The following is a 144,179-nucleotide window of genomic DNA, read 5'->3' on the forward strand; positions in this document are numbered from 1 at the left end:
ATTGTGTACTTTCAGATGCACGAGAAAGGCTTCATAACGCGTATACGTGAGACAGCTCTTTGGCGTTTGTAAACCTTTGGTGTCTGGTACGCATACGAGTTAATTAGCATATTTCATGGAAAAGGGTAATGTTGGGTTATATCTCTGTGGTCTACCTAACAAATACAATACGTTTTTAAATGGCTATTGCTCGTAATCTCAAATGGGTTTCACTTTGCCGAAGACTCTTTTTTATTGATTTATTGATAATTATCGACAATTAAGCTACTTACAAAGGTAATAAGTTTGACTGCGCCTACCCCAGAAATTAACAGCACCCACAAGAGGGCCAGTTAGCGGAGTTAAGTTAGTACTCTAATCACAGACAACTGGCGCCATTTTGTGACTCTCGATGGTTCACTTTGTTCAGTATGTTTTCTTTAGGCGTCGTAAAAAAAAAAAAAACCCCAGAGAGAAGGCCATTTATAAGTCATTCGAAAATAACGACGTTCTAAATTTTAAAATGTAAACTTCAATAAATACTGAGCACAAAATGGTCGACATTTTTATGAGTCATTATCTGCTTAATTAAACGCAAACATAGCTAAAACGGTCGTTGGTAAGTAATTACAAGTATGATTCTCGACGACTGTTTTATTTAAAACAGAAATCTTAGAAAGTGGTTTTAGAGGCGACTACTTTTCGAAAAGAACGTTAGTACATGTGTTGACCAACGGTGGACATTTTCAACCGTGAATCACTTTTTCGAGAACAAAATACAGATTTAAACTTGAAAGTTTGTTTTCCCTAATCTTCGTGTGTGATATATTTAGGTGTTTTTCAAAAGTGTTATTTCTATGTTTTCCCTGTATTTAGGCCTTACCTTCTGATAACAGAAGTGAAGATGTAAATTTGTACAAGAATTTGTATGCGTATTGCTAACTTTCATTTGTCAGAGTGGAGTTTTTGCTGTTAATTTTTGCATTTAGTTTGACTCAGTGCCCCCCCCCCCCAACCATGCCTTTCACCTCTGTTGCCCTGGTGCGAATTTCTTGGACCGAAGCCTTGCACTTGGATTGGGTTTTCAGCCCTTACCTCATTGCGTAGGTTTTCCCTATTTGGGGTCTTCCACATCTAAAACTAAAAAGTCTTAAGGATCTTCTCTATAATACACAGGTATCTTCAGGTCTTCATTTCATTAAGGTACGGGCTGAAAGCGCAATCCATATGCAAAGCTTCGGTCAATATGAACTATGTTCAACCCCTGCGAAACATCCTCTGCGTAAACAGCCATGTTGGCGTCAAAGTTCGTATTGCATTCGCAGGAAGTATTAAAAAGCACACCTAAAGAGGTTCATCAGTTGCAACGAAAAAAGCCCACCGGTTCATACTTCCTTCGAATGCGAATCCGATACTAATGTTGACGTCACAGCCCTGTTTTCGGAAGTATGAAATGAACCGGGATGAACTCTGAGCAGCAGTTTGGGATCTTGGGTTGCGGATTTCGCCCGACAGAATTATAACGATACCGATCTCGACTTCACGATTCAAATATTTTGCATTGTCTTTTTAGTGATATTTTATGAAGTCTTATAATATTATTGATTCATTTCAACAATTAATACCGTGTTTGTTTTTTTATAAGAAAGCTTGCTACAAAGTTGTTTCTTTATTCCTGTGTATCGTATTGTTATAGCTTCTGGTAATGCTAAAGAAACTCTCCCTGGATCAGAATTAACCCGGACTCAGGTCCCATTGGGCCCCCTGACCCATATCTGTGTCATTATCTCTGTCATAGACTCTGTGTCAAAGTGACCAAGGAATGGGTTAAACTTTGGTTAAGTTTTATGACCAGTTTCCTGATCAATCTGACCCCAAAATGGTCAGGGCCGATTTCACAAGGGGCTAAAATTTATCAACACTGCAAGTCAATCAAAGTAGCTGAGTAAAGTGTCATGTGAACCCAAAGTGTCAATGGCTGCGTTTGTTTAATTATTGCTCTATCAAATCAAAAGCTCACTTGCGAGCAATAGTACATAACCAATTGTTTAATTCACACTTTACGGAAAGTAAACGGAAGCACACGTTTGCATAAAATGGCTATGAGAATTACACAGTCTGTTGCCTTGACTTTTGACGAAATTCGTTATTTGAAGTAGGAATATGAAGCATCGGCCTGTCGTCAATGTCATCAAGCTCTTCCTTACTAAGGATTAATCTTGGACTAAGGACGAATTGAGTTCCATAGACGTTAGGACTCATTGAACCATCTTATAAGTTAGGACGAGTTTTGACTCATCCTTAATCAAGAAAGGCTTTAGAGTAATACTCTACCGTTTCGTGAAATCGGCTACTGGACGCTGATGAAGGACTTCGATACAAAATACTCCTCTCATGGAACCAACATTGCACATGTTGCTCTCAAACCTGACATGCACTCACTATACTCATTACATCACTCGGAGAATCTGACTTTTTATATACACATTCAAGACGTGTATCAACAAATCTTAATGCAATAATGTCACCTTCAATCGAGACAGCACCTTCGATAACAGAAACCATTATAAAACCGAAACAACAGAGAAACAAAATGTTTTTTTTTATGTGATATATATGAGGCATGGTGAGATATCAATGAAAATTTGGTTTACAACAACATCGTTTTTGTTTCTGTACGATGTATAACTTGCTGGTAAGATTATGTTAGATTAGTTTCACAAAATGGCCGACGTAAAAAAAAAACATGCAATTTTGGGGCAATTAAGTGTGGATCATTATACTCTACTTTTAAACTTCTTTCCAACCATATGCATTTCTAATAGATGTTAAATTTGCATCGGGGATAAAGAATATTAATTTTGGTTTTTACCCATACACCGATGTGTGTTAGCACTGTATACTCAGTACTTTCCCGAGTCCTGTGAAAAAAATATCACAGGCATGTTACTCGGGTGGGATTCGAACCCACGACCCTTGCAATTCTAGAGCAGTGTCATATGCATTTCATAACAAACGGTTTCAACCGCTTTTCAGATCGAAGGCAACGTGTTCCTTTAAGGACACCATCTTTAGAACTAGAGCAGTGTGGCGTTTTTTTTTAGAAGAACCCGCATCTTGCTTCGAAGAGTCTCGGATTTCAGTTGAGTGACATGCCATTGTCCCGGTGAGTCTTTTTACATCAAATATACAGGTAGTGTTTTGTTTCATTAACAATATAATCCTTAACACATCTGAATAATCTGTTTGTAACAGATTTTTTTTTCTTCTTCCCGACGACGGAGTGTCTGGTGGGTTTTAAAAAGCAATAATATTTTGATTATTTTGCATGAGTGGGAGGAGAAATGCGCGGTGAAATATCAAATCAATTCAAACATAAAACTGAGTATTTAAAAAAAAATAACAACAATCTTTGGCCAGATCTTTTGAAGTTTTCACTCATTACGGGAAAGCTCAATTTAAGAAAGAAGCCAGAATAACACACCCCTTTCCTCTGGCAACTCACACCTGTTATCTCCTTGTAATTCCCTTCTAAAGAGTTGACTTAATTGTATCATGCACAATTCAGTAGGGCTACTGACCGCATATTTTAACAAGGATCAAAAACAACCACTTGTTTATATTTTGGTCTGAAATCTGAAATCTTACTGATTATAAAGTTCATACTAAAACAGTTGTTTTCTGTGAAACACTTCCCTCTGAAATAAACGTCTAATTCGATATAAACTTTATCTGAAAACCTTTTTCAAACAACGAAACATTACTATACTATTACATCAACAAACAGGGACCCTGTGTTTACATGCTGACAATTGGGCATGGTTTGTAACTGTTTTATCCAGACTCAACCAACGGATCACATGTTCCCTGGTATGTAATTTCATGATGTGGTTGACCGAACAAAACATGCACTTTGTCTGCGACTTTTTTTGTCAGCTCTATCAATCATGCTTAACTTGCATTTAATTAAATAATTGTGAGAAAGATGAAAACAACGAAAAACCTGATTTTTGTTTTTACAACAAAAAATAGCAAAATATGCTACATGCTGAAAGTTGTGCATGGTTTGTCACTATTTGTCACTATGTATTTGTTTCTTCTTCTAACTATTTTTTCCTGACTCAAACAACAGATTGAACCCACAATTTCCAGGGCCCAATTTCATAAAGCTGCTTAATAAACACAATAGTAGCTAAACACTAAAAAGGTTGATTACCAGAATAAAGTTACCAGCCAAGCTAAACCATGTCACATGGGATGGGACATTTTGTGACTGGTGACCTGCTCATATTGCTTAGCACAAAATGTATAACTAACATTTCTGCCCTTAAAGCAGCTCCATGAAATTGGGTCCTGGCTTGTTATTTTAGGATGTGGTTCATCGAACAAAACATGAACACTGTCTGCATTTATGTTGTCAGCTCCATAAATCATTGTATGTATACATTTATTTATTATTATTGGTTTATTCAAAATCAACCGTAGCTGAAGACTGAATTGTGATTAGGTTTACAATATAAAAAATACATTCAAACATAAAAAAGCAGCAACTATACAATAAGAGATTATAAAAATAGTTTAAACTTAAACTGAGAGAAAGGGAAAAACAAACCTTTCAAAATCGTACTCTGGGTATTATCCATGGTATATAGCGTTCAAAATAATCAATGTTGGACCACGCGTTACACGGAACTAAACACGTTATACGTAATACGTGATACATTACGTGATACATAATAGACACAAGCCATCCAATGGATGACGTTGTCACAGTATCTTGCTTGCAGGCATGCATTTATAAGCGCGAGTTTCACTTGATTTCGTTTCACATAGTACATCAATGAAACGCCAGCAGCGCGTGTGTTATTAATGTGTACAGTGGTAACTGCTGATCGTGCATTCAGGTATGTTGATATCTCAATGTTGCACGTGTAGCCTTTTAATATCTTGAATTACTTCTTCGTCTGAGAACAGTTTGTTGTTGATTGTTTGTTTGAATGTGTTTTAACAATATCTTAGTAGATTATTTGAAATTCGTTTGTTTACGTGTTCGGTAAAAGTCGAAAACCTATTGGTATTAATTTGGTCGTTTTTATTTTTTATTTTTATTTACTCCCCCCCCCCCCTTTTTTATGGGGGAGGGTGTTAAGGTCATTTTATGCGTGTTGTGGTTTTTATTATTTATTTTTTTATTATTATAATTACTATCATTGTTATTTTATCTAACGTTATATATAGACAATTAACTAACATTCTAAAATTTGTGAAAACTCCTTTGTAAATGGCGACCACTTATCAAGGAAACAGGCTACAATTATAGATAAACGATTTTAAGAATTAATTCCTGTTATTTCTACACCCTCCTATAGTCCTAAGAAGCTTAGATGCACTAAGTGTATTGCTATTTCCAAAGCGCGTCTTCCCTTATCATCATTTTAAAATTCCAAGTACCTAAAATATTCATTGACTTCGTCACATTATGAGGCATTGGGTGTTTTGGTATTCCCATAGACCCCCCCCCCCCCAATGTATTCTCGTATGTACACTAATATCCAGATCAACATTAAGGTATGACCCCTCTACGTAGCAGCCGAGTTTAGGCCTGTGGGGTGGTGTGAACAGACAGCTGAAAATCATCGTGTGCCAATCACGTCGGGGAAGATTCGCGTAGATTTTACCATAGGGCATAAACCATGTCTAAAGGGAATATACATTGATGGTTTTGACTTTATCAAAATCAAGTTGTCAAAAACATACTCTATCTTTGTTTTCTTAATTTTCTTCTTCTAACATGCGGGGAAACTGCTAGTTTGGGTTTCACCCAATATACACCGATGTATTATAGCACTGTATATACTTAGTACTTCCCCGAGTTATGTGAAAAAAATAATACCACAGACATAATTACTGGCTAGAGGCAGTTTGTTAGCGGGGATATAATAGAAACAAGTTACAACTAAACTATTTAACACAACTGATTTTGAATTTTGTTCACGTAATGCTTAAAGGCACTGAACACGTTTGGTAATTGTCAAAATCAGTCTTCTCACTTGGTGTATTCCAACATAAAATAACAAGCCTGTGAAAATTGGGCTCAATATTGGTTACCGAAGTTGCGAGAAAATTATGAAAAAAACACATCCTTGTTGAACGAATGTGTGTGCTTTCGGACAGGAACAACAAAATTCTAGCTAGAAGTCTTTTAATATTTTAGTGATAAATTACCTCTTTCTCAAAATCTACGTTATTTCAGAGGGAGTCGTTTCTCACAATGTTTTGTTATACTCTCCAATGCTCGTTACCAAGTCAGTTTTTAAGTTAATATATGTTTGCTGAGTAACTACCAAACGTGTACCTTCCCTTAAACACACCTCGGTGTAAAACAAAGAATAGTCTTTATCCCCTAGGCAAATTTAACACACCACTTATTACTTGTTCGTCACATGTGTGCAAAACACCGGGTAGGCCTACTCAATACTTTCTCGAGTCCTGTGAACCAAAAAATCGAAAGTGGTTTATAGATTGTGAAGAGGGGTGGGAAATTTATAAATTAAATTTTTGATGGTTCTCATTTTCCAAAGTCTAGGGACTATATAATGGTACATACAGGCGGCATGATGAGGGGGAACAGCAACACTGCCTTTGTATGTGATACCCCCTTTAAGACACTGGACACTGGTAATTGTCAAAGATTCGCACTTGGTGGATCTCAACATATGCATAAAATAACAAACCTGTGAAAATTTGTGCTCAATTGATCGTCGAAGTTGCAAGATAATAATGAAAGAAAAAACACTCTGTCACACGGGTGTGCTTTCTGATGCTTGATTTCGAGACCTCAATTTCTAATTCTGAGATCTCGAAATCAAATTCGTGAAAAATTACTCCTTTTTCGAAAACTACTTCACTTCAGATGTAGCCGTTTCTCACAATATACTATCAACCTCTCCCCGCTACTCGATACCAAGTAAGGTTTTGTGCTAACAAATCGTTTGAGTAATTACCAATAGTGTTCACTGCCTTTAAGTGCAAAATTCGTCAATGCCACAAACATTCGACGACATCATTCTGATAAAAAAATGGGTCTGTCAATGTTCTACCCGGAAGGTTATCGATCACAACGAGAATTAAAACCATTTTAGCGTGAGGTAAGAGACTCATCTAAGGACTTTTTTCTTTTGGAAAATGAGGAAATCGCCAAATCGACATTTCCCTTGTACCTTAACATCATCTATTACTGCGTAACTTGTGACAAGTTATTGTAATTGATTGAAGGTAAGTGTATTTTATATATCTGATTCAAAAAATGCTTCTCTTGTCAAACAAAATATATGTACAAAAAAATACTTTAGATTTACGAAAATTGCAGCATTTTGATTTTTTGCAATGACTGAGTTCAGGATGCACACAATTTGATTTCATTAATTTTGTTATTTAATTCTTCATATACAGGTAGCTTACTTTGTTAAGGAAAACAATATGTACGGGCTTGTCCAGACTACAAAGGTACTTTTGTGCTGCTTACTGGTGATGTGGTGAGTTTGAAATCATTTGTTTGGTAGAACTGGTCCGGGTTAATTGTACAACATAAAGACACTGGACACTATTGGTAATTGTCAAAGACTAGTCTTTACAGTTGGTGTATCTCAACATATGCATAAAATAACAAACCTGTGAAAATTTGAGCTCAATCGGTCGTCGAAGTTGCGAGATATTAATGGAAGAAACAAAACACCCTTGTCGCACGAAGTTGTGTGCTTTCAAAATCTTGATTTCGAGACCTCAAATTCTAAATCTGAGGTCTCGAAATCAAACTCGTGGAAAAATACTTCAATCTCGAAATCAACGTTACTTCAGAGGGAGCCGTTTCTCATAATGTTGTCTACTATCAACAGCTCCCCATTACTCGTAACCAAGTAAGGTTTTATGCTAATAATTATTTTGAGTAATTACCAATAGTGTCAACTGCCTTTTGACCGACCATTCATAAAATTATTGGTCTATTGCAAAGAGTCAATGTATGTTAAAGACACTGGACACTATTTTTAATCACTCAAAATAATTGTTAGCATAAAAAGTTACTTGGTAACGCGCAATGGAGAGCTGTTGATGGTACAACAACATTATGTGAAACAACTCCCTCTGAAAAAAAACTTGTTTATTACATGTACTCAGTTATCAAAAGGCTTCCGGCCTGAAGTCTCTTGTTTTTTTAAAGCATAGAAAGCACACTAATTTGTGCAACAGGGGTGTTTTTCCCCTTCATTATTCTCTTGCAACTTCGATGACCAATTGGGTCAAAGTTGTTACATATTTGTTGCTTGTTACGCATAAGTGAGAATACTTTTTTTTGGACAATTACCAAAGGTGTTCGACGCCTTTAACTATCTGCAGACAGATGTGTTCGACGCCTTTAACTGTCTACAGACAGATGTTCAGTGATGTTAATGATCAATGCGAATCAAAAGAAAATGAATAGTTTGTTTGATTTGTTTGTTTGATTGATTGATTTGCGCTGATGCAGTTAGTACAATAACACTCGCCGGAGGTGTCGTGTGTAACCGTTAAAACATATGATATCAAGGTTATGTATTGTAAACAATGAATCTGTAATTAATTTTAACGGTCATTTCTGGCGCATTCAAACCAATGTTTAGAGCACGTGGTGACACCTATTAGTACAGATCATGGTGATCGTAGTAGACAGTGTAAATTGGGACGTTTAGTAGGGCTTTATTGGCCATGTCTAATGGGGCAACTTACAGGTACTGTAAAATTATTGTTTTTATTGAGTTTTATCATACATACACAATGTTTTTACAGTGTGGTCAAATAAGTTGACTTCGGCAAGGGTATCATTCAAAAAAATAATACTAATTTTGACCACGGAGTTTTATTTTTACGCAATATTTAGTGAAACGGAGGCAAGCCCCGGTAGCATTTGCTTGATTTGGGGATGTCATACAGGACAAGACAGACAACGGACACAAAAGACAAAAACAGACATTATACTATGATCCTATCAAGGTCATTGTACGTAATTACAGATAAAACTTTCCAAATCCGCCGCTTGCAGCACTTGCCACGGAGTGCAAGCCAACCGCTGTGAAAACAACAGGACTATCACAAGAAAACAAAAATGATGATTACTTCCAAGAGAGAGAGAAATTCAATTACAAAAGGCCGGCCACTAACCCTCGCCGCTATCAAAGCATGTACGAACATTAAAGGCAGTGGACACTATTGGAAATTACTCAAAATAATTATTAGCATAAAACCTTTCTTGGTGACGAGTAATGGGGAGAGGTTGATGGTATAAAACATTGTGAAAAACGGCTCCCCGGCTCCCTCTGAAGTGCCATAGTTTTCGAGAAAGAAGTAATTTTCCACGAATTTGATTTCGAGACCTCAGATTTAGAACTTGAGGTCTCGAAATCAACCATCAAAACGCACACAACTTAGTGTGACAAGGGTGTTTTTTCTTTCATTATTATCGCGCAATTTCGATGACCGATTGGGCTCAAATTTTCACAGGTTTGTTATTTTATGCATATGTTGAGACACACCAACTGTGAAGGCTAGTCTTTGACAATTATTAATAGTGTCCACTGCCTTTAAGGATGGGGGACTGTTTCAATACAGTTGACTGGTTTGGAGACAACTCTACTACTCAGCGGTAGAAGAATATGAAGCAAGACAAGCTCTCAAAATAGCATTATCTACCTGGCAAGTAGATATACTCATGCAAATTGCAAGAAAAGTTCTCAAAATAACATAATCTACCAGGCAAGTAGATACAAACACTTGTGTTATCACAAACCATTAATTGATATACCTCACTATGCAATGCTTCAAACCAAATAGAAAACACACACGTTAAAGGCAGTGGACACTATTGGTAATTACTCAAAATAATTATTGGCATAAAACCTTACTTGGTAACGTGTAATGGGGAGAGGTTGATAGTATACAACACTGTGAGAAACGGCTCCCTCTGAAGTGCCATAGTTTTTGAGAAAGAAGTAACTTTCCACGAATTTGATTTCGAGACCTCAGATTTAGAACTTGAGGTCTCGAAATCAACCATCTCAACGCACACAACTTCGTGTGACAAGGGTGTTTTTTCCTTTCATTATTATCTCGCAAGTTCGGTGACCGATTGAGCTCAAATTTTCACAGGTTCGTTATTTTATGCATATGTTGAGATACACCAACTTTGACAATTACCAATAGTGTCCACTGCCTTTAAAGGGGATGGAACAGCTGGGGGTAGGTGGTACCCGTGGATTAAAACCCCTGTCATTTCATTTCCCCATGAAGTGGCTACTTCACAGGAGTTTGCCACGATCAGCGATTTAAGTGTGAAAACGGTCAACCTTTATCACGCAGGACTTGGTCAAGTGCTTATCACACGAGGGTGTTGAACTAATCATAGCCTTTATCCCCGATGATATTGTTCTAATTAAGAATGCTTGAGTTAACTTATTTATCAAGTATCATAAGGAAAAGTTTTCTACATATTTATGCCTGCTGTACTTTATAAAGTGTTTCGCTTTGTAATTTCTAAGTGCCTTGGTCGACTTGGATGACAACTACAAAAGACAAGTTGACTCTAAAACTCATTTTATTTTTCAAGTTAATTATAACATTTTAAACATTAATCTCACAAGTACTAGTGCCTATCTAAACTTAAATATTAAGTTGTCTTTTAGTTCCATATCAAAGGGTATATGTACTTTTTCCTAACAAAAAATACAATGTCCACAGATTTACATTAAACTTACACAGTTTGAAGATTATGATAGTAGAAGGCTTCCCTTGAACTTTTACTTACTGAGGTGCTGTAGTTTTTGAGAAATGAGTAAAAGTAATAATTTTCGTCTCAGTTTTAGCATGTAAAAACGTATTAACCAGTTATGCTATGGTTTTGGTATAGTATCATAACTGGTTAAGGGGATTTTACATGCTAAAATCATTTTGGTCTCATGACGAAAATGATTTTGTGACTTGTTTTACTAATTTCTCAAAAACTAAACAACTTAAGTTAGTAATATTTGAAGGGAAGCTTTCCACTATCATTCAAACCCTGTAAGTTTAATGTAAATCTGTGGACATTTTGAAAAAGTACCCGACTCCTTTAAAGGGGCTGTGCTGTCATGGTTATGATGGCATTTCATAGAGCTGCTTAAGCACAACGGGTACCGAAGCACAACATAAGTATGCTTACCAGAATAAGATAACCAGCCCCCAGAATACCTTTCTAACAGTCACTTGGTGACAGTTCATGTTCATTTGACTTGCGGTCAACATTTATATAACATTAAAAGATTAACCAAATTACAACCAAATTAAGACCTAACAGATCACAACTACAACCTTTTGGTTGGTAAGCAGTTTGCAACAGCTAACTATATTTTCTAAATTATATAAACATTAATATTGCCATAAACATTTGGGTTGGCAAATCTGCTTCAGCGGAACCAAAGTTATCTCAGCTCTGACGGGCTGGGCTTACGTTTTCCTGGGCTTAAGTTTTCACTTGAAGAGTTACTTAATTTATATCCATAAGTCAATACATAGACATTTGAAATGTTATATACGGGAAACATAACTAGATGGTACCTTTAACATTTAGTCTTGTCGCAGTCATAAAGTTACACAACAATCAATGTAGAACATTATCAAAGAGAGTGTACACTAGACATTCAACCATAATGCTGAAAATGTGTATTAACCGTTTACCTTTATAATTAAGTTGCAATGTAAATGGCTTTCATTTTTAAAATGTAACATTATGAGCTAACGTGGTTCGCACTCGATCGATTTTAAATAAATTTGTCTCCCTGAATCCATTGGGTTCACGGTCAAGTCATTTGGTTATATCGTTAAAATTGTTGCGTACATTTTTTGAGTTGGTAGGGTTTGGTATACAGATTTTGGCAATCCGTTAAAAGCACTGTATTCTATTGGTAATTGCTCAAAATAATTGTTTGCATAAAAACTTACTTATTTGCAATCAATGATTGATGGTATTCAACATTGTGGGAAACGGCTCCATCTGAAGTAACGTCGTTTTCGAGAAAGAAAAAGTAATTTCTCACTAAAATATTTGAATTTGATCTCGAGACCTCAGAATTAGATATTAAGATATCGAATTCACGCATCTGTGAAAGCATGCACATCTTCGTGTGACAAGTGTGTCTTTCTTCCAATTATTATCTCGAAACTTCGACGAACAATTAAGTTCAAATTTTCACAGGTTTGTTATTTTATGCATATGTTGAGATACACCGAGTTAGAAGACTGGTCTATGACAATGACCGAGGGTGTCCAGTGTCTTAAAAAAAAAGCAGACAACTTAATGGTTACGTCTAGCGAGAAGACTGTTTCTAATACCAATTACGTCATGACAGGAAATCATGATTATATTGAAAATATTCAGTTTATATTCCATTTTCTGTGCTCGTTAACGGAATTACATTATTTGTTGTTTAGTTATTTAATCAATGTTGCGATAACTTTATGTGAAATGTCGTTACTACAACGTTTTCCCGATTCGTTCAACCACACTCGAGTAATTCCGCTAAGAGCACCCACCGTTACATGGTCTCTGTTGAGATTGTGAAACTTATGATTAAGGTGATGGCTCCACGATTCAAAGGCCGTCCCATGTTGATTTTTCACGACATGGATTCCTCTACTGAGGGGCGGTAGGTGTGTGGCGACTAATGGTACTCGACAGGCGAGATAGAGATTATACCATCCCGAATGATTTCCCTGGACGCAGTTGTTAAATCCTATCCCATCCATTACATGAGAAATGCTTGGTATTTTCCTTCATTAAAGGGAAGGTATACGTTTGGTAATTGTTTGATGTGCACAATATTATGAATCCATGAAAATGTTGACTCAACTGGTCATAAAAGTTGTAAGAGAATAAAGAAAGAAAGAAACAATGTTGCAAAAATCAGTTTGCTTTCAGGTGGACAATAAAAGGCTTCATTTGATAGTATACAGCATTTTGATAAACATCTCACTTTGAGGTTCCGTGGTTATGTAAAAAGGCGACAGTTTGTATGCGCTTGAATCTGAGAAGCATTACCGCGAAACGATTGTCATAGTTTTTTGCCCGTATCGCCCGTATCGCATATGGAATTATTCCCCCCGTGTGGACATAATTATTAACGCGATGTCTAAAACACAACTACATTTATTCATGATTATACCAATCAAACGGTTCAAAAAAGAACATATAGGCTACAGTTCATTTAACATCGTGTTTGCAAAGGTTGCCATCCTGAACAAATTAAAATTGGAATGCTGACCTATGAGTTACGTGAAACTGGAGTAGACACTGTAAAATTAGCTTTGCATATAAACATAATGTTCTGTGGGTATAATTGTAATCCAACAACTGCTGTGTTGAAATTAAAGAAAAACACCATCAATGATCCCATTAGAAAGGAACAAGTATAACTTAATCAATAATTCCAGCGAAATATTCCATCCGCGCTGTCGATCAAACCAGCTGTTCTAACGACAGAAAAAAAACGCGAACAAAATGTTTAAATGTATCTGATGACGGAAGCGTCATATGGGCATTGTGAGAGACAGAGAGAAGAAAAAAACATTTTGACTTGCATCTCATGATTATTGAAAAATAGTTCATAGTTATGACTTGGTACGAGATAAGTAACGTCAATTCTATCATGGTTATGATAAGATAAGATAAGAGCTTTATTATCCCACACTGGGGTAAGTAAAAACAAAATTATAAATTTGAATTGACTTAGTATGAAGTCATTTAGATATATTGGATTTGTCTTAAAGGGAGTATGTACGTTTGGCAATCGCTCTTAAAATAAATGGCAATACATCTACTTGTTTAGAAGTAATTAGCTTTCGATAAAGCATTTTTAGAATCACTTGACTTCGAAGTAATGTTGTTATGGGAAAAAATAATTTCTTATCCGACTAAATATGACCTGACCAAACAATTTTAGGGGAAAAAATAATTTCTTATCCGACTAAAAAAATATGACCTGACCAACCAATGTTACCGTCAGATACGATTCTTAGCATGAGTATTCAAATTACGGATTATTTTTCCTTTCTACATTGATTTAAATTGTATCACAATCTTCACCTGCAGGCACGGAGTGGAAGGGATGAACACGTCCGCCATCTTGGATGACATACTCGACGGTTATGACGTCAGGTTGCGTCCAGACAACTCAGGTATGAAATATTAATCATAATCTACATTCATTCAGCTGTGTTAAGTTCTTAATTAAACATGGTACATCGAAGCGCATTACTCATTAGTTGTAACACCCTTGAACCGATGCCACAGAAGACTACATTAGTGATCAATTAGTAGCTTGATTTGTGTCCTTCACCAGAGGGTTCAAGTTTAGGAGCAGGTGGGGTTAAAGGTGATTGAAGTCCGATGCTTCGGTATTTTAAAAAGCGCATCTCGAGGAACACATTCAACACCTCACAGAGACCTTTCATTGTTGTACTACTGAAAATAAACGTCGCAGGGGAGAGTCGTATAGAGCTATCTTCACATGGGACCATGCCTTGTAATTAGAGTCCAGTAGCTTGTGCTGCAGGCCTGAAAATACACTGAGGTCACGGCGGCCCTGCAGGCCCGAGAGGTCATGTTTGAGGGACAAGACCTGTAAAGGGCATTGGAAAGTGTTTAAAATTATATATGGGGGCACCAAGTCAAGTCCATGGCAATAGAGGCAAGGATCCCCATAAAATTCCAGGTTTGATTTTAGAGTATGTTACCCATTCTTGTTAGAGTGACGAAGGATTTATGGTTCCCACAACACTAGGAAATTAAAGGCATACACTGGGACACCTTTGGCAATTGTCAAAGACCAATAGTCTCACTTGGGGTATCTGTGAAGATGTTTACCCAATTGGTCATCGAAGTTGCAAGAGAATAATTAAATTGCAAACACTCTCGTGGAGCATAATGTTGGGTATTTAGGTGTCTAAAAAAGGCCTTGAGGGTCGAAGTGTTTTAATATTTGAGTGGGAAAATGCCTCGTTTTCAAAAACTACGTTACTTCAGAGGGAGCCGTTTCTAACAGTATCTTTCATATATAAACAACTCTCCATTGCTCGTTACCAAGTAAGTTTTTATGCTACTTTAATAGCATCATTTTGAGTTATTACCAATAGTGTACAGTGAAGTTTAAGGGTTTACAAAGCTATAATACACAATAAATCAAGTAATACAATGAATTTGTCTCCCATCCACAGGTGCCCCTGTGAATGTCAGAATTGGTATCTACGTAGAAAGCATGGAAAGTGTGAGAGAATCGACAATGGTAATACTTCAAAGTCATTCACTTTTTTTCATTCAACACCTTTTTGTATTGTATGCACTGCCAAAACGGGGTGTAAAATTAACACCGTGGGTGTTCTAGATACCAAAAAAATAATAAACATTTACACCATAGGACGTTAAAATAACTAACACTAAATATTTCTTTAAAAACTTTTGATATTTTTTTTTAACATCCTGTCATGTTAACTTTGATTCTCTGGTCGGTATCTATGTGACAACACCCATTGTGTCAGGTAGGTTTTGTTCTGTATACATGTACTTTCTTGCTACTAGCACAGAGTACAGTTTCGGAATTCGAGAGACTTCTCAGTCCTGAAAAAACCGTCCTGCTTTTTAACTACTGCCAGGGCGGAAGGTAAAAAATCGACTGGGACTACTAATTTAGCTTTTAGTGATAAATATAAATTGCACGACCGCGGAGTGAGGTCTAAAGTGGTTCTTAACGTTACGACTATGCTTGCTCTAGTCATCGGCAATCTTATTTCACACATTCACTTACTATCATCATTCATTTTATTTAACCCCTGCATCCCCCGGACTTGCTGACCAACTCTTAAAGGCAGTGGACACTATTGGTAATTTCTCAAAAAAATTATTAGCATAAAACCTTACTTGGTGACGAGTAATGGGGAGAGGTTGGTGGTATAAAACATTGTGAGTAACGGCTCCCTCTGAAGTGACACATTTTCCGAGAAAGAAGTAATTTTCCACGAATTTGACTTCGAAACCTCAGATTTAGAACTTGAGGTCTCGAAATCAACCATCTAAACGCACACAACTTCGTGTGACAAGGGTTTTTTCTTTTATTATTATCTCGCAACCTCGATGACCGATTGAGCTCAAATTTTCACAGGTTCGTTATTTTATGCATATGTTGAGATACACCAAGTGAGGAGACTGGTATGTGACAATTACCAGTAGTGTCCACTGTCTTTAAGGAAAAACCCTCAAATATTATGTCTCATTAAGATTTTCTCAGAGACATTGAAAGGTCTTTGGACATATTATTCACGACACGACAGAAAACAAATATCATTAAGAATCTATTAGTGAAGGAGGTAAGTGCATTCCTTTTTGCATATCAAACAAGAAATGACTCCGTCTTGACATAACATACTATTCCATTAAATGTCAACGGATTAACGAGGTGGAGGTGGGCTAAAAATAGATCCTTGCAGCACCACACGATTGAGATGTCAATACCCTGTAACGAATATTATACCCCGTGGTCATAGTTTAATTGATTTATTAATGTTCTCGCTGTTGGAACAGTTCACATTAAGGGCAAGATATAATGGTTGGTGAGATTTGATTACAGTATGAGCAATTTCTATTTGAAGGATTTGTTTTCTTCAAAGGCTTACTTTCTCTGTCCAGTGGTCGAAAAGGTAAATCCGTCTGAAAGACTGCTTTCCACGAAATAAAATCACCAACATTGGTTCTTTTTATACCGAAGCGTATTGCCACCACGTGAATAAAACAAAAAATTCTGTCTCGCGTACTTAAACGGTAACTTATCGTGTACGTACACGACAAAATCTCAGGCAAAATACTCGGGCGGGATTCGAACCCACGACCGTTTTAATTCTAGATTACTGTTACTTGACTGTTAAATTGACTGCACATTTTGACTGTATAAAAGAATCTTCATGATGTCAACATGTAGAAAACAAGGTGGATGAAGCATAACTTTTGTAACTTTCCCTAGAAAACTGGACAACACTTCACAACAACAACAACAAGCACAACAAACGGACAAAGACATTACAATACAGTAATTAGTGCATGGAGACTCTATTGATCAATTGGTTTAACAAATTAAACAAAGAAAAACAACTAAAATACAATTTTTAAAAACTCTTCCGGAAGAGTTTTAACATACATTGCTGCGTCTACTTAGAAGGTTACAATGTGCAATGTGCTATCAGCTATGGATGTAGCTGCATAGCACTGTAGTGAAATATTCAACCCGTCAAATGTCAACTTAAACCCCACGTGGCCTGAGGTTAAATAAAGAGGAATCCTATACCACGGAGATGTATAGACTATAATTATCAGAGTCTCGTCAGGATTTCTAATCCAAACATAAGGTGTATTCTATTGTCAAGTTTGACTACTCTCTAAATGTAAAAGAGTGAAAAACACCACTCTTAACATTTCGAGCTGTCCTTCATAATTTTATGGCTCTTTAAAAAGAGTGGTGGTTATTTCACTCTTTTAGAAGGGTTTCACTCCAGGACAGAGTGAAAAATCACTCAAAAAGATGCAAACTTCAATCTAAAAGAGTGGAAGACCACTCGCAAAAGAGTTGTCCCTCATATGGCTCTTGAAAGAGTGCTTTTTCACTCTTTAACATTAAGAGAGTAGATTAAACAGCTGGATAATAATTGGAGGAGAATTGCAACAATTATGCAGGATCAGAATACATTTGCTCTGACTCGTTGATAAATAATGGAGCTATGAATAAGCTATTGAACTGTTAAAGGTGACAATCCGGTAGCAAAACGTACATGACTCACACCACAATCATTTATCACTGTTGTGTCTTAAAGCCTCTGGACACATGTTGGCAATTATTGTCAAAGACCAGTCTTCTTACTTGGTGTTTCTCAACATATGCATAAAATAACAAACCTGTTCAAATTTGAGCTCAATTGGTCTTTGAAGTTGCGAGATAATAATGAAAGAAAAAACACCATTGTTGTCACACGAAGTTGTGTACTTTCAAATACTTGATTTCGAGACCTCAAATCTAATTCTGAGGTCTCCAAATCAAATTCGTGGAAAATGACTTCTTTCTCGAAAACTACGTGACTTCAAAGGGAGCCGTTTCTCACAATGTTTTATACTATCAACAGCTCCCCATTACTCGTTTCAAAGTAAGGTTTTATTCTAGTATATATTTTGAGTAATTACCAATAGTGTCCATCACTGCCTTTTATGGTATTTGGTGATGGGAGTATTTTGTATTGTACTTTTTTGACTGCACGTTTTGAGATTCTGCTTTTAAATAAATTGAAGACACAAAATGTAGGCTCATGTGTAATTATTATAATTTAGTTTCGATTCAATTAACCAAATGCCGTCTTGGTACTTGGTACACTACAGGAGGGTTATATCTCCTCTGGATTTTACGTCAATTTGTACCTTAATCAACTTACAACTACAATTGTTTGTTCTTTAATGTATTTCCAAGCTTGCTGTGCAGATGAAAATAAGCCAACCAACCAAACAAGCAACCAAACAAGCAAACACCCCCCATCAAACCAAAACATTCAATTCAATTAAATTTACATTTATTTCCACAAAACATTTCCACGATTAGAACTACATTGTAGGCCTAAAGCATATCTCATGTAGCCTATTATAAAAGACAGATAGAGAATAAACTGGCGGGAAGCGCGTGGAGGCAAAAACAAACAAACACACAAACACCACCAAAAAAACCATAAAATAAACAACCAAACAAACGATAGGCCTAATTGCTTTTCAAACTGATGTACAGCCCAATGCATAATTGGCTCGATAACATTGCAGCAGGAATCGCCCATGGTCACGCATGGTATAATCTGTTCAATGCATTATAGAATTACCGCTCACCTCTCCAGCGGCATGTAATAATAAAATAATAAAAATCAATTTAAAAGTTTAAAAGGCTACATTATCGACTTGCCTTTATTGGTAGGCACACGTGTTGCAAGGCGGCTTTTGTTTCGGCCGGAGGACTCAGTACGAGAGAAAAATAATTGACATAAAAATATTGAATCAAATAAAATATAGCTACAGGGTGAGTTGCCTTGACTTGCCTTGTATTTCATTCAGTTGTTGTACCGCTGCAAGTATTTGATGTCTTATTGGCGCACGGGCTTAAAGGCACTGGAAACCTTTGGAAGTTGCCAAAGATCGATATTCTCTTTTTATGTATCAGAACATTATGCATAAAAAAAAAAAAAACGGTGAAAGTTTTCTCTAAATTGGTCTTCAATACTTGCAACAGAACAATGAAAGAAAAAACACCACAGTTGCATTTTGTTTGTGTGCTTTCAGATGCATATAAAAGGCTTCAGCTGAAGTCTTTTCTTTAATGAGAAATTAAAGCCCACCCCGGGGTGGGCTGGTCGCATAATATTTTCCCTTGTAGCGTTGAGTAAATATGATGTTAAGCTGGAAAAGGTAGAGACGCCATACTTTTATTTTATCGGGTATTGTTTCCTCTTACTTGCTCATCTCTACACCTATCTGTATATCTTTGTACAGCTAAAACCATAAACAGTAACAAAATAAAACCTTCTGCCTTTAGCTCAAAGATAATAGTTTCAGGGTTTCACTTAAATGCCTATAGGTCTATTTATATTCGAAGTGACCCTATTAGATTTGTACAGTAGTAAGAGAGATTAAAATTAACCTCATTTTATAGTTTTCATTTGAAAAGAAAATTGAAATCAACAGCAAATGGGAGTATGTAGACATTATTGGCTTTAATATTCCGAGACTTTGACATTTAGACGGACTTCTTTCTCTGGAGAATTGGTACGCTAAACGTGGTTAACAACGAACTAAAAGGTTTTTCTCCTGATATTAAATCCAACATTTTAACAAACACTTCAAAAAGACAAAATAAATCATTGGGAAAGCTAACCATCCTTACACTATACAGCTGAGAAGCTGAAATGCTAAGGACGCGGCTACACTAAACGTGTTCGAGCCGTGGGTGTGCAAGGGCACCTGATAGGACAAAATACAGTTACACTGACCTATATTATAACAATGGAATACAGCCACAGGTAAACAATGTTCCGGGGAGAGGAAAAACGGATCGGCCTTGAGAAAAAGAAAAAACCTGGTCACATAGGAGAGAAAAGAACCAACGCACAATTACTCTTAATCTACGCACAAGACCTTAGCTGGGTATCGACCCAGGGCCATATTGGTGAGAGGCAAGCGCTCTAAACACACTTGCCATTCATGCCAAGCAACTATAGCCTAAAACATATGATGCCACACTTCCAGGCTCCTGAATACCGCCAGAGAATGAATTTTAGCCACAGGTCAATCCCCACCCATAATCACCGTTCACCTATACATTCATTTGACATAGAGATACGCAGTCAAATCCTAAACATTACATGCCAGCCGTGTACATACTACACGGAAACTGCATGCAGACGACCGAAATTATGTCAGCTGCACCCACATCACCTCAGACCAATCAAAACACAGATATGTTAAGCTTACGTAACTGCACGTTTATCCAATGACAACAATGTATCCAAAGAAGTCACTGATTCTGGAAAGCAAGTCTGTCTTTATTCTTGCAGATAAAAAGAGGGGGACCAGTCTACACAACTACAAGTAAATGAAGCCTTCGGAGAAACTGGTCCGATAGAAAGTTTGTAACACATTTTAGATACTGATGACTTGACGGACGTGATATAACAGTAGAATGTCAAGGATTTTGAGCCGATGTAAGGCGGTTGCAAAACGCGAATGAGTAATCTTCCCTTGAAGGGATTACCTTTATGAAACAAGGACGTACACCATCGACTTATAATAGACAACTTAAAACATATCTGAAGGTGAGCCATGGACACAGACGAGGTGCAGAGGATAGACGGAGAAAGCAACTCAATAAATTCAGATCAATATAGGGTCCGCGATTTTGTTTTATTTTCGTATACTAATGGGATACAAGAAAAATGTGCAAGTATAAAGGCTGACCGAGACACTGAAAAAAAAAACAATTGTGCAGTAAAGCACATAGGCTTTGCAATTAACAAAAGGGCTCACAAAAATACATGAGCAGTGACAATTTGTACCTGTCTGCACTATTGATGAAGAAAACCAAATTGAATTCAATTACTAACACTCGCTTTTCATGCTCCATTTGTATTCGTTTATTTCTTAGCTACTAACTTGAAAAATAACCCTTTTACTTGTTAATCATGTGCCAACCAATTGTATTGATTGATTGTTCCGTTATTAAACTGTGGAATTGTGTGGTGAATCCAAGAGTTAAAATACATGTCCTGAAAGATGAGCGCCTCTTCTATCTCAGATTGACACAATATATTACAACATGTATCCTCTACATTTCGCACAATGCCGTACGAGCTAATTTAAATATATTTTGTAGAGTTCTGTCTCATATATATTGACACCATTTAAAATCCTTTGACCTTAACAAATCCCAATGTCATATGACTTCTTTTAACTCATTTTAATTCCCTATTCATTCGATAATTTGAAAGTCAACGAACATCGTTAAAGGCAGGGTATTATACTTTTGGTTATTGTGAAAGATGTATCCCAACATTATATTAATAAATAAAAAAACTGTGAAAGTTGGGCTCAGTTAATTTGGTCACAGAGATGCTACAAAATAATGAAAGCTAAACAAAACAAATGATTGCAATGGTGTGCTTTCAGATGCCTTAAAAAAGGGCTTCACAACTAAAGCCTTGCAGATAAAAAGAGGGGGACCAGTCTACACAACTACAAGTAAATGAAGCCTTCGGAGAAACTGGTCCGATAGAAAGTTTGTAACACATTTTAGATACTGATGACTTGACGGACGTGATATAACAGTAGAATGTCAAGGATTTTGAGCCGATGTAAGGCGGTTGCAAAACGCGAATGAGTAATCTTCCCTTGAAGGGATTACCTTTATGAAACAAGGACGTACACCATCGACTTATAATAGACAACTTCAAACATATCTGAAGGTGAGACATGGACACAGACGAGGTGCAGAGGATAGACGGAGAAAGCAACTCAATAAATTCAGATCAATATAGGGTCCGCGATTTTGTTTTATTTTCGTATACTAATGGGATACAAGAAAAATGTGCAAGTATAAAGGCTGACCGAGACACTGAAAAAAAAACAATTGTGCAGTAAAGCACATAGGCTTTGCAATCAACAAAAGGGCTCACAAAAATACATGAGCAGTGACAATTTGTACCTGTCTGCACTATTGATGAAGAAAACCAAATTGAATTCAATTACTAACACTCGCTTTTCATGCTCCATTTGTATTCGTTTATTTCTTAGCTACTAACTTGAAAAATAACCCTTTTACTTGTTAATCATGTGCCAACCAATTGTATTGATTGATTGTTCCGTTATTAAACTGTGGAATTGTGTGGTGAATCCAAGAGTTAAAATACATGTCCTGAAAGATGAGCGCCTCTTCTATCTCAGATTGACACAATATATTACAACACGTATCCTCTACATTTCGCACAATGCCGTACGAGCTAATTTAAATATTTGTAGAGTTCTGTCTCATATATATTGACACCATTTAAAATCCTTTGACCTTTACAAATCCCAATGTCATATGACTTCTTTTAACTCATTTTAATTCCCTATTCATTCGATAATTTGAAAGTCAACGAACATCGTTAAAGGCAGGGTATATACTTTTGGTTATTGTGAAAAATGTATCCAAACATTATATTAATAAATAAAAAAACTGTGAAAGTTGGGCTCAGTTAATTTGGTCACAGAGATGCTACAAAATAATGAAAGCTACACAAAACAAATGATTGCAATGGTGTGCTTTCAGATGCCTTAAAAAAGGGCTTCACAACTAAAGCCTTTCTCAAATTTATATATTTGTTTTATATAACTATTTCTCCGAAACTACGCTACTTTAAAGGATGCCGTTGTTAACAATGTTGTACTATATCAACAACTTCCCGGTGCTGTTTATACCAAGTAAATTTTATTGGTAATTAATTTCTGGAACAATAATTACCAAAAACACCTTCCCATTGTTGATCAACACATTCGTGCTAACAGATGTTCTGACCCATTTCACTGACCAATTTCATGTTTGCTCAATTAAATAAAACATCTCCCATGATTGGTTGCTTTGTTTCCAAAAGAAAATCAAAAATTATTTGTAATTAGTTGTGTTACATTGATACAAATTATTGTCGATGTCGAGGAAGATGTTCTCCTAACATGTAAACAAAGTTTACAAAGTAGGGTTCAGGTAGCTGGTGCCTATATAGGTGGGGCCCCGTCGATGACTCAAAAGTCTGATCCGTGAGCCACATACTCTCAGGCAGATGTCACATGCTGTATGTTAAAGGGAGGGTTTGAACATGGAGATGTCTTTGTCGTTCCCTTTCCTTTCTCTGCTGTCGATAAACGGTTGCCTGAGCTATACACGAAAGGTCTCTATATACTCTCCCTTAAAAAAGGTCTATATCATCCCTTTAAATCAGAGGCTGCATCTGTCGAGGCCTGGATATTGAACATGTATTACTGGGACCCCAATTAATTCAAAGCCATTGCCATCTAATTGATCGACAGGATTTCTCCGTGACCATGTACTTGCGGATGTTCTGGAAGGATACCCGACTAAGCTTTCACGAGAATGAGGGGATAGTCTTCAAGGGCGATGCCATAGACAGTTTGTGGGTCCCAGACGTCTTCTTCTTGTTTGAGAAAAAAGCATCGGTGCACTCGGTGACCCAACCTAATAGGCTGATTCGAGTTCAGCCAGATGGTAGCATTACGTACAGTGCAAGGTAACTTCGGGGAATCTAAAAATGTATTGCATGCCAATATGATAACGTAAATGTCACAGTCAAATGTGACAGTGTTTACTGCCTCGATGTATTATGCATCTGTTTTTTGTACAGTCTCAGTCTCCGCTTAATGTAAAACATTACCCATCCCCGGTCGTTGTTTTTCTACGCTCGTGTTAATGAAAAGATGCCTCAAAAGTGATAAATATACAATGTAGCTCGCAAGCCTGGGGAATTAACCCTGTAATCAAGGGTGCTTGCTACGTGAACCAGAAACCGGTTTAACCCTTCGTCCACGATAAAGTGTGCTGGGTTCTTTTACACATGCACTACCAATCCCAGTACACAGAATGTCCACTCCGAAGGACATAGCAATTATGGTCAAGTACCTATCTCAAAGACACTCGCTCCAAGACGGGGACTTGAACCCACACTCTAATCACCTCAAACTATACAGTCAATCATTTCGACGCATCGCCAGTAAATCTCAATAGCACTCTGTTGGTTGTCTAAAATAATAATTTGATTTCCACCGCTTCAAGGCTTCAGACAATCACGGTGACAATTTGTCAGTAGCACCAATTAACTAGTGGTTTGAGTATGGCGAGTATAGATTTTAAAATTGCGGTTCTCTGTTATCATCCATGTCGTGGCATTGCCCTCTGTTTATCTTCGAAGTTTGGTTCAGGAGTAAACTAAAACGGCATAGAAACCATAAATCCCCCCCCCCCCATGTTTAAAAACACCCAAGTCGTATGGTTCCTGCTCTTTCCGATTTGCAGCAGATCAGTTTACGGAATAGTTTTCCAGAGGCTGTTAAACTGTCTGAAACGACAGAATAATTCAAAACCCAGCTGAAAAAATCATGTATGTTTACTTTGTGCAATTATTTCCCCTATCACGGTGATGACAATGTGCTATCAATTAGAATGGTTTATTGATCACTTCAAAAATGTATCATCTATTGAGATTTGAGTTGATGAGATTTGAGTTGATTTTGTTTTTTCAGAGTTAGTGCAACTCTTGCATGCAACATGCAACTGCAGCAGTTCCCGATGGATTCACAAAAGTGCACCATCATCATGAGCAGCTGTGAGTTTATCAATCAATCAAGTTTTATCTTGATGACCAGCTTTGTATAGTTGTTTTGGTAAGAAAGAAAGAAAAAAATCCTTATTAGGAGAGCAAGTTGTTGAGAGATTTTAAGGCAATATAAATGCCTCTCCACTTGGGCAAGATTTTGTAATTGTCGAAGTACACAACTGATGTAACCAGCACGTAATGAAATAACAAATTTAGCCTGTTTCGTCAATCGGAGCCACGAGAAAATATCGAGGCCTCCAGCCAAATTTCCTAATCCGGAAACTCGTTACAAGATTAGATTTTAGCTCGGAATCTGCGTTAGTCTGACCCATTTCTGGGTAATTTTGACACATGCTCTTGCTCAAACTGACCCCAAAAAGAGTCAGAACCCACGGGACCTGGAACTGAATCATTCTGATCGGGAGATTTTAAAATATTCTGAAATTTGCTTCTATATATCTTTTCTTCCAATCTAGACGCTTACAGCACGGCGGACGTGATTTTATTCATGGACGAGAAATCAGTTGAAATCGAAAAAGGACTCACTATTTCAAAGTTCTCCTTGACTAATTGGACATATGAGAATGTAGACTTGTCATACCTGCTTGGTAAGAGTGACCTGTGTATCTAGTTCGTTACCCACCACTTTAATAAGTAAAACTTCTAATGGTTAGTTACGTGATGATCAACACGACAGTACTCTGGAATAAAGAATAAAGCACCATTCTTGTTCTTCGCGTTTAACCTTGCGAGCTCAATGAGAAACGCAATGTATGTACCATTATAAACCCTTTTTAATCTTCTTGAGGTTATTTTACCTTCTTGTGGTCCGTAGATATCAAGTATTCCTTCAACATTTGTATGACCCCAGAGCGTTGTCAACAATTGCATTGGGGGCAAGTATTAACAAACTGAACATTACTGTATCTCGGACAAGTGAACTGAAATGGTTAATATTTTGTTTCGTTGATACAGACTGTACCGAAAATGAAATTATGATGATTATTTTGTTCTTAATTAAGTAATTAGTGATGTTGTGCTGTTGGCTACAGTATTGGGATGGCAATGTGTTCATTTTTGCATGGAGCTTTCCTTTCCCAGGGTGTACCTATTACAGTTTCACTTTTTTTTTTTTCATCTTTGACAACAGGTAACTATAGCTCACCGCGATGCCATTTCTTCTTCCAGCGTCAAATGGAATCATACCTCCTGACCGTCTACATCCCTACCGTTCTGCTGGTCTCCATAGCCTGGCTGTCATTCTGGATTGACGCCAAAGCAGCGCCCGCTCGTGTCGCTCTTGGGATAACGACGGTGCTGACTGTCACCACGATGACGGCAGGCATACAGGAGACGCTACCCGTTGTGACGTATGCTAAGGTCAGTCTATTTTTATCACACATTGCAAAGAAAACCGGGCTGTTAAAAAACTGTATCTGACCTTTAAAAAAAACGCAACAGCTGATTTCAGCTATTTCTGTTGTTACAAAATTGTGCATGGTTTCTCACTTTTTACTCCTGACAAACGCAACAGATTAAGCCCAAATTTCGACAGGATTTGTTATTTCATGTACACGGTCGATCCCATAAAACATAAACACTGTTTGACAGCTCTAACAATCCTGTATTAACACTTTTAAAGAAACACTTATTTCTGCCATATCAATTACGTTAATGGTATAATTCTAATACCACATGACGTTAATTTTGATTCTCTCTTCGGTATCTACTTTGACAACACCTGGATTCCGGGTCGCTGAAATTCTGACACTTTACCGTGTCAGACTGACCCAGAAACTGGTTAAAAGTCGGGATTTAAGCTCGGATTTTACACCAACGTGACTCATTAATTTTCTGGGTCATTTTAACACAGATTCGGGCCGCAGTAAATCCGAAAAGGGTTCGTTCAAACGGGACTCATGAGCTGTGACCCGGAAGTTTGTAGAGGTTACTTTGTTGTTAATATTGCTTTGGGATATCAGAATTCTGAAAACATACCTCATGAAGGAATTCAGCGATTAACTGTCATTTTCATACTTGTCATTATTTTGCTAGTTACTGTTTCTAGTGTTTTTTTCTTGTGCGCCTTGGGTGCCATTTTAGGCAGATATGTGCGCTTTATAAATCTCTCATTATTATTATTACTATTATTATTATATCAATGCGTCACTCTTTAATAGAGTGGGTTATCAAGACCCACCACGCTCCCATTTGAATTTCTATGCACGCGTCTTTCCTTATCGTTGCCTTTCTATGTTTTGGGAGACCACGCCTTTTGGCAACCACAGTAAACAAAAAAAATATTGTTTATGCTCTCATTGGCATTCCACTGTTGTTTTTCTTTTTTAATATGTTTTAATACTTTTTTCATGCACTTGTGAGTTCTTTGCCCGAATAAATAGTGTTGTTATTATTAATTTAAATCAACTCCACATGATTTTACTTTTTATAGGCGATTGACGTATGGCTTGCTGTCTGCCTATTGTTCGTTTTCTTCTCTCTACTCGAGTATGGAATGGCCAACTACCTACTAGTCAAGCAGGTACGGTAATTTATGTATTGTATGCACCTGAGTGTGCACCCGTTTGTCTGTGAAGCTATACTGCTGTATAATTTGGTTGTGAAATGAGTCCAAGTTTAACGGGTGTTAAAGGCGGGTACACGTTTTATGGTCAAAGACAGGCATCATTACTCTGTGTGTCCCAATTTATGCAAATAATTTATGCAAATAACAAACCTGAGACAACTTGGTCGTCAACGTTGCAACACAAACAATGAACGACAAAACACCCTTGTGTGCAGTGCATATATTAGATAAAGCCTCAGTGCATATATTAGATAAAGCCTTTCTCCGACACAAATTTCGGGGGTTAAAATTTCTCACAATGATAGCAACAGCTCTTCAGTGCTCATTACATAGTAAGTTGTTATGGTCATTAACGTGTAGAATTAAAACCAAAAGTACACCCCGACTTCAATACAATTCAGAGACCCGCAGATTGACGGCTCTTGCTTGATACCGTAATGAATGCTGGAAGTCCTTGTCACGCTTTGCGTGTAATTCAGAGAGCCACAATCCTTTTTAAATGTGGAAGCGAGTGAATGTTTTTGCGTAGACCTTATGCACATGACGTCATTTCAGTACGGCGCCCTCGCCTTGAGGTCAAAAGGAGGTTGTTCATTGGCCAATCTATGTCCGTTTCGATTGTTTCGTCACCGTTTGACCTCAAAGATGGCGGCTGATGCATAAGGTCTATTATTCTTGGACTTGTCCGTTTTTTATTTGTTAGGTATTCTTTTCTTTCATATAATCGCTGGCTACAGTTTACTTTCCCAAAAATATTATTTAGTTTTTGGTAGCCATAGACTACGTTTACACCATAGAACTTGAAGTAACATAATCGCGAATACGTAAAAACCAAACATTATATGGTTCGGAAAAACACAATTAATGGTACCGGAAAAGTCTATTACGTGCGAGACTTCTACCATCTATTTGTCACACTTGCCACACACATCATAAAAGGAGAGGAGTGACCGTTAAATAAGCCATGAAATTGGGTCCTGAGTTATGAAATAAATTAAAGCTTCTCAAGCAGGTCGTCGTTTTAACCGGACTCTTGACCACTCGTTATTAGTGTCGCCTGTAGCTTCGCGCCAATTGTTCCCTTTGACACGTGCCGTAGTGTATTATGTTTCAATAGATGGACATTTGCATCGGGGATAAAGAATATGAATTTTGGTTTTACTGCCTCAGGCTACCGGGTAATCTCGGTGGTCTAGTTGGCAAGACACTGCTGTTTAAGTGCAAAGGTCATGGGTTTGAATCCCACAGTAATAAATATGCTTGTGATTTTTTCACAGAACTCGGGAATGTAATGAGTATACAATGCTTAAGTAAACCCAAAATTAATAGTTTGTTTCAATTATTTGTAACAGACATCGCAAGTCAAGGATTACGACGATGTTGAACTTCACACCAAGGAACAAATGGATACCGAAGATCTCCGAAAGTCTAGTCGCAGCGTGGATACCAAGCCACAGAAGCGGTGTGGTCGGCACACTTGGACGGCGCATCGGCTGGACTGCTACGCCAGGTGGGCCTACCCCGTGACGTTCGTCATCTTCAACATTTTCTACTGGATATATTACAATCATTGATCTAGATTTGTTAATGGGGGACTAAATCAGGGTTTGTGTGTGTTATACATGTCGTTATCTTATGGAGACTGTTATGAGGATAATCAAAAGTATAAAACCTTGTATGTTTGTTTGGGGGTACACACATTCAAACCGGGGACAAAAAGGGGAAAACAGGGGAAAACAGACTCCCCAGGAGTCCCCATCCAGCTGAGAAATGTGTTGGAAGCCGTTGCCAAAAACTGTAGGTAAAAAAAAAAACGACAGACAACTAAACTGAGGAGGTCCTCGGTTGCATGTGTTTAAACACATACCCTGTGGAGCCGTGGAACACTAAAAGTCTCCACAGATATACGTTTTTGAGAATATCATGTGTGTGAGTTTTTATATAATTGATATCCGTTAAAACCGAGAACTGTATAAGAAAGGGGAAAATTTTTACATGTAAAAGTAACAGATATAAACTTTCAATACATTATATTTGTTATTATTTAATACTCTCTTTGTATATGGTATATATCAATGGAAAGCTGAACTGTTCCTCTTTAAAATGATACCACATTTGCAATGATAACTTGGCTACACGAATGACAATGAGGCATAGTCACAAAACTAATGTGCCAAAATTACCGTTGTCTGTGAATGGTCAATATAGGTAATGCTCAATAATCAAACCGATCAAGCTTTTCAGAACCATTAATGGTTTACACGATGATTTGCACCAGTGAGCTCATCGGACACAATTAACCCTCATCTTATGAAAAACACCTTGTTTGATGGGTATTTGCAAGACGATATTCTACAGCCGAATGCAGTCCCATACTTGCAGACTCTTGGACCAAATGCCATACTTTAAGATGACAACGCTCGCCCCCATCGATCCCTACTGGTGACTGACTACCTGAAAAATGTTGGGGTGCACCGGATGGATTGGCCTGCTAACAGTCCAGACCTGAATCCCATGGAACATCTGTGGGACCAGCTTGGCCTCGCTGTCCGCGCCAGAACCACCAACACATCAACTGTGGCTGACCTAACCAGGTTCCTTAATAAAGAATGGAACGCCATCCCTCATCATAAGCGCATCTCAAGACTTGTGTGCAGCATGAGAAGAAGGTGCCAGGCTGTCATCAACGCCTACGGATCATCCACTTGTTACTGAACTTTTTGTATCAATAAAGTGTATTAAGATCAGTGAATTGTCTTGCTCTATACCAAACTTCTTGTCTCAATAAAGTGAATTAAGATCAGTAAAATGTCTTGCTTGTTTGAATTACAGTGTCAATTTGATTGTTCACACGGTAACACAAAATAGCTAATTTTGGCACATTTGATTTGTGACTTTGTCTCATTCTCATTAACGTAGTCAAGTCCAGCAACATGTAATCATTGCAATTGTGGTATCATTTTAAAGAGGAACAGTTCAGCTTTGCAATGATATATACCATATACAAAGAGAGTATTTAATAATAACAAATATACTGGATTGAAAAAAGTTTCCTTACTTTTTGTGAGTAGTTACAAACAGCATGTTATTCTTGCACACTATATAGTGTGGACAACTCTGTGTTTATAAACAAAGTGCAGGCTATATAGTGTGCTTATAAAGACAGCGCTTTGAAATTTGAAAAAAAATTAATAGACGTGACTTTCATTGAACTCTGCCAGCTTATGGAAAATGAAGTGAATTGCCAAGAGATTATACTTGGAAATGGGTCTTATATACAGACGGTGCATTTATGTCTAATACCCTTTTGAAGATAAAGTCAAAAGAATATACATGGATGGTTTTGTAGATGACTGTGAATACTAAAGGCTACATCAAAAGCAATAATATTTCAAAAGAAATGGGGAAGCAACGGATATATTTATTTTAAGGGCAAATCAAAATTAATTTTCTTCCGGGTAAGGAGTCTCGAGACTGCGCATACTATTTTTTCGTTTATGAAGTTAAACCAGAGATGATTACGAACACGATGATTTTCTTAACTTCAACGTTTCGAAAGTCGGAATTCAATGTCTCAATTTACTAGAAAAACCATGCACTTTTCGGAACATAAGCCAAGTGGAAGACCCGGAACCTCTTTCTTTTAATTTGCCGGTTCCCTGGAATCCATTGTGTATAATTAAAACATGAACGGGAAATGTCCATTACTGCTCATGAAGAATGATTTTTAGAAAATACTCTTTCCTTTGGTTTGCCGGTTCCATGTGTATGCAATGAAAACATGAACGAGAAATGTCAATCTTTACTGCTCTTGAAGAATGATTTTAGAAAGTACCTCATTGCGGAGAATATGTACACCTAACACGGCAACACCACAAAGCTTTTTAGTAAATGGGGCGCTGTCTCTATACCATGTATCAAATAAAACTAATGCATCATATCGCAACATAATGGTTTTCAATAATCTGTTCTTTTTTAAGTATTACTATTGGTGTTTGCTTCTTTCTTGTGCGAATCGAGAGATCAGTAACTTTCCCCGGGATTAAAAAAAGGGAAATGTTATGAGCTCCTAAAAATTACATACACACATGCGTGTCAGCATGTGCTGGCATATCTTGGAATGTCAATTTTCTTGAAAGCGTCGTACACACTGGTCAGCTCATGCCTTGATAATGATGTCCTAAGGTTGGACCAGCGTCATTTGTATTCACGATTTGGAATTTCAACTGCCAATGATAGATGAAACCATAGATGAAAATGCATATGGTTAGAAAGATGTTTTAAAAGTAGAATACAATGGTCCACACAACAATGCCTCGAAATTGCGTGGTTTTCCTTTTACTTTGCGAACTAACATGGTCGGCCATTTATGGGAGTCAAAACCATAAATGGCTGACCGTGTTAGTCGTGCGAATCGAGAGATCAGTAACTTTCCCCGGGATTAAAAAAAGGGAACTGTTATGAGCTCCTAAAAATTACATACACACATGCGTGTCAGCATGTGCTGGCATATCTTGGAATGTCAATTTTCTTGAAAGCGTCGTACACACTGGTCAGCTCATGCCTTGATAACGATGTCCTAAGGTTGGACCAGCGTCATTTGTATTCACGATTTGGAATTTCAACTGCCAATGATAGATGAAACCAAATTATGAAATTTAAGTAGGCCTAATTAAGAGAACACAAATAAGGATCTTTTTAGTGAGAGTAAACAATGTCTGTGCGTAGCTTTTTATGTTTTTAAGCAGCTAGACCAATGAAAGTGGGCCAGGTTGCTTGCGTGTGTGCCGAACATTATAGATTTGTTAGTTTACACTTTTGTCATTAAGCGTATTTTGTATTTAAATAAGTACGTTACCATTTGGAATCATAAATGAGTGTTTTTAATGGTTGAAAAAGAATGTAATAAATAAATATGGTTATCGAAAATACGAACTATCGATTGATTAGTGTGTGGTTGATTAGTGAATATTGATGATACAAGCATGAATAATCATGAAGAATGATTAACAGTCTCTTCTACTCACACTACAAACTTCTGAGTCAGAATTGACCCGGATCCCGGCCTGTGGGGCTTGACCAACTTTGGGTAAATATGAAACAGCATTGTGTTAAAGGAACACGTTGCCTGGGATCGGACGAGTTGGTCTATAAAAAGCATTTGTAACCGTTGGTTATAAAATGCATATGGTTAGAAAGATGTTTTAAAAGTAGAATACAATGGTCCACACAACAATGCCTCGAAATTGCGTGGTTTTCCTTTTACTTTGCGAACTAACATGGTCGGCCATTTATGGGAGTCAAAACCATAAATCGCTGACCGTGTTAGTCGACGAGGTAAAAGGAAAACCGCGCAATTTCGAGGCATGGTTGTGTGGATCATTGTATTCTACTTTAACAACATCTTTCCACCCATATGCATTTTATAACAAACGGTTACAAATGCTTTTCAAAGACCAACTCGTCCGATCCAAGGCAACGTGTTCCTTTAAAATTAACAAGAGCTGAATACATCACACTGACACAGCCTTGCGCGTTGTTGGCCTTTTGCAAGTTCAGCCTCGGTCACTTATGAGCAAGCAGCGCTAATGCTGGGGGAAAAAGTGGCACAGCAAGACCAATCACCCCTAAGAACGAGGTTGATTATAGTGTCTTGCTTGGGGGCTCAAGTGGCGTAACCAGGATTCAAACCCGTGGCTGACAAATGTACGCAACAACAGGAACAAACTTGCTTTTTAAACAAACAGGTGTTATTAATTCAAAATCTGTTTGAAAAGATGAAAATAGAGAGCTAGTATCTTATTACATAATACCAGTATCAAGACACAATGGAAATGCAATATTTACAGAAAAGTAAGGAATAGTCACCCCTCATATCATATAACATTTATGTCGTTGTCTACATATCCACGAAAAAATGTAACAAATCGAAAGTAAACTTTAACAACAGTAGAAATTTATTTACAGAGGATAAAAGGCATAAAGAGCACGGAATCAAAAGTTGTTTTTACCCTCATTAACAATGGACATTCTTGACGCAATTTTGAATCTGGAATAACTTGCTGCACTTTGCTGTCAATAGATTAAAAAATTTAAATATTGAAAATTGAATAACTAATATTTTTCCCAGAGTCAGTCCCATTTCGTTTGAACGAACATCCAAAAATTTGATTTAAAAGATAATTTAACAAACACTGATAGACCTCTCAGGAAAAAATGCATTATTCGGATTTTAAATGCGTCATATTTCTCAGATGGTCATAGATAACAAAGATAAGGCCTGGAACGACACAGAGGCCACGGGAGCCATGTCCTCTGTTGCCCTGGTCTTGACCTTGGTGCCCCTTAAGAAGACTTAAAGATTTTCCTATGTTGGAATTGCCCTTTGAAAAAATTAAATTGCCCTTGCCCCCTCAAGAATTGCAGGCCAGATAAACCTGAATTGATTGATCCAACCCAACACTTCCAAAATCTACCACATTCCCCCCTGACCGAACCCCCTTTCCAACTGCACCGCCCCCTCCCAACTGACTCAAATGATCGCACCACCCAAAAAAAACACAACATTGTGGTTGTTTGATAGGACTAGATTCCCTGAGAATCTAAGACCAGATTCTGACTGAGCAGTCGCTGCTTCCAGACACCAGGAAGTCCCCAGACTTATCAAAGCACACTGAATGAACCGCGTCTTCGTGACCAGTCAGTGTGGACACCTGCAAGAGGAAGAACAAACACAAATACATTTTAGTAATTTGTAAAAATCATTACTGACAGTTGTTGATGATGGCAGGTATTATTCTTAAAGACACTGGACACTATTGGTAATTGTCAAAGACTAGTCTTCTCACTTGGTGTATCTCAACATACGCATTAAATAACAAACCTGTGAAAATTTGAGCTCAATCCGTTCCCGAATGTGCAAGACAATAATGAAAAAAAAAACACCCTTGTCACATGAAGTTGTGTGCATTTAGATGGTTAATTTTGAGACCTCAACTTAATTCTAAATCTGAGGTCTCAAAATCAAATTCGTGGAAAACTACTTCTTTCTCGAAAACTATGGCACTTCAGAGGGAGCCGTTTCTCATAATGTTTTTGTACTATCAGCCTCTCCCCATTACTCAATACCAAGAAAGGTTTTATGCTAAGAATTATTTTGAGTAATTACCAATAGTATCCACTAACTTTAAAGACATACTTGAGCGAAAACAGCAACAAGTGTTCTATGCTGAAATTCATATCAAATGTTTTCGATCAACAAGTAAATTTATTTCATATGAGATAAAACAGGTTTTAATTGTGTAAACAAATTAAATCGTTTTAAAAACCCTTCTTATGCGCTTTTCAGAAAGATTTGTGAAGAGCCCTGTTAGATCATAAGTTGGAGTACTGTTTGTATAGCCACCATAAGGTCTACCATTTTGTGGAGTCAAAAATTTGATTCCACAAAATATGACATAAAAAAACACACAATTTCATGTAAAATTGTAAGACCATTTTATTCCACCTTTTAACATATCTTTCCATATTCATTTCATAACAAAGGCAAGGTGCCTCTTTAATTCAATATTTTTTATTAAATGTTTGAGATAACCATGATCATTCCTACCTGCCCCGTAGCAACCTCATACATCTTTGTTGTGCCATCGTTACTTGCTATGGCCAACACGGACGCGGATCCATCAAATGTGACTCTGTTAGCCGGATGAGGGCCGACGTCAACGGTAGTCATGGGCGCGCAGGTGCGTATGTCCCACAGTTTGACGTTCCCGTAGCTGTCACATGACGCAACAATGTCACCCTTGAGGCTAAAGGCAGCGTGATTGACAGAGTGCGTGTGACCATAGAACGTCTGTCCACAGATACCCTATAAGAAGAAGAAATATAGAGTCAATCAGAAAAGTCAGTTCCGAAACTGGTTTTTGTTTTCCTCCCAGTCATCTCTAAAACAATCATCTGGGCTCAATTTTTATAGAAATTTTGCTTAGCAAATTTCTTTGATGATGGAGTCCAAGCGGGAGTCAGAACCCCTGGGGCCTTTCTCAAACCTCGGCTTGAGCTCAGGCTGCAGCTCCAGGCTCCGTCTGCTGATGTTTGAACCACCGTGTTCAATAACAAATACATAGGTTCAAACTAACGATCTTTCCACTGCGTACGTAGCAAGTGGAGCCCAAGCCGGAGACAGGGGTGAAGCCGAGGTTTGAGAAAGGCCCCAAGCAAGAGTTGGAGCTCAGGCTGAGGTTAGGAAAAGGCCCTTAGTGTCAAAGAAAGGCAAGTGATTTTAAAACTTACAGTTCGTGAATCCCACAATGACACCGTCTTATCAGCAGAGCTGGTCAACAGGGTGTTGGAGTATGGAAGGAAGGCGATGCTGTTCACAGAGTCTGCATGGCCACGAAGCGTGAAGCGACAACGTAAACTGAAGAAAATAATGACAAGGTAAGAAAATATGTCACCCAAAGTTCAACCCCAACCAATTTTTGATTTGTCGGGATGTAGGACTTTCAACCACAGGTATGTGGGTCCGAATTCCAAAGCTTGAAATCAAGGTACTAAACCACAATAGAACTTTTTCATGGTGCGGCCTTCTTAATTTTCTCACATTCAACTCAATATAACCAAACCGAGGGAGGAAAGATAAACAAAAATCTGCACTACACTGTATGACTTGATGGGCATTGACTCCAAAAATGGCACTACACTGTACAACATGAGGGACATTGACTCCTAAAATGGCGCAACAGAGATCATTATGATGGTGATGTCAGGCGAATCAGGTCACTGAGAGATCAAAATGGATAAAGGCCCGGTGAAACAGGCCCCGATAACGAGAACAAAAACCAGATAGTTAAAAATGCACAACATCGATTGGTTGAATAAGCGTGGGCGTATTCTGCGTGGCGCAATTCAACCAATAGAATGCGTTCTCTTTGCGTCATGATTGTTTTTCGCTGTCGCTACGGTGTGACTCGGCCTTTAGGGTGCCAAAAGCACAATGGGCAAAAGAGAACAGAACAGAAACTTTCCCTTTTATGTTTTATCTTTTAACAAACTAACCTGTTGAGATCCCAGACTTTAGCCGTGTTATCCATCGAGCAACTGGCGACGAAATCACCGCATGCATGCCAAGAGCATCCCCAAACTGTAGACAAGAAAAAACTAAAGAGAGTGAGGCCATATCCGAGTTGGCGGCTACAGCTACGGCTTTGACTGTTGCTAAGGGTGAAGGACATCTCACACTTCAATGCAGCAAGCCATAGCCGAAGCTGTAGCATTTTTTTCTGTAGGAAACGTTTACCTAGGCCTATCTAATTATAAAACTTCAACTTTATTTACATTTTATTTTTAAAAGTTTTATGAAAAATTGCCCCTGACAAGACCAAAAGATCACCCAAATAAAAATGTCAATTAATGATTATTACAATAAGAATAGATGAATTGCATATTATAGGCCTAAACAAACAAAAAACCATTAAATATTGCAAACACCAAAAAAAGTTGATTAAAACAATCTTTGCTATAAAACAAAAGTAGAAAAGGCTGAAATATGAAAATTACCTCAATACAGAATATATTGCATACAACAAAAGAACAATAAAGATTGCAAAATATTAAACTTCCTGATAAGAGTTTACGACACTGAAATACAATGAAATGTGACAATAGGAATAGAAACAATAGGATTAAAACAATATGAGGAATAAAACAATATTGTTTTTACAGGACAGCCCAGGCGGCTCAATTGTGACAATTCTAACAATAGAATAAAGAATATATAAATTGCATACAAAAATAAAACAATCAATATTGACAATGAAATACAAAGAAATGTAATAGAAAGAGGAAAAGTACATGTCGTCAATACCCTGTGGATGTCAATAGAAATTGAATTTGCATTATATAATAATAATATTTATTCTGGCAACCATATTTACAAGCAAATGTACACACATTAAACATATTGGTGTCATAAGCAGCAAGGAATTAACACACATATGATATTAATTCACATGGAATAAAAGAAGTAAAATCATTTGAGAATAGTAAAGGGTATGTATGACTTTTCAGAAAACTGTGCTTTCAGGGAAAAGTTTTTGTACACATCTTTAGGTACAAATGTTAAAATAACATCAGGGGCTAGTTTTATTGCATTGCTTAACACAGAGTTCATCGCTAACAGCACCCTATAAAATCAAATGAAATTTGCCCCTGGACATGCTGGAACTGCTAAGCACTTGAAGAAAATCATGTTCTTACTAAATTGTAGTTACACTGACAAAATACAATTTCAGATATTAAAGCACTGTGAAACAATATTATGGTTATGGTTGGGGGTATTTGTTTGTTTCAAAATAGGAAAAATGCAGTTAGAGATGGATTCCCATATGTACTTGTTGATTTTCTTACCTGCATGTTGATGCTCTGTGAATGTGTGCACACATTCTGCCTTGGAGAAATCCCAAATCTTAACAGTGGAGTCGCCGCTGGCTGTCACAAGTTGCGCACCACTGCAATGATCACAGAAATTACCACCGTATTAGGGAAACAGTTTTATTTAATCAAGATAAAAGTAGGTACTAATGTAAAGAATGTAAAGTTCTACAATTGAGCCATTTGTCAAAAAAAAAATTGAAAATATTATTTCAAATCTTCTTTAAAGGCACTGGACACCTTTGTCACAGACCGATATTCTCACTTGGTGTATCCAAACATATAAATGCATAAAGTAACAAATCTGTGAACATTTTCAAGGGAATAATGAAAGAAAAAAAACACCCTTGTTGCACAAATTTGTGTGCTTTCGGATGCATAAAAAAGGCTTCAGGCCTGAAGTCCTAAAAATATTTTAGTGAGAAATTACATTACTTCAGAGAGAGCCAGTAGGTTTTTATGCTATAAGTTAAGTGAAATTGACCCCTGGTCTTTGACAACTATCAGCATGTATTATGAATTTGGGCTCCATTGTTAATCATGAAACCCGATATGAGGTGAGTGAAGTGTGTGTCCTACCTGGGATGGAAGTCACAATCAGCGACCCAATCGCTATGCCCTTCTCCCGTCATGATGATGTCACCGCTGGGTATGGCCCACATCTTCCATGTGTGGTCATCGCTCACTGTGGCCAAGATCTGCTTCCGTGGATGCAGAGCAATACTGGGATAAAATAACATAAATTATTAAATATATGCATGGTTTTGCGGTAGCACCATGTGTATACCTACTTTACTGTGTAGATTTTGCTCTTGGAGAACTTGTCTTGCTGTCTTAACGATTCGTTGACTAGCCTGCTCTCGTCATTGTCAGTCTAGAGCAGGCAAGTCAAAATGTTGGTGTGAATATACACTGATGTCTCAACATGCAATGCTTTAATAGTTAAATCAATACAGAATCTCTTTAGGCATCTTCGTAACTACACCTACCCACTGACGGCCAATGAGTGAGCCTGGATGGTATGAGTCAGGCGGAATCCCCCAGTGCGAGTCAAGTGAGCAGACGGTCCTTTGATGTTTGTCAGCTGAGGATTCACGCCGGTATCCGTTGGGAACTCAGAATCCTGCACAGTGAGCAAGAAATAGAAAATCTTAACCATTAAGGGAGTGCTAGGAAGCACAATTTTAAACTTATTTTCAACAGTTATAGAGTAGGATTAATAATCTGGGCCCAATTTCATAAAGCCTGTAAGCACAAATACAATGTTATCAGTACAAATTACATCAAGTTTGAATTGAAGTGGCTAGTGCCCGACTCAATTTTTGCTTAAAAGAAGTTTGAGAAGCAGTATTTCCTTCTTAACAGCTTTATGAAATTGGGCCCTGAGCTTTGACAATGCACTAAAATCAACCTTGTGTAAGAGCGCTCTTTTTTATTTATTTTTGTTTATTTATTTATTTTTGATATCCAACACGGATAGCCGCCACTTACAGGAATCATTAAAAACTATGTATAAATATAAATATACATATGAATATAACAACATATAACACTAAATATTAGACAATATTGATAAAAACATTATTATAAGTAGACATGAATAGTACACCGAAACCCACATCAAACAGACCAGGGAACACCAACAAGTACACAAACACACATCGGACATTAAAACAAACACATGTAGTAAGAATACACAAACAGAACAACACACGAAACCCCAACAGGGCTTGCCCAGGACTCACAATGTTTGCCCTATTATTATTATTATTAATGCACTACAGAGATATCTTTTTAGGAACAGGGTTGCACTATCGTACAGCTCAATTGCCTCCAAAGTCCCTGTAATTGCCCCGATGTGACATGACTTAATAAGCTTTAAAATATTCACATGTGGTGATAAAGCCTGGTTCATATCAAAATGTTGACGTCACAAATTCACAGTGGAAACTACGCATCAGTGGACTTGTGATGAACTCCTGCAAAACATTCGCTGTGAAAACAGCCCTGTGACATCAAACTTTGTATCGCATTCGCATTTGCAAGAAGTTTGGACTGGGCCTCGTTCTTCATCAATGTTTTGTTAACATAGTAAAATGAAAAAAACTTACATCAGGGTGTCTCGGTTGGGGTTGTACCGTGACGTCCATGTTCTGAGGGTTGGGTTGGCGTGGCATGGTGTTCACTTCCCTGGCTTGACGGACGCTACTCTGTGTTGGGCCAACCCCTGATGCAAACATCAGTCTACGGTCAGACTTGGAGAGCTCCATGGATCCTGACTCGCGGCTACTTCCTTCTAGATTACGAAGTGTGGCTTGGAGACCAGAAACCTGAACACATAGATTCATAGTAATAATATTAATAATTGAAGTATTATATAGCGCACGTACACGTATCTACCAAACAAGGTACTCAAGGCGCTGAGATATACAAAATTTCAGAAAGATTATTGAGCTTATGATTTCTGAAACCCAATTACATGTATTTTTCACCTTATAAGGGTTTACAAAGACGCATTCAGCAGCCAATGCCAGGAACACCAGGGCGAACCCATTCTCTTTTCATTATAAAATGCACTGGGTTCTTTTAATTGTCCTACACAAAACATGGGACCAACGGCAAAGCAATGGTTAGGTGTCTTGCTTAAGGACACAGGTGTAACGACTGGGGGATTCAAACTTGCAATCTGCTGATCAGAAAACACCAGTTTGAATTCGGTTTTCTTAACTGCTCAGCCACAATTTAGTAAGAATAGTGCTAACATTACATCACTCAGTGACAATCATAGCCAGTGTTGTAGCCACGGGGAACAAAGCTGGGTGGGCTTGCTCAGGGCTCACAATGTTTGCCAAGCACTCTTGAGCCCAGCACAGATTTAAAAGTATAGTGTCCTGTGCAGTGATCTGACACACAGCTAATGATAAGGATTATCAAATACCATAGAGAAAGAACACAGTCAAAAGGCCTTTCAACTTATTGCAACTAAAAGCTGATCACATCATGTTCCAAGAGAAAGTGGGAGGAGCTGAGGGAGTCTACTAACTTGGACCAATCAAGATGGCTGCTTTGGATGATTGACATACCTGATTGACAGATCGGTCTCTCTCTAGCTTAGCCAGCATCTTCTCTTTCATGGCCACCTCATATTTCTCCTTCAGTTGCGACAAGGTCGGCTCATAGGACGCGTAGTGCTTCTTCAACCTTGTATTGATAGTAAGATTTTATCAAGTCATTGCAAAGGTGGTGATTAGAGCTTGTAAAATTTACCCTTAACAAGGTTTCTTTTGTGTGAAAATGTGTGTTTCGTGCAAGAGTGTTCAACCAATCTGGGCACCAGTGGCTGATTTATGTCGAACAAATTTGTTTGGGTAGAGAGAAAAATTTACCCGGGCTAGATTTGAACCATCGGCCTCTTACAACTGAGCTAATCAGCTCTATGTTGGCGGTAACGAGTAATGGGGAGTTGTTAATAGTATAAAACATTGTGAGAAACGGGTCCCTCTATAGAAACGCAGTTTTCGAGAAAGAAGTAATTTTCTACGACTTTGATTTCCAGAACTCAGAATTAGATTTTGAGGTCTCAAAATCAAGCATCTGAAAGCACACAACTTCGTGTGACAAGGGTGTTTTTTCTTTCATTATTATCTCGCAGCTTTGAAGTCCAACTGAGCTCAAATTTTCACAGGTTTGTTACTTTATGCATATGTTGAGATACACTAAGTGAGAAGACCTGTCTTTGACAGTTACCAATAGTGTCCAGTGTCTTTAAGAATTTTGTAGCAAGAGGGTTAAAATCAGTAACTCCATCGGCAGGTCAGTAAGAAACTCAAGATGTAAAGGTAGAATGAGCGACATGAGCGACATGTTTTTACCGTTTGATGTCATCGATGAGCCTGTTCTTCTCCTGAACTACTCTCTTGTGATGCATACGGTTGAAATCTCTCTCCTTGCGCAGCTTCACGTACGTGTCCTTAGCCTTACTGTTATAAAAAGAAGAAAACAAAAAATACAAAGAATCATTCATAAAACCAGCGCCCAATTTCATGGCTCTGCTTACCGTAAGAAAAGACTCAGCGCATGTTGAAGCAGAGAACTCTGTGCTTACGCCAAGCGTAGTTCACGAGTAAGCGAGGTATTTTGGCTTGTGCGCGTGTATACTCCATGTTTCTTAGCATTCTATGCTTACACAGCTAGCGCACAAATTTGGCGCTTGCATGTAAGTGGAGAATGGTGATGTACGTAAGTGGAGATTTTGAATTCCTTATTTGCAGGATTTCAAAGAACACTAGTGTACATTACAAGGGCTGTACGACTTACTTTGCAGCATCCTTAAACTTGTCCAAGTCTCTCCTGAGTGTTTTGACCTGGAGGTCAAGCTGCTGGTTGCGAACATACACATCAGGGACAGTCTTGACGTCTTCCTCGTTCAGTAAGCCTCGCTGCTGCAGCTCATACCTAACAGTAAACACAAGGTTGAACATTGGCATAATTGTTATGCGCCCGGAAGAAGGGCGTGCAAAAAAAAAGTAACTGGAGAAAGTAGGTAAGCAATAAAACGTGCCTAATTGTGTTTCATTCATACATGTACATTTTTGGAATGAGAAAACTTGTCCTTGGGCTAATTTTCGCAACACAAATTTATCACTAATGTCGTATTTTGTTTGTAAGGAGCCATCTACACTGGTTCACAGCTTTATGCTACTAAAACAAGTATAATCTGTGTGGCTGGAAGAAGGCTGTACTTCAGTATTTACCCAATTCACCTAATGTCATCAACACAATAATCATGTCAACTATAACTTAAAGGCTCATTACAGAATTGGTTTCTGCTAACAAAACAGTTGCTGCCAATGTAAGCACTTTATGTAATCCACCCTATACATTAACTGACAAACCTGTAGAAGTTTGAGATTGATTGGCCATCTGGGTCACGAGAGAATAGTGAAAAACCAATTACCAATCTTGCATTGCATCGATGCCAAAATAAAAATGAATAAAACGCTCACTGAGCGATAAACTCCAAACATCAAGTTAGATTATTTATTTCTCATCAAATTATGACATTTCAGACAGAATTTTTTCAAGGGATGTTTTCAACTATCACCATCATTAGACCGTGTAAGTTTTATGTACATCTGTGTTCTTCACGATTTTTGTTTCCTACCAATTCTGTACACTCCTTTTACTTATAGTTTCTTCCTACAATAATCTTGGTTGCAGCATTTTCAAATTCAACGTCCCTAGGTGTCTTGTACAGTAGAGTGCACATCTTTGGCCAAGCAGTGTTTACAAGCCTACCACAATTTTTACAAGTAACTCGACTCCCAAAATGGCGGGCCTGAAAGACATTAGCTGCAGAGGATTTGTATCATGTGATGTTTTTAAGAATTTTTACTCCCGCTGTTATAATTCCGTTTCTTATTTTCAATTTGCCTCGTAATGCCATGTTCAGGGCCTTAGAACATATCTACATGATTTAGGGCGCTATATTACATACGTTTTGGTATTACTATTATTATTATTATTATCAATTTGATTTTACCATTCTGTTTGAAAGCAATCCAGAGTCCGCATCATGCCCATCTTGACCAAGAAGTTCCTGACGAAGTCATCCACCACCTCAGGCCTCAGGTTGACAGGAGGAGGGACCATGCGCTCTCCAGCCGTCTAAGAGTTTAAGAAGTTCACAAAAAGAAGATTTTCAGAGGACATATCTAAAAGTCACGTTCTACCCTGTCATAATCATGAAGGATTTTCAAAGAGCCGCTCTAGTACACAAACATGCTGAGGAGCTGCCAAGTTCTAAAGCACAGCAAAATTATGCTTACCAGATTAAGGTTAAAACTTGTATCACTAAAGATGTCAAACCTATTTTAGGCATTTAAAAAAATATATAACAGAACATGTTTTAAATAATTTTGGGTTAAACATAGAAAACTTTACAAGAGCAGGACTTGCACCTATAACATCCAGATTAACGTGCCAGTGCTCTACCAGCTAGTCGGACGTGGCCGTCCCCCATCTCTTAAAAAATATCCTTGTTCATCACATGTTCTCTCAAAGCACAATCTTTCTCGTGAGGTTAAACTTTCAAATTAGATTTTCAAAGATGTTTCTAGACGGTTGACCAATGTGTACAAACTCCTTGAGATATGGGATGAGAGAAAAATCAAATGGTCCCAAGTGGGATTTGAACCCAAGACCCCTGACACTCTTTATTTTACTCTATACACCATATTTTTCTCTCGGTGTTGCAAAGATGCGCAATTGGGCAAAGTAACAAACACAAAATTTGGTATGGTGCCTAATCACCATAGAAATGAAACAACTTAACATTGGATGAGGGAAAAATCAAATGGTCCTCAGTCAGATTTGAACCCCAGACCCCTGACACTTCGGGCAAATGCTCTGGCAACTGTGCTAGGAGGCATAGCGGTATACTCCCTTAGGTTTTCCCTAAAAATCATGTTTTTCTCTCGGTGTTGCATATAGATGCGCAATAGGGCAAAGTAACAAACACAAAATTTGGTACGGTGCCTAATCACCATAAAAGTGAAATAACGTTCCAAACAAAAGAAAAACCAAGAAGTCCTCATTGGGATTTTAACCCAAGACTCCTGACACTTTTGGCAGATGCTTTATCAACTGACTTATGAGGCACAGTGGTAAATTCCTTAATGAGCTTAAACGTACCAATGCATCTTGATCTTCCTGAGCTTCTTGAATAGTTCTCACTGCAGCATGAAGATCCTCATCTGGTTCTGAATTCATCAAATATAAACGCTTGCAGTTTAGTTTCAAGACATAGGTACAGGATTTGGATCATACAGACGATGATTTGAGAGTTGTTTAGGTTGATTAATTTATTGTTCAATTAGGATTAGGGTATTTAAAGCATGTGGACAACAATGGCAGGTCTGACACTCTACAGAGGCATCAGACTGTACAAGTCTGGCGTGCACTGGAGCAAGAAAACATGAGAAGTTTGTTCAAGTAACCTGACCTGAGGTCAAGTTTAAATATTAGGTTTTTTTTCGTCTGTTATTTTGTTGAATTAACTTTTACTTTAATATGTGTTGTTAATTACATTTTCAAAAACATGTAGTTTTCATGGCCAAAAATTACGTTAAACTAATGTAATGGACGAAACAAAATCTCCCAAATGTAAAACTCAACAAGGTTGGGACCACAAAGGTCATGGAAGTTCAAATACCAGAAGACTTCCACAGTCTATTGCCTTCATTGCCCCTGGTTGTTGCAGGTCTACGGAGGCCATGGCCTCTGTTGCCCTGGTCTTGGCCTTGGTGCCCATTGAAAACTTTCCCAATGAACAAGAAAGTGTCATTTTCCCAATGAAAATGGCCTTGACCTCTCAAAGATATAATTCCAGGCCTGAACAAAGAACTTTGAACGACTTACCTGATGCGAAATCATCATCAATTTCCACTTCTTCATAGGGAAACTCATCATCAGAGTCAACAGGTAATACGGCCTCTGGGTGAAACTCAGTTAAGAAAACTAATTCATGCTCATTTCACATTTTTGAATTTCTTGATCTTCGTAATTTACATTTATTTATTCAAACAAAAACAACACAAATAAGAAACAAATAAATGAATGTACAAAATAAAAAATAATGCTAAACAAGACGTTATTGTTACACATCCAACAGCCAATTAAAAGATGAATAGGACACTTAAACAAAAATGTTAAGTTTTGATGCGTGGGATGAAAACCCCAACTTTGCCAAGGATGGGGAAAACCCATCCCCGTGCAAACAAAATCCAGGAACTAATAGTAAAAAGAAAAGTAAAATAATATTAAATGTGACATTGACTCAATTTAGGATTGCAGACATTTCATTCATGTACCTGTGCCACTTCCGTACCCTGGACACTTTGTATCTTCGGGACACTTCGTACCGCAACCAAAACTGGTCATTTCGTATCGTAAAAACCAAATTGTTTATTTCGTACCATCTGAACATGGGCGAGGTACAAAGTGACCACCAGCTGAGTCACTTCGTACCCTCATCCTTGTCACTTCATACCTTCATTCAAATCTGATTCCTTAATATGTCTGTTGAGATACGAAATAATACTTAATAAATCATTTTGTTTAATTATCTGGAATGTAGAGGGTCATTTTAACGTGCAATATCTAGTTTTAATAATTTAAAAATATTTTTCTTTGTGATTGTTTACAATCACTAAGTAACTTAGTTTTAACTATTAATAATAATAATTATTTTTTTCTTGAATCTTGGTGGTCTGTGATTTTATTGTAGGTCTTTTGTGGCCTTTTTGCCTTTTTGTTTATTTATATTCTTAAATTATTCATTTGTAAAAATGGTTGTGATTCAAAGACAACTCGTTCTTTTGGTGCGACTTTTGAAATGTTTTAAAAAAATAAATAAACAAAAGTTTCCTGACATCAAAGTTTACAGGTTGACACTAAAAATAAACAAAAAACAGGTTGACACTAGGGCTAGGCCTATAAATAAATAAAAGACATGTTTTGCCAAACAATGACCGCCAAAAATGCATAATACAATTTTATAAATACACCAATACACCAAGATTATAAGATATAATAATAACAATAATAAAAAAAAACGTACATTAATATCGCGCAGTTACCTATTAAAAGGGAAGGTACACTATTGGTAATTGTCAACCAAAGACCAGTCTTTTCACTTGGTGTATCTCAACATATGCATAAAATAACAAACCTGTGAAAGTTTGAGCTCAATCGATCATCGGAGTTGGGAGAAAATGATGAAAGAAAAAACACCCTTGTTGGACGAATTTGTGTGCTTTCAGATAGGAATAAAAGACTTCTAGCTAGAAGTCTTTTACTAATTTAGTGAGAAACTACCTCTTTTTCAAAAACTATGTTACTTCAGAGGGAGTCGTTTTCCACAATGTTTTATACTATCAACAGCTCTCCAATGCTAGTTACCAAGTCCGTTCTTAAGATAATATATGTTTTGAGTAATTAATTACCAAACGTGTAGGTCCTACCTTCCCTTTAAATTTACTCTACTGCGCATTACAAGGAATACAAAAAATGCAGAGAAAAAATGAAAAAACAAATACACAAACAGATCAAGACTGAATTAAATGGGTGAAGTAAACAAATAGGTTCTTAACTTAGATTTAAATAAATTAAAGGCAGTGGACACTATTGGTAGTTACTAAAAATATTTATTAGCATAAAACCTTTCTTGGTGACTAGTAATGGGGAGAGGTTGGTGGTATAACACATTGTGAGAAACGGCTCCCTCTGAAGTGCCATAGTTTTCGAGAAAGAAGAAATTTTCAACGAATTTTGATTTTGAGACCTCAGGTTTAGAACTTGAGGTCTCGAAACCAACCATCTAAACACACACAACTTCGTGTGACAAGGGTGTTTTTTTCTTTCATTATTATCTCACAAGTTCGATGACCGATTGAGCTCAAATTTTCACAGGTTTGTTATTTTATGCATAAGTTGAGATACACCAACTGTGAAGGATAGTCTTTGACAATTACCAATAGTGTCCACTGTCTTTAAGTTTTAAAAGAAGACTGTCCTTTCTAATCTAATCAGCCATTCCATTGTGACTCGCGTGACAATCTCACTGGTTTTCCAACTTTTGAAAGATCTATACTCCAAAATATAACACATGGCTCTCATGTAACTCAATTTATATAAACTTAGTGAAGAGCCCTATAACAACAAATAAAAAAGGAAAACAAATTGTGTAGGTATCATGTTTTTATAGGAGTTCCAAAAATGTGACTCGCGTGACTGCCAAAAAATGAAAGGTGTTGCATCCCTGTATGCCATTGCCCAGTCGTGAGAACTCAGAGGAACTTTTTAGTTACAGATCACTTTTTTTTTAAGTACAAGAGAAGCACTATATTATACTATAAAAAGTACAAAATAAAAAGTTTTTACAAAATTGAAAATTTGTTAAATGCAACGTGACTCGCGTGACAGAAGTTTGTGACTCGCGTGACAAGTGAGAAAATATACAATAACTAAACAGGATACTGCATAACAAGAACATTTTATTTCATTCAGAACACTCAGAACTTGAAATTGAATCTTTTCATAAAAGGAAGAAACGCCTGAAGCAACATTTAAAGGAAAAATTATCTGAACAGGCTTTGACTTAAACATGGTAATGTTGGGGTGGTTCTGAAAAGAATTGGCGGTTTAACAACACTGTCTGGTCGAAACGTTGAGTTGTTAAACCACCGGTTCTTTTCACAACCACTCAAACCCATAGAGAGAACCCTTACTAGAAATTATTATATTGTTTTGTGATTGGGTAAAGGACTTTTTTCTCACTACGCTTGGCAGAGTGGTTAAGAAACCACAAATTTTGGTGTCAAGTTCTAATGGCATTAGACTGTGTTAGGCTGAGTACATGTAAATCTGATAAGTAATTTCTTTATTGATGCCTCCCTCCAAATCTAACTTAAGAATACTGTCTTAAAATACCCAGTTTCATCAAATATTTTTGTTTGTTCTTGTTTTAAGTTTATCATTCCTTGTATTATTTAAATAATGCAGGTAAATTATGCAGATGTGAGCACATTGTACAGTGCAGTATGCAGTGTATGTAGTTTAACATGATCTGCTGACAGTGTGCCAGGTTAAAATTGTACAGTGTTATAATTCATTGTTCTAACACAAATTTATAAATTCAGGGGCATAGTAGTATGTTCCAGTGGGCTGGGGGTGCTTTGGTAACATTCCATAGACATCATCCCCAGAATACTTTGGTAGCTTTTGCTAACCATGTGCATTAAGTGCATTAGCCGTGACTCGCGTGACAAACTCGAGGGTGTTTTTTTTTGTTTAGGTAGAAGGCCTAGGTAAAAAAAACTAATTAATTCTTGAAAGACCCTTTGAAAAGACCACTATTATGAGAGAGAAGAAAAAAAATGTTGAGGGTCTACAATAGAAAAAATACTATAATCATTTTTTTTGTGACTCGCGTGACAGTAAAACGAGGGTAAAAATTAACTACCATTTTTCAAAAGTTAATAGTTCAAAAAGGCATATTAAATTTTGGCTGTCCTTACTAATGACTCTTTGTTGTTTATACAAAATGATTAAATCTGAACACCTATTGATTCATGATTTTTTTTTCAAAACCTGAATTTCAAGGATTTTTCAGACTTTTGTGTACACTTTTTACCCTTTACTCACAAGGCTGTCGCAAAAACAATAAAGAATATTTGTATAAAGTCTTTTTAGAAGAAGAAGCGCTAGGTGTTCTTGTTTCAAAATAAATGTAAAAACTTCAACAATAACCATTTTAAATTTTTTACTATGAAGCGCAAATACCACGGAATGGCTGTAATGCAAGGTAAGGTGGGAGATTGTTCCATTGGAGCGGCGTATAGAAATGCCCGATCACCTAATGTAATAACATTAATTATCTTCAATAGCACTACGAGAAGTTAACGACTGGCACATGAAAAAAATACATTTTGTTTGTTTCTGTATTTTAAAACAGCATGTTCAGTCACTGTCACCTGTGTAGTGTGTTGACGAGTGCTCGCTTAATTAAAAATTCCGTTTTGTAAACAATTAATTTTCCAACACATTATTCCATTAACTTCATGGTAGGCACCACCATAGTCCATAGCATAGGCAGTGCAAATAGACCTCAATATACCTTAAGTAGTTAACCATGGGAAAAAACTTATGTGAAAGAAAGAATAGTGCAAGGATACGTTCCAAATAATAAGCCCCGTCTTCGCCGGCTCTTTCTCCTGCAGCGGTCGCCATTTTTATTGTATCTTTGAAGTTTGCTACAAGGTCTGGTACACATCTAATCGTATACAAATAACAATGTAGGAGCGAGTGGTGTACCGACTATTGTGTTGCTATGCTTTAAGTTCAATGACCTCATTGTAAGATGAGCCCATTGACAAAAAGCGCATTAGAGGTTTGCCCAATATCCAGATTGCGCACGGTTCTGCAGTCGAGCTGCGCAATCTGCAGGTTGAGCAAGAGATCGATATGTAGATGATGCATGGCTGCATGCTGCATGCGTCTGGAATAGTAATCGCTGCATGCAGTCTCAAAAACATTCCAATGGCTGAGTTCAAAAAATGAAAGCGTTAACACCTGGAACGCAACTTTCGTGACTTAACTTGGGGCTTCACGCGGCACCCCAGATGTCTACCCTTCTGTTTTTCTTTACTTTTTGCCACAGATTTTGGAGGGAGAAATGTTATGCATAATGCATGATTGTGATGAGTTGTTGGCTAATAAGAAGACGCAATACCGTAGATCACACGTCGCGTGTACCGGGGCCCCATATGACCCACACTCATTTTGGTGCACTAAATGGTCACGTGCTGAGAGTAACACAGGGTACGGGTGCGTTCGTTTAGGTTCCCTGAGTCGACCCCGGTGTGTGACGGGTTTTTTTCCCAGGACGAACGTGGGTAATTATTTGCACACGTTCGTCCTTGGGGTAAAAAAACACGCAAACACCAGGGTCGACCCAGGGAAGCTAAACGAACGCACCCACACAGAAGGTGCATGCATTATGAATATATAATTAGATAAAGAGTTGCTAAAGGCGCTGATCGCGGCTTTGACGCTCGCGCTTGTCTTTTTTCGTGTGTATATCTGGGGCATAGATATAGAATAGAATAACTAGATCGGCCGCGCGTACATACGCGGGTTCTGGCATGGGGGCCGCCATTGCCTATCTCCCGTGTACATTTTCTGTGCTTTGCCGTCAGCACGTGACTTTTTGCCGTCAGCACGTGACATTTATTTTCGCGCGTCGCCTTTCGAACGTGAAATTTTTACCGCGTCCATGGCGAACCAAATCTTGTTCTACACAGGCAATGGCGCGTATGTACGCGCGGCCGATCTAGTTATTATAATTCTACATCTATGATCTGGGGGTGCTGCCGCCGCGCGTGCGACTTGATTAAACATTTTTTTTAGTTTTTCAAGATTGATGCCGCTCGACTTTCATGCTTGAACATATTATACACAATCAGTAGGGGTGTTTGGCTTGAAGGGGATTAACTCGACGGGCACAAGGAATCCAATTATTAAATTTTGCACCTTTAATTACTGTAGAAAGCTTTTAGATCGACTTCTTAGTTGTTTTCTTTTTCTTTTAAATCTTGTTTTTTGAAATATTTTACATTTTTGCACTGACTGCACCGCACTGTATGGGAGTTTATTTAGTCGGAACATGGAGTTAGAAATATTCCAAGATTTCTACGGTAACTAGCTGCTGTATGAACATAAGTCTGTCCTAAAACTCCAGTGTTCACACTTTTTACCATCCAACGGTTGTATAAGAAGAATATATGAATCAGTTTTTATGACACTGTGTTATTCAAACGTGGGTTTTGGGAGGCCTTCTTCCCAAAATGGAAAAAGTCATGGCACAAACATCTCCTGTGCACTACAACGTGCGTTAACATGCAGCCGGTACGCTATGACATGGGTACGAGTTGACTGTGGCACAAGTTGACCCGTTGCAAGAATTCGGATCATAGTATCCAAGTCAACTCGTACCCTGTTCAATGTGTACCAAAGTCACAAAGTGAACTCGTCCCCAAGTAAACTCGTACCCAGGTGAAAAAGTACTCAAGTGAACTCGTACCCAAGTCAAATAGTAAAAGCGCACTGAGCACTAAAGTCCGTAAGGGAAATTAGCTTTATTTATTTATTTCTATTATGGACTTTAAAACTAACAATTCTTAAGGGATGTTTCTTTTTCATATTTTTTCCAAAAACTGATATGAACTTCTTTTTTTACTTCATAAGCAATGGAGTGTTGGGGGGAGGGGGAGGGGTTCGGAGGCTATTTACCCCTTTGAGTTTATTGAATTATTAGATTGGTTAAATGAAATCGTCCCCAAGTAAACTCGTACCCAGGTGACATCGTACTCAAGTGAACTCGTACCCAAGTAAAATAGTAAAAGCGCACTGAGCGCTAAAGTCCGTAAGGGAAATTATTGTTATTTATTTCTATTATGGAATCTCAAACTAACAATTCTTAAGGGATGTTACTTTTTTATATTTGTTCCAAAAACTAATTTGAACTCTTCTTTTTTTTTACTTAATAAGCAATGTTGTGTGTGGGGGGGGGGGGTCGGAGGCTATTTCCACCTTTGAGTTTATTGTATTATTAGATTGGTTGAATTATTTACATAATTTTAAAAAATAGAGGAACTCCATTTACGGTTAAGAAGAATATATGAATTAGTTTTTATCAACCTTTGCTATTCAACGGTGGGTTTTTGGGAGGCCTCCTTCCCAAAATGGGAAACGTCAGGCCTCAAACATCTCCTCTGCACTGCAACGTGCGTTAATAGCATGTACGCTATGACATGGTACGAGTTGACTGTGGCACGAGTTGACCTGTTGAAAGATTTCAAATCACATGGTGTCCAAGTCAACTCGTACCATATTCAAATTGTACCAAAATCAACTCGTCCCCAAACCAACTCGTCCCAAAATGAACTCGTCCCCAAGTAAACTCGTACCCACGTGAAATCGTATCAAAGTGAACTCGTACCCAAGTAAATTAGTAAAAGCGCAATGAGCGCTAAAGCCCGAAAGGGAAATTAGTTTTAATTATTTCCATTATGGAATTTCAAACTAACAATTCTTAAGGGATGTTACTTTTTTATATTTGTTCCAAAAACTAATTTGAACCTTCTAAGCAATGTTGTGTGTGGGGGGTTTGGGTTCGGAGGCTATTTCCCCCTTTGAGTTTATTGTATTATTAGATTGGTTTAATTGTTTACATAATTTTAAAAATTAGAGGAACTCCATTTACGGTTAAGAAGAATATATGAATTAGTTTTTATCAACCTTTGCTATTCAACGGTGGGTATTGGGAGGCCTCCTTCCCAAAATGGGAATCGTCAGGCCTCAAACATCTCCTCTGCACTACAACGTGCGTTAATAGCATGTACGCTATGACATGGTACGAGTTGACTGTGGCACGAGTTGACCTGTTGAAAGAATTCAAATTACATGGTATCCAAGTCAACTCGTACCATATTCAACTTGTAACAAAATCAACTCGTCCCCAAACCAACTCGTCCCAAAATGAACTCGTCCCCCAAGTAAACTCGTACCCAGGTGTATTCGTACTCAAGTGAACTCGTACCCAAGTAAATTAGTAAAAGCGTACTGAGCGCTAAAGTCCGTAAGGGAAATGTGTTTCATTTGATTCTATCATGGAATTTCAAACTATCAATTCTTAAGGGATGTTACTTTTTTATATTTGTTCCAAAAACTAATTTGAACCTTCTTTTTTTACTTCATAAGCACTGTTGTGTGTGGGGGGTTTGGGTTCGGAGGCTATTTCCCCATTTGAGTTTATTGGTTTATTAGATTGGTTTAATTGTTTACATAATTTTAAAAATTAGAGAAACTCCATTTACGGTTAGGAAGAATATATGAATTAGTTTTTATCAACCTGTGCTATTCAAACGTGGATTTTTGGAGGCCTCCCCAAAATGGGAATCGTCAGGCCTCAAACATCTCTGCACTACAACGTACGTTAATAGCCGGTACGCTATGACATGGGTACGAGTTGACTGTGGCACGAGTTGACCTGTTGGAAGAATTCAAATCACATGGTATCCAAGTCAACTCGTACCCTGTTCAACTTGTACAGAAATCAACTCGTCCCCAAGTCAACTCGTCCAAAAGTGAACTCGTCCCCAAGTAAACTCGTACCCACGTGAAATCGTATCAAAGTGAACTCGTACCCAAGTAAATTAGTAAAAGCGCACTGAGCGCTAAAGCCCGTAAGGGAAATTAGTTTTAGTTATTTCTATTATGGACTTTCAAACTAACAGTTCTTAAGGGATGTTACTTTTTTATATTTGTTCCAAAAACTAATTTGAACCTTCTTTTTTTACTTCATAAGCAATGTTGTGTGTGGGGGGAGGGTTCGGAGGTTATTTCCCCCTTTGTGTTTATTGTATTAGTAGATTGGTTTAATTGTTTACATAATTTTAAAAATTAGACGAACTCCATTTACGGTTAAGAAGAATATATGAATTAGTTTTTATCAACCTGTGCTATTCAAAGGTGGGTTTTGGGAGGCCTCCTTCCCAAAATGGGAAACGTCAGGCCTCAAACATCTCCTCTGCACTACAACGTGCGTTAATAGCCGGTACGCTATGACATGGTACGAGTTGACTGTGGCACGAGTTGACCTGTTGGAAGATTTCAAATCACATGGTGTCCAAGTCAACTCGTACCATATTCAAATTGTACCAAAATTAACTCGTCCCCAAACCAACTCGTCCCAAAATGAACTCGTCCCCAAGTAAACTCGTACCCACGTGAAATCGTATCAAAGTGAACTCGCACCCAAGTAAATTAGTAAAAGCGCAATGAGCGCTAAAGCCCGAAAGGGAAATTAGTTTTAATTATTTCTATTATGGAATTTCAAACTAACAATTCTTAAGGGATGGTACTTTTTTATATTTGTTCCAAAAACTAATTTGAACCTTCTTTTTTAACTTCATAAGCAATGTTGTGTGTGGGTGGTTTGGGTTCGGAGGCTATTTCCCCCTTTGAGTTTATTGTATTATTAGATTGGTTTAATTGTTTACATAATTTTAAAAATTAGAGGAATCCATTTACGGTTAAGAAGAATATATGAATTAGTTTTTATCAACCTTTGCTATTCAACGGTGTGTTTTGGGAGGCCTCCTTCCCAAAATGGGAATCGTCAGGCCTCAAACATCTCCTCTGCACTACAACGTGCGTTAATAGCATGTACGCTATGACATGGTACGAGTTGACTGTGGCGCGAGTTGACCTGTTGAAAGAATTCAAATTACATGGTATCCAAGTCAACTCGTACCATATTCAACTTGTACCAAAATCAACTCGTCCCCAAACCAACTCGTCCCAAAATGAACTCGTCCCCAAGTAAACTCGTACCCAGGTGAAATCGTACTCGAGTGAACTCGTACCCAAGTAAATTAGTAAAAGCGTACTGAGCGCTAAAGTCCGTAAAGGAAATGTGTTTTATTTGATTCTATCATGGAATTTCAAACTATCAATTCTTAAGGGATGTTACTTTTTTATATTTGTTCCAAAAACTAATTTGAACCTTCTTTTTTTACTTCATAAGCACTGTTGTGTGTGGGGGGTTTGGGTTCGGAGGCTATTTCCCCCTTTGAGTTTATTGGTTTATTAGATTGGTTTAATTGTTTACATAATTTTAAAAACTAGAGGAACTCCATTTACGGTTAGGAAGAATATATGAATTAGTTTTTATCAACCTGTGCTATTCAAACGTGGGTTTTGGGAGGCCTCCTTCCCAAAATGGGAATCGTCAGGCCTCAAACATCTCCTCTGCACTACAACGTGCGTTAATAGGCGGAACGCTATGACATGGTACGAGTTGATTGTGGCACGAGTTCACCTGTTGGAAGATTTCAAATCACATGGTGTCTAAGTCAACTCGTAACATATTCAAATTGTACCAAAATCAACTCGTCCCCAAACCAACTCGTCCCAAAATGAACTCGTCCCCATGTAAACTCGTACCCACGTGAAATCGTATCAAAGTGAACTCGTACCCAAGTAAATTAGTAAAAGCGCACTGAGCGCTAAAGTCCGTAAGTGAAATTAGTTTTAATTATTTCTATTATGGAATTTCAAACTAACAATTCTTAAGGGATGTTACTTTTTTATATTTGTTCCAAAAACTAATTTGAACCTTCTTTTTTAACTTCATAAGCAATGTTGTGTGTGGGGGGTTTGGGTTCGGAGGCTATTTCCCCCTTTGAGTTTATTGTATTATTAGATTGGTTTAATTGTTTACATAATTTTAAAAATTAGACGAACTCCATTTACGGTTAAGAAGAATATATGAATTAGTTTTTATCGACCTGTGCTATTCAAACGTGGATTTTGGGAGGCCTCCCCAAAATGGGAATCGTCAGGCCTCAAACATCTCCTATGCATTACAACGTACGTTAATAGCCGGTACGCTATGACATGGGTACGAGTTGACTGTGCCACGAGTTGACCTGTTGGAAGAATTCAAATCACATGGTATCCAAGTAAACTCGTACCCTGTTCAACTTGTACAAAAATCAACTCGTCCCCAAGTCAACTCGTCCAAAATGTGAACTCGTCCCCACGTGAAATCGTATTAAAGTGAACTCGTACCCAAGTAAAATAGTTAAAGCGCACTGAGCGCTAAAGTCCGCAAGGGAAATTAGTTTTATTTATTTCTATTATGGATTCTCAAACTAACAAATCTTAAGGGATGTTTCTTTTTTATATTTGTTTCAAAAAACTAATATAAGCACTGTTGTGTGTGGGGGTTTGGGTTCGGAGGCTATTTCCCCCTTTGAGTTTATTGTATTATTAGATTGGTTTAACTGTTTACATAATTCCAAAAAATTAGAGGAACTCCATTTACGGTTAATAAGAATATATGAATTAGTTTTTATCAACCTTTGCTATTCAAAGGTGGGTTTTGGGAGGCCTCCTTCCCAAAATGGGAAACGTCAGGCCTCAAACATCTCCTCTGCACTACAACGTGCGTTAATAGCCGGTACGCTATGACATGGGTACGAGTTGACTGTGGCACGAGTTGACCTGTTGGAAGAATTCAAATCACATGGTATCCAAGTCAACTCCTACCCTGTTCAACTTGCACCAAAATCAACTCGTCCCCAACCAACTCGTCCCAAAATGAACTCGTCCCCAAGTAAACTCGTACCCAGGTGAAATCGTACCCATGTAGATTAGTAAAAGCGCACTGAGCGCTAAAGTCCGTAAGGGAAATTAGTTTTATTCATTTCTGTTATGGATTCTCAAACTAACATCTTTTAATGGATGTTTGTTTTTTATATTTTTTCCCAAAACTGATATGAACTTCTGTTTTTAATTCATAAGCAATGTTGTGCGTGTGGTGGGGGGTCGGAGGCTATTTCCCACTTGGAGTTTATTGAATTATTAGATTGGTTTAACTGTTTACATAATTTTGAAAAATTAGAGGAACTCCATTTACGGTTAAGAAGAATATATGAATTAGCTTTTATCAACCTGTGTTATTCAAACGTGGGTTTTTGAAGGCCTCCTTCCCAAGATGGGAAACGTCAGGCCTCAAACATCTCCTCTGCACAACAACGTGCGTTAAGAGCCGGTACGCTATGACATGGGTACGAGTTGACTGTGGCACGAGTTGACCTTTTGGACGAATTCAAATTACATGGTATCCAAGTCAACTCGTACCCTATTCAACTTGTACCAAAATCGACTCGCCCTAAGTCAACTCGTCCTAAAGGGAACTCGTACCCAGCTGAATTCATATCTAAATGAACTCGTACCCAAGTAAATTAGTAAAAGCTCACTGAGCGCTAAAGTCCGAATGAGAAATTAAGGTTTATTTATTTCTGTTGGAATTTCAAACTGACATGACCGATTGAACCTTAATTTTGACAGGTTTGTTACTTTATATATAAGTTGTGATAAACGAAGTGTGGGACTTGGACAATACTGTTTACCAAAAGTGAATAATGGCTTTAAAGTCACCTGGAAGTGGTATTTTTTCAAAATAAAGCTTTTGTCACTAATATATGTGTTTTGATGAGTGGAATGTGAATAAACAGTTAAATAAGCTTTTAAAAAATCAGTTCTTATGTTATTTAAAAATTTAAGAGTAGACCCCGACCCGAGAGGGCGCTGTTCGTGACGTCGATCGAGGCAGACTTCGCCTGTAATGCGTAGAGTAAACACAATTGCAAAGTACATGTACGGACCAAGTCGTGAGTTTGTACGTTTCAAAAAAAAAGTTTTTTTTTTCCCCCGGCAATGCCGACCAGGTGTATTGCTGCTGAATGCAGAAAAACACTTTTTGAAATGTACCAACTCACGACTTGGACGTACATGTACTTTGCACGTGTGTTTACTATACGCATTGCAGGCAAAGTCTGCCTTGATTGACGTCACAAAAGGGGAGGCGGAGTCAGCCCTCCAAACAACTTTATATATTTTTTATACATATAAATCGTGACATCAATTACTAAAAAAAATTGTTTTAACGTCGTAAGCATATACTCTTATGTTTGAAAGAAAACAAATGTTATTACCAGGTGACTTTAAGGGATGTTTTTTTTTTTTTTTTTTCCACTGTGGCACGAGTTCAGTTGAGTTGTTGGAAGAAATCGGATCATATAATGTAACCCAAGTCAACTCGTACCACGTTCAACTCGTCCCAATGTGAACTCGTCCCCAAGTTAATTCGTACCGAGGTGACTTCGTATTCAAGTGACCTCGTACCCAAGTAAGATAATAAGTTAATTAAGTGTCCAAGTTAATATAAGCTTCCACTACGCGTCTGACCCCCACAACAATTCCCCTCACCTGTTGCCCTCCCTTAGCCCTCCTCCACACAGTTAGTTTCATCTGGCTGGATCCGACGCTCTGCCGCTGGATGGATCTTAGTGTCATACTTACATCACATCTAAGCCTACTATACATAGGCTAATTACTTCCCATCAACACACAATCGAGATTCACAAAGATTGAAAAAAATACTCATGTAGGCTAGGCCTAACATGACTAAAATAAGAACAACAAGGGACGGAAATTGATGATACATTTTAGATAATTTAATTTACCCAAAGTTTTCTCAAAAAATCTAATCATGCGTAAACTGGACCCGAGTATCAAACGAAGTGTTGTCATTGAGCGTTTCTATTTCCACGCTTGTAGACTTGGCTCCAAGTCTTTGATCGTGGCTTTTTAGTCATCCTGCCGAAAGCCGCAACAAAAAGGGCGCCTCATGCAATCAACCTCCTAACCGCGATCTAAGGATTGAATCAAGTCTTCATAGCACTATCCAAAGAGTGCGCAGCGCTAAGAGTGCGCGGCGCAACTTCGCTGCGCAATCTGCGCACGACGCAAAGCGAATGACCTTTGGCCTCAGACCTTTGGGCGTGTATACATGAACTACAGTATTACCATCGGACCGTCCAACTAGCTTAGCTCGGCCACGCGTTACGGTTCCACGAGAGATTTCATTATCTTGCTGAAATTTCATTCAAAGGTAGAGCAGTGCTAGCGACTGTTTTTTTTTTATAACCATAAAATATAAACTCAACTGGCCTGTTTACAGAACTACACAGCTTCAACCAAACAATAATGTTAATCTTGTCACTCCTTGTCAATCGGTGACGGTGTCACTCGTGCACTCAATCAAACTGTATTTTTGTAGTAGGCCTGCTGCTTGTGACATCGACAGTGTGTTACTGTTCTGGTTAGAGTTGGCTGGTAGTGTGTAGAGGAGGAGAGGGGAAACGTAACCACCAGCATGCCTATCACACAACTCACAACAGGTAAGATAAGAATAAGATAACTGCTTTTTAAACTGCAACAGTGCAAGTGTACATCATCCATTGATTGATACTCTGCACAAATAAAAAATGAGTTTTTATTTTTATTGCCTGTGCTCAAACTTGTACAGCGCGCACCAACCTCACGGTGCGTTTTAATTCAAACCATGAATACTTGGATGAAGAAGAAGGCAGGAAGTTAATTACAGTTGCTTAATTAGTGGATTTATGGTAGATGATACTGATTTTAATTGTTTGACAGCTCAACAAGGTGCCCCTTCACCAGGGTATGGAGCGCCCCAACAACAGGGCTATGGAGCACTCCAACAACAGGGATATGGGGCACCCCAACAGCAGAGCTACGGGGCACCACAGCCACAGGGATATGGGGCACCCCAACAACAGGGCTATGGGGCACCTCAACAACAGGGCTACGGAGCTCCCCAACAACAGGGCTACGGAGCTCCCCAACAACAGGGCTACGGGGCACCCCATCAACAAGGATATGGGGCACCTCAGCCACAGGGCCAAGAACCACCCCCCGGCTATGGGGCACCTCCCCCTACACAACCATCAGGAGCAGGTAAAAAAACAGTGTTAAATATGACTACCTAAAACAGTATTTATTGTAAAAATTCACACAAATTAACTTTTCTTCAATAATAACAAATATTTCTTCATGTTTATTTTTTAGTTAGAAGAAAAAGTTACTTATAAGAGCGAGGTTGCATGGTTTTCCTTTTTGAACTAACACTACACTCCAATTTGTAGAGTAAAATTTTTGACTCCACAACAGGCCTGTATGCTTCGTTTTTGAAGGGTCAAGGGCACCAAGGCATTTTCTCTTTGGCAAAGGGCACCTTATGAGGAAATTGTACATTTTTACAGGAGCATTTCAAGGGCATCAAGGCAATGACCAGGGGCAACGGAGGCAATCGCCTCCGTTGCCTCCGTGAAGTATCAGGCCTGCCACAAAATGGCCATCCATTTTAGTTTCCAAAGTAAAAGGAAAATCACACAAACTTGAAGCATTTAATTATTAGTGTGGATTATTATATTCTACTTTAAAGCCATTGGACCCTTTCGGTAAACAGTATTGTCCAAGGCCCACACTTTGTGTACCACAACTTCTATATCAAATAACAAACCTGTGAAAATTTAGGCTCAATCGGTCATCGGAGTCGGGAGAAAACAACGGAAAAACCCACCCTTGTTTCCGCGCGTTTCGCCGTGTCATGACATGTGCTTAAAATAAATCCGTAATTCTCGTTAACGAGAATTTATATTGTTTTGCTGTTTTCTCAAAAAGTAAAGCATTTCATGGAATTAATATTTCAAGAGAAGTCTTTCACCATTGCCTTCTGTAAACCCTGTAAGTTATTTGTAAATCTGTGAACTTTTATTATTTTTTCTGAACCGAAAGGGTCCAATGGCTTTAAAACATCTTTCTAGCCATGCATTTTTTAACAAAAAAGGTTTCCAATGCTTTTGATTGACCAACTCGACCGATTCATCCAAGGCAACATCCCTTTAACTCATCTCATTCACAATATTTAAATTTTTATTATGATAGCAGCATGGGTGCCTGGTGCCGCATCTACAGACGCACCCCCGTATTCCTGGGATACCATCCCGGACTCTGACCCAGAGGACGATGAGAACGCGACGGAGGAAGGAGGACCAAATCCTGACCCTCGAGAATTGGAACCTGTACCGGGCTACGAGACCGTTGTTTTTAACAGCGGTACGTTCATGTTCCACTTTACATTTCCTGCTACTCTTGGCTTTAACTATTAGAATTTCTTACATATAATAAGCTCCTGATAAAAACCACTCCACGTCGGTAATCAGAAAAGGGTGATTACAAGGCATGTTTTCCAATACCTTGGTCCCTCTTTGTAAGTGAAACGAAGTTGAACACAGTAGGTGGTGCATGCAGCTACACAATGGAACGTCTTGGTGGATATTCTCGCCAGTTGGCTCCAAAGTTGTTTTGGTCATGATTAGGGAATAAAAGGGTAGCGACGAGTTCTTACACGGCCGTTTAAAGCCGGCAGGGTCGAATTGCCGTGTGCGCGTGGGTTGTGTGTACGCCCGCACACTTAGAAACAGATTACGTGCGCGCTTAGAAATAGATTACGCGCTGTTACTAAAAGCTATGAATTGTGTTCCGGGTGATAATCTTGCGCGCCTGTCACGCGGAAGCCAGCCGGTCATAAACACTGGTCATTATCAACCGTTTAAACACCCCCACGTGACGCGCTCTCCACCAATAGGAGTAGAGAAACTGTCTGGGGTATTTTATTATGAATAAACTTTTAACCATAAAAAAATGGCAGGTATACCTGTATATATGCCGTCTGATTTTAAGTGGTTTAGTAAGATTTCTACATTAACTTAGGCTCTATCAACTGAGCTATCGAGCCCTATTGTTGGTAGTCTCCATATTTTTGTTTGGGGTACAAGTCAGAAACCATCCAATCTGTAACTTATGTGTAGCCAGGGATAACACCCCAAGTGTACAATACAAACTGGGAAGCGGCAGCGGATGGATAAATAGCTAGGTGCTGTGTTGTTGAGCCATTTATATTGTAAACCAAGATCTTGAAGGTTATCCTCTACCTTACCGGCAGCCAGTGAAGACCTTTTAAGCAAGGTGTGGCGTGGTCGTGCTTTTAGGTAGGGCACGACAGACGAGTTTAGCTGCCTAGTTCTGTAGCCGTTGCAGACATTATCTGCCTAACTATCATTAGGTACTATCTTATGCTTTCAGGGCCTCCCGTTCCTCCACCGGCCTATGAGCCTCCAACAGAGAGCAGTTGCCCACAGCAAATATTTGACTCGTAAGTATAATCTCCTTATCCTCCAGTTTGATCAAGGTTCTTTAGCGGGGAAAAGGTCAACAAAATACACATGACCAGGCGTGGATTAAAGATTTTTACTTTGGGATGAGGGGAGGTGTCTCCCAAAATACAATTGTTGTACATGTAAACAAGACACTTGGCCATTCTTTCTTGGTCCTTTTGAAAGGACGTAAAGCGGTAGGTCCCTTGTATTGCGTAATGCACACGTTACAGATATCATAAGAGAAGGGGTTTGCCCTGGTGTTTCTGGTAAAGGCGGTTGAATCCGCCGCAGCACCCTATAAAACCCTATTAGAAGGTGCTACATAAATGGGTCTCATAATGCAATAAATTAGCTTATCCTGCTGAAATACAATGGATGAGTGCTTTGATATGCCCATAGATGTATGAAAAAGCATTTGATAAGAGCCCAGTAAAATTGGTTTTAAGTAAGGATGTTTGACCTCCCAAATTATTACAATATTGTTATAACTTTCAATTTCTTGGCTGGGATTGCTCATCTTTTCATTTCAGCAATGACGGAATAGGGGAGGAGGCTGTGAGAGCAGCCATCTTGGCCTTCGTTGACAAACACTGTTGCTATGGTTCCAGACCAGCCAAGAACATGAACATCACTAGGACCATACCAACTCACGCGTTTCATGTAAGTTCGACTTGTACAATGGAGCATAAGTTAAGCCCGGTTCATACTTCCTGCGAATGTGAATGCAAAGCGAATATTGATGTCACAAATTCTTATCGAATACTTCGCAACAGTTGAGCTGTGCTCAATTCGTTGCAGTTTGCACAATTAAAGCAAAACTCACAGAGAGCTCTTGAAACCCACATTAGGAGCATTGCCAGAGCCATGCTTTATAATAATAAAAAAAAAACAAGAAATACCCAGAGAAACTACTTGTAAGGTCTTTTTTTCCTGCTAAAAGCTAGACGGAATAAAGAAGGTCCAAAGGTCGCGAACTTTGTAATGAATATGTAAAAGAGAAAGTTACATTCAGCCTGGTTCTACTTCCTGCGACTGGGATTGCAACACAAATTTTGTCGCCACATGGCTCGCAGGAGTTGAGCACATTTCAACTGATGAAAATTAGTCGTTGCCAATTTGTGGTGTCAAAATTTGTATGGCATTCGCAAGAAGTATGAACTGGGCTCATGTCTCCAGAACACTGAGGGCGGGGGCGCACCTTGAATTCCTATATGTACAACTACCTCACAGCGCACACCCTTGTCATGTTATCTAAGGAATTGTTTTGTTTTTCTTTGACAGTATCTCTTAGAAACCTTCAATGAGTCAAGGACAACAAGTCGTAAGTTCCTGCCTTATAGAGGTGGAATAGTGGACGGGCCGCTAAATGGTGCCCCACCGCCGCCATGGTCGATGCACTGCATGCCGAATACAATGTTTGATACACACGAGAAGCAACTGGAAGTCCCACACACATCATATCTTAAGGTATGCAAAAGCTTGATGGAGTAGCGAAGGTCCAAAGGTCGCAGGATTAAACTTTTATCCTTTTAAAGAATATGAGAAGCAACTGGTCCCACACACATCATATCTTAAGGTACGCAATCAAGAAGAACAGTTCATAAATAGGATGTTGATCCACTGTATACCACAACATGGCTACTATTACCAGAAGCCTGTTAGAAATGCAGTGACAGCATTCACTTCTGGAGAATTGTTTTTTTTTCTGTCTGTATTCTTTTTAAAATTTAAAAAAAGTTGTCCGTACATTTCAAATTTGTTATTAATTCTCCACTAAGTGTTTGACTTTTGAAATGTCGATTAAAGCTTACATGGTGGTTCTACGTTTTTCAAACGACCAAATATCATGCCTGCACTATGTGACCTCAAGTGAGAACTATTGTTTCAGCTTATTTCTTTTTAAACTGACTTGGTTACAGACTTGCCATCGTTGTGCTGGGGCAGGTTTTGTACAGTGTGGGCGCTGTCATGGTCGAGGCAGGGTAAGTTTAGTGTATTGTACAAATGTATTTCTAGTCCTGTCCCAACGCTAGTTCTGCTGGGAAAAAAACCCATTCAGCAACTCAATGAGATTTGCATTTATACTTTTAAAATCACACTTATAAAATGTAGCAGACGTGGGGTCATCAGCAGACGTGGGGAAATCATCACATTCATGGCACATTAATAGAGTTATTTCCCACTAAATTTGTGGGGTTTTTTTCCTCCTTTTACTCATCACCCATACACAAAATAACTATTATATTAACTATTTTTGTATGAGTTGTAATTTTAACTGTATTTTGGCCACTGGCTACGAGTGTTAAAAACAATAGACTGTCTATCTATCTATCAGCCTGTTTACCTCTGCTTTATTCAGGCACACACATTGATCGTTCACTCATAAAGTTCTTAAATTGGCTGTCTGACTTTTTTTGTGCTTTTTTAGGTTCGTTGTTCTTCATGTAGTGGGAGTGGAAGAAGAACTGTTCATAGGAACGGGAAATCTAGACGAGTGTCTTGTTCCTGGTGCCATGGCTCGGGTAGAAGAAGGTATTTTTCTAATTACTATTACAAAAATCACTGTTATACCTGATGACACCCAATACATGTATACCTGACAAACCTCTGACATGCTATGCACGCTATGGTGTGGTAACCCATGCCATGCCACACTTGCCTGTATTCCACGGGGATAAGAGATGTAAAAAAGGCACAGTCTGAAAAAGGCCTAGTGCGTCAGTGCCACAGACTGCCACGGGTAGAAGAACAACCGTTAAAGTACATAACCTTTGCAAATATTGGCACAAATTTCATTCCCACAAGACCTAAGAATCAGGGTGCATCTTTTTAAAACCCTTCCTATTGTTTTTTCCAGATGTACACGGTGTGGAGGAGATGGCAGAGTGACTTGCCCAACTTGTAGCGGATTTCGCACGCTTCGTCATTTTATTCTCCTTTCAGTCAAGTAGTAAGTTGGAAGTTGTCTGCTCTTGATACTAGATCAATGCACTCTGCTAATACTGCCACTTTCTGACAAAGAAAGGATGCTATCCCACTCAAGTAAGATGTCAGCTCAGAAAGCCATTTTCACTGTTTGATTCATTTCAATGCAATCAACATAATTAGATTTCCAAATTGGTGAATAAAGGGGAGAATAACAATACAATACAATACAATAGGCATTTATATAGCGCCCTACAAAGATCTGAGCATTTGAACCAATTAAAAACAAACATTTTAGTCAAAGACAGTCATGAGCTGGTGAAGAAAAACAAATTAATTAAATTTTTTGTGAGAGTACTTTTTTTTGGGGGGGGGGGGAATCTGTTAAAAGATTAAGGAAAAAACTATAGGGCATTTATAATGCACTATTGATCATGTCACATATTCTGAGGCGCATGTTTTTTTTACTACAAGTATGCTTGCTTAGTTTTTGAATATTGAGACCCTATTTTTTATAAGGGTTTACAATGTGATGTTGCACAATCTACTGCCTTACTATGCTAGAAACATGGGAGCCAAGCCTTCTTTTAACAATAAGTGTATGTTTGGGGGTGTTTTTTTTTTCTTCAATACCCAACACACAGAAACAATAGCGGTTCTGCTGATCAGAAACACCAGAGCTTAAGTCCATTGTGCTAGTAGTGAGTTGGTTTGACTATGTGTCGTTGAGATAATTGGACACTTGTTATATATTTTTATTTGACCAGCGTCAACAATTTTTCTGACTACATCTTGGAGCGTTCTGATATGCCTGACGAGCTGATAAGAGACGTCAGTGGGCAGGTTGTCTTTGAGCAGACGCTCCCTTTTGTAAGTAATAAATTAATTTTAATGTAAACCACAAGGGAAACTGACTGGGTAAATTTTTAAATGACTTTTGGGGTTGAACAAAGAATTGACTAAAGTGGGATTCGAACCAACGACCTCCGGATTAACGTGCCGGCGCTCTACCAACTGAGCTATCTAGCCCTATATTGGCGGTGTCCCTATTTTGTCAATATCTTTGTTCGGGGTGCCAGTCAGAAGCCATACAACCGTTAACTGCCGTGTAGCCAGGGATCACACCCAAATTACGATACAACCTGGGAAGCGGCAGCCAGGGGATGCGACTTTTTGTTTCAGATATCAATATAAACCACAAGGGAAACTGACTGGGTAAATTTTGAAATGATTTTTGGGGTTGAACAAAGAATTGACTAGAGGGGGATTCGAACCAACGACCTCCGGATTAACGTGCCGGCGCTCTACCAACTGAGCTATCTAGCCCTATATTGGCGGTGTCCCTATTTTGTCAATATCTTTGTTTGGGGGTGCCAGTCAGAAGCCATACAACCGTTAACTGCCGTGTAGACAGGGATCACACCCAAATTACGATACAACCTGGAAAGTCGCATCCCCTTAAGGTAATCCGGAGGTCGTTGGTTCAAATCCCACTCTAGTCAATTCTTTGAATATAAATTAAAGGAACGTTATTGGCCCAATGACCAGGGCACAAATGTAAAGTGCATTGTTTGTTTGTTATGATTATTTTCCTGTCAAGGAAAACTTGGCACCCCGCAAGGGGATATAAACACCAAGCTGGCAACAGCCAATCTATCTCGTACAAACATTGGTTTATTGCACAAATCAAGAAGTTGTGATTCAGTAACTAGTCGAAAATGTTTATTCTAGTCATTGTGAAATCAGCGGTTAGCTTGGTAGGATTCGAACCCACAACCTTGTGATTGCAAGTCCTGCAGTGTGCTATATAAGAACTAGTTATTATTGTCACTATTACACTATTCATGATGTGGGTATTTGGTGCCAGTTATCTGGACCCTAGACTTTGTCTATCATTAGCTCAATTTGTCATCAGTTTTTGTTTTGTTCTTGCGTCAATTTCAACAGGTGTGGCCAATCTCACAGTATCCCGTCACTGAGGTGAACGAAAACTCAGTCCGGCTTGTTAGCGAGCATCGTACTGCATGGCCATATGCAAAGACGTTACATCAGGTAATTATCTTGTTTTGATTTGCATGGACAATCTCAACTAGGACTTCTATCTTTGTGTATTGAAATTTGTGGCAATCAATGCCAAAAACCAGGCTGTTCCCTGCCAAAACTTACAGCTGGGTTTATTTTCTCATCAGATAATGATGTGTTCTTATGTATGAATTTTCTTACTATTTTACCCATACATTGATTTTTGTTTGGCAGTGCATACTCGGTATTTTCCTGAGTCCTGTGAAAACCAAAGAATCCATTGCCATATAAACTCAAGTGGGATTCGAACCAATGCTTTTTGCCCTTTGGCCTTTTGGCAGTTTAAAGGCAGTGGACACTATTGGTAATTGTCAAAGACTAGCCTTCACAGTTGGTGAACATTTTTAAACATTTTTTTGTGAAGATTTGAGCTCAATCGGTCATCTAACTTGCGAGATAATAATGAAAGAAAAAAACACCCTTGTCACACGAAGTTGTGTGCGTTGAGATGGTTGATTTCGAGACCTCAAGTTCTAAATTTGAGGTCTCGAAATCAAATTCGTGGAAAATGACTTCTTTCTCGAAAACTATGGCACTTCAGAGGGAGCCGTTTCTCACAATGTTTTATACCATCAACCTCTTCCCATTACACGTTACCAAGTAAGGATTTATGCTAATAATTATTTTGAGTAATTACCAATAGTGTCCACTGCCTTTAAATCCTATATTTTAGCAGCGGTACCTTATAATAACAATCTAATTGGTGTTAAATTTGCCTTGGGATGAAGAATACTATTATATTATTACCCAAGTAATATGCAAATGGGTTTTCTTTACACCGGCCTAGAGTAAGGTACTGAGTAAACTTAGCTTTACACACATCAGTAAATGGGTAAAACCAAATGATATTCTTTATCACTGATACAAATTTAACATCTGTTAAGTCTAGGAGTTTTGTTTCTAGTTTTGTGAGTTTGTTCTTTTCATTTTTTTTTTTTTTAGAGACAAACTCTTCGTTCAGTACCTGTAACCGAGGCTCACTATGATTGGAAAGACGTGAGTACACGTTTCTGGGTGTACGGCTTTGAACACAAGGTCCATGCACCAGACTACCCACACCAATGCTGCTGGGGCTGCAATGTACTGTAAACTTGATGGAGCAACTGTAAGATGTCTTCACCAACCTGGCGTAACGAGGCAGAGTTATCAAGCTTATCAACAGGAGCAGGAGTGTGGGTTCCAGTCCTGGTTTGACACTCGCAGGCATAAGGTTTATCCCGATTCAGAACGGCAATGCTTTGTGGGAAAGGGTATGGGGCAGTTTGCTATGCGATGTATGTTGTCATGCACGACTTGCGCACGCATCACCTATATCTTTGTGTGAGTTCAACAGCGCCCTCTCTTGATATTTTGCTATTGGCGATAAACCTTATGATATTCTTCTTACTTTAATCTGGTTTCTTGGGAAAATCTGAACACTTGTGATTAAAGGGCTTGAAGCGCCTTTTAAAGCCTATACCATGTCTACACGCAGGTCAGCCCCCCATACTCCATAAAATATTCCTACATTTTTCCAAATAACATGCCTACAACTAAAACACTTCACAATTATTGCCGCAAACTGGATAGGGCGTAAAGCCGTGGGTACGGGTATGGTGTAATGACCCAAACAAAAAATATCTCAGTTACACTTATGACTAAGAGACGGTGGTTTATTTGGCCTGAGTCTCTCTGGCAATTGCGCAGCAGCACCTTGTAAAGCCTTATTAGGGTGCTATATAAATGTGTCTCATAGGACCTACATAAAATTGTTGTACAATTAGCTAAGAACAATTACTTGTGCACAAAATTTAATCAGGAAAAAAATAACATCAAAGGTACATGGAAACTTATAAATTCATTACTCAATAAGCATAAACAAAGTTTGAACCCCACTTATTTTTGTACTGATGACAATAACAAAATTACTGCTAGGAAAGACATTGCTGATGCCTTTAACAAGTACTTTGTTGACATAGGGAGTAACCTTGCCAGCAAGCTACCATTATGTAACACCCCTGTTGAAACATTCCTTGGTGCAAGATGTTCGAATTCACTCTTCTTGACACCCATTACGCAAGGAGAAATTGCAACATTGAATAAACGTTAATATCTATCTATCTATAACCTTACTTAAATGTGTTTCTCTTTGTTCAATTGCCTTGAACACCTTGTATAAAGACGGTCTGTCCCTATAACTAGAAGGTAGGGCAGGGGAAAGCTTATTAGCTGTGGTTGTCCCACGTCTGTGGAATGAGCTTCCTTGCTTGTATGAGAGAAGCGATCTCGTTGCCTGTATTCAAATGTCTTCATAAGCAATTCCAGGGTCAATTTGTATGTTGTACATGTTTGTTGTAGGTTTTTTGTTTTGTATTTAATGTTTCCTGTAAAAATGTGCTATTTTTCAAATAGCGCTATACAGATGCTCTGTACTATTATAATTAAATTAATATATTAATATTATTATTATTACCATCTTGATGCATCAAACTATTTGATAAATCTAAAACTTAATTACCTCCAGGTATTGGCTCTGTGTATTTCACCTTTATAGGCAAAGTATACCTTTGGATTTAGGACCGATCGATACAACAAACTAACCTGTGAAACTAGTGGAAACTAGGGGAGCGAATGTGTCCATGCTGGAAGAGTAATCCCTTATTATGTACGAATACTCAATCAAAAACAGAAACGTTAATCAAAGTGATGCTTTTCATAACCACATTACCTTGAGGGACAATGTTTTTCTCAAAATGCTGTATTCTATCAAAACATTCTGTGGGCCTCTAACCTAATGTTTTTACTGCCATTATTGTTACGAGTGATTACCAAATGTTCATTTTCCATTTACCTGTACTGTAATGATACATGAAGCTGTTTTAATGCACTTCAGCCTTATTATCAATAAGAAATATACATACTCTGTAAATATTTTCTGTAATTATTTATTTACTTAAATCAATGTTCATTTCTTTTGAACTCAAGTACTGTATGTGTTCTATTTCTGTAGATATTTGTTAATAGTACTACAAGGGGGCAGCACATGGTTCAGTTTACCTGTAAGTACAGGTTTTCCTGACCAATGTCGGCAAATCATTAATGCTCGTCCAAAGTCACGCATTTTTCTCTAATCTACTCAAAATGTGTTTTATTAAGATGTCAATGCATTCAGTTTTACTAGAATTTTTTTCTTGTTCAGATTTTTCCTTTTTTTTTCAGATTGTTCCAATGTTTCCTTGTTCAGATTCCGGTTTTGTTTTGTAGGCATTTGAGACTACACTTTGACCATTCTGAAGTTTGATTCCGATCTTTTACAATTAACACTAATGTTCGACGCATGCTTTAATACAAGACATTATAACTATTTAATTTACTTACTGTACCATTAATTTTAAGTCAAACTAAAGTTTGAGTTATATAGGCAATGTATACATACAGTTGTTTCTTGTTATAACAAGATCACTGGGACTGGCCAAATTACCATTTTATACCAACAAAATTATGAGAGGACAGCAAAAAAGCATAAGTGACAGTCAGGTCTCCAGGGTGTACTCTTGATAACCATGCTCTTTTAAAACAAGGGTTGACTATATGTAATTTTAAAAACTTGAACAGTATTAACAAATTCTAAATATTAGGACCAAAAAGGCTGTGTAGTAAGAAGCGAGCCCCACCCCCCCCCCCCCTAAAAAAAAACAGTTAAGAGCCTCGATTCTTGGACTCAAGCTTTTTGTTTGGGGCCTCACAGGGTCACACTCGGGCTTCGCCACAACACTGCTAGAACTTATTATTGTGACCAAACTTTGGATAGTTGAAACATTTTGTGTTGTTTTAACGTAAATGTTTTTTGTATTAAGCGCCTTGAGGCCTACCATAAGGCGCTATATAAATAAATATGTATTTATTATTATTAATAATATTAATGTGCTTTTCATCTTAAAAATTATTCTCAAGCAGCTTGTGTACTAAATGAATTATGCATCAAACTGACATAAAAACAAAAAACATGTTCGTTGTCATTCTAAATGTTTGCTGAAAGTCTTGTCAAACAAATAAAAACAGTAAACTCTGCACTGAGAGATGGAAAATGTAGTTTCTAGTTTATTTTATTGCAGTCATATTCATATCTTCACACTTTACAGACAAATAAAATATAGAGTGATATTTTTCAAAATTTCAATACGAAAAAAGAAACTTCCTGAAAATGCTCCTCTTGAGTGAATTGTTTACATCCTTTTGAACTTCCGTAAAAACTCTACATAAATACAAATTATTTCAAAGAAAACAAAAAATAAACGTTTACTTATATATAATATTTTTTAGCATTTTTGTGTTTTTAAAACTCCAAATGAAAAAATGCTGATTGTCAGAAAATAACAGCTTTGGTTAAGTTGTTTAGCAAAAAAAAAAAGGGAGCAGTAGGGCACCAGCACTGCAAATGTACATTAAAATGGCATTTCAGCTGGTAAACTGCGGGTTCGTACAGAGTGCAATCTCACTAAAATGTGAGATTTAACGTCTTCTTCTATTGGTGTACAATTCATGCCTACATGAAGTCTAGGCTCTTTGGCTCTTTTGTCAGAAAGCGATGTGACATGCACTATACTGATTGTGGACAAGTTGTTAATGGTCTGTTGCGGTGAGATAGTCGAGTCGTGTTGGTGGGGTAAAAATTCAGGTTTCCGCAATCGAAACTCATCGATAATAAAGTGTTTATTTATAATCTGGAAAAAGGCCTCAACTATATACATAAAATGCCAACCCTGTAAATCTTTGGTATATTAATACCTGCTAGGAATATTTTGGTCAAAAACTAATAAAAAAAATCCTCCTCATAAACATGTATAACACTTTTTTGTACACAACTTCAATTACACATGAAGAAAAAATATATACATGTAAAACCAAATGAGGTTGAATTTGACACCTCAGTTACAATATCTCATTTCACCCAAAACAACTTTAGTGTAAGACTTTTTTTCAGTTGGTATAAGGCACTCACAATTCTTTTTGTGTCTTAAAATTACTGAAAAGATTTCACACGTGGACGGATCAAAAATATTTCGTAGTATTAACAAATTATTCTACATTTTTTTATGACTGTTAAAGGTGCAGCAGTTAAGGCATATTGTTCTCCATCACACAAAAGAACAGTCAGTGATCATTTGCCTGCTTACTTATTTAAAGGAACGTTACAGAATTGGTAAGAAACAGAAATCGTGAAGATCACAGATTGACATAAAATTTACACGGTCTACTGATGATGATAGTAGAAAACATCCCTCGAAATATTTATGTCTGAAATTTAATATTAATTTTTTTGTTATGAGAAATAAATAATCTAATTTCGCGTTTTGAGTTTATCGCTCAGTGAGCGTTTTATTCATTTTTGTTTTGGCATCGATGCAATGCAAACTTTGTAATCGATTTTTCACTATTGTCTCGTGACCCAGATGGCCGATCGATCTCAAACTTCTACAGGTTTGTCAGTTTATGTACAGTGTGGATTACATAAAGTGCTTAAACTGCCAGCAACTTTGTTGCTAGTAAAACCAATTCTGTAATGTTCCTTTAAGGAAGCATCTCACAATAGGCACTTGTGATTAAATGGGATGACCAATCTTCTACACTTATAAAGGGGCTGTGTTGTCATGATCAAACAGGGCTTATGGCTGTACATGGAATTCTGATATATCACCCAGTTACTACACTAGCACGCCCTCTCTTCATATTATATCTATGGAGAGCGCATTGCAATAAATTATGTCACAATTCCATAGTTAGCCACATGCCCGCTTTCATCATAGCGACAAGCCCCTTTGAATCTTTACATTTTATTGCTGTGTTCATTTTCTAGTCAGGAGAACACCTGCTGCTGAAAACACTGCTGCCCATCCTCCCCCCCCCTTCAAACTTGATCACCTCCCACTCGTTTAACTAACTCATTTTCAACAACTCTGACTTATAGTGCATGTAATATATACATATATTTATTACTGAAAGACATATTCTGTGAATGAGAGCTCCTTGTAAAGGAAAGCACAGCTCACATGACGACACAAACTCCAGATTTCTGAGTCTCTTCTCCTAAAATGCATGAAAAAGGGCAACATATAGAATAATGGTTTAATGATTTTATAGTACAGGACCTTAGCTACAGTTTGTACAAATTGTACACAAAATGAAAACAGTTGTGATGGATTTGTTGGAAACAAAGCAACAACTCATGGGATGTACTTTTTTTTAAATGAAACAATTTCAAAAAATTTCTCTGCGTAGGATTGTCTGTAGATGGGCGAACTGTCAGGGTCCAGCCGAATTTCTGGCAGTCCACTGGCGTATTAATTTTTTTATGAACAGCAGTGTGGGGCTTTTGACATGATCAGATTCTTAACTCTTATAATTAATTTCAACTGTGGTTCTTGCAGTTCATACAAAAATAAAAGAACAATTTTAAAAAATATGTTATCTTTACACAATGTCTACCATTTCACACAAAAAAATCTCATCAATTTAAAGATGTTTGACAAAGTGCTACCACTCACCTAGATTTCCTCCGGCATCATCTTTCGGGATGCGAGCGATTGCCATATCGGCCATCTTGGCGTTCTGTGCATTGAGCACCGTCTTCAAGACCATAGTCTCCACTCGAGCCTTATTGTGCTTCTCAGCGGTGGCAACTACCTTACGGAACTGAGCCTGCGTCGGTTGAAAAAATACACACAGTGTTGTGTCAATGGCAATGCAGTGATAATAATAGTAATAATATTTAATAGTATTAATAAAAAGTTTAAGGTGCTATTATATACTTTCTTATGCTAGGCCTCTGAGTGCTTAACCAGAACAAAAAATAAAGTTAGGTAAAAAGCACCACATAATACAGAGAATACAATTATAAAACCACTTTAAAAAAAACTATCAAACAAAAGCAAAAGGAGCACAGAGAATAAAAGATAGCCTAGAAGATAAGGTGCTATTTATATAGCGCCTTCTGCTTGGCCTCAAAACGCTTTTAACCAACAAAAAAGAGTACAGTTAGGTAAAAGGAAAACGTAATACCGAGAATACAATTATAAAACCTGTTTAACAAAGAGTTTATCAAATAATATAAAAAAGGAGCAAAAAGGCTAAAAGATAACTGCATAACAATGTATACACATGTTTATAGGAAATCTCAGTGGATGTACTGGACAAATACTCTGTACTGACTTTGTTGTCCACCTTTCACAATTCAATCAAATAGAACATCATTCCCACACTGTTACACAATTCTATACATTAAAATTCAGAAAAGTAAGTAAAATTACCAATAAATATATAAGTAAATTTAGAGAAGAGCTGACTGAGGAAGAAGTCAAAACTTTAACAATCAGCCTTTTGAAATAACCATGCCTGATTTGGGGGTAGAGGGTACCCGTATGTTCCTATAGACGATGTAACCTATGTTTACATTCAAACCGCCCTCTGTTGAAAAAACACTGTATATGTCATGTTTCGCCGGGCAAAAAAAAACACGTAGTCATGGTAAGATTGCATACACTTTCTAGCTGGCTGCCAAAACACAAAGGTTTTGCCCGGCGGTATGCGCGTGAATCATGTTATGGTTTTCGTGTGACGTCAGAGGTCACATCGTCTATACTAACGCACTACTTTCCTATCGGAAGTACATGTACCTCTCCTAAAGAACTCATGAGATTCCAAGCACCCAATTAAGACACAAATGCCCCATGGGGGAACCACCATGCCCCAGCAATCAAGCATCAAAAGTTTAATAGAGCATTAAAGCCCGGTTCATGCAAAAGGAAATGCAGAGCAACGTAGGTGATGCCGGGAAATTAGCTTCACTCTCGCAATCTGCGTGAACCAGGCTTTATGAAGAGAAAACTTAAAGATATAGAACATCTTAGTGAGAAAAAGTTACGAAAATGACAATTGAATTGAAAACTGCATATATATCATCATTACACAGGCTTTCTTTTAAAATGGTTTCCAAGTTGCAGACAAAACCTAAATAAACCATCCTTTAAAGCTAAACATTAGAATCACATTAGAAATTTCTGCAAATACCTGCATGTACTGTATGGGCAAAAAAGTTAACACAAAATACATGGACAGTGTAAAGGCAATATTGGGGCGATAGACAAGAATTACAAATAAAAGTAGTCAAGACATTTCATGGGTATGATGTAAAAGACAAACTTAATTTCAAATGGCAGTGTCTTGATAATAAAGGGTTGCAGAAAATTGAAAAACAATAATATAATACTCATTCTTCATTTGCTCAAACAAAATTTTCATTCAATAGCTTCTTTCATTTCGATGCTGTCATTCAATACACTAATGTACATTTATGTCGAAATTGAAAAGCAATACAGTATGAGATATGATATTATACTAGGTATGCAATGATTCAATAACACGCGTTAAATTACTTAAAACATTTAGGTATGGAAAAACATTTGATTTGACTTTCTAATGAGCAAGATTTGCGCAGTCTGTTGTGAACTTACAATTTTGGCTTCCATTCTCTCTTGCCTTTTCTTCATGATGGCGAACTGGAACATGTTTTTGGCTTTCGTCTCTGCATCTAGAGTCTGTCAACACAAACAATGAAACACAGAGAATGACATCCACACATTAGTTAAAGTCAATCAACATTTAAACAAAAGACAAAAACTTTGAATTGTTCTTTTAATTAACAACAATGTTCATAATTTGAGAGTCACCATTGGCAGATAGGTATAAAACTAAGATCTAAATATTGGGAGCTATATGTTGAAAAGACGGCAAAAAGAATGCTGGCATAGAGAACATATAGACAACTTTTGCCTCCATGCCTCCTGGTCATTGCCTTGGTGCCCTTGAAATGCTCCAGGACATATTTCCAATCTCCTCATAGGGTGCCCTTTACAAAGGAGAAAATGCCTTGGTGCCCTCAACCCTTTTCAAAAATGAAGCATGCCTGTGCTCATATTATTGAACTTCATTAGTGGTGACCTTTCTGCTCTACCGGCCAGGCTTCGGACTGATGATACCCAAGCTACATCCGTATGGACTGTAAAAGGGGTAACCCTGTTTCAGCCCTAGGAGTAGGTGGCAACGGCCTCTGGAAAAAAACAATTGTAGCCCACACCTTGAAGTGGCCTTTGGGCCTTGTACGTCTGGCGACTTGCATAACAAAAAATTTGTTTAAAGGCAAGGTATTCGTACTCCATCTTCATTGCCCAACATCTTTGTTTGCTTGTTTATTTGTTTTATTTCTGTTCAAACAATCTTACAGATAAAGAATTAATACTGGTCATCAAAAATGTATCATACATTAAAGAACAATACATTGACATCCAGAGAACAACTGTCCTTCTGTAACGGAGCACCCCCCCCCCAAAAAAAAATCAATTTGGAATAAAAACAAGCAATAATGTCCCAGGTAGCTAGGGTTATAAAAGTAGTAAGCTCGAAAACAAAGTGAGCACATTGTACACATTATAGCAAGACAATTCTCTAAAGAACAAACTCTACCTGGCAAGTAGACACACACATGGTGTTACCGCAAACCAAATACATATTGATACCTCACCATGCAATGCCTCAAATCGTATACACATTATAGTACAATGCACATCTAAAATCTTTATGCTTTTTGGTTATTTCTGCCTCTTATTTGGAACTTTTGTTAATGTGTACGGATCCTTGGGGTCCAGTCATGGATGTAAGGCGCTTAATAAGCATTATTTTTTATTAAGAAAAGAAATAAAGTTAACTAATGTGAGTGGAACCGTACCAGATTCACACCAGAGCCGTTGACATCCCGTGCCTTGTTAATCGCTTCAGCCTGCATGATCTCTTTGGTATTCTTCTTGGTTTTCTTGCCATCTTGAGACGCTTTCTGTGTTCCCCAGATCTGGATTACCAAGTGATCATGCAGCAGATATTGCACCAACTGTAAATGGACAACAAACATGGAATTCAAATAACTTTTATTTTGCTTACATTCTATGCGACAACTTCATGCGACCAAAGCCCTCGGATACCTAATTTTCATGTATAGACCAGAAATACTGGTGTTCTTCACTGCAATTGTTTGTATAAGAAACAAATGTGACTCAATTACCCATATACTTTGTATACTTATAAAATCAATTGTGCTATACCTTAAACAAAAAGTACACCTATAAAATAAGGTATGGCAGATGTTACACAAGCTGTCTAGATGAACCAAAAAAACATTACAAATTAGAAACCACTTTTATTTTCCCTACATCCTTTGCCTTGGCTCTTCTTCCACAGCTAATTTCCAGCTTTCCCTGGGACCATGACACGCTATACTAATCATGCTTTTTTGGTCATAGCTCCAACACTTCGCAACAAGCTACTCGCCAACATCCAAGCAGCACCTTCATTTGACACTTTAAATTTTTTACTTGAAACACATCTGTGCTTTGAAACATAAATGATACATATGTATATGTATCATCAACTGTTATTATGCAACAATTTTGGGAACCACCAGATACATAATTTGCATAATATGCCTTAAAAAGCTGCAATCCCAAAATGCAAAACTTTATCAATACTATTTCATCTATTTATGAAAGATTTTTCAAACATTTTACTTACATTGGATGTGACGACTGTAAAGTTGAATTTCTTCTTGTGTTTAAAGTTAGGATTGCTGGTACCCTGGATTTGGCTGGTGTCGATCATCTCCGTGTCCAAAAATACATTATACTTGCAATGAACGCTCTGTAATTGATGAAGAAAATGGCTGCCATTTGTCAAGATAATGTATATACCCTTATTAAATGTTGCATAAATCACAATAATTCAAAATGAATAGTACAAATTGACAGTACATGTATATTTTACAAATGTGATATAAAAGTGAACTTTAAATAAATGGCGACATCTACATGTAGGTCCGGGGTGAAGCAGCAGCCTACCGACAGACAAATGGCAGACATACATGAAAAGACAGAACACAAAGGGGTGTATGACAGAAAACAATGCGGAATGTTATTGTGATCAGTTATAACCATTATAATATTTACTTAAACATTACTGGTCAATCCAAAGATAGTGGACAAATTTTGACCAATTAGTTGTTCCCGATTTACTTATTCATGATCTGAGTTTACACCGTTTTTGCCCCTACACATCAAAATAATGAAGCTCTTCATCAACTTACAGTGTATCTACTTGGGATCCCCAGAGCGCCGTTAATCTTCACCACAAAATTCAAATCTCTTCCCACCAGCTCGTTGGGATGATCAATGAAGAGATCATCGTCCTCTTTAATCTCGTTTCCTTTCTTGTCACACGGAACGAGCTCCACATCTAGGAGGCCCTGTTCCTTGCCGCGGTAATCTGTGATATCAAGCTGCTCCTTGGATTCAATCTGGATTAACAAAGGATTAAGAATGTAAGATTAAATACCCCAACAGTGCACTATAAGTAATGGCCGTTTTGATGTAGCATTTTATCGCACCCCTAGAGGTGTATCAGAGTGCTCATTGCAGGTTTTCAACAGGACAAGCAAAGCTATGTTTGTAGGATTTGAAGCTTTGCATGGTGGAAGTATAACTAAAAGAGAGGTAATACATGTGGATATCTCTTTTGAGTAGTGTTGGTTTTGAAAAGAACCGGTGGTTTGACGACTCAACGTTTCGATCAGTATGCTCTAATCATCTTCAACAGAATGATGGAGTATGTTTCTGGATTATGAGACCAACTTATGTAACACCTGGGGTTTACAAGGTGCAACTGCACACCCAGCAGCCACTGCTAGAAACACAAGGGCAAACCCCTAGTCTTAATGACCACCCCTAGAAATGAGGTTGTGCTAAGAGATTCTTACCAGGTAAGCTAGACTCTGCATGTAAACGTTGACTGTACCGACCAATACTTCCTTGTCAATGGGCTCAGTAAATGGATTCTTCTCCTGTAAGAACAATGCAATTTAAAGAAGTTAATATCATCTTAATATTCTCCACGTTTCAATTCCGCTGGGGTTCATGGGGGTGGCGCAAAATCCCTTGAATGAAAACCACTTCAATTTTCAAATGAAGTACTCACAGGAACATTTTAAAGAGGCACTTATGGCAAGGGCAAAGAGGGGCAATCCTGTAGGTAAGTTATTGCATCACAAGCATGCAAATCTGCTGCCTGCCCAAGGTTTTTCCAGCTCCAATGCCAGCAAATATTTGTTAGTAATTTTATTAAAAAATCACCCATTTCAACATTCCAGTTTTAAAGGAATAATGTTTGAAGATAAAAACAGATGACCTCGATAGAAGAGAATTCTATTACCATGGTATTACAAAACAAGTGTTGCTAATTCTGCGATGGGGGTCAATGGGTTTTATCCACACTCTTGGGCGAATGGTAACCACAGCTTCACCTCGGTTGCCATTTGCCCTGCTCGGTGTGAACAAACCATCATGGACCCCATGCCAGCGTGCATTTGTTTAAAATACTCACATCAGGCAGGGTCCATTCTTCTCCCTCTGTGTAGTTCTGGTACATCTCCTGCATCAGGTATTTACGCCTTACGAACTTATCCCTGGACCAGATGTATTCAAGATCCTTCTCCAGATTACGGAGCTTGGCACACACCTTGAAAGATGTAGCAAAGAGGAAAACAAAATTGATTGCAACAGGAAGTTTTAGAGGCTGGTACTTTACATGAAAATGAACACGGGTGTGACACAATGAGCATTTTCCTTACTTTCGATTTGCATATCTTTCGTTTTCATAAATACTGATTTGTATCTTAAAAAGATCAGGTTCAGGTCATTTACAAAAGTGTGTCTTTGTCCAGCTTAAAGGCACTTTCTTCCTATTTGAAATCACATACGAAAACAATCATAAATTCAAAATGACTGACTGAGCCTCAACTGAAGCCTAAGCCTAATTATTTTGCAGTTTTGTAATGGCCCGGGGTTTGAAAGTCTTTGATTTGATTTGAAACAATACAGCTGATTCACTTGAGTCAGCTGAATGGTAGAGTTCTGTGTTTGTGTACCTCCGTGCGACCGTGGGCTAAGCCGCGTGCTTTGGCCGACATGACGACGATCTCAAACTTGCATTTCTGGTCGAGCTCTTCACTGATCGCATTGGCCTCCTCAACAGCTGGAATCAACTCAACTAGGTCCTCTTGGAGTAAAAGATCATCTGCACAAGGAGGAAAGTTTAGACAGATCAGGAAAACCGAAATTACATTTTCTGCTTAATAAGCAACCGCTGGGGATCCAGCAGGTGATATGTGTGGTTTTGATGTTTCAAATAGCAAATTTTTGAACACTATGACTTTAGAGCTGCTTATAAGCACAAAAAGTAGCTAACCACAAGAAAAATATGCTAACTAGAAAGAGGTTACCCGCCAAAAAACCATGTTCCATGTACCATTTGTGACTGGTCTGCTGCTCATCATGTTAAGCAGTATTTTCTGCCTTATAAGCAGCTCTATAAAATTGGGCCCGGGTAATTTCCCATGCACACATTTCCAAAAACTTGGGTTTATCCAGTAGTCTGTTGCCACCTTCTGTCGCCAAAAGTGTTTAAAAATAGTACCATCACATCACAATGGATCTCTATAAATCAATGCTTTTCAAAATAATTAGTATTAAAAGACTTTTTCTCCATTTGTCAAGTTTTTTTTAAAGAAACATGAGGGGTTTACCTTTGCTTTTATTGGAGGTCATATCAAAGCCGTTCTTCTTAGCAATCTCCTCTTGGGCGGAGTCATAAGTGACCACACCCACATAGTTAGTCGGCTTAGCTTTGTACATAGCTGGATGTTGGAATACGTACAAGTGGTTACTGCCAAACATAATCCTGAAAAAACACATAAACAAAGTAAAGAGTTATAAGAAACTTTATAATTTTGTTTGGTGGATTATCAATCACTGGTGAAGAGTTACTTTTAATTAAAGAAAAAAACAACGAATTTCAGGAAAACATTCTAAAGAGTATTCTTATTAAAAAAGAGCTTTGTTATTTGGTTTGTTATAACACCATGAGTGTGTCTACTTGCAAGGTAGATTTTGTTCTTTAGAGAACTGTCTTAATATATATAATTTACTACCGCTGAGTAGATTTTCGCAATCGGGAGACTTTTCAGTTTCGATAAAGAATATTGTGCTGCTTTTTAAATACTACCTGGGCGGAAGGTAGAAAATCGGCCAGGACTACTACTTTAGCTTTTAGTGGATCAGTATCAGCTTCACTACTACGGAGAGAGAGTTCTTAATTAGTCTCAACGTTTCGACAAGCTTCATCTAGTCATCGTCAGGAGACTTTATTTTGGTAATTAATGAACTATTTTAGGTCTTAATGAGTGACATCAATCCATTAGCTCTTCTTAACTGAATTAAGTTGTCGTTACCTGTCGTTATGGTCAAGCTCAATCTTGCCAATGACTGTGTCTCCATTCACCAATAGCTTAGCATCAGAGCTGGCCTTCTCCAAAAACACCTTTCCGTTTTCGTTCACTACAACAGCGTGCTCCTTCTGGATGCTGAGTAAATGAGTCAAGCAACAGTGAGTAGTTCTATGTCTTGTTTTTTTGCAAGTTGCAAAAAAGAACAGCTTTACAATGTAGAAGAGTGGGTCAAAGTGAGTCATGTGGGTGTTTGGCAAGTCACAAAAAGAGCAGCTTAGTGAGTCAAAATGAGTGAGTAAAAACGCAAATGTCTCCAGATTTACATTAAAGACACTGAACACTATTGGTAATTGTAAAAGACAAGTCTTCGCACTTGGTATAATTGTCTCAACATATGCATAAAACAACAAACCTGTGAAAATTTGAGCTCAGTTGGTCATCGAAATTGCAAGATAATAATGAAAGAAAAAACACCCTTGTCACACGAAGTTGTGAGCTTTCAGATGCTTGATTTCGAGACCTCCAATTTTAAACTTGAGGTCTCGAAATCACATTCGTGGAAAATTACTTCTTCCTTGAATACTACGTCACTTCACAGGGAGCCGTTATTCTATCAACCTCTCCCCGTTACTAATTATCAAGTAAGGCTTTATGCGAATAATTATTTTGAGTAATTACCATGGTGTCCACTGCCTTTAAACTTACACGGTTTTTACAGGTAAAAAACTTCCTTGCTTAAAATATTGCTTGCTGAGGTGCTGTAGATTTTGAAAAAATATTATTTTAGTATGTCAATGGATTTACGCAACTCTCCTAAAACGATGCTCTGTGGTACTTACTATTTTTCTGAACAACTTAAAGACTAATGAAGCTGAAACTTCTAAAGGAAAATTGAATTACAAACACATTCATTCTCAGTGAGTAGGGACTCATGTCATGGCCACAAACTTGATCTACAAAAGGTACCAAAATCCAGCTCAATGAAATTAAGCCCTACCTCAATCCATTCAGCAAGATCTCAGGAGCAGACTCGGCCTTGTTGTTTCCTACTTTATAGCTCCCCGGATTGAGTAGAAAGACTATCATTCCACTCAGCTGAGTGTCCTGGTTCAGATTGTAAAGATGGGGCGTGGTCTTCTTGGCTTCTTTCTTGGCTCGCTCACCATCATCCTCACCACCCTGACAAACCCCAAACAGAGTTAAAGTCAATTACAAATTCAATTAAAAAACTCTTCAGTACGACATAGCAACACTGTGCACTTCCTAAAGTCTTAATCTTGAAAAATGAATCTAAAGCCCGGTTCACTATTCCTTCGAATGCGAATGCGAAGTGAACTACGATATTTATACTACCTTCTCTTTGCTCAACTTCTCCTCCCAGCTTTCTTTCATGTACCCAAGCTCTCGTTCTGTGGCTTCTAGACGAGCTTGCATTTCCTCTTCGAGCTCCTTCCTGATAGCAGCACGCTCTGTGGGGAAGACAGGAGAAAGGAACATACATGTAGATGAACAAGTCTATGTCAAGCCTGTATGCTTTGTTTTTGAAAGGGCAAGGCATTTTCTCCTACATGTAGGTCAGTAAAGGGCACTCTATGAAGAAATTTCTATTGGAGCATATCAATGGCAACAAAGCAATGACCAGGAGGCATGGCTGGCAACCGTATCAGACCTGCCATGTTGAATGAAAGCTGGGTATCCCTGTACTGTCCCGTCCAAGGTATTATCGAATACTTGGGTTTAATTCCTGGCTACACGGCAGTTTTAGATTGAATAGCTTCTGACTGTGGCAGTGAGCTACAGTGAACAAGTTCACTTATATGGGTTTCTTGGTTTCATTTCCAGAAATATATTAATGATTTAGAATGTTCCAAGGATGTGGTTTTAGTAATGGAAGAATGGGGAGTGTCCGGGCTGGATTGGCCTTTTCGGTGCACCACACTCAACCATTGGTGTTGTGAGAGTGCCCGCTCGGATCCCAGTCATGTCCCTTGAGCAAAATGTCTAACCAATACTGCTTCGAGATATTCTGTAATGGGATGTAAAGCTGTTAGGAGCTATGAGTACTGTAATGCACAATGTTAACGAGTACATTGTACACTTTTTTTACGAGAAGGGGGATGATTGCCCCTATGTTTCTGGCATAGTTGTCTGCAGATTGTAAAACTCTACAAGGCTGTTATGATCATACTAAATAATATCTGTCTATTTTCAAGTCAATGTTCAGGTTGTCCAATCTCCTCCCATCGACCTACCTTCATCAGTGACCCCTTCCTTCCTGTCATCATCATCCCCTACCATGACTAAGCCTCCCTTCTTGATGGCGTCCATCAATCGAGCATTCTCCTCTTTCAACTCTCGGATGAGTTTCTCAGTCGGATCTTCGTTGACCACGGCAGATGTCTTGATCTGTTTGGCACGGTCAGCTGCAACAAAAGTATTGAAACAATGTTCTTAAAGTTAGATTCTATTTCACTTTTTGTAAATTTTTCTTTGCACCTAAAAAACAGTCTGCAAAACTATCCATAACCTTACCACCTCTTTAAACCTTGAAGTTTGATAAAGTAAAGCCTTCTTCATCCTGACGCAAAATGTGATGCAATTTTCTGTGTCACATACGGAGCACAGAGCTCACTTGACAATTTGCTAAACATAATTTGATTCGCATTCGCTTTTACTGATAAATTGAAACGTTATTGTACACATTTCCTAAGGACTATTAATTACTAATTACCATGAAAAATAACTCACACACTACTTTAGAATAGACTTACCATATCTCAGTGTTGAGAGTGTCTCTTCATAGTTAATATCAGCTGGACTGAGGGCAGCGATCATGATGGTCTTACTGTTACCACCCAAGGCATTCTTTAGGAGCTTGGTCAGCACAGAGTCACGGAATGGAACTACAATTAAGAAAACAAAACAAAATCTATTGCTTTAAAACTGGAATCCCGAGAAATTGCAGTCACCCAATACACGCCGTTGTTTTGTAACTCTGAGATTGCAGTGCTAATTAACTTCATAATCTGTCTGGGGTGACTGCTCAAATTTTTGTTACTCAGACTGTCAGCCATATTGAAGCTTTGCATTGGACAAAAATGTCTAATAATGGACAAAAAAAGTCCCAGTTAAGTGAATCTGACTCTTGGCTTAAAAATGTTAATCAAAACTGACAATGACTGCAAACAAGTTGACGTTCAAAAGCTCCAAAGCTTCACTGACCTTTGACCTTCTTGCCCTTGGATCGGTCAGCCAATGCAGAGATGACGTTACCGAGCGAGGACAGAGATTGGTTGATGGCCGCTCCTTCCTTTAAACGGTCACCGGTAGCCCCAGTGGACTCAGCGCGTTCACTGACCAATAAAGAAACAAGAAATATTACAGGTGTCTCCAATAGTGAATACGAAAATCTGCCTCAGAAAGCATCAAGTCCCAGTGGGTATGGGTGTGGATAGGAATCCTGATAGACCCATCCATTAAACTCCACCCCATTGCGTATTGACCCATCACAACCCATTGCACAACCAAAAGTCCAACACTCTTGCGTATATGATTGGCGCGCACGACAGATTTGTGCAGAATGGCATTGGAGAGGCGCATATGTTCTTGCTCACACGTGCGCTGTGGGCTGATCCTAATGGATCGGTGTATTGATGCCAAACAGTGTAATGTTGGCCATCTTTATAATCAAAACTATATTATTTTTTAGTGCACAATTAACTATGCTTTATTTGTTTACACCTCATTTATACAATAAAACTAACATGTGAAAATCCACAGTGAATATGTCCATGCAGGAAGAATAATCCGTAATTGAAATACCCAATCTGAGTAACAATACATGAAAGTATAAAGCTTACTGCGATTCAAATTTTGGGGCATAAAAACTTACATCTTCTTACATAACGAAAGCTGCTGTAGGCTTCTAACCCAAAGTTTATATTGCCATTGATTTTAAGGGTAATCGCCAAATAAAATAATAGCAATTCATTATTTGGAGCTTCAAATATTTAACAAAACCACAAAGAAATACCCTCACATTAACACATTTGCTGTTGACCTTTTCGAGTCAACCAATGACAGCCAATGAAGTCATTGGGTGGGAGCCCACTCACGCCAGGCGCGGCCCGGGAGACCCACCAAGACCATGCTCAAGACCCTGATTGAAGACGCAGAGGTAAACAACAAGGAGGAGCTAATCAGCTGTATGCAGGATAGAGTTGTGTGGCATGTCATACATCGAGCCTGACTCAAACATGCGGCAACGCGACAACTTGGGTTGACTGAGTGCGTGAAGTGAGTGAGTGTTTCCGATTCCTCTACTCACCTTCCAGCCAAGTCTACAAGGTTCACCACTGCGACCTTTGCCATCTCTTGACCGGCATCGTTGACAGATTTCTGGGTGAATGTAATCCCGACGATGGTGTGGGCACGACTACTCGTGGCGTTCATCTGTGTTGCTGCCACCGTACGGTTGCGCGTTCCTTCGTCCATGCGATCTTCAATGTGTTGATAGCTCTCCACGGCCACATTACGAAGTTGTTCAACTATATTTGGTTGGTAAGAAACAAATCAATCAATTAAAGATCATGAGTCACAATGTAACCTCTCTCATGGCGGATTATCAGCCATGGCTCATGAGGTTCTGCAAGTATTGGTGAGTGCCTTCTCATATTTTCTGACACAACATCAAATCTATGAGAGCCTTTATATTGTCTTACCCTTTTTCAAGTCAATGTGTCATTGTGACAATAATACACTAAAAGAAAAACAACTACTTAAAAGAGTTCTGAAAAACAACACTGCTGCATGGTGGACAGGGGAAATTTTTTCAGACTTTCTGAAGTGGTTAAAAAAAACATATGAACATAAAATTACGGTGCGTTCACAGCACTATGGATATTGACATAATAGTTATTATTCATTCACCCAAAACAACACAAAAATGTACAAAGAACAAAGGTACAGAGTATCAAGTAAACTAAAGCAATAAATAAAGACTTTGAAATAAGCAAAGAAAGCCTCAACAAATTTCCTGAACTGAGTGATATTCGTAACCAAAAAGTGATAATAACTCAAGACTACGCGTAATAACTAAAAAATTATACAGATAGTGAGAGATAGGCCTAAAAACTTGACTACTCATAACAACCTACCTGAATTGAGTGACAATGAGTGATTTAGTACCAAATGAGTTGTTATAGCTCAAAAGTACTTAGAATAACTCAAAACTACCCTGTAATTGAGTGATAGTGAGTGGTTAAGACACAAAATGAGTGACAATTTACTAAAGACTACTCAGAAACTCAAAAGTACCTACACATGTGGTAACAAGGAGAGATATAATAACTCACCACTACTCATTACAGCTTAAAACTACCTGATCTATAAGACAATGAGTGATTTTGCAATGATCGAGTGATAATAACTCGAGACTACTCACCGTAGAATCCCTTCTTTGGATGCTCTCTAACCCGGAGCCCTCCTTTCTTGTTACCCGCCGGGTTCAGGAGATCGCGCACCTGTTCGTTATAGATCTCCAGCATACTAAACATGACCTCATACTCCGCCTTGGTCCCGCAGGATCTCTTTTCATTTATCTCCACAAAGAGTCTGTCACAGAACATCGGCACAACACCTGATGGGAGTAGAACAAATTACCATCTGTATTATTTTTAAGGGTTTGGGTACTTTTTGTACGACATAAAACACAGATTTGTATTTAACAGATTTGTATTTAACTTACACTGTTCATAGATAATGTTATCTTGCTGAGGTGCTGTAGTCTTTAAAAATGAGTAAAACAATTTCACAGAATTTTTTTTTTTTTTTAAAGCTCTTTTTTATTATGGCTGACGCCCAACCTTTTCAAATCTAACTGCACAATTAGCAGCACAATCCAACAGCACAATTAGCACCAATAAAAAGATGAATAGTAAATGAGAAGGGAGAGTTCAATTTTCCATATGGGGAAAAAAAACTCCAAAGGGGAGAATCCCTACGCTATCAGGTAGGGATTGAAAACCCAATCCACATGCAAGACTTAGGTCTGAGGTGGGATTCGAACCAGTGTCCACAGAGGAGAAAGGCAGGGAAAGAAACCACTGAGCTCACCTGAGATTGATACCCCTTTACACTGAACTTTGATAGTAAACTGCTCAAGTGTGCACTCTGGATTCTATTTAATAATCTTATTCAATAGGCCTACTTTATAAAAAATTGTCTTTGGACGAGCATGTTACCTTTATTTGGCCCATAGCCAACGATGGAGTAAGACTTCCCTGAACCGGTTTGTCCGTAAGCGAAGAGGCATGAATTGTACCCATCCCAAGCATTTTGTAAGATGCCCACTCCAAGATCTTTAAATACCTTATTCTGTAGCGGTAAAGAAAATAATGAAAAAATTTGCTCATAGAACTTAAAACAACTTTAAAACTGACTGAAGATATTTGAAAGATGAAACAGAGTTGCTTTTATATGTTTCTCTCTTGTTCATTTCTGATCTCTTAGGGGGAAAAGAGCAAAATAAATACCTAACATTTGTTTTTAACCTTTTCTCTTTCATTTGTCATTTTCCTTTACTCTTTTAAAATCAACCCCCCCCCCCCACCCCTCACCTTAACTCTCAAACTATGGGACCATTTTGAAGTTTTCTTTTTTTGCAAGTTATGCTTGTCAACACTAAACAATTAGCCTATGTTTTTCCGGTCACTTTTTTTTCCATAATTTGCGGTCAATTTTAACAAGCCTTTCAACAAGCTGCGTTAATCTATTTCACCCGAAATTGAAAGCTCCTCAAAACAATCATTAAATTTCACTCTATGCGTTAAAGCATTTCTTCTTCTATGATTGGGGTAACAATTAAAAACACAATTCAATTGAACAATCCATTTGAACAGCATTCAACTTCCAGTCAGCTTTTCGCAGATATCTCTAGTTGCATCTGAGCTGAATGGCGCTTTTGCATTGCTGAAAATAATATAATTTTTACAATTGAATGGAATTCTAATTTCTAATTTGCAAACGGACATATTGAATTAGGTTTTAACTAGGCAAAGTCACTTTTATGAGAGTGAAATAGTACGTGTTTATTTTTTGGAAAACTACCAGGAAAACTTAACTTTGGGAAATACAGTTAACTTTTGGCAAGTGGGCCAAGTAAATGGACACATGAACAGCGGTGACATTCCATACCTGATCATCGTACTTTGGAGAAGTCGGGACCAAAAGTTCATTCTTATTCTCAAAGCCATCATGTGACCAGTAGCTATAATCAAAGTCAAACTTTTTCGGTTCCTCGTCGACGGCCGCTGGATTCTGGATTGTTGTGGTGGTGCCATTCATTCCGATAATCAGCTGCGCACCACGAGCAGATTCGCGGCCATTGTGTGAAAGGTTAAGGTAAACACAAACAACAATAACAACAACAACACAAATCTTTTGTTTCAAACATGACCTGCATTATAAGACTGCTGTCTGGAAAAAAATCCATTTACGACTGCTAATTTTCTAAGTAAAGTACCACATTTTCATTTCCAACTTTCACTATAACATGTACTTATATAGTGGGGGGACGATGCCTTAATTTTTTTTAGATGTGTTAATGGATGTAGGACTTAATTTAACTTTTTTTCAGAAATTCTTCAACGGGAATTGTTACCTTAAATGACAATTATTCATATTTAGAATTACCCAAAAAAAATCATTGCGCAGCTGGGACTCACCTCATGCCTTGAGGAAGTAAAATGGCACTTAGCATTAGCAAGACCACCCTACACCCCAAAATGACTTATTTTGTCATGATTTTCAAAAGTTTGTGATAAAAATTTACCATAAATAAGGGAAATATTTAGGGGCAGCCAAATTGTTTGCCTGTACTGTAGTCTTATATTTTTTCTTTCTTAAGTTCGGTACCTTTGAACTTAGCACCTTTTTTGTAACTAACGTTAGTAATACTATATAGTAGTATTATTTAATTTTAAAGAAAAACGATGTGTACAATCATTAAAATTATTTGTAACACCCTAGTTTCTGAAACATTGGATAGGTTCAGCCATTACATTAGAAAATCAAGGATTTTTTTGGCCGTCTTCTCCCTTGGCTTGGGCCTTCTTGGCTCTAAATCTAATTAATTATGTTGAGTTTATAGCATAACTGTTTCTAACCCTTGCTCTATGTTCTAACTAACATCTCACTATCTAAAATCTCACCAATATGACTGTTTTTGCATATAGTTTCATTTTAAAAACATTTCCAAACAAATCATTTTCATCATGATGATTTTGTTTGATACATTGTCAAAAAGACTCATCTCTGAATCTGATAAATGTTATTAAAATTGTGATAATGACAAAACTACCGCACTTTCAACTATAAATCCCCACCCCAACTCTGGTCAACACCGTCCACATGATCCCATCCCATCTTCCCTCAGCATTGACCGAGCATCGCCAGTCGTCTCCCCCGGTAAAGCTCCCCACGAAACCACAGATCGGACACGCTACGCTAGCCCCACTTTTTTGTTGCCCCCGTACCAACCCAAACACAAAAACTACGCTTCAAAAGGATATAAAAGGCCGCACTCGCACAGCGACTTTCACACTTTCCTCAGGCATGTTGCTTCCAAGCAAACCGAGCTATATAAATCCTCAGAAATGCACCGTCAAATTGTAAACTCCTTCCAGAAAATACAGAATTTATGAAGTCTGTTTATCCTTTCTCTTCACACACTGGATGCAGCCATTTTGGACTATAAATAGCCAATCAATAAAGAACGTACGGCCAATGACGGCGTGTGTGTGTGAGTGATAGAAAGTGTTGATAGTTGACAACCGGGTAACCAAGCAGCCATGAAAGCCGACCTCCATTGTTAATCATTATCATCCATTGTTTGCTATTTAACTTACCCCGGGGAAACTGCGTCATCTTCTCTTCGCCTTGCCTTCAAAAAGGATTATAACGTAGTTATCGTCAAAGCAAATGGGTTAAACATTATTTACAAAAGGGACATTAAGGGATTTGATCAAACATAAAGCAGGGATTCTGAGAATCAGTAGAGAAAGGGCAAAATTGATCTCCTGTTTTTAGGGGGGGGGGGGGGGGTTCGACATCATTTCATTTAACTGTTTGGGTAACAGAAAGTTTAAAACTACTTTTTTTAACAGTGTGTTAATTTTTTCTTTAATTTCCCCAAATTAATATTCACAAACGCAGTTCAAAATGAAGAAAAAGATCAAACTCATCCCCTTATTGGTTTTAATTCTTATTTATTGGTTTGTTCAATTTCTTTATATTTATTTATTCATTTTCCGTATAAATTAATCAAAGCAAACTTAGTTTAAAAACATTTTGTTTGCCAAAAAAATGCTAATCTACGGAGCCCCTAAAGGGTCATTCCCCCAAAAAAAATGTTTTCAATTATCTCGTGCGCACAAGATAATATCTCGTGCGCATGACATATTATCTTGTGCGCACGAGATAATTAAAATAAAATAAAATAAATTGGAATGTCCCTTTAGGGGCTCCGTACTAATCAATTATATTGTTTTATTTTATATCAGTAGCCTAAATGTTGGAAGGTTTTTATGTAACTTTGTTTTACTTTTTGGTTTCCTTTTTTAAATACATCACAAGGCCAGACAAAGCAAAATGACCCAGGGGCTCCATTTCACAAAGAGCCAATATTGATCGTAACTTCAAATCAATAGTACCTGCTAAGCAAAGTGTGATGTCACAAAACTGTGGTAATATTGGTTTCCGCAAACCTTTCTATGTGGTAATATTGACAATCTTGCGTCAAGTCTTAGTACACAATGCTAAAACTGAATATCAAAACAGGTTTCTTTTGTTGAGATATGAGCAATCCTGCGATACAAATTTTGATGTCACAAATTCACAATAATTTGGTAGGGCACTCCTGCGAAATATTTGCAGCGAAAATGGAGCTGTGATATCAACATTTGTATCGCATTTGCAATAAGTATGAACCGGGCTCAAGTATATTAATGCAACATGAACAAATTTCAGCTATACACCAGTTCGGGATGAAATATCTATGCAGATACTCTTTTTAATCAAACCATAAAAGACAGAAATGCACGCTTAAAAAAAAATAATATACACACTGTAAAGTTCTAGTTCATACATAACATATGGACTAAAAAAAAGACAGACCAATGCTTAAACAAAGAGTTTTGATTTACTCTAGAATAGGTTGGTATAATTTGTCTATAATGGGATAACTTTTTAATGAAAATGGATGATACATGCAGGCCTGATATTTCACAGAGGCGACGAAGGTGATTGCCTCCGTTTCCCACTGGTCATTGCCTTGGTGCCCTTGAAATGCTCAAGTACAAATTTGCAATTTCATCATAGGGTGCCCTATACCAAAAAGAAAATGCCTTGGTGCCCTTGCCCTTTCAAAAACGAACCATACAACTCTGATACATGTATACTGACTCACAGGGGTAAGACCAAGAGTCATCGCCAACAATTTTTAAAAGAAATAAATGTCACAGGAATCAGTTCCACAAAGAGCTAGCTAGAGATTGATCTCAAATTTGAATCAATCTTAATTGCTTTGTGAAATCGGTCCCTGGGGATATAAATTTTAAAGAGCTTTTTAGGGACCAGAACAGTATCTTTTAAAGGACCTGGATCATGGGTATAACAAATTTCCTTATTTCTAATTCCATTCAAAGCACTGTACAGAGAAAATAACATTTGACCGTGTTCTGGCTTATTGTATATAATCAGATAGACACTGCTTTGCTTTTATTGAAAGTTAAGTGCTAGTGCTCTTAACATTAACGTTATTCAGTGAAGTGCACATTTTAGGCGAGGTGTGGCACAGTGGCCCGCGCGTGCGCATGCAAGATTTCAATGCATATAGATAATGGAAAATTAAACTTTTCTTAAAATTTAACTTTGCGACATTCCGTCTGTTTATTCAAAAACACCTTGGATAATCGCCATCTATTTTTCTATTGTTTAACACAAAAAGTGACACATAAACTTATGGAATTCATTTGAGAACTCCTCTCAGTATCTGCTGGTCTGCTGTGTGAATTTTGGTTTCATGGACTACTGCAGGCGTGAACACTAAGTCTACAAACTCTACATTTACTAACAGCGTATGGCAGGAGAATGCTATGACTTGACGGCTTGACCTTGACCTTGAGACATCTGAGCTTGGATCTTCATATTCATCACTTCTGTTACAACTGCAGAATGATCAGGAAAACAAACAAGAAAACAACAATTAAAGTACAACCCTCACTATTTTATGATTAAAGGAACATTACAGAATTTCTTATTGCTAACAAAACAGTTGTTCGCAGTGTAAGCACTTAATGTAATCCACCATATACATCAACTGACAAACCTGACAAACTGATGAACAGCAAACCAAATATGACAGTAACAAGTTCTCAAGTCCATAAAGGTCATATAGACTACTATAAAAACAAATATTAAAAAATCTACACTGCAAAGTACCTACACATGGTGCAACCACAAACAAAACATACATTACACATTTTTGTTTTTATTTTTTGAAAACAGCCAAACTGAATTTCCTCACCTTGTCTCATTTTAGACTTGTCTATTAATACAGGCTGCACTTTCTCCATCTGCTGCGTCACAAAATCTACTTTCCTCTTGAAGTACTCCTGGGCTTGGGGTAAAGTCTTCGGGGGGAAAAGAAAATAATATTTAAATACCACGTCTAAGATGTACCAAACCTAACGCAAACAAAAGTTATTAAATGAATCAAATCAAATATGCTTATTCACTTTGTGTGCCTGCCAGTAGTATGGTATTGTTTTTGGTCTCACAATTTAATTCACACATTTGGTACCTGTAAACCTACTCAGTTCTTAGAAATAGAGACATCATTTGCCATCTTACCTTTTCCACATAGTATCCCGTTCCAACATCAATGAGAACATTATTGATATCTTGTAACTTCCCAGGAACATAAAGCTATTTACGCAAATTAAGGAATCATGTTTCATGATTACATAGTTTTAACAATTAGGGCAATATAATGAATAGGGGTAGGGGAGGGTGAACTAATCCTGTAAAGTCGGATTTGAGGCACTGCATGGTGAGGTATAAATATATATTTGATTTGTGGTAAAACCATGTGTGTGTATCTATTTGCCAGGTAGATTATGTTCTTTTGAGAACTTGTCTTGCCTTATGTTCTACATGTACTATCGCGGAGTAGATTTCCAAATTCAGGAGATATTTCAGTTCTGAAAAGAACCGTCCTGCTTATTAACTACTACTTGGGCAGAAGGAAGAAAATTTGCCAGAACTACTAATTTAGGTTTAGTGGATCGAGGGGCATTGGTGACGCAAAGTTCCCGAAAGCAGCGCCATGAAATTGAGCCCAATAGCATCTCCATCCAAGTCCAATGGTTGAGCGTCTCCCTGCTGATGGCGATTTAGTTTAAGTATTGACAATTCAAAAAGGATACAGATGCTGTTAGTGGAACTAGAATTTCTTTGCCTGAAAGAGAAAACAATTGGCAAGCATAATAAACAACAGAAATATATACACAATTGAGTATGCAGCATTGTGTAAAGGAAATATCTTTGAGTGGCACTTGTAAACAAAATTAGTTTAGTCAGAATGAGTTTTGGAGTATGATGTACAGTACAGGGTGGTAGCTAGACAAATTTTAGCCGTGGGCGATACAAAAGAAAATTGAAGTCAATCAAGGGCAAGCGGATCAACAAAATTATTCATGTTTAATTACGGGGCCATCATCGCTGAAGTGGAGCTAGGTTCACAAAATATTTGTGTTATGGGGCCATGCAATTAGTTGGATGGCCTTTTGACTGTGTTCTTTCTCTGTGACATTTGATACTCTTTTCATTAGCTGTGTCTCAGAACAATGCGTCAGTGGACAATTTTTTCAAATCTAGCACTCCCCACTGTGGCCACAACAGTATGATATACCTTCGGATTCCGGCTTCTTGAACTTATTAAGACTCTCCGATGATTCTATAAAACGTGTCTGTGCTATCTTCAGTTGCTGCAGAGATCCTTGAAGCATCTCAACTTCCTACATAAACAAAGGGACGAGGAACATTGTGAAAGTTAATGAGTAATACGATTCTGTTTCCTCAATGACCCAGAGAAAGTGGGTGTGTGAGTTTATTGTAAATGTTAAGGTAACTTGTTTTCTCTGCTATCATTGTCGATTTTGCAGGTCAGTGCTCTGTTGAAAACTGATCAAAGGTGTGTCATGCTAAATTCTGAATCATTTTTACAACAACAGCTAATCCGCTGTCATAGTTGGTGTACAGTCCAGGAACTAGTTGCGATAAAGGTAACCCTCTTCCCGATGGCGTAGCCGGAGGGTTACGAAGCATGCTTGAATGTTAAGGCCTAAGGGCGAAATGGTCAAACACATACAATTTCAACAGCTAGTCAACAGATTTGCTCTATTTTTACCACTTTCGAAAATCATGGCAAAAATTCTTTGAACACTAACTTGACCATTTCGCCCTTTACAATTAGAGCATGCTTCGTAACCCTCCGGCTACGCCGTCGGGGTAGTGTTTACGTTATCGCAACTATCCAGGAACAAGGTAGGCCCTACACTACTATACTACTACTAGTCTACAATAAAAACTCCATCACCTTGTGCTCTGTAAGTTTTTTGCTTGTTTTCCGTAATTTATATTTTGCCTTTGCTTGTAAATCATGTAGTATTAGTATTACTAGGGACGTCGCCCGGTCACGTGACTGGCGAACAATTTGACGAAGTTTTAATTTGCGACGGTGTCATATTTCAGTTCCAAAAATTTTTTTTTACGAAATGGTGTAGAATAAAAGTATGTTAATAATGTAAAACTTTTGAGAAATTCGTTTTCTAGTACTTGACAAAATGTTAGAATAATTAGAAATTTACTTTCCGAGAAAAGAGAAGAAAAAATCCGTACTTTTCGTTAATTCGCACCCCGTCAGCGCGCAGTTCATTTCTTGTCCCTGAATTGCCATGCGTGATGAAGTTTTTCTTTGGGCTGTCGTACGGCCGTAAATACGTCCAAAAATATCGAAATACCCCTTAAAATGAAGCTTAGATGTTAGGCTTTTTAATTATGGCTAAGTCCACTTTGCCATAATTAATCTTAAACTATTGAAACAATGTTAAAATGTTTGTTGAAGGGGATTTTAACGATCGCGACTTAGCTCACCATCGCGACGCATACCAAACGAAAGACCGTGTTCTATTCTACAAAATGGTGGCCGTAGCTAAGTTGAGGAACGAGGCGGTTTTCAGCTACAGCGCCTTTTCCATGAGGGGTCGCTCAAGAATCTGTAGCTATTCGGTTGCAAGGTTGTGTACAGAGCTAGATGTCTAGTTTTGACCTCTCGTAAAGAGTCATTCATAAATCCCACTACAGCGCAGTGTACATGGTGACGTCATCGCGCCGAAACCAGACTTGCGCAATGAAGCTGCAAAATGGCAGTTACTGCGCCGCGTGGGTCTTATATTTGTTTACACTCCATTATTCATTCGTGAAGAGCGGACGTGTATTGAGAATTGCAAGTGTTTATTGATCAAAGTGCAGAATATTTGCGGGAAATTTGAACTTTTTAGAGAGAACTTTTGTTTGTTGACAAAGAATATTCACATTATTTTCGTAAAAAAGAAATTGAACTTGTTTTTCGTCCGTCAAAATTGTTTTTTTTTCTTCGGATTTCGGTGATCCATATTCAGCAGTTTAAATTGCAAACTTTCTAATCTCCAATTTCACACATTTTATTCTGCAACTTAGCTTTGTTACTTGATTTTTGACTAAATATTATTAAGTTTTATTGTTATCTTTCAATTAAACATTTACTCTGTTATTTATCTTTGTTGTTTGACATTTTTTACATTTTGAGAAGTTGTTCATTTTAACATTTACTCTGTTGTGTTCATGTATGATGTTGATATAGCTGTGTTTTTGAAATTTTCACATTATTTTAAATATTGACCTTTTGAGAAGTTGAATTTAACATTAACTTTGTTGTGTTATTTACCTCTTCTTGACAAATTATTAAATCTAAAATTTGCATAATGTTTAATGAAAGAGACAAGCAAACACAGTTCAGTCTTTGAATTTATTTCACTTTTATTTCATTAAGATCTTAAAATTTACTACATATTTTCCCAAAGGTTGCATCATTGCTTCATAGTTTATCTAGACATGCAGGTGTCAAATTTCAAACAATTAGGCATAATTTGCAAATTTTGAAAAACAACAATAGTTGGGGTTATGGGAATTTTGTTCTTGCTGTGCAATAACCTTGAAGGCATCTCACTTTTCTATTCCTTGTCCAAAAATGAAGGGGGTGAGATGTTTACTTTTTGAGATATGCACTTTTGAAAATGCGACATTATTTATTAGTTTTACACAGCAGGTGTCAAATTACGGGCAATTAGGCTCAATTTGCATATTTTGAAAAATAACAATAATTAAGATAATGAGAATTATGTTTTTGTTGTTTAATAACCTTAAAGGCATCTTACTTTTCTAATCCTTGTCCAAAAATGAAGGTGATCAGATATTTACTTTTTGAGCTATGCGCTTTTGAAAACACGAGTTAATTCATTATATCTGGCAGGTGTCAAAATACAGATAATTAGCATGATTTGCATATTTTGAACAAGAAAAAAAATTATTTAGATAAGGGAATTTTGTTATTGTTGTTTAAAAACCTTAATGGCATCTCCCTTTTCTATCCCTTGTCCAAATATGAAGCTGGTTAGAGATTTCCTTTTAGAGATATGCACTTTTGAAAATGCAAGGTATATTCGCTGTTTGTTTATCTCAGCGGGGAGTCAGATTACACGGGTAATTAGGCCTAATTTGCATATTTTCAAAAATAACAATAATTAAGTTCATGGGAATTTTTAGTTGTCATTAAGTAACCTCAAATGCATCCCACTTTTCTACCCCTAGTCCAAAAATGAAGGTGGCCAGTCAATTACTTTTTGAGATATGCTCTTCTGAGAACTGTTGTTTATTCATTGTTTATTTGTTTATACGAAAGATCAAGATATGCACTTTGAGTAATCCCTGGGGACTTTGAGTCCATTTTTGAGGTCTGTTAATTCAAAATCCACGCAATCAAATTGGTTTTTTTCTTCAGTTCTCATAACACTTTTTGCCTGGAACCAGAATATTTCAGTTTTGTGTAACTAAAAAGTCTAATTTGTTAATTAGGATTTTATTAAAATTGTTATTTGTTTGTTTGTTGTTTACTTTAGTTGCTAGGCAACGACCACGACTCTGAACTTGACACTAAATAACCACAACTCTGGAACCCCTTGACCGATTTTCTTCAAACAACCACCAAATAACTCCATTTACTGAATTCTTTCATACTAGCCACATTTCAAAGCTATAGAACAAACATTGAAATTCTGGTTGCCATCCCTAGTATTACTTCATGTATTATCATTATTCCATTTGCTTGTAAAACATAGTTCTTTATTCACTGCTAATTGTTTTGTTTATTTTTCATGGATTTGGAAATAAAGTGAATTGAATTGAAATGCCGGCAATGTCAATAATAACAAAATGACATATGTTGTCCGGAAACTGGACAACCTACTTTATACGAGCAAAATTGAGCCCCTTAGCCAACCAGATTAGCAAATAAAGTAGTATACAAATAGCATTGGTGTTTATTTGACTACCTGCTCGATTTCTTCCTTCAGCATGTTCAGCTGAGGAAGAGCCAACTGCATCAAATCCACGCCTTGAGGTTCGCCACTTCCACCCGCCATCTTGATAGATAATCTGTTTATAAATGGACTGTTGAGGGCGCCCTTTTCGAAGAGCGTGAAGCTTTTTTGAACGAGGCCGCCGTTTTCGAAACCGCGGTTTGGTTTAGTCTTCAGATTTGATTGATTGATTGATTGATTGAATTTATTCGGATAAAAATACAGCAAGAACATACTCAAAATACAAACATGTACTTAACAACAGGAGAAAAGACAAAAAAACAAGATAGAAATACTGCAGAAAATTATCCAAGGATAGCCCCAAAAAGCCAATAACTTAGACTTATTTCCATTGGGGTCCTTACAAAAAACAGACGAACCTAGTCAAGGGCAAAAAGATGATTCAAGGAAAAACAAAGCAAGAGAACACAAGAAAAATAAATAGAATAGGAAAAACAAATATTTTAAATTAAAAATTAAGTTAAATTAAATTAAATCGATAAATAATATAACAAATTGAAACCAAAAAGGAACCCAAGCTATGCTTCCTTAGAGGTGGCTTTTGTGGCAAGGTGGCATTTGACTAGTTTTTTAAATTGTTGCAGACTAGTAGACATTTTAATATTAGCAGGTAAATTGTTCCATTCTCTTATGGCGGTAGCAAAAAAAGTATTGTTAATTGAGCTGAATGAGATTGGGACTATAAAATTCAGATCACTGGTCCTAGTGTTGTGCTGGTGAAAATCAGAGACCTTAATAAAGTTGTCACGAAGATAATCAGGAGTGGCATTACAAGTTATTCTATACACATGATTTAATTTTAGTTGAGAGACTCTGTCTTTAACGTTTAGGAAGCCCGCTATGTCAAGTTCTTTTTGACCTATGTGGGCCCTGGAGTCTTTGGCTAGAATAAATCTAACCATTTTATTTTGCATAATAATTTGAAGTTTGTTTTTGAGATGGACTGGGAGTGCAGAAAACCAAGAAGAGCATGAGTAGTCAAAGTAACACTGGATTAATGCTGAACAAAGTGTTTTACGAGATTTAGTGTTAAGAAAATAAGCCTGTCTGTAAAGGAATTTTAACCTATCACCAGTTTTCTTGATAATGGAGTTGGCAATTAATTCCCCTGATAGCTGCTGATCAAATGAGACCCCCAGGTATTTTACAGACGTAGCTGATTCAATCTGTTTACCTTCACACAAGACTTTAAAGTTATCGGCCTTCTTAATTTTGTTTTTTGAACCAAAAAGGATAGACACGGTTTTGCCTAAATGTAAAGACAATTTGTTGTCAATGAGCCACTTTCTACACGAATCTAGTTCAGCACTAAGTATCTCAGCAACAGCAGCAGGATCTTTGTCAGAAACATTTGCCGATTACTTTAGACAGAAAACTCTTAACCCTTGCTTAGTAAAAATAAGTTACTAGCCAAAATACCGTAAATTTACCACCTGGCTGTGACTGGTACCCTGTTCATTTCTTGCTAATAATAGCAAAGAAATTGGCAAAACCGAGTTTTGATGCTACAATCTATATATATAAATGAAGTTTGGCCCAGTGTGAGATGGTAGGGGGGGGGTAGCATGGGTGCGGTAAGCAATACCATAGAGTCCACAATACATTCCTGAATCTTACAAAACATTCAGTTCTTTATATATAATCATAGCAATACACTAGTTCCTCTATTTATTTTTTTTTTTTTTCAGTTTGCCTATGGAACGAAATTTCCGAATGATTGTTATTTATTTATCAAGATAAATAGTAACACCGGACGGTGTTTGTATTCGTTTGTTATGACACTGGCACACTTTTAACAATCACTCCGCATGTGCGTAATGTGTTGATGAGCATTGCTATAGCGACAGACCACACAGGCACTTTGTTATGCAAATCTCCTTGTTTAGAGTCTGAGCGCCGCCTCACACACAACACTTTTACCTGCTGGAGTAATGGAGCTTTGGTCCAGTACCGGTTATGAGAGATTGATTGCATAAAGAATGGTGGAAAGAAATTGACGTCGTCGAAAGGTGAAAAGTGTAACTGTGCCACCTGTGGAATCTTTGTTTATCTGAGCACACGGACACGGATATTGCTAAATTTAGCAGTTTGTGCAAAGACTGCAGTTTGTGGAAGCTGGTGACTTCTTTTGGAATAATATTAGCATCGAGACTACTGTGTGATTTAGTGAATTTTTGGTGAGGAACAACAATGTTGTGTTTTGTGTAGTCGTGTCCCCCTGTGTGTGTGCGTGTATCCTCCCCTTACCAGTTTTCACGCTATTATGCCTTTGGGGAAAAAATAATGATGCCTTATATCAACCGATGCCCTAATTACCTTCTTTTGTTAATATGAAGTATGCAAACATATATTAAAACTTGATGGACATTGAAATGTTCACACTACACACCGATCTTCGATGACTTCAACTGGCCCCATTCACCATTGTTTTGAATTTTTCCTGTTTTCACGGCAAACAAGAAAGCATAGTTTCCCGGTGAAGCCATACATGGAAGAAACATCTACAGTGACTACAAGTGTTCTTTGAGACTCTGTGTATTACTCTATAGCCAGCAGTTGTCTTCGTTTTATTCAAAATATTTTTAAAAGAAATTTTAAAATTACCATGGTAATTTGCAAAAAATAACAAAAATAAATAATTTTAAAAAAAGTGTGAATAATCATTGGCTTTCAAATCTGATTTTTATTTATTTTTTCCCCCTTTTTTTTCTCTTAAAATTTATAACAAAGCGTATAAATAAACAGTGATAATTGAATCAACAAGCTGATCGTTTAAATTTTAATATTAATAATAATATTGATCGGAGGGTTAACAAATTAAATCTCAAAAAATATTAGAAAATGATATAAGGCACATGGCTTCTTTAATTTAAGCCTCTGTATTTTTTTTCCAGAATGCTCAGCAAAATATTCAGTCACATGGTTCGATCATCATGATTTGTGAATTGAAATAGTGTTTGATGAAACTTTTTCGGTGGGCAAATATTTTTATATGGCCTCAACATTATGACATATTTTTGTACCTTGTATAAATGCCTAAAATACCAAACTTTTTGCGTTTACAAGTGCAAATATCCAGTGGAGCCTTACGTGTTTCTAAGTTTTGGTCAAGGGAGAGGAGACTCTTTGCTTGGCAAATAAAACCACACAATTTTTATCTAGGGACTGTTTACATCGCGCACAGAGAGGTAAAAGATTTGCCACGATTTTAGGGACACCTCGAAAACAGGACCTCCTACGATACAAAAAATGGGTACCGGTCAACTCGGTCCCCAGTCAACTCGGTCCCAGTCAACCCGGTCCCAGTCAACTCGGTCCCAAGTCAACTCGGTCCCAGGTCAACTCGGTCCTTCGACCAACCTTAATATTTTTTAAAATATTTTATTGGTACTGTTTACTTTATTAGAATAGACATATGACGGCCTATTATTTATTAGTAGTACCTTGGTTGGACGGTTTCAAGTCTCTGATTGGTCAAAACACGGTCACGTGTGGGTGTGTTAACGGTCGGTATAAAGACCGGCTTTGGAAAAAAGCGAATAAGTGGCCCCTAAATCAGCATACATTTTTGGGTTTTTTTTTGGGGGGGGGGGTCGGACGGGGGGGTTGGGGCGGCTTTGTGGAAATGTGAGCACTGTGGTCAGTGTTCTATTTTTATCAAGAAGTGTGTTGACATTTGCTTCTTATGCATGTTGGCTCAGGAACAATAATTTGGACTGGAATCAGTATACATGTTATCAAAAGTAAAAATGCAAGTTCTGTTAAACCATTAAGGAAAATGGAAACATTTCCGTGGCACGGCACCACTTTTTCATTCGATATGAAATAATGTAGTATCTAACATACCTCAATGAAATATCCCTTTGTGTAAAAATAAAAAGTGGTGGCAGGATACAGAAAGTTATCAAAAAAAATAATTTTAATTCTAAAGTGCACAACCCTACTTATATTTTTTTTGCAGATAAAAAGAAATTATCACAATGGGTTGTGCTGCCAGCGAGCCAGCAGTCCGTCATGTTGTGCACACCACTCATCAGCAGCCTCAAGTTATAGTACACTCACAGGTCCCTCATCAACAACCGACTCACATCATCCAACCAGCTCAGCAAAACTTCCAGAAGGCCCCACCACCTCCCCAACAGCAAGCCCCGCCCCCACAGCAAGCCCCCCCTCCCCAGCAGGTGCAGCAGCAAGGCCCTCTTCAGAGCCAAGCTCCGCCTCTTCAACCTATTCCACAAGATGATGATATTCAGGTAGGATTTTGTTTTAATTGGAGCCTATTTAATTGGCCTGTCATGGCCTACTGGTTAAGAGCACCGGATTCAACCCCAGTAATGGGGAAAACCCCTGCCCTTTGCCTATTTTCTCTGTTCCACTCAGGTTACAGAATTAACTTTAAAGTGATTGAGAAACGCAGTGTGAAATTATGCTTTAAAGGCAGTGGACACTATTGGTAATTACTCAAAATAATTATCAGCATAAAACCTCACTTGGTAACGAGTGATGGGGAGAGGTTGATAGTATAAAACATTGTGAGAAACGGCTCCCTCTGAAGTGACGTAGTTTTCAAGAAAGAAGTAATTTTCCACGAATTTGATTTCAAGACCTCAAGTTTAGAATTTGAGGTCTCGAAATCAAGCATCTGAAAGCACACAACTTTGTGTGATAAGGGTGTTTTTTTCTTTCATAGTTATCTTGCAACTCCGACGACCAATCGAGCTCAAATTTTCACAGGTTTGTTACACCAAGTGAGAATACTGGCCTTTGACAATTACCAATTATTAATAGTGTCCAGTGTCTTTAATTTTGTGGAGTTTCCTATATCAATTGGGTGTTTTTCTGCCATTTTTCTGAGAAGATTTTTTTCAATGATGTATATTTTCATCATTCTATTCATTCAACCTTTTTTATATTTAAATGATGAGTGAATGGCCTGCATGTCTCAAGAATTTGTTTTGTTAATGGTACAAAAATTTGAAAAGTGTCTAACCATGTGTATGGTTTTTGTTTTGTTTTAAAAATAGCCTGCAGTTGTGGAAATAAATGAAGCCCTCGTCCAGACCATTGTGGAATTAGACAAGGAGATATCGGCCTTGGAGTCTCGAAATGTTACCAAGCAGTACCAGCTGAAGAGTGACCAACTCGGTAAACTCACCGTCCGAGTAAAGAAAATGGCTCACGAGCAACAGACTCTTGATCAACAAACGTAAGTTTAGATTTATTTTAGGGTGAGGAGGTTTTCAGACTTTTATATCTGGAGTTCAGACCTTGTTGACTGCCTGCCCCCCCCCCCCACCCAAAAAAAGGGATAGCTGTTTATTTTGTCAGATATGAAGAAATCCTGCCTTTCTAGTGCTCTCCTCATGTACATTTCATACAAAAATATTTCAAGGGATGTTTCCTACTATCATCATTAGACCATGTAAGGTTTATGTAAATCTGTGATCTTCAACAATTTTTTTTCTTACCAATACTGTAATGTTTCTTTAACAGGAGGAAAGAATACCAGGACGTCATCGATTTACAGAACCATCAGTCAACGAGACAGATGATGACCCAGGGTCAATTCAATGCGCAAATGAGCAAAGAGAACGAAGAATACATGCAGGCCCTGTCCAAGCAGGAGGTTCACAAGAAGGAGTTAGAGGAAACGGCTAAACAGCTAGAAGCTTACAAGAGAGAAGTTGAACCTCTCAAGACACAGTCGGAACATCTCAAGGCGTTGTACGACAAGCAGGACGGCATTTTGGGTGAGACATTTGTTTTTAAAGTAATGTTTCAAGGTTTATATTGTTTGTTCCCCTTGGTGTCAGTTTAAAAGTATTTAATGAGGTATTGGGCAGTCTCTGTAGTCTGGTGGTAAGACATCTGGGACCAAGCTTATGGCCTCCACCATGAACAAAGAACTGGTGCTTCTGGAAGCAAGGAAGTAGGCGCTTACGTCAAGCGTTTTTCAAGCATTTAACCTCCTTTGACACTGGACTAGTTTCTTGGGAACATCATGGTTAAATTTTGCTGACGTTTTCACACTTGAAGCTCCTTCCTCCTACTTTGCTAGTTTGGCTACAGAGAGAAATTGGCATAGATGGCTGCTGCATAGCAGAGGTCAGCAGGTACAGGTCCCACTGTTTCATAAAGCTGTTAATAGAAAATACTACACAGAAAAATTTCTTTTCTAAGCAAAAAATTAAGTACAGAACAAGTGGCAACACGTACAGTAATGTAAACTTAATGAAATTTGGGCCGGTAATCTGTTTTAGCTTGGCTTACAGGCTTTATATTATTGGGACCTCTGATAAGTTAGGTTCAGTTTCATATGAAATAAGCAATGCTCATCATTTACCATGTAGTCTGGCGGCAATGTTTGTCATGCTAATGTAGCCTCTTACTAGTGCCATCACTCCTTTGCAGGATCTGATGCCCATGTAATGCCATTAAGCTGATTGAAATGCAAACAGGTACTTATCCATTGATGAGAGGCAGAGATTTAACATCTGTCAGTGTTCACACTGTCCCTGAAATGTGTATAAACATGGTGCTCCATGGTGATCTTAAGCTGGTATTACACGTTGCTAGGCAACGCAGATAAACACTCCCCCCTTGTACTGTGCAGAGGAAGTCGGTTTTAATGGGGCTTTTATATTCATGAAGTGGTCATTATAATTTATAGTGTGTATTGTAGAGATAAGAGTGACAATTTGATTTAGTTTTAAATGTCCTAATGTTAAATTGAAAGATATTTATCAGACTCGCCCTCAAAATTTAGTATTTTTTAAGCAAAAATAGATATTGAATTGAAAAATTTAAGACTTGTCTTGCTGTGAGTTCAGCCCAGCTCCTCGATCGCCTTTCTTATGATCACATTCATGTAATGCAATTTAAATTATATACAAATGGGGCTAGGTCAGAATATTGAAAGCTATGAAGTATAAATTATTTAGCAGTTTTGTACCATTGCACCAAGGACAGGAAATCAGGTTGCAATTTCAGTTACTTTAGTTGTTTGATTCATTCGATAAATCGACTAAAAATTACTTTGAGACTTGCCACGACTTGCAAATCCGTATTAAGGTACAGCGTTTTTAAAATTTTGGCAGCCAATTTACCCTAATATTCTTTTCTGTACAGCAAGCGTCTTTGATGGTAAATACGGCAGCGAGAGAGAGTTCAACTTGGAGTCAGACTTGGACATCCTACTGGAGCGCAAGCAGAGGGTTGGTGTCGCTAAGTACAAATGGCAGAACGCAAAAGTCCTTCTTCAACATGCTGGTGGCCAACTTGGATTTGCCATCAGGCGATGGGGAGACGTGCTGCAGATACCTCCTCAGTGAGTAGAATATCTTTTTAGTTTGTTTGGTTTGTATGTTTGTTTTGATGATCTTCCCATCAAGGGAACTCCGCAAATTCCCCACAGGGAGATACAAACGCGAATCTGACAACAGCTAATCTCTCTTAAGTACACAATTTTCTTTTTAAATATACTTATTCTAGTCTTTGTGAAATCAATGGTTAGCTAGGTATGATTCAAACCCGCAACCATGAGATTGCAAATCCTGCAGTCTAACCACAGGACCATAAGGAGAGTCCCTATAAAAATTGGTAAAATGAAAGCTCAGTCACAACAGTTATAATTTAATAAGCTTCTTGTTCAAACAATAGTTGTATGGCCTGAACAGGTTTCAAGTTTTACTGGCTAGTCTGCATTATGATTTTTCAATTTGTTTTCAATTTTTTCAAATTTTCTGAATCTTTATTCTTCTCTAATAATAGACCCTTCCCTTGAGGTATGCCAAATGCCATAGAGATGTGCACTCAGAAGACAAACAATTGTGTCTGCATCAGGCCGCATATAAAACAGTGCAGCGTTCCCTCGTTTTGCCATGGGAAGGGTCTATTGTCAGCCTTCAGCATGATTGGCAATTCAAAATAGAATTCTAATTTCCTCATACCATAAAATAACATCTATTTTCTTCTGTTACCAATCTAGGAACACCGACCTCAGGTACAAATTTGCAGCAGAGGCACGGAACAATCTCGTTGCCGGATCACAGAACATCACCAGCGCGGCGAATTACCTCAACACGATCCGGTTCCCATACTGCACCAAGGAGGAGTTGCAGGTACTTACCATGGCTATCAATCACGTCTTCACGGATCTGCTGACGCCGGAGAGACACAAGCACGCCATGGAGTGTTACGTCACCGTGTACAAGCGGACAGGAGCTCTCATCCAGTGGTGTGATCATGTAAGCCAGTTTGATTAAAGACACTGGACACTTTTGGTAATTGTCAAAGACTAGTCTTCTCTGTTGGTGTATCCCAACATATGCACAAACAAACCTGTTAAATTTTTGAACTCGATTGGTCGTCGAAGTTGCGAGATAATAATGGAAGAAAAACACCCTTGTCACACAAAGTCGTGTGCTTTCAGATGCTTGATTTTGGGACCTCAAAATCTAATTCTGAGGTCTCAAAATCCAATTTGTGGAAAAAAAATTCTTGAAAACTACGTTACTTCAGAGGGAGCTGTTTCTCAAAATGTTTTATACTACCAACAGCTCCGCAATTGCTTGATACCAAGTAAGTTTTTGTGCTAACAACTATTTTGAGTAATTACCAATAGTGCCAAATGCCTTTAATATACAGTACCTTTAAAATTTTCCAATAAATTTCCCAATGGTAGTGCCCTTTTCAAAATGAAAATTGCCTTGCCCTCTCAAAGATGAAATTTCAGGCCTGGTGTTTACATGCTGTGTTTCTTGAAAACCAGAGGATTAAAACACCCTTCTCAAAAACCATTTGTGCATCCTGCTGTCAAGCAAATCAAATGAGAAATGATCAAAACATTATGTTGAAATATTGTTGTTCTTTTGGATGATCAGGTCATCAACAAGACAATCTTAAAAGATCTTGAGTCCGCGGTGAAGGAGTGCGCCAGCAAGAAGCAGGAACTAAAGCATGAGAGACTTAAACTTATTAAAGAGAAGATTCGTGAGAAGCTGGGAGATGAGGCGGCCGATAAGATTGAGATTTCTTCAGGTAAATTGAGTTAAAACCTCCATTTTTCTTCTTTTGAACCCCTTTGCACCATGCCACACACAGCTGCCGTCTGCCCACTGTCTGCTGTTTTGGGAGTTATGCATGTAAAGAGAAGGTGATTTAAAAAGAAAATTCATATGATGTCTCAACAAAGTTCTCGATGGGCTTTATTAATCATGTCAAAATAATGAACAAATTCATTTTTAAAACGCATTATGATAGGAAGAAAGCTCAGTCAAAGTTAACTGAATATGTAACAAGATTTGATTAATAATCCAAGCTGCCTGACGTCATTACCCAGTAACCCACCATAAATCATTGTTGTGCCCTTTGTACGGGTCATACTCCACTTATGTTATTGCACAGTGTGCATATAATGTGCAAACATGGCAGAGGTGGGCAGATACGTGTGTAGTAACAGTGAATTCTTTCACATTAGCTAGCATTAATGTTTTGAACGCCCAAATGAACAATCTAGTGGCCCATCAGAATGGTCCATGTGCATGTGCTGGTATTCTTATCCGGTGCAATTCGAACGTTCCTACCGTTTCGCCTTTTGAGGCACTCCTCAGAACAAGTAAACCTTGTTTGGCGATCATCCATATTTTTTCTTGGTTAGTCTTTTAAGTTTCTGTGCGTTTTTATTTATTTGTTTTTTATTTTATTTTAGATGTGCCAGCTGAGGTTGAGGATGTAGACAAAGATGATGCAGAGCTGTTGATGCTAGTTGAGGCAGACGCCGTGTCACAGGCTGGAGAATTGGCTACGGTAAGTCACTGTTCTAATTTTGTTGGCTCTTTCTTTATAAGAGTGACAATGAAACCTCAGAGAGTTGACGGGCAAAGCTTAAAGTTGCTGGCCTCCAAAACAAGTCCCTTAACCTCCTCTTACCTGGAACTCTATAGTGGACTACCAAGAGTTAGCACCAAAATTAGAACAAAGCGGCTGAGATGAGCAGGTCACTGCCTCAGACATGCTGAGCTGGCAGTGAGCAGACTGCTGCTATGGACCCCTACTCATAGGGTCACTGTTCCTGTGGCATACCAAAAACCTCCTATGTGGACACCTTGTGCTGGGACTCTGGCCTGCGACGGGAAGAGCTGCGTACAGCAATGGAGGACCAACGTGTTTGGAGGGCCATCATATGATGCTCCGCATCGACTGAATGAATCAGGGCAGCAACTTACGCATTCATATATTATTTCCTGTGTATTGGTTGACCACTCAACATTTCGATCAGCACACTCTGATCGTCTTCAGGAGGAAGAGTCCAGTTTTCAAACCACCGATGCTTCTTCAAACCACCACTACTCAAAGAGATTTACACATGGTGCTACTGCAAAACCTCACCTGATCATTGCAGCATTTTCTCGATAAGCTGTGATGTATGTACTGAGAAAGTGTCCTGTAATTCCTCTTTTTTTTCTATGAACATACTCCAGTTTTACCCCTTCTGCCCATATCCACCCCCTTAAATTTTTTATTATAACAAGAAACCATTTATTTGCTGATGACTTCTTAATAATTTATGGTTGTCTCTCTCTCTGTACACAGCTTGCTCCAGAAGGAAATGACAGTCAAGCCATCACACCCATTCCTCTGACTGAGCTTGCTCCTACCCCATCCATGGATGATCTTTTTGGCAACATTGATCAGCTCAAGAAGCAGCATGAAGAAAATGTAAGTACATTTTACCAACACAATATAAACCGCGAGCATTTTGGTACCATTCAGCGTCGGTGTTTGTATAGCCACGGTGGGCAGTGTGGGGCGGGCCTGGCCAGAACTAATAATTTCTCCCAGCACTCTCAGTGAAATACACTGTGCTGCCCAGCACAGATTTCCCCCAGATTGCATTTCAGCAATGATGGCACCAAATCTAAACATGAATAATGTTGTTCATCCGCTCGCCCTTGTTGGACTGAAATTGGATTTAGAGCCCACCACTGGTCTAGGTACAACACTGTTCAGAGTGCTTTTGTTTCGTCTTTTTTGCACTGCTACATGGTAGACCACAATGCGCGTGTACATGCTTAATCCAGTTGGTGGTAGCGCGGCTGTTTGGCGAGCGATCAATGTCTATTCACTGAAGAGGATTGTGCCTTTCAGCTTTGACGACACGTGACCGCAACTATATAGGCCTAAAGGCAGGCCTTTCACAGCTAGACCTCATAGTGGATGCAAATACGAACTTTTGACGATGGGTTTCTTCCAAAGATTGGGTTTTCACTCTCTACCTGATTGCATGGGTCTTCCCCATTTAGGATTTTCCTCCCAGATCTACAACTTTACATGTCTTTGCTAATTTTGCTATCGGGTGTGTACAAAATAAAATAAACAAATAAGTAAATAAAACAAATATCCATTAATACCTCACCATGCAATGACTCAATCCACACAGCCTGCTTTTGTTAACAATTGACGAAAATTGTTTTGCCCCAACCTGACAGGTCAAGGAGTTGAACAGACAACAAGACATGGCCAAGGCAAGAGTTGACCAGGACCTTCAGGCGAAGCTTGCAAAGAGGCGGAGCAGACGTCGTCGGGTCCAGGCACAGGAGACGGAGATGCAATCACTGGCTGAACAGACCAGCTAGAAAAAAAAAAATCAGTTACCCTTCCCTCATTTTTATCTTAAGTTAGATTCTTCATAGACTCTAAGATCGCGTTTGAATCAAAGCAATTTTTTGAACCAGATTTTCGGTGACATTTACTGAGAGTATCAGGTATGCAACTTTTAGCTGATCAGCCCACTTTTTTTTTTTTTTTTTAAACCAGTGCCATGGAAAACTGGATAACACTGTACAAAAGTGAAGTGTGAGCGGCCCGTTTTACCTGTAAAGACAAATGAGATTGGCCTAAATATTTTCTTACTTGTCTTTAGTACTTGTTCGAATAAAATTAATTTACAAAAAAATTCTTCTTGTTTTGATTCTGAGCTTGTAGAAAGAAACTGGGTTGAGTGACCATTTTTTAGAACAAGCCCTTTAGGATTTTCCATCTAAATTCAGGCCCGGAGTAAAGTAGAGAGGTTAGACTGCTCAAGTTGAAATGGTATTCATAGGTTGTACATATTTTTTACATTTGTATATATTTGTCGACAGGTTTACTCTATTGATAATGTGTTTGATGTTTAATATTAAGCATGTGTTTTGATATGTGTGCAATGCCCACATGAAAGTAGTCTTACGAGGGTCTTATTATATGTAAGAAATCATATGTGAATATCACCAAAGATTTTATCCGTCCAGTTTTGGGAGAAATGCAGTATTGAACAAGTGGTACTTTGATGTAACTCGAGGTTGAACCCAGGCATGATTTTCCTAAGTTTGTTTTACCGGGGGGGGGGGGGTTTGCGCTAAAATTGTGAATAAATAGCCTGAAATGTCTGTTAGAGCCTACACCATGTGTTTAGGTTGGTCCTGGTACTTGATAAAATATTCATACTTTTTTCCAAGGACCAAATATATGCCTGGTTGAACCTCAGAAAACCTTTAAAAAAACCTTGAAACTAACTCTGAGTTACCGCCTGGTTAATTTTGCATTCCTCCTTAAACATTCTTATTATAAAAGAAAAACAAATCTCTATTTTCTATTTTTAAAAACATGCTTATATTCACCATTTTAAATCGAGGCTGTGTATATATTAAACAAATACTTGTCTGGTGATTATTTGTGTGTACTCTAAAGGTATTATTATACAGGATTTGAAGAGCTTACAAAATTGATGTAGACATTGTTCATGCTTGAATCATTGGTTGCATTAACAGACCTGTGAAAATAATTTGTTCCTAAGAAGTCCGTGCTCAATGCATGTAAACATATGGTTGCAACAAGCAAAATTAACTTTTTCCAGAAACAGTTTGTTTGAATAATGACTTCATTTTCTGAGGGCACACAAAAATGTTTTTCTTGTATTCAGACAGATTAAACAGAGTGGTGTTTTTTATCCTTGTATAATTACTTTGAAATGTCCGGGACATTTACTGGTAAATGTATTCTTATTCTTACATTGTAGCTTTTCAGCTACTAAATGTTGAAACTGTGATTTGGTTTTGGATTTCCCCGTGGATTTTTTTTTCTGGAGTTCAGGATTTGGTAATCTGCTACCCCTTGAGGTGTTCTTGTAAAAGGTAAACTTAATCTCAACTGACATGACTGAAGACCGATTCCACCCTTTAATAGATGTAATAACCCGGGATTTCGCGCGGCAACCCCGCTAGAAAGCTCGACGTAAAAATGCTGCAAGTGTAGCGTTGTGTACAGGGGAGGGCTAAAGTGGCTGGGCAGGGTCACAATACAAATCACTGTGGCAAACAACCCATTCTAAGTTAAGACGAATCATAGTGCAATCGTACACTTGTCCATCTTTTTTTCCGTTTCGGCATTGTCGATCCCATCCATATTTTCCAGTTTCCAGCGGATCACGATAGTGGTTCTTTCCCAGCGTTTATATCCCGTTTCTTTTATTTTGTTCCCGTTCAGTTGATTATTTTCTGTCCTGTATAGTTTTCAAACCCCTTTGCTTTTTCCCCCCTCACCAGCCTCGTTCGTTTTTTCCCCAACTCCCTGTCCCACCGTGTGCCCCTTCCCTATCCCGTCCCATATCTAACCCACGCCACCGTGCCTCTCTATCTCCCGTCCCCGCGATCCCCTGCATTGGCATTGTTCTTTTCTTGCCAATGTTTGCCAATAACTCATATTTTCTAGTTTCGCGTGGGTCCCGTTTGTGGGTTTTTCCCGTTTTATGGGCTTGATTATCATTTTAGCAGGGTTCGGGCACCACTTGCCAAACAACAATGGCGGCGCCCATGCGATTTAAGCGCTTTTATAATATAGATGCGAGAGGATTCCGCTAAGCAATTTTCTTCATTTAGGGCCCAATTTCAGCTAGGAAGCTAGAAATATTGCTTGATAAATTTCTTTGCTTTGTAAAAAAAATTGGTGGGGCACCAGTCACTCAGTATCAGCAATGAAGACTCAATATAATTTGGTTGGTAAACTGTTTCACCGAAAAGCAAATTCCTTCTTCATGTTGCATAAGATGTGATCATGGTAGCTGCGATAACGTAACTCCCCTTCCGATGTCGGGAGGAGGGTCAGGAGGCTCCCGACGTCGGGAGCAGGGTCGGGAGGAGGGTTACGTTATCGCAACTTACTCCTAGATAGCCGAACGAGCCTCATAGTTCTAGGAGTATTATTATTAATCGCAACTATGATCATGGAGGTAGAATTTGGAGTTGGAACGCCCCCTACACTAGTCTCAGACAAACTAAATCCAGTGCCCCGGCCATATAGACTTATTGATAAGTCGTTAATGGTCTGCTGCGGTGAAATAGTCGAGTTGTGGCCGCGCTCGCTATCACCGCGACAGACAACTAACGACTTGGACACAAGTCTAAGGCCGTGTCCGAATTGGCGACTTTGGCTACAGCTACGGCTAGATCAGCGCGTCTGTCAGTGTTGAAGAATAGCAGACGCGCGCGCCCTAGCCATAGCTGTAGCCGAATTCGCCAATTCGGACACGGCCTGACTTCAGCTCAGCACTGGGGAAGTTAAACAGCGCCACCTTGTGATAACTTCTCCAGTTACAACCTCGCCTTCAGAAATTATACTTTGATCAATCCCATGTGTGTTTTGTTCAACACGGATATTAAGTTGAACCTGGGAAAGAAACACAACACTACACGACAGCTGAAAAAGAAGATGGCGGCGACGATTCATCGACCAAGGTGGATTTTTATTTAAAATAAGTAGTTATTTTGCCTTTAAATGAAGTCATACAAATTAGTGGATTGTCCTTTGATTGAAACTGACGCTACGGGCACCATGGTGATTTGGCAAATTTCACTGAAAATCTGTCATTTGGTTTTTACGACATGTTTATTTAGATTTTAGTTAGCCGACTTTATTTATTTTTGTTGTTTTTTAAAGCATTTTTTCCAACTCACAACTGCATCAAATCATATCAAATCATGGAGGTCCTGGACTGGAGTAGAAATTTCTACCTCCATATTATCAAATATACAGGGAAAGGTTTCCAAGGTTTCCATATGCTGCAACCACTTTTTAATTTGTTATGAAGTAGGCCTAAAAAGAAGTGTATATATTATATAAAATAATTTACTCAATCATTTAAAATCAAATGAGTCAAAATGACAGAATGAGATTGAGATATTATTATTTCATTTTGTAAAAATGTGCAAAATATTGGTGGCAGGACCAGGATACGGAAAGTTTTCCACTTTAACAAAAAAAGCATGGCTCAAAAATAAACATTGCCCATTGTTGAATTCTGACTTTGCACATTAATTTGCAGCGTGAAGATTGGTGCGGGAGCAGTAGTCTGCGTTGAGGCAGAGATTCGTGGAGATGTAACTATAGGTAAGTATGAACGAAAGGGTTGAGCTTGAGTATCAAGTTATCTTTAGGAATAGCAGTAATATGATTTTGAGGTAAAAACCTTTTTCCTTTTTAGGTTCTTCTTGGTGGAAACCATGCAGTTCAAATTGTTTTGGAACGGCATCACTTTTGCTCAAATTACCTGAAATTTTACAGGTTTTCTTAGATCAAGATACATAGCTCTATTTGTTTTTAGGCGCTAGCACTAGCTAGTGCAAAGTGCTCAATTTGATTCCAGATCAGTACAAACTTTTGTGGCCAGTTAACATTATTGTCTGCGTTTGTGTGAATTTTTATCGCAAATTAAAGCTCCACTACAACACCTTTATTTGATTGTGGTTTAGCCAAGTGGTTAATTAAGAGCACCGAATTCAACCTCTATTGTTTCTGTTTGGCATTGTGTGGGGTGGAGTCCCAGTCATGACCCTTGTCTTGTGTCCTTAAGCAAGACACATTAACCATTGCTTCATCCTTCGGATGGGATGATGGTCCCGTGTGTTTTGTAACGCACAAAAAACAACCCAGTGCACTTATCCAAAAGAGAAGGGATTCGTCCCGGTGTTCCTGGTTTGATTGGCTGCGTTTTGCGCCACAGCACCATAGGTCTCATACTTGAAATCATAGCTTAACTTGCAGGAAAAAATACTGTTGGCTTTTATACGCACCTTTTAGGGGTGGTGTGATAAAGCGTTATATACATGTAAGCAACCAAGTAATATTATTATTTTGGGTTTCATTTTGTGTACTATGTCAGGTGCCCGGACTGTTGTGCATCCAAAAGCCAGGATTATTGCAGAGGGTGGTCCCATTGTGATTGGAGAGAGCAATTTGATTGAAGAACAGGTGGTCATCATCAACAGGTATGTATCAGGACCATGGATTGGTCTATTTCTGATGGTGATAGAAATTCTACCAATCAGGTTAATCTGTGAGACATTCAAGAAAAGTGTAGTTCAAAGATTTTAGCATAAAAACTTACTTTGTAACAAGCATCAAAGAGCTGTTGATAGTGTAAAACATTGTGAGAAACGACCTCCCTCTGAAGTAATGTAGTTTTTGAGAAAGAGGTAATTTCTCACTCAACTATTTGAATCTGATAAAAGACTTCAGACCTGAAGCCTTTTTAGGTAACTGAAAACACACAAATTTGTGCAACAAGGGCAACTTTTCTTTTCTTTGTTTCTTGCAACTTAGATGACCAATTGAAGTCAAAATTGTCACTGGTATTATTATTTTATGCACATGTTGGGATTCACAGAGTGAGAATACTAGTTTATTGGTAAATACCAAAGGTGTCTAGTGCCTTTCACAGCGATCAATCCATTGTTGTATTTCTCATTACAGACAGTCCGATGCATCTCCAACCAAAGAAGGAGGTCAGAAGATGGTGATTGGAGCTAACAATGTGTTTGAGGTTGGCTGCCGTATCCTTTACCCAAAGAACACAAAGTTAAAGTTGACAGGGGAGGAAACATGTATTCGTCCACCAAAATCCAACACTTTATTTATTGTAGTTTGGACTCTGATTTCAACATTGGGTCTCAGAATTCATGAATTTCAATAACCTCTCTTTCTGTATATGTGCCTTGAGTACCTTGTTGGTAGATACCTGCGCTATATAAGACTTCAATATTATTATTACCTCATCAATCCTTGTGCCTTGATTAATTTTAGTAAGAGTTAAGATACTTGTAGATGTGTTAATTGCTGATCAAAGTGTGGTGTCACAATGCAAATCACTTTGTTTGGACACTTTACCTTGGATTGGGTACTTTGGGCTATAAAAGTGTGTGTTGTGAAAATATGGTATTGTGTGGTAAACCACTAACCTTAATCTCTCCAGTCTCCTGGTTTATTTTTTTTTTTTTTGGGGGGGGGAGGGAAAGCCAGTTTGGCACTGGGCACTAGAGTGCACCAAAAGAAATTGGGCTTTAATTTATATTAAATCCTTGTCGGCCATTTTTCCTTGACCCGTGAATTTTATCTTTAGGTTGCGAAGCACTTCGCGTTGGGGACAACAATGTGATCGAGGCGAAAGGTAAGGTGGAATATAATAAATAACGAGACCGTATTTTGGCTCTCTAACGACACTGGACACTATTGGTAATTGTCAAAGACCAGTCTTTTCTCTTGGTTTATCTCAACATATGAATAAAATAACAAACCTGTGACAATTTGAGCTCAATTGGTCGTCGAAGGTGCGAGATAATAATGAAAGAAAAACACCCTTGTCACTTGAAGTTGTGTGCTTTCAGATGCTTGATTTCTAGACCTCAAAATCTAATTCTGAGGTCTCAAAATAAAATTCATGGAAAATTACTACATTACTTCAGAGGGAGCCGTTTCTTACAATGTTTATACTATCAACGGCTCCCCATTACTCGTTACCAAGTAAGGTTTTATGCTAATAATTAGTTTGAGTAATTACCAATACATGTAGTGTCCACTGCCTTTAACTATGCCTAGGTAAAATAATATGTATGCAGAGCTTTTGTTGAGTTATCAGACCACTTTATGTAGTACCTTGTAAGGGTTTTATAAGGTGCTGTTGTGCAATCTGCACAACCAACCATTCCAGAAACATTTGGCAAACCCCCTCTCTTAATTCGATTCAATTTTATTTCCACAAACACATTTCCACAAATAATACAGAACTACATTGTAATGCCTGTAAGTATTAAATGCAAAATACAGAAAAAGAACAAACTAGGAGAAAGCACGTGGAGGCAATGCCCAAAATAAACCAGGGCGTGTAGCGGCTTGCCTTTACATAACAAAATACACAAGGGACATGTTGCCTTGGATTGGGCGAGTTTCTCTATGAAAAGCATTTGTAGTTAATTGTTACAAATTGAATATGGTTTATAGAAGGATGTTTATAATGATCCACACAAATATGCCCTGAAATTGCGTGGTTTTCCTTTTACTCTGTAAATTATTTATTTATAGTTTAAGTTTCTTTCTACACACAGCTGTTGTTGGGCGTGAGATAGAGCTAAGCAGTGGATGTGTCATAGGCGCCTTCTGTCCAGTCACCAGTAACGAGACCTTGCCGGAGAACACGGTCATCTATGGTGAGAAGTGTGTCCGAAGGGTACAAGCTGAGCGGCCACAGGTGAGGAGAATTAAAACTTGATCTTATTAGTTTTGGTTTTTCTGTTAACACTGTAAACTTAGTACTTTCCCGGGCTCTGTGAATAAAATCACAGGCATATTATTGGTGTGTGATTCAAACCCACACAACCTGTGCAAATTTAGAGCTGTGTCTTACCAACTAGACCACCAAGCTTGCCCAGTAGCTAGAGGCAAAGTAAAAAGATTAAACTTTTATTTTTCTTCTCTCGAACAGGCTCAGACGCTCCAACTCGATTTCCTGATGAAAATCTTGCCAAACTACCACCATCTTAAGAAATCGACTCGACCAAAGAATCCGGAGAAGTGAAAAGCCAAAAGAATAAGAGATCGTTGAGGAGTGTCGGGAGTACAGAAAGAGAGATTTAAAGGTGGACCACTCTTTGAAAACTTCCGTTCATGTTATTTATTTCGTTTGGAGTTCCTTTTGAATTTTATTTTTTTCTTGCATTTTCGCTTTTTCGTACGGAAATGTTGGTCATTTTTTTTCGCAGTGCATTATGGACAAGTTTACTTCTCTTTTGTCGCCATAAACTGTTTTGAAAGCTGAGGAAAAGTGAAACGATCCACTATGTGTGGATGAAATGATCCACCACGCGTGGATGTAAGATCCACTACGTGTGGATGAAAAGATCCACTACGAGTGGATGAATTAATCCACTCTGCGTCGATCAATGTCTTGATTGAAGTACCATCAAATGCTTGAGGGCCGAGGACATTTGTTTAGAATCCACTCTGTGCTGATGAACGCATTGATAATGCACAGTATTATACTTTGTGGATTAATCCACTGTATGCTGATCAACTTGCACATCAACGAGATCTAGTAAATGGTTAATTAGCTGCTTGAATTGCTGAAGACGTGTGTTTAAATCCACTTTGTTCAGATCGACATGCCGATTAGTGAGGACGAACTGATTACCGCGTTGATAATGCACGATAAATACTTGACATTTGTGGACTAATCCATAGTATGCAGATCAACACGATTATCAACGCGCTCACAAACTAAAAACAGGCACCAAAATGAGAGCGGAGAAAGTATGTGTAGAATCCACATTGTGCTGATCAACATGCTGCTGAGTAACCAACAATCTGATCTACGCGTTGATAATGCACTATAAATACTTGACTTACGTTGTGGATTAATCCACTGTGTGCTGATTGACACGATTATTGCTATAAATGCTTGTAGCTGTTTACATGTAGACCTGTTAAGGCTGTCACCGTGTCTTGTTTCAAGAAGACATGTTAAAGATAAATATGGAGTTAGTCAATGTATCATAAGCACCAGACTGTTAAACAGCAAAGATGTACGGCATGTAGTTTCTTTTAACGATGGTAAACAAAATTGTGCAATTAACCCAGATTTGGGCCTCATTCTGCTTGTGCTAAAAATATCTTTGGTGCATTAATTATGAGGGAACCTTTTTTTTTTTCTTCTTAAGTAGAGTGGTTTTCCTGCAAGTTGCAGTGGATCCATGATGATCATGATGAACTTTCTTTTAAATGTAGACAAATTCATTCAGCAAATTGTTTTTTGTGTTCCCCTTGAAGCCAGCATCATTACAGTTAGGCGGGGGGACATTTTACGCAGCAGACCCCCCAAAAAAATTCTCCCGTTGATATGTAAAGAAAAATTTATGTAATTGAAATGGGTTAATATGTAAAATACCTTGTCGAACAATTGTGAGTTTTGGAAGGAAATGCTTGGTTTTCGCATGGGTTGTCACTAATTTTAAGGGTCAAGTGGGACTGAAATAATTATTTTGGAATTAGACAATTAGAAAACTGCGCATTGGCGGTGATGGGTTGCTTAGAGTATGGGAAAACGAAAACAAAAAATACAGCAGTGGGATTTATTGATTTTTTTTTAAAGAATAAAATGGAAGAGTCAATTGACAGTCTAGTGTACTAGCTTTTAGAATAAAAAAATATTTCTTTAAAAAGAGCAAATATTAAAACAACCACTGAACCTGAAAGCTTTTATAATTTGTTGCTTTATAATTAGTTGTTTTACCCTAACTTTGTTCCAGTTTTGCAAGCAAACTAAACATCTTCAGTACACAAGGAACCAAAGACAATAAAAAAACTTAAACGGAAGGTACACGTTAGCTAGAAGTCGTTTATTCTTATCTGAAAGCACACAATTTCGTCCAACAAGGGTGTTTTTTTCTTTCATCATTTTCTCGCAACTTCGATGACCAATTGAGCCCAAATTTTCACAGGCTTGTTATTGTATGGTTATGATGGGATACACCAAGTGAGAAGACTGGTCTTTGACAATTACCAAACGTGTACCTTCCCTTTAAAGGTTGACAAGAACTAATCTATGACCATACCTTTAAGAGAGAATCGTGATTGTTTGAATCATGGTTAAACCACGCAACCCACTCTTGGGGGCCAAACATACCAGTCTTATCTAAGTCAAAACATTGACTTGTTTTGAGTAACTTTAGACTGAAAGAATTGGATTAACCTGGGTGGGGTGGGAAGGAGGTCAAAGGTTATGGGTATTATTCTTGTTAAATCTGATGATCATCTGTCGGTGAAGTATTGAAAAATAATCAATATATTGGATAGGAAAAACTATAAATAAATAGTAAACTTGCGGGTAAAACTTTGAGTAAATCTCTTTTGAAGGAGTGGTGGCTCTGAAAAGAGCCGGTTTGGTCTTGACATTTCGCACAGTATACTCTGCTCGTCTTCAAGAGAATGCTGGACTACTGGTGGTGGTAGAGCTTAAAGACACTGGACACTCTTGGTTATTGTCAAAGACTGGTCAGTCTTCTCAATTGGTGTACTTCAACATATGCATGAAAAAACAAACATGTACAAATTTTAACTCAATAGGTCCTTGAAGTTGCGAGACGGTAATGAAAGAACAAAACACCTCAAAATCTAGTTCTGAGGTATCTAAATTAAATTTGTGGAAAATTACTTCTTTCTCGAAAACTATGTTACTTCAGAGGGAGCCGTTTCTCTCAACGTTGTATACTATCGACATCTCTCCTTTGCTTGTTACCAAGTAAGTTTTAATACTACAAATTATTTTGAGCAATTACCAATAGTGTCCACTGCCTTTAAGTATCGCTGAACTCTGATGGGATGCACATTTGGGCGGGAAGGATCCAAACTGTTCTTGACCGGTGAAGTGTGTAATAAATCGAAGGATCTGTATCATTTTGCAAGTCACTGAATAATATTGTTGTCTTTGGGTAAGAGGCAGTAGAGGTAGGAACAATTTTTTAAGGCACTGGACACTACTGATTATTGTTAGCATAAAAAATTACTTGGCAACAAACAAAAAAGGGCTGTTGATAAACATTGTGAGAAACAGCTCACTCTGAAGTGACATAGTTTTTTAAAAAGAGTTAATTCCTCACTCAAATAATTTGAATCTGATAAAAGACTTTTAGCCTGAAGCTGTTTTTTAGACATTGAAAGCACACACAATTGTGCAAAAAAAGCTTTCATTGTGTTTAATTGTAAGGTTAAAACAAATAATAAAATAAGAGTTGCTCAAACTGGGATATGATAAGAGCCTTTCCTCTCCCCCATCAAACCCCTCCATCATCTCCTTCAGCGGCTCTCTTTTTTCTCCCTTTTTTCAGGGGGATAACATGTCATGGTCATTTCACACAATCTTACATTAATAACTCTTTCTCAATAATCTAAGCCACACCCACAAATGGGGTTACTCTCAGTGACCCACATTTTACAATCACGATGAAAACTCACGGGTAATGCACAATATTCTGAACACAGGAACTGTAGATTTGTCTTTTTCCTTTCAAGATGAATGCATTGCTCTTCCACCAAGTCAGTACCTTAATTTCAAGATATTTGTATCTTGCCTTGTTGCCATGGTAACTTCTCCATCCTTAATGGGCCACTGCATCTGTTTTTTACGCATCGTACTCATACACAGTCAATAGAGCATGTAATTACTGAGAAAGTTTGGTGAGATGTGGTGTAACAGCAGTTGCAGCAAATATCAGAAAATAAAAGAAGATTTTTTAACCTTAAAGCTTACATGGTGGAAGTAACTTAATTGCACTCTACACATGATTGGTTTACAGTGGCAAGTGTTCATTAACTATTTCAGTGACAGCAGTTCTTGGGTTTTCCTTCATAAAGTGCAAATTTTTTATTTAAGGTATTCAAAATTCTGTGAAAACTAAAATATGAAACTCTTACTTACCAAACAGAAATGTATCTCGCTAATTTGTGTTGTCCTGTGTGAGGTTTTGAAGTAGAGCGTGTATGCTTCCTTGGGGGCTGCCATTTTTTCAAAGTGTTTCATACAAAAACAAATGTCAGATGGAATTGTGTTTGAGTCCCACTCTCTAAAACCAGATTCCATTGAAGGGAGTTGGCTGCAGTACTGTAAGTTTTAAATGTCATTATGGAGCATGGTGTTTAAAGAGTGAAGTGGTCTTGTTGACAAACTTGGCTGTGTTGAATCCTGGAAAAACTTTCTAGCAGCCGTGCCATGTATAGAGAGATTTACATGAGGAGTATCACCTTGTAATGGATGAGCTGTAATGGATGAGCTCATGAACCGGGAGCTAATGAAGTGTTTGTAAAAAAAAATTAAAGAGATGTGTGACATGTCTAGAAAAAAAATTTGAGAATTTGGTTTATAAAACTCAAAGTTGTGTTTTCATATATGCCAATGGCTGTTGTGCAGACAAACGGTGAGCTGGTTCTGAAGTTGAGTCCACATTAGATGAATTCAAGGATGCCAATCTTGAGCCAGAGATTTGTTTTGAGTCCTCCAGACTTGGGGTGAGCGGCTATAAAGTCATTTTCATAAAAAGGCACTGGACTCCTTTGGTTATTGTCAAAAACCAGTATTTTCACTTGAATGGTGTATCCAAACAATATGCATAAATTAGGAAACCTGTGGAATTTTGACTCAATTGTTTGTCTAAGTTGCAAGAGATTAATGAAAGAAAACACCCTTGTCTCTAAATTTTTGAGTGAGAAATTAAACCTCTTTCTCAAATTCACTTTATTTCAGAGGGAGCCGTTTCTCACAATAGTTTATACTACCAACAGCTCTCCATTGCTTGTTACCAATTAAGGTTTTTATGCTAACAATTATTTTGAGCAATTTCATAAATAACCAATAGATTCCAGTTCCTACCAGTCAAAGGGATTTATATGGTCCATGCCGAATGAATATCAGAGTGCTTTTATTGAATAGCGCCCTCTTGTGGTGATTTTGTGAAGTTGCACACAAGGATTCCACTCATAGAATTGTCTGAGAAAAGATTTTGTCTACAGAATGTGTCTGTGGCTGTCAAAGGAGCTGACAGCGACTTGATATTTTTTTTGAAGGTTTAGGGGGTTTCCCAAATGTGTAACTTTTTGACATTGCCTTCTCTGTTTTTCCACAGAGATCGCCCTCTTTTGGTTTCACTAATATATTACTTGTTGTTATAATTACTACCTTGAAAGTCTTTTGTGTTTCTAACCTATTGTGGGTAAAGGCCCCGGACATGTTTGGTAATTGTCAAAGACCAGTATTCTCACTGGGTGTATCCCAACGTGTGCATAAAATAATAAATCTGTGAACATTTGGACACAGTTGGTCATCAAAGATGCAATGAGAACAAAGAAAGAAAAAAAAAAACACCCTTGCTGCACAAATTTGTGTGTTTTCAGATGCCCAATAAAAGGCTTTGACCTGACGTCTTTTAATATTTGAGTTTGAAAATACCTCTTTCTCAAAAAACTATGTTACTTCGAAGGGAGCTGTTCTCACAATGTTTTATACTACCCAACAACTATCTTTTACTTGTAACCAAGTAAGTTTTTATACTAACAATTATTTTGAGTAATTACCAAAAGTGTCCAGTGCCTTTAAATCAGCCCCTCCCCACCCCCTTCCTTGTTCATCCCTTGACTTTCTGCCACTTTTTTTTTCATTTGAATCCACTTGACTTCTTCTGTGGCACCAATATTCCTAGGTGTGTTGTGTTGTCAGTTGTGTTTTCATTTGGCCTCTGAGAAAGAGTTAGTGTTGGTGCAAGGCGTTTCTTGTTTTACTTTCACGCACACCGCGGCCAATTCACCAACAGCACCCGCACCGACTCACCTGACTTTGTCCACACAACGCCCCGCAACAGCGCTCGGACCGACTCACCTGACTTTGTCCACACAACGCCCCGCAACAGCGCTCGGACCGACTCACCTGACTTAGTCCACACAACGCCCCGCAACAGCGCTCGGACCGACTCACCTGACTTTGTCCACACAACGCCCCGCAACAGCGCTCGGACCGACTCACCTGACTTTGTCCACACAACGCCCCGCAACAGCGCTCGGACCGACTCACCTGACTTTGTCCACACAACGCCCCGCAACAGCGCTCGGACCGACTCACCTGACTTAGTCCACACAACGCCCCGCAACAGCGCTCGGACCGACTCACCTGACTTAGTCCACACAACGCCCCGCAACAGCGCTCGGACCGACTCACCTGACTTAGTCCACACAACGCCCCGCAACAGCGCTCGGACCGACTCACCTGACTTAGTCCACACAACGCCCCGCAACAGCGCTCGGACCGACTCACCTGACTTAGTCCACACAACGCCCCGCAACAGCGCTCGGACCGACTCACCTGACTTAGTCCACACAACGCCCCGCAACAGCGCTCGGACCGACTCACCTGACTTAGTCCACACAACGCCCCGCAACAGCGCTCGGACCGACTCACCTGACTTAGTCCACACAACGCCCCGCAACAGCGCTCGGACCGACTCACCTGACTTAGTCCACACAACGCCCCGCAACAGCGCTCGGACCGACTCACCTGACTTAGTCCACACAACGCCCCGCTGTTGGTGAATTGGTTGCGGTGTGCGTGAAAGGAAAACAAGAAACGTCTTGCACCAAGACTAAGAAAGACTCTGGTAGGCTAGGGTGGAAATGTCAGACCATTAAAGGGTTTAAGTTCCTTTTGAAGATCAATTTTTTTTGCCATGACAATGACATAAATCCCTGTGAACGAGGATGTATGTAAAATAATTTACCTGTAGACTAATCAGCTTCATTGGTCGCCAAGGTTTTAAAAAAAAAAGTGAGAATAATCACAGAGCAATGTTTTCAAAAGAGTCGTGTAAATCAATTGAACATCCTTACATAATTTTCATAGATTTGTAGAGTCGACATTGCTCTGTTCCATTCTCATTCGTATAATAGCTGCACTATATATAAGGATGCAAGGAAGGAAGATGCCTGAAGGGTTTGTCTAGTCAACACTGTAAGGTCAAATTGGCCTCTCAAGATAACCCCCCCCCCCCCCCAAATGGAAGTAAAATCAAAAGTTGTGTGCATGTGTCAATCAGGGATGTGATTTCTACATTTGTTACCCTACCCCCCCCCCCATGAAAAAAAAGAAATAAAGAAAGAAGGGGGGGAAAAAGGAGAACAAAAAAATTGTCAAGATCTTTAAATGTTGTTATAATTAAGATTAAACTAACAAACTTGAAGATAAATCCATAGAAAGCCCAAGATTAAAGAGTAGGGCTTTTAAAACCAAAGATACAAGGCTTCACACTTTGCGCTCATGGTTCAGGTTATTATGTCAACAGCCTATCACAACCCTGATTATATGCATTGTTCATAGTACACCTTCCTGCCCAACACATCATTCATGGGAATGAGTTTTCACTCCTCACTCCTCGACTCCCCACGCCATTTATGTATCTCACCCGCTGTCTTTATCGTGACAATATCAAGATTCAAAACTGCTTGAGTTTTTATAATTTCCCCTGAAGTTGCACATCACCTGTGACACTAGCCTTGTGTGACAAGTTGTTAATTGTTTGTCGCGATGATAGCGTAACAGCTCTCACGCGACTATACACTCATGAGCAGCAAGGCTGACTGTTCTCTGCTGTTCTTGCAAGACTCCTGTTTTCTTGATACTGTTGCTCCTGAGGTCAGACTTTTACTCTTGAGAGTAAGGTCGTACGTCCAAAACAGCGGCTTCGTCTACAGCTGCAGCTAGATCACGCTTGTTTGCCTATTCTTCAACACTGGCAGCCGCGCTGATCTAGCCAAAGCTGTAGCCGAAGTCGCTGCTTCGGACACAGTCTTGGGCTAGTCAAGGAGGGGGAGCTATCATCTTGTCAAACATTTTGTCCACAAAGTAGCTCTGACACCGGTTTTGTTGTTTGTGTTTGAAAAAAAAACAGACCATTGGAATGAACAACTACCAACTGATATCTGAAAATGTAGTGTGTTTTGGTTTTTTGTTTTGTGCGTCTTGTTTTCACAAATTGTGAATTTTGTCCAGAGATTAGTTGCATTTTTACTTTCTACAGCTATTTTATTTGTTTTGTGATTTGACAAATTTCAACAATATAATCTGTTTGTTTTGGGATTGGGTATTTCACAATTTATTCAACATCTATTTTTAGTTTTGGGAAAAGGAACAGACTGTTAGATGATTTTTTTTTAGTTTGAATTCAAAAACAATATCGTGTTTCCGATTCTCGATTCAATGTTTAAAAAACAAAAAACATGAAATGCTCTATCAAGTTTCTAGAACTCCAAGAAGTTTAATACAGGTCACAGATAACGCTGCAGGGCGAAGAGAAAAATTGTTGTGTTCCACAAATATTTGGACTCCACTTGTTTTGTCTAAATGTTAGCAACTGGAGCACAATTGTTTTGACAAATTCTATGACCTGGGGACTGGGGAGTTTATTTAACTTCTTATCATTTGTTTTTTAAATAAGATTTTTGTGTCCCTGGTAAGAGAGAAGTGGGGGGGGGGAGGGGATGATCCAGTTTTAGATGTTAAATTCCAAGTTTTTAGATGTCTATTTTTTTAAAGTGTACTTTAGCTGGTTTTCAATGAACACCCTTACACCCAAGAAATTAGTGCATAGATTTACAGGCAAGATTCTTTCTACTTTAATCTGATTTCTGTTTTTCTTTGATTGTTTTTTTTCCCCCTTTAGATAAAACAGCCAAATTGTTATGAATTAGCCTGGAAAGTATTTAAAGACCTGTGCGAGGTGTACATGTACATGTAGGTTATTACTCTATAAACGTGTCCTACTTTTTCCCAAGGACCAGGTTATTGTTACTGAGGTGGGATCCGATTCGGACACCTTTGCAATTTTAGAGCAGTTTCTTTAGACCACCGAGATTGCCTGGTAGGTAGCTATAGAGGCAGTTCGAATCCTATGTTTCAAAAATGGTTACACACCTATGCTCACAGTTTCTATTTTTGACATCCCAGTGGAGACATCTTTTGTTCTTTCCTCTGTCCATTTAGTTTTGGGAACCTCATGTAGTCTTTGTATGCAATAGCCCTTGTGGAGCACCCTCGTCCTTAGATTTGTGACTATGGTGACCTTTTCCTGTTTCTTATTTGTGCTTGGTCTCAGTAAAGTTATGAAATTAAATCACGCACAGGCCTGGAAATTCATCTTTGAGAGGGATGGCAAGCCTTTTTTATTTTGAATTATTATGGCACTTCTTTAAAGTCTATAGGAAACTTTTTTTTGTTTTGACATAGGTCCGACACACTTGTGTTTTGACACACTTGTGTTCTGACACATCTCTTTTCTGACACACCTCTTTTCTGACACCCCTACTCTATGCTCCAACATTCCTATGCTCTGATATTCCTATGTTGTGACATTCCTATGTTCCGACACACATGTTTTGACACACGTTTGTTCTGACACTCCTATGTTTAGACACACCTAGATGTACACCCCTGATGTACTTTCCGTATCCTAACTCTAGCCCTTACCCCCAACTCTAACCTAGTGGTAGATCATGAGGGGTTAAATGAACACAGAGTTGGCGGAATGAAGAGCAGTCACCCTGAAATATTACTTTTCAAACTAAACCCAGGCCCAAAACTATTTCCTTCTAGAAACAAAGTAGAAGAAGAAAAGAAAAAAATAAGGGGATAAAAAAAAAAAACTTAATATGTAACCAAGCAACATTGATCAGATTACTCTGTCATATATGCGTGCAACCACTTGTAATCAGACCCTGTGAAATATTTAGAGGGGTAAATATCAATATTGGTTTACCCTGTGGAGAATGTTTGTGGAAACAATGTTTGCACTCGGCACAAATTGAACTTCTAAAAACCGAACCCCAATCTGTGCTTGTTATTGATAATAGGTCATGTGGGCTAACTTGTTCACATCTACAATTGACTTAGTGGAACAATTTCTTAGGTAAACTTGATTTGTGTTAACTAAATGGGCGTGAGTTAGTCAACTTCTTTGTATGCATTGATGTATTTATATATATTGGAGTTTGACAGTTTTCACAAGTTCAAGCCTTTTCTATTTTTGATAGATGTTAACTTTGGATTTGGAATAAAGAATACTATAAATTTTGGTTTTACATCGCTATGTGTTAGCACTGTAAACTCAGTCCTATGAAGAAAAACAATAAGGACAGCCATATTACTTGTGGGTTTGAGATCCAAGCAGTATTATGCCTGTGATTTGTTTCTCAGAGCTCGGGAAACTACTGTCATAAGTATGCAGTGCTTACCTATATTAATTTTGGTTTCTACCCATACACCGATGTGTGTTAGCACTGTATACTCAGTACTTTCCCGAGTCCTGTGAAAAAAATATCACAGGCATGTTACTCGGGTGGGATTCGAACCCACGACCCTTGCAATTCTAGAGCAGTGTCTTACCAACTAGACTACTGAGGTTGCCGGTAGCTAGAGGCAGTTCGAATCCTATGTTTTGGCAGCGGGTACTGCAACGATATAATAGATGTTACCTATATTGGTGTAAAGGTAAAACCAAAATTAATATTACAGCCTTTTCTTTGTCAAAGATGCATGTGAGAATCTATCAGAGACTGTTGATTACATTTAATTGTAGAATTTTTTTATAGTTTCTCATAACTTATTTATTCATTTTTTCCAGTGTCATTAACCCAACATCATTGCTACTAAAAAGTAGCAACAACAAATATGTTTTTAATTAACATTTGGAGGTGTCAACTTCAAGCGAGTTGATTTAAGAAAATTAACCACATCCTTGAACTCATTCACACACAGTTCTCGTTTACAACATCCTAATTCAGACAGGGAACAGTTTGACCTCTTTGCAACCATACCAAACAGAAAACTCATTTACAAAAGATTCAAGTTCATTTAAATGATCTTCACTCAAGTTTCTGAAAATGTTAATGTTTTCGTATTTTCATCAAGGGTAATCAGGAATCAGTGAATATTTTCACAGTTACTGTAACCTTAACAAACACTCAGACAATCAGTCAAAGTTTCACATGTAAAGTTGCCGTTACACTACCTAAAACCATGGGAAGTTTGAAGAAAAAGACAGTTCACACCATAAGAAATCGGTGAAAATATTCGCCTTCTCATTGCTTATAACAGCTGCGCACAGGGATCCAGTAAACGTACTCATTTTCACAGTTGTCACAACTCCGCCAGACAACAATCAGTGAACAAAAGATTATCAGAACATTACCTCCCACCACCTCCCCTCCCCTCCCCCCCCCCCTGACTCGGACATCATTTGCAAAGATTACATTATTTGCCCGTTTTGAAAGGGGGGAAGTGTTGGGTGGCAGCAGGCAATTACCCTTGGCGTAAACTTATTAATCTCATGTCAGTTGCCATGGAAACGGCCACCTAAGCAGATTAGTAGGATGTAATTGTATTCTGATGGCAAGGGTAGTGTGCTCTGCCCTCTGGCTTCCTCCCATTCCAAGTCGTCTGAAATTAAGGTCACCTAATGATTCCTTGTGTTGTAATTTCATAGGAACTAAAGGACCACCCCGCTGCCTGACTATTACGGAGGACGCTGCGTGGTGATTTCTCCTCCCTCCTTCTTTTTTTTTTTTGCGAGTGTCGTGCCCTGATTAGATCTACGCGCAAGGCCTTACATCAATTAATACACAGTGCGAAGGAAGTCAAGCTTAAAGTCGGAATAAAGGAAGACTGAAAGGGGGAAGCGATTTCTATTCTTCGGTCGGTTGAGAAGATGTGGGTCACTCCGCAGAATTAAGTTGTGAGTCAGAACTGAAAGGTACATGAGAAACTACCTCTTGTGTTGGCCCGCTCAAAGTCAGAGTGAAAACATTTTGATGTTAAAACACGCACCAGAGATTTATGTACCCATATTCTGATGTGTATGTAAAGCACTGCATCATGAAGCACTGTATACTTGGTACTTTCGTGAGTTCTGTGAAAAAAATCTACAGGCATTCTACTTGGGTGGGATTTGAACCCATGCTCTTTGCCATTTTAGATCTTACCACTAGATCACCGAGAGTGGACCTTATTTCTTATAATTTTGTCGAAGATTGGCTTTCTACCCATACATTAAAATGTTTGTAAAGCACTCACTGTATACTTGGTAATTACCTGAGTCCCTGTGGAAAACAAAGTCTACAGGCGTTCTACTTGGTGGGATTCGATCCCATGCCCTTTGCCACTGTTGAGCAGATATCTAACCACTAGACCACCGAGAGTGGAACTCGTTTTTCATACATTACTTTTGTAGGAAATTGGCTTTTTACCTGTGTGTAAAGCACTTTATTCTCAGTACTTCCCTGAGTGGTAAAAACAATATATACACAGGCATTCTACTTTGATGGGATTGGAACCTCGTGCCCTTTGCCATTGTAGAGCAGATATTTTACCAATAGACCAGCGAGAGTGGAACTCTTTTTTCATACATTACTTTTGTTGGGGATTGGTCTTACCCATACCCTGAGTTGTGTAAATCACTGCATACTGAATACTTTCCTGGGTCCTGTGAAGTAACAAATTCATAGGCATTCTGCCTGGGTGGGATTCGAACCCATGCCCTTTGCCCTTGTCGTCAGATATCTTACCACTAGACCACCGGGAGTGGAACTAGTTTCTCATAATTTTGTCGGAGATTGGCTTTTTACCCATACATTAAAATGTGTGTAAAGCTTTCAAGTGATATCAGTTCTGTACAATTTCTTTTCTTTTTTCTTTCCAAAGAACATGTTTATGTAGTTGGCGTCGTAAAGAATACCACTTTTTTATCAATAAACCCCACTTACGAGGAGCTCCAAAATGTACAAAGGGATATTCATAAATACCCCAGACAGTTTCTCTACTCCTATTGGTGGAGAGCGTGTCACGTGGGTGTGCATAAACCTTTTGTTAATGCACACTGGAGCTCTGTTTATGCACACTGAGCTGGCTTCCGCGTGTCGGGCGCGCAAGATTATCACGCGTATAGCGCAAATTATAACTATCAGCGCATAATCTAAGCGCGTGCCTGTACACACAACCCACGCGCCTCGAACAGATTCTTCACAAAGTTTTGGAAAACAATATTTCAAACATCAGTCAATTTTCAATTGTTAAAGTGTCTATAACTGTATTTGTTTTACGTTTTTTAACAAAATGGCATTTATGAATGGGAATAAAAGAGTACATTTAAAACCTTGCAGGGTCGTTGCCGTGCGATAAAGGCCCGAGCCGAATCACACAGCCGTCGACCCTGCTGGCTTTAATTGTACGTTGAAGAACTCGTCGCTACCCTTTTATCCCCTTGTTATCAAAACCTTACAAGTTGCATGAAGCAAAAAAATGTGAAGGGCTAAACCTTGTGTGTAAATATTTTTTTATAGATTTTCCTTCCTCTATGATGAAACCAAAGGTTAAAATTTGATGTTAGAGGCCCTAAATCTGGAGCATTCTTAAAAAAATAAAAATAAAAATAAAAATCTTGATGACTTTGGTGATTTTGTTGTTTCTTGAGGACTTTGGTGAATTTGTTGTTTCTTGAGGACTTATTTGAATTTGTTGTTTCTGGAGGACTTTTGTGAACTTGTTGTTTCTTGATGACTTTTGTGAATTTGTTGTTTCTTGATGACTTATGTGAATTTGTTGTTTCTTGATGACTTTTGTAGTTTCTTGAGGCGACTTACGTGATTTTGTAGTTTCTTGAGGACTTATGTAAATTTTTTGTTTCTGGAGGACTTTTGTGAATTAGTTGTTCCATGAAGACTTTCGTGTGTTTGTTGTTCCTTGATGAATTTTGTGGAATTTTTGTTTTCTTAATGACTTTCATGAATTTGTTGTACAACAAAAGATGCTCTGTATTAAAACTACCATGTCTGTCCCAAGCGTCCAAACCTCACCCATCATATTAATCACTTCATTGTCCCATCAAAATCAGGGGGTGAAGTTCCTCATTTAAAAAAATTCAAAGAAAATTTACATGTGAGTTCAAATATTTTCGTAAATTTGTCTTGAAGGAAAATTTCATACAAATTATGTTTTTTTTAAGAAGTTCAACCAAAGATGCTCCTTACTTAAATGTCTTGGTAATTTTATCTAGAGGAACATAATTCATAATAATGATATTTTCTTATGAAGTATAAACCCCAACAATCACATTATTCACTACATTGTCCTGTCAAAATCAGTGGTTAAAGTTCCTCATTTAAAAATGAGTTCAACTATTTTGGTAATTTTGTCTTGAAGGAAAATTTCATAAAAATTATGTTTTCTTATGAAGTAGAACCAAATATGCTCTGTAAAAAAAACCTGCACGTCTTGGTAATTTAGTAGAAATGTTCATAGAAATTATGTTTTTTTTATAAAGTACAACCAAAGATGCTCCGTATACAAACTACATGTCTGTCCCAAGTGTCTAAACTGCAACCTTATTATTAATCACTACATTGTCCCGTCTACCTCGCACAATATTAACAATGTGGCGGTTCGTCTCTCCCCCTCTCTCTCTCTCTTTCTCCTCTTGCGGTTCCCCGTCTCGTGTCTTCTCCCCCGTCTCGCGTCTTCTCCTTTTCTCCTCCTCAGACTCGTCATCATCAATCTAAAAGCCGACAGGGGAAAAAATGGAAGGGGACACACACAGTGCCGGTTAAAGTTGCGTAAAATACATTGATTGTGCGCTCTGTTGGGCAAGCAAAGAAAAGCAGCGCCCCGAGGGGATAGCAATTTGCCCATTGGTTTTGATTGACTTGTGGATAATTGGTAGAGAGGGAATATCTCCCACAGTACAAACAAGTGGGTGGGTACAACAAGGGGAGGTTGTTCCTGCATGTGTATATTAAACATCTTGGATAACGGGTAGACAGGACACAAATTACGCCATCTATAGATGTGGTGAAAAATCACAGCGATGAATATGACTATTATTAGCGCACAGCCTTGTACATTTTTCCCAATGACATTTTGTTTTGTTATTAATTGTGAGGAAATATGAAGAACCCCTTTTTTTCAGAATCAGAAGTCAAAATAAGTGTTAGATGCTTATAGAGGATGTGACAAGTGTGTATAGGAAGACAGTATAGGGGTGTTGGGTAAGGATCTGGTTACAGAAATTGGCACCCCCTCCCCTATGCCCCACCCATACCCAGTGACCTTCAATTGTGAACCTCTCTTTGTATCCATTGTTTGGCTTTGATCATCGGTGGAGAAGCTTCCATTGGAGGAGGGGGCTTGCTGTTGGAGAAGGGGGATTTCATTAGAGGAGGGCTTCAATTGGAGGAGTGGGTTTTCTTTGGAGGAAGGTTTTTTTTTAGGGGGGGGGATTCCATTTGAAGAGATGGAGAGTTTTACTGGAAGGGGCTTTCATTGGATTGGGTTTTTGTCTGGTTTTTTTTCTAGGCTTTTGTCTTAAATGAGGCTTCCCCATAACACAAGCAATGGCTTATTGGGGTTTGCCTCCATTTTCCCAACTATTGAATTGAATAATTAGTGAAAAATGCTTTTCTTGGGGAAAGGAGCGGAGAGGTCATATATAAGAGTACAACATTTATTTTCCAAGGAAATTTTGACAATTCTTGACAACCACTCAGATGTATTGATCGATATAAATTAAGTGAGGATGGCAAAACGAGTCAGGGGTTGTTTAGCTGATGTGGTTACAGGGACAAACACTACACTTGAAACAAAATCACTTGTGTTGATAGTCATCTATAATTTTGTAAAAAACCTATGGCCCAGAGAATTGACCACAGTAACTAACAGGAGCTTAAATTTTAAAAAACTACTCCAAGGTGATAGAGAATCCAAAATCTAATAATTTCAGCTTCAGTAGATTCCGTGTGTCAACACAGCTGGATTTGATAAGATCCGTGAAATTTACAAATGCTTAGAAGACACAAAAGAGTTCAAGTTCATGGGATGCCTCGAGCCGCCTTCTGTTTTTTTTTCTTTCCTCGCGAAGACAGATGAGGCCACAAGTGCGATGATTGTTAAGGAAATCATTTGACCAGCGGTGGGTGTGGAATCACGAGAAGGTTATGTCTCTTGACAGGGTAGGATGAGAGTGGTGGGTTGGTTAAAGGAACATTACAGAATTGGTTTTTGCTAACAAAAGAGTTGCTAACAGTGTCAGCACTTTATGTAATCCACCATAAACATAAACTGACAAACCTGTTTGAGATCGATCAACCATCTTGGTCACAAAAAAATAGTGAAAAACTGATTACACATTTTGCATGGCATCGGTTAAAAAGAAATTAATAAAACGCTCACTGAGAGGTAAACTCCAAACGGGAAATTAGTTTTACTTATTACTTATCAAATATGACATTTCAGACAGAAATATTTCAAGGGATATTTTCTACTATCATCATCATCAAACTGTGTAAGTTACATGTCAATCTGTGATCTTAACAATGTTTTTTCTTACCAAGATCTGTAATATTCCCATACTTTTTGTAGCCCAAAACACAATGTCCACAGATGTACTTTTAATAGAAATCTTTGTACATTGTGTTTTGTGTCCTACAAACATTACCACGACCCTTTATTCTACGGCCATCTTCCTCTCTGCCCCGGTAGTGACTTTCTCTCCGCCTCCTGTGTGGTGATGAAGAGGACTGACCTTGGCTGAGCTTTCAAGAACATCTCGGGGTCCTTTAGAGTTGGCCGTCTCGAATCGATCATATTCACATGCCACGTTCAAGTCACATGTACTTCCTCTGATATGACGACTGATTTATTTATTCTCGTATTCTTTAACAGCACTCACTGTTATGAAGCTTGTGATTGTAACTGTATTGTCAGGAGCTAACATTGAGAAATTGTAAACAAATTAATACAAAATTTGCTGGGACGGTTTTTAACAAAAAATATAAAAATATTGTCTCATGAAGTCACATCATGTACTTCCTCCTCCTTAGTAATTTGACAACTTATTTTTTTTTACCTATAGTACTCTCTATCATCTTTGAGATGTACCATGCAGATTTATCACTCTCTGTTGTGAAGTTTGTGATTTTAATTGTATTGTTAGGAGCCCACATTGAGAAAATGTCAAGAAATCAATACAAAATTGGCTGGGAAGATTTTGGAAAAAAAGAGAAATAATATTGTCTCGTTAAGTCACATCATGTACTTTCCTTGTTATTATGACGATTTTGTATCTCTTGTACTCTCTATCATCTTTGAGATGTACCTTGCACATTCAGCACTCTCTGTTTTGAAGTTTGTGATTTTAATTGTATTGTTAGGAGCCAACATTGAGAAAATGTCAAGAAATCAATACAAGTTGGCTGAGAAGGTTTTTGAAAAAAATAAAAATAATATTGTCTCTTTTAAGTCACATGTATTTCCTCCTTCTCGATAATATGACAACTTATTTTTTTCCTCATGTATTCTCTATCGTCTCTCAGAGGTACCTCGCAGATAGCACTCTTTGTTTTGAAGCTTTTGATTTTAATTGTATTGTTAGGAGCTAAAATTGGGAAAATGGCAAAAAAGTAATAAAAAAAATCAGAGAAGATATTTTTTTTAAATGAGATAATATTGTCTCATTAAGTCAAATCATGTACTTCCTCGTTATTACGACAATCTTTTCTTGCTCGTATTTTCTATCATTTCTGAGAGGTCAGCATTGATTTAGCACTCACTTTTTTTAAGCTTGTGATTTTATTTGTACTGTAAAGAGCAAACATTGAGAAAATGTCAACACCTAAACAAAATATGCTGAGAAGCTATTGAAAAAAGGAGAGATAATAATGTGAAGTGAGAAATTGATTGTAGCACTTACACTTGTAACTAAACACCGTGAATCAATCTTGGGTTAGTGCAAGTTTAGCATGTCCGATCAATAACTGCATACTTCACGTTGATATACAAACAACAACAACAACAACGGAAACCACTCAGTTATTGAATTAAAGGTATTATACAGGATTGGCAAAAGCAAAAGGCATCATGGTGGTTAGTCTAAAACCACTTTTTTTTCTATGATATATTTCCCTCTGAAATGAAGTCAAGAAAACTAGACCTAAAAAAAATGCAATCCCCCAGCTGATTTGGTTGTTACAACCAAAATAAGGACAAAATGTTAACATGCTAAATATTGTGCATGTTTTTTAACTATTTGCTCCTGAGCCCAAATTCGTATACAGGTTTTTTTTTTCTTCATATTGTTGATCAAACAAAACATGAACACTGTCTGTGAATTTTTCATCAGCTCTACCAATCCTGTAATAATATCTTTAAAAGAACAACAAAAAACAAATTGTAAAAACAAAAGTTAAAGGTGTTTCAAAGAATTGGTGATGCATCCATTAAAGCCATTGGACCCTTTCGGTAAACACTATTGTCCAAGGCCCACACTTCGTGTATCACAACTTCTATATCAAATAACAAACCTGTGAAAATTTAGGCTCAATCGGTCATCGGAGTCTGGAGAAAATAATGGGAAAACCCACCCATTCTTTTTTTATTTTGTGCAAGGTTTTATATTGAGTTTTATTCTGCACTAGGACTTCATTTCAGAGGAAAATATTTCACAGAAAAAAAAAAGTTGTATGATGAACTTATTAACCAGTAAACTCTCTGACTAAAACTAAACAGCGCTGTGTTTTCCCCTGCCAATCCTGTATAACCTTTGAATAGGGGATAAAGTGTGGTAAACACATATTATACTCAGACCTGGAAGGGCATTACAGGGCATTGCCCCAGGTCTTGGCCTCGGTGCCCCTTTGAAGGTTTCCTATAGAATGTGAAGATTTTCCAGTGGATGTGCCCTTTGCATAAAAGGGAACTGGCCTTTCCTTCACAAAGATGAACTCCAGTCCTGAATAGTGATTACTTATGTTTTTATATTTGGGTACAAAAAAGCTATTGATTGGTTTGCACTTACCAATAATTGGAAAAAACACCATAAGCATACATTTATTTCAGGGTTTATTTTCTTTAGTAAAGCGAGAGAGCGAGGGGGGGGCAGTAAGCATCTTCTATATTCACAGTCGTCCATGCGTGTACTTTGTTTATTGATGGAGTGTAGGATAGAACTTTCTTGTTAGTTTTCTGTGTGTTTTTATTAAGAATTACTTGACGGCAAGCATTGTATTATACGCCTTTATGAGTGGCCATTTACTAGTAATACGTTGTGTCAATCCGGCGGAAAGGAATGTAATATTGAAGTGTAGTGTCTCTTTCCCTTCACAGGGCATTCATTTTAAAGGCAGTGGACACTATTGGTAATTACTCAAAATAATTATTAGCATAAAACCTTACTTGGTAACGAGGAATGGGGAGAGGTTGATAGTATAAAACGTTGTGAGAACTGGCTTCCACTAAAGTGGAGTAGTTTTCGAGAAAGAAGTAATTTTCCACGAATTTGATTTTGTGACCTCAGGTTTAGAATTTGAGGTCTCGAAATCAAACATCTGAACGCACATAACTTCGTGTGACAAGGGTGTTTTTTCTCTCATTACTATATCGCAACCTCGACGACCGATTGAGCTCAAATTTTCACAGGTTTGTTATTTTATGCATATGTTGAGATACACCAAGTGAGAAGAATGGTCTTTGACAATGAAACAATTACCAATAGTGTCCAGTGTCTTTAATTCTCATATTGTAAGAAGAGTTCATTGTGATGCCTGTAAGTCATTTGTCAGCATCAAAATCCCTCTTCTCCTTTACACAGTTAGTAATCTTTGTCTCAGGCGGCTCTAACGTGAGTACAGTTTGTTGAACCCCATCCTCATTTACCTGACGTCATGTTATTTCTCCCTGGCTGGGAAATTTACCTGCTGGATCAGTCAATCTTTTTCTAACCTTTTTTTTTTTTTTCTTTTTGTCTGTCTGAGTTTGTACTTTCGTCAGTCACACACAAGGATGTCGAACCTGTAAGCGGGGTCTTCTCTATGCAATGTGAACACACACATTACAAGTGATCTCGAAGAGTGGATAAAGCTAATGTACACTTTGTCACTTTTTTATTCTCCCCAAAATTCTCCATCACGGCATTGCGCTCCTAGCTTTGCAGATCATCTGCTGAGGACTATAAGGTCATTAGTGCAATTTGTATGGATTTTATCAATTTGCTGCTGCGTGTGTTTTGGAGCTCCTAGTAAATGGAGTTTATTGATCAAAGCATTTGTTTGGTAAAAAAAACTGAAATTATTTGTTGATTTTGATTTATTTTTGTCAAATTGAAACACAATCTTAATTTAATGACCTATTGATCATTTTAAGTAAAAAAAAATAACTTTATAGCACTAAGCGGATGAACTGTTACTTTATGCAGTAAGATAATTTTTGAAGATTTGTTAAAGATATGTATACTTTCTGCCACTTGTTTGTCATTTAAAAATTTGAATCTCTAAGGAGCTTCTCGTTCTGCCGACTTTAGGAGATTCCAATTTCAGTGGTGTCCATTTGTGAATGATCCGGTTAGAAAATGCCACTGTCACCTAGCCAAGTATGGATGCCTTCAACTTCTTGATACAAATACTGTGACACTTTTTCTGCCGATTTCCCAACCACCATACACTGTCTTCGGCTGAAACGTCCACCGGTGACTTATATCTTAAAGCCATTGGACACTTTCAGTAAACAGTATTGTCCAAAGGCCCACACTTTGTGTATCACAACTTATATATAAAATAACAAACCTGCGAAAATTTAGGCTCAATCGGTCATCGGAGTCGGGAGCAAATAACGGGAAAACCCACTCTTGTTTTTACTATAAATCCGTAATTCTCGATGTCGAGAATTGATAATTGTTTCAATGTTTTCTCAAAAAGTAAAGCATTTCATGAAATAATATTTCAAGAGAAGTCTTTTACCATTACCTTCTGTAAACCCTGTAAGTTATTTGTAAATCTGTGAACTTTTATTTGTGTTTCTGTTCCGAAAGTGTTTAATGGCTTTTACTGATAAGTGACAATTAATCAGCATTTTGTTGAAGAGAAAAAAATAACAATCTTCGACCTTTACCTTTAAGACCCTGAAGCAGAACTGAGGGTTGTCTTGCAGTTTGACGCAAGACAGAGCAATTTGACTTTACTATGCTGACTACCCCATCACCATGTAATCTCTACAAATTAAGTGCATCATGAATGACTATACATTAGTTCCAGTAACAACTCAAGTCAGTAGAGTTGACTGGATTGAGCTCATTCAACCCCCAACAGACCAATACTTGTTAATCTCAAGTGTTTAGCGGCCATGTTAGTTTTGCTTTCTCTGCAATTTTTGTTGCATTGTTATTGAGAAATACAGGCAGTAGGTTGTGTATCGATTTAATTTAACATGTGGCAGAGGGTGTTACCTTTCAGAAGATATCATCAAAGTATCTGACTTGCATCATTACATTGACAAGCGACTGACGATACACTTCTGCCATTCCTAAATACGCCATTCCCAAATACAAAACTGAGTGCTTAAAACATAGACCCCCCTAGTTTGTGACAGGTTACCATGATAAAAGACTGCAGGACTTGCAACCACAAGGTTGTGGGTTCAAATCCCCCAGATTACCACTGATTTCACATTGACTAGAATAAACATTGTCGTCTAGTTACTGAATCACAATTTCTTGATTTGTGCAATTCATAATCATAGATGTTAAACCAATGTTTGTATGAGAGAGATTGACTGGTGCCAGCTTGGGTGTTTGTATCCCTTTGTGGGAGTTAGCCAAGTTCCCTTGATGGGAAGATCATAAAAAAAATTAAAAAACAGATAAGAAGACGATAAATACCCTAATCGCTATTTTGTCTCTTGTACAGAACCCCCCCCCCTCTCTACTATAAAATCTTTTTAAGAATTCCTGAGATTCACAGAGCACAGTTCAGACACAATAGGAGGGGTAGTGAGGGGTACACCATGCTACATATCAAGCACCAAATGATATTTCAAATATCTTTTCATGTTTCTTCAAAATTAAGCTGCTTGAATGTCAGGTCACTAGGTCAAGGGTAAATTTCACAACGGTGCTTAAGGAGCTAAAAGTAACTAAACTCAACAAAATTGCGCTTGACCAGAGTAAAGATTCCACAGCTGAAATACCATGTCATATGGACCGTGTGACTGGGTAAGCTGCTTAATTTTGCTTAACAGCAGAAAATCGCTAAAGAGGGGTCCACGGTCAAATTTAGTTTTGTGACGGATCTGCTCGTTTTCTCAATAGATAAAGTCCTCAGGAAAATGAGGGGGGGGAGGAGCCAACGAGTTTCTGTCTTTTTTTGGGAGCCTGAGGTGGTTTCTTGTTTCAGAAAATTAATAAAAACTCAGAATAGTAAAACAATATTGCAGCATTCTCTGAAAAGGAAATGCTTTCTTTCAGATACGAGGACTTTTAGATAATTTTTGTGTCCAGATTGCCAAGGCTGTACTGAAAACGACTCCTGGGACTTGATTCATTCACCACGTTGAGGACCGGAGCGTGCTTAATTCATAGTCATGTATGAGTACAAAGGAGTTTTAAGTCTCTGTTCTATGGCTATGTGTCCTTGCCCTTTCAGAAATTACCTGCAAAAATATTATAAAAGCATAAATTGCAAGACATGGTGAGGTTTTTCTTAAACCATTGTTGTTGTCTTACAGTAGGGGGGAAGGGGGGGGGGGACACTCGTTGTACGAATGTCATGGCGTCGTTCGGGGTCCGAGATTACAAATGTACCTTGGCCTGGAAGCCAGCGATTTTACCAATGGGCCATTAAACTTATGATTCAGTGGTCATATGGATTTTTCAATTTCTAAATTATACCTCCTTGTGTGTATAATACCTGAAATAAATGAACCACATTATGTCCAAAATGTTCAAATCGAAGGATGCCTACATAAAGAAAAACAAGATTTGATTCAACTTTTGTGCATGATTTTTTTTGTTTTCCCATTTTGATTGTGGTCTTTTGAAACAAATTTTTGTTCCAGTACAATGTTGATGTACCAAGCTCCATGGTTTGGCGAGTTTTCGCACAAGTTTGAGCTTATTGTGCAAAAACTTGCTGCATCATTCAGATTATACCCGGCAGTAGCACTCTCCTATATTAGTGCCAGTGGTGTAGACTAGACACTTTCATTTGGGTGGGGGGAGGGTGGAACATAAATACATGAGCATGGCCAAAGACCTAATTTTGTAAGTTTGTTTGTTATTCAATGTATCTAACCATTCATTTGGTTGTCTTTCCTAAATCTCATAGGGAGGGTCCCATCTTTGCAACCCCCCCCCAAAAAAAAAAAAACATATTGGTACTCTGGCCAGACTTATTTTACTGTCTTCTTCAATGTAGATAGGGACCCAGTTACTCTGAATTATAAAAAAGAAATTATACAATCATGAAGATTTGTTTTTTCATGGACATTTTTGCTATGGCATGATTTTTAAATTATTATTTTTTTTGTTTGAACAGAAAGGAACTGTTAGAACTTTGGCATTCTTTGGGGATTTTTACTGAGAAATTAGTGAAAACAATTTTTTTTTGTATATACAAAAATTGGTAAAATTATCAAGAACCAGGCCTCGTTGGGATTAAACCACTAGTTGAAAACCTCTTCACCACACATTGATTCCTTTAATAATACAGAAGAAACAGGAATATCATCAAAATCATAATCATAATTACAAAACAAACAAAAAAGAATAAAAAGAAACTGCCCTCTGTTTCTTTGTTGACGTTTTAATACTGTATATTTGCTGTAATTTTTAAAAATCTTTTTAGCTTCTCCATTTTTTGAGGTTTTGAGGAAATAAATAAAAAATAAAAAATAATAATATTAATAATAATATAACAAAATTAAAAAGAACACAGCTAGTAGTCATTATTAACAGAATTAAACAGGCACATTTCTCACTTATAACAACATTATCAGAGAAAGCAGCGTCGCAATAAAAAAATTTAGAAAATCAAAGGAAACAAAACAAACTTACAAAATAAACTAAACAAACAAAGATAATAATATAGCCGCCATTGTGTTCAATAATCGAGTAACCAGTACGCAAATTGGCAGCTGCTTTCTTATACTAGGAGAGGATAACGTTGATTAAAACAAGGATGATATTACAGTGTCTCTCGTTCTACGATTATCAGAGTGCAATAACCTTAACAATCTCAATACATTACATTACAGCCCATTCAAAACCAAATCTATGCAAGAGTGCATATGAATTGATAATTTAATCACTAAGTCAAGTATTGTGGTAGTGGATAAAGAAGCTTGTCTTTGGTTTTTATTTAGGGTGTTTTTTTTTTCCTCTTGGTGAGTGGAGACCAGATGTGCATAAACTTAACTACCTTCCTATGAGGAAATTTATTCAGGATATATGGGAGACAATTTCAAAGGGGCATCTTTTCTTAGCCACTGCTTCTGTTTAGGCTCTCCAGCTTTAGGGTCTGTCTGGTAAGTATAACAAATGTTAACCCTGTTGGGGATTCAACCATGTAGAAGCAATGGCTTACCTAAGGGTGTGGGCATGAGGTTGATGTCTTTGGTCCCTCACTCCCCTAATTCGAGATTAAAAAATTACCCAAATAAAAAGTATCATTTTGACAACTTCTTAGAGTATTTTTTTTTTTACACACAGACAATGTGTTTATTTTGTACCTGAGTGGTAGATTATATAACAAATAATTTTTGAAGTTACATAAAGAAAGAGCTGATAAAGGGGCTCGTTTAGGGAAAATGCAAACAGGAGCTACAGTTTTAATTGGCCAGAAGTGCCCCCCCCCCCGAAGTAATAGTGCAGAGTTGGAAAGGTGGAAGAATAGCCAGATCAAAAGTAAACGCTCCAATATGAAACATGCCTCAGAAGGAAACCAAATAATAATTGTAATACTGTTTGATTTGCATTAGCGCTTCATCACACCCCTAAGGGGCATTTCAAAGAGCTCATTTCTTGTTTTTGCAGGATAAAGGCCTGATTCTGAAAACAAGAACGTTAAAAAGGCACACCCTCGATTGGTTGAGTGAGAGTGGGCGAATTCTGCAAATTCAACCAATAGAATGGGTTCTCTTTCCGTCATGATCATTATCGTTTTCATTATCGCTGCAGTGTGACTTGGCTTAAGCAGAGCTATGTTTTGAATTATGAGACCTATTAATGTTGCACTTTCTAGTGCTTAGTCAAGGTGATACTGTGTAAGTCAGCAGCCACTGCAAGAAACACTGGGACAAACCCTTTCTCTTTGCAATAAGTGTAATGAGTTCTTTTAGGTGCATTACACAACACACGAACACAAGTTGGCTGACATTTGACTGGTCTGACGATGTTGTAGTTGGCACTTGGTCAGCAGACCACTCACTGTGAAAGGCACTGGACACTATTGGTAATTGCTTAAAATAATTGTTAGCATAAAAGCTTACTTGGTAATAAGCAATGGAGAGCTGTTGCTAGTGTAAAACATTGTGAGAAACGGCTCCCTCTGAAGTAACATACTTTTTGAGCGCGAAGTTATTTCTCACTAAAATATTAAAATTGATTTTGATACCTCAGCTGAGGTCTTAAAATCATTAAAATCAAGCAACTGAAAGCACACAACTTCTTTTGACAAATGTGTTTTCTTCCATTATTCTCTCGCAACTTCAACAACCAATTGAGTTCCAATTTTCACAGATTTGTTATTTTATGCATATGTTGAGATACACTAAGTGAGAAGACTGGTCTTTGACTATTGCCAAAGGTGTCCAGTGCCTTTATAAAAGAAAACATCAAACTAGACACAATTTCTTCATTGCTATCTAACATCAAATAACATCAAAAGAGCCCTCGATGTTGCATATGTTTTATTAGCTTCTAGATTGAATTTTATGTGTCCTCAAAGAAAAATCTGATTTGGATTTAGCTTAATGACGATATTTACCCACACAGTCAAAACATCACAAAGCACTGGACAGAACATAAAACTCCAATTTGCTTTTTTTTTTACTACAAAAGAAAACGTGACTACCTTATTTTCACAAAACATGTTCACAGGTTGGCCGACTAATGTGTTTGTTTGAAAAAGGTAAAAGGAACAGAAAACGAGACGCCCAACTGATCAAGGTCCTTTGATTATTCCACATAATGATTGATAATTAGGGTTATTATACAAAATAGTGTAACGAGGGTGATTATTGTACACAAATGGGGTTCGTCATCGAGAACAATAACACTGATGATGATGAAGGCTCAGCAGGAGCACAGGAAACAATTTTAGGATTTTGTTGTGATTTTTTTCTTCTTTTGATGGCCGGCAAAATTTGGTGGGAAAATTTTAGATCGTGTTTGGCAAAGTCACAATGATAAAAGTTACAATGAAACACATAAATTTCAAGCAGGGCCCAGTTAACAGCTGCTTAAGCACAAATGTTTCTTAGCACAACAAAGCAATATGCTTACAAGAATAAGCTGACCAGGTAAAATATCATGTCTCATGTGTGACTGGTGTTCTGATTATTTTCGCTCGGATGATAAAGGCTCAATGGGAGCACAGGTAACAATTTGAGGATTTTTGTCTCTTTTTTTGCTTTGATGGCCAGACAAATTTGGTGGGGAAATTTTTGATTGTGTTTTCAGAGTCAGACAGATAAGCTACAATCAATCAAACACATAATATTTCAACAAAGCCCAGTTTCATATAGCTGCTCAAGCACGAAAAGTTGCTAAGCAGAACAAAATTGTGCTTACTTACAAGAATAAGGTTACCAGCTAAAATATACCTGTCTCATATAGCTAAGCATGAAAAGTTGCTAAGCATGAAAAGTTGCTAAGCATAACAAAATTGTGCTTACTTACAAGAATAAGGTTACCGGCTAAAATATACCTGTCTCACATGAAAAGTTGCTAAGCACAACAAAATTGTGCTTACTTACAAGAATAAGGTTACCGGCTAAAATATACCTGTCTCACATGAAAAGTTGCTAAGCACAACAAAATTGTGCTTACTTACAAGAATAAGGTTACCGGCTAAAATATACCTGTCTCATGTACAATCTGTGACTGGTAACAGGAGCACAGGAAACAATTATAAGATTTTTTGCTATTTTGCTT

General features: G+C 38.0%; 7 protein-coding genes across 9 annotated transcripts; 4 read left to right on the forward strand and 3 right to left on the reverse strand.

Annotated features, from left to right (window-relative positions):
• The first annotated feature begins 4,792 nt into the window (after positions 1–4,792).
• Positions 4,793–29,593, forward strand: LOC117288408 (glycine receptor subunit alpha-2-like). Of its 2 annotated transcripts, none has more exons than XM_033769257.1 (9): positions 4,793–4,883; positions 14,132–14,217; positions 15,256–15,323; positions 23,666–23,883; positions 24,893–24,975; positions 25,443–25,574; positions 26,117–26,346; positions 27,419–27,508; positions 28,906–29,593. In XM_033769257.1, the coding sequence occupies exons 1-9, from the start codon at positions 4,849–4,851 to the stop codon at positions 29,125–29,127; spliced, it is 1,164 nt and encodes a 387-aa protein (XP_033625148.1). In that variant the 5' UTR covers positions 4,793–4,848; the 3' UTR covers positions 29,128–29,593. The 2 variants fall into 2 exon arrangements, with proteins under 2 accessions (XP_033625148.1, XP_033625147.1); XM_033769256.1 differs by lacking the exon at positions 4,793–4,883 and adding an exon at positions 7,435–7,514.
• A 4,463-nt stretch (positions 29,594–34,056) lies between these two features.
• Positions 34,057–49,809, reverse strand: LOC117288592 (sperm-associated antigen 16 protein-like). Its single transcript, XM_033769507.1, has 15 exons — positions 49,720–49,809; positions 45,404–45,478; positions 44,678–44,745; positions 43,527–43,651; positions 42,302–42,439; positions 41,857–41,964; positions 41,068–41,185; positions 40,096–40,314; positions 38,974–39,107; positions 38,564–38,707; positions 37,961–38,061; positions 36,611–36,695; positions 35,846–35,972; positions 35,163–35,420; positions 34,057–34,266 (listed from the first exon to the last, which is right to left on the reverse strand). The coding sequence occupies exons 1-15, from the start codon at positions 49,772–49,774 to the stop codon at positions 34,156–34,158; spliced, it is 1,866 nt and encodes a 621-aa protein (XP_033625398.1). The 5' UTR covers positions 49,775–49,809; the 3' UTR covers positions 34,057–34,155.
• A 9,182-nt stretch (positions 49,810–58,991) lies between these two features.
• Positions 58,992–72,435, forward strand: LOC117287889 (protein SSUH2 homolog). 2 transcript variants are annotated; one of them, XM_033768488.1, is made up of 12 exons: positions 58,992–59,358; positions 59,618–59,938; positions 60,929–61,099; positions 62,129–62,198; positions 62,733–62,862; positions 63,484–63,669; positions 64,122–64,184; positions 64,631–64,734; positions 65,060–65,152; positions 65,895–65,997; positions 67,075–67,179; positions 68,152–72,435. In XM_033768488.1, the coding sequence occupies exons 1-12, from the start codon at positions 59,334–59,336 to the stop codon at positions 68,296–68,298; spliced, it is 1,518 nt and encodes a 505-aa protein (XP_033624379.1). In that variant the 5' UTR covers positions 58,992–59,333; the 3' UTR covers positions 68,299–72,435. The 2 variants fall into 2 exon arrangements, with proteins under 2 accessions (XP_033624379.1, XP_033624380.1); XM_033768489.1 differs by having other exon boundaries at positions 60,932–61,099.
• A 263-nt stretch (positions 72,436–72,698) lies between these two features.
• LOC117287888 (kinesin-like protein KIF28P) lies at positions 72,699–90,302 on the reverse strand. Its single transcript, XM_033768487.1, has 21 exons — positions 90,139–90,302; positions 88,763–88,954; positions 87,811–87,943; positions 87,012–87,206; positions 85,896–86,115; positions 84,791–84,921; positions 84,340–84,471; positions 83,821–83,991; positions 82,922–83,037; positions 82,566–82,747; positions 81,572–81,703; positions 80,867–81,021; positions 80,210–80,358; positions 79,666–79,800; positions 79,043–79,126; positions 78,374–78,583; positions 77,806–77,931; positions 76,970–77,128; positions 75,699–75,782; positions 73,734–73,887; positions 72,699–73,275 (listed from the first exon to the last, which is right to left on the reverse strand). The coding sequence occupies exons 1-21, from the start codon at positions 90,181–90,183 to the stop codon at positions 73,235–73,237; spliced, it is 2,946 nt and encodes a 981-aa protein (XP_033624378.1). The 5' UTR covers positions 90,184–90,302; the 3' UTR covers positions 72,699–73,234.
• Positions 90,303–91,952: 1,650 nt separating this feature from the next.
• On the reverse strand, positions 91,953–98,367 carry LOC117288331 (prefoldin subunit 5-like). Its single transcript, XM_033769144.1, has 6 exons — positions 98,278–98,367; positions 94,539–94,644; positions 94,054–94,085; positions 93,479–93,553; positions 93,153–93,258; positions 91,953–92,793 (listed from the first exon to the last, which is right to left on the reverse strand). Exons 1-6 carry the CDS (start codon positions 98,365–98,367, stop codon positions 92,720–92,722), a joined length of 483 nt encoding a protein of 160 aa, XP_033625035.1. The 3' UTR covers positions 91,953–92,719.
• A 4,094-nt stretch (positions 98,368–102,461) lies between these two features.
• On the forward strand, positions 102,462–110,702 carry LOC117288019 (the record flags this gene model as incomplete). Its single annotated transcript, XM_033768695.1, has 9 exons — positions 102,462–102,578; positions 103,350–103,531; positions 103,819–104,075; positions 105,454–105,652; positions 106,313–106,571; positions 107,208–107,364; positions 108,035–108,132; positions 108,919–109,044; positions 109,815–110,702. Coding segments are annotated over 9 exons (1,542 nt in total), but the record flags the coding sequence as incomplete, so codon positions are not given.
• Positions 110,703–113,002: 2,300 nt separating this feature from the next.
• On the forward strand, positions 113,003–118,880 carry LOC117288131 (dynactin subunit 6-like). Its single transcript, XM_033768835.1, has 7 exons — positions 113,003–113,096; positions 113,684–113,748; positions 114,521–114,626; positions 115,111–115,190; positions 115,757–115,804; positions 116,739–116,881; positions 117,116–118,880. Exons 1-7 carry the CDS (start codon positions 113,071–113,073, stop codon positions 117,206–117,208), a joined length of 561 nt encoding a protein of 186 aa, XP_033624726.1. The 5' UTR covers positions 113,003–113,070; the 3' UTR covers positions 117,209–118,880.
• The last annotated feature ends 25,299 nt before the right edge of the window (positions 118,881–144,179 follow it).

Source organism: Asterias rubens, chromosome 3 (genome assembly GCF_902459465.1).
Source record: "Asterias rubens chromosome 3, eAstRub1.3, whole genome shotgun sequence".
Lineage (NCBI taxonomy): Eukaryota > Metazoa > Echinodermata > Asteroidea > Forcipulatida > Asteriidae > Asterias > Asterias rubens.

Bases quoted from the DNA above. Each gene is read 5' to 3' on its own strand.
- LOC117287888 (XM_033768487.1), bottom strand. From the start codon at position 90,183: ATGCCTGAGGAAAGTGTGAAAGTCGCTGTGCGAGTGCGGCCTTTT. The intron at 84,922-85,895 runs GTGAGTAGAGGA...TTTATTGGTCAG, and splicing joins CTTGTAGACTTGGCTGGAAG to TGAACGCGCTGAGTCCACTG. The intron at 83,992-84,339 runs GTAAGTCTATTC...CTTTTGTTGCAG, and splicing joins ACTCTCAACACTGAGATATG to CTGACCGTGCCAAACAGATC.
- LOC117288408 (XM_033769256.1), top strand. From the start codon at position 7,459: ATGTACGGGCTTGTCCAGACTACAAAGGTACTTTTGTGCTGCTTACTG. The intron at 23,884-24,892 runs GTAACTTCGGGG...TTGTTTTTTCAG, and splicing joins AGCATTACGTACAGTGCAAG to AGTTAGTGCAACTCTTGCAT. The intron at 26,347-27,418 runs GTCAGTCTATTT...TACTTTTTATAG, and splicing joins CCGTTGTGACGTATGCTAAG to GCGATTGACGTATGGCTTGC.
- LOC117288331 (XM_033769144.1), bottom strand. From the start codon at position 98,367: ATGGCGGGTGGAAGTGGCGAACCTCAAGGCGTGGATTTGATGCAGTTG. The intron at 94,086-94,538 runs GTATATCATACT...TTTCTCTTTCAG, and splicing joins CAAGAAGCCGGAATCCGAAG to GCAAAGAAATTCTAGTTCCA. The intron at 93,259-93,478 runs GTAAGATGGCAA...TTCCCCCCGAAG, and splicing joins CGGGATACTATGTGGAAAAG to ACTTTACCCCAAGCCCAGGA.
- LOC117288592 (XM_033769507.1), bottom strand. From the start codon at position 49,774: ATGGCGACCGCTGCAGGAGAAAGAGCCGGCGAAGACGGGGCTTATTAT. The intron at 43,652-44,677 runs GTACGTTTAAGC...TTAAACTCTTAG, and splicing joins AGGAAGATCAAGATGCATTG to ACGGCTGGAGAGCGCATGGT. The intron at 35,421-35,845 runs GTAAGTTTTAAA...TTCTTCTTATAG, and splicing joins CATTGTGGGATTCACGAACT to GGTATCTGTGGACAGACGTT.
- LOC117287889 (XM_033768488.1), top strand. From the start codon at position 59,334: ATGCCTATCACACAACTCACAACAG. The intron at 61,100-62,128 runs GTACGTTCATGT...TTATGCTTTCAG, and splicing joins GACCGTTGTTTTTAACAGCG to GGCCTCCCGTTCCTCCACCG. The intron at 65,998-67,074 runs GTAAGTAATAAA...CAATTTCAACAG, and splicing joins TTGAGCAGACGCTCCCTTTT to GTGTGGCCAATCTCACAGTA.
- LOC117288131 (XM_033768835.1), top strand. From the start codon at position 113,071: ATGGCGGCGACGATTCATCGACCAAG. The intron at 113,097-113,683 runs GTGGATTTTTAT...ATTAATTTGCAG, and splicing joins GCGACGATTCATCGACCAAG to CGTGAAGATTGGTGCGGGAG. The intron at 114,627-115,110 runs GTATGTATCAGG...TTCTCATTACAG, and splicing joins CAGGTGGTCATCATCAACAG to ACAGTCCGATGCATCTCCAA.